This window comes from Aotus nancymaae, unplaced genomic scaffold, assembly GCF_030222135.1.
Source record: "Aotus nancymaae isolate 86718 unplaced genomic scaffold, 86718_ANA_hifiasm-v0.15.2.pri h1tg000018l, whole genome shotgun sequence".
NCBI lineage: Eukaryota > Metazoa > Chordata > Mammalia > Primates > Aotidae > Aotus > Aotus nancymaae.
Window position 1 is genome coordinate 25413207 of NW_026988430.1, and position 116480 is coordinate 25529686.

The 116480-nt window shown below is 47.4% G+C and overlaps 6 protein-coding genes and 1 pseudogene across 10 annotated transcripts; 4 read left to right on the top strand and 3 right to left on the bottom strand.

Annotated features, from left to right (window-relative positions):
* Nucleotides 1–1307: 1307 nt before the first annotated feature.
* Nucleotides 1308–1872, top strand: LOC105712427 (ATP synthase subunit d, mitochondrial-like). The gene has a single exon (XM_064378049.1). It carries the CDS (start codon nt 1318–1320, stop codon nt 1798–1800), a length of 483 nt encoding a protein of 160 aa, XP_064234119.1. The 5' UTR covers nt 1308–1317; the 3' UTR covers nt 1801–1872.
* A 10304-nt stretch (nt 1873–12176) lies between these two features.
* Nucleotides 12177–13309, bottom strand: LOC105712419 (large ribosomal subunit protein uL22-like; annotated as a pseudogene).
* Nucleotides 13310–20584: 7275 nt separating this feature from the next.
* On the top strand, nt 20585–20893 carry LOC105712421 (small ribosomal subunit protein eS27-like). Its single transcript, XM_012445404.3, has one exon. It carries the CDS (start codon nt 20585–20587, stop codon nt 20837–20839), a length of 255 nt encoding a protein of 84 aa, XP_012300827.2. The 3' UTR covers nt 20840–20893.
* A 3900-nt stretch (nt 20894–24793) lies between these two features.
* Nucleotides 24794–64066, bottom strand: UNC45B (unc-45 myosin chaperone B). 2 transcript variants are annotated; one of them, XM_064378473.1, is made up of 21 exons: nt 63763–64066; nt 63260–63427; nt 63057–63160; nt 62704–62740; nt 61241–61416; nt 58783–58872; nt 56250–56417; nt 55225–55393; nt 52481–52651; nt 47961–48132; nt 43167–43467; nt 41146–41240; nt 40818–40959; nt 39695–39835; nt 36842–36969; nt 35448–35514; nt 34335–34448; nt 33870–33985; nt 32543–32660; nt 29995–30150; nt 24794–26778 (listed from the first exon to the last, which is right to left on the bottom strand). In XM_064378473.1, the coding sequence occupies exons 1-21, from the start codon at nt 63911–63913 to the stop codon at nt 26518–26520; spliced, it is 3045 nt and encodes a 1014-aa protein (XP_064234543.1). In that variant the 5' UTR covers nt 63914–64066; the 3' UTR covers nt 24794–26517. The 2 variants fall into 2 exon arrangements, with proteins under 2 accessions (XP_064234543.1, XP_012300997.2); XM_012445574.2 differs by lacking the exon at nt 63057–63160 and having other exon boundaries at nt 63763–63852.
* A 4425-nt stretch (nt 64067–68491) lies between these two features.
* On the top strand, nt 68492–79263 carry NLE1 (notchless homolog 1). Of its 2 annotated transcripts, none has more exons than XM_012445538.2 (12): nt 68492–68762; nt 70341–70558; nt 71098–71177; nt 72373–72449; nt 72624–72721; nt 73076–73268; nt 73769–73904; nt 74051–74097; nt 74956–75158; nt 77216–77375; nt 77472–77542; nt 78139–79263. In XM_012445538.2, exons 7-12 carry the CDS (start codon nt 73817–73819, stop codon nt 78149–78151), a joined length of 582 nt encoding a protein of 193 aa, XP_012300961.2. In that variant the 5' UTR covers nt 68492–68762; nt 70341–70558; nt 71098–71177; nt 72373–72449; nt 72624–72721; nt 73076–73268; nt 73769–73816; the 3' UTR covers nt 78152–79263. The 2 variants fall into 2 exon arrangements, with proteins under 2 accessions (XP_012300961.2, XP_012300962.2); XM_012445539.2 differs by having other exon boundaries at nt 68640–68762; nt 70375–70558.
* Nucleotides 79264–79838: 575 nt separating this feature from the next.
* Nucleotides 79839–88785, bottom strand: FNDC8 (fibronectin type III domain containing 8). Its single transcript, XM_012445541.2, has 4 exons — nt 88498–88785; nt 83598–83973; nt 80903–81139; nt 79839–80276 (listed from the first exon to the last, which is right to left on the bottom strand). The coding sequence occupies exons 1-4, from the start codon at nt 88704–88706 to the stop codon at nt 80124–80126; spliced, it is 975 nt and encodes a 324-aa protein (XP_012300964.2). The 5' UTR covers nt 88707–88785; the 3' UTR covers nt 79839–80123.
* A 2239-nt stretch (nt 88786–91024) lies between these two features.
* On the top strand, nt 91025–111760 carry RAD51D (RAD51 paralog D). Of its 3 annotated transcripts, XM_021674646.2 has the most exons (10): nt 91025–91174; nt 91538–91599; nt 92087–92205; nt 102669–102750; nt 102993–103127; nt 103628–103723; nt 107408–107498; nt 107635–107705; nt 110181–110345; nt 111123–111760. In XM_021674646.2, the coding sequence occupies exons 1-10, from the start codon at nt 91093–91095 to the stop codon at nt 111189–111191; spliced, it is 972 nt and encodes a 323-aa protein (XP_021530321.1). In that variant the 5' UTR covers nt 91025–91092; the 3' UTR covers nt 111192–111760. The 3 variants fall into 3 exon arrangements, with proteins under 3 accessions (XP_021530321.1, XP_064234545.1, XP_021530322.2); XM_064378475.1 differs by lacking the exons at nt 91025–91174; nt 91538–91599 and adding an exon at nt 93685–93862 and having other exon boundaries at nt 92120–92205; XM_021674647.2 differs by lacking the exons at nt 91025–91174; nt 91538–91599; nt 92087–92205 and adding an exon at nt 92216–93862.
* Nucleotides 111761–116480: the final 4720 nt, after the last annotated feature.

Genomic DNA, 116480 nt, shown 5'->3' on the forward strand with positions numbered 1-116480 from the left:
GTCCTCCGGAACCTCCCCGGCCCCGCTCGGAGTCTTCCTGGGACCCTCAGGCTCGCAGAGCCCTCCGCAGGTTTCTCCCCCGACGCCTCCAAATCCTTCGATTCTGCTCCAGCTCTGTGCTGGAAGAGGGGCAAGGGGTATGGTGAGACGTGTTGGTAGATGGGGCACTGGGAGGAAGGGGAAAGCAGAAAATTAAGGCTCTGTTTTCGGCTTCCCCTACCCCCTCCGAGTAGGGATCCCGCATCTCAGGGAGACAAGGATGGTGGCCAGTTACCAGAAAATCAAGGCAGATGGAAGCGTCTGGAAAACACCACCTATGGTCATCTCTGGAGTCTGGGGTCATGGGATAACTTTTTGATTTTTCAGTGTATTGTCAAATAAGTAAAGTATGTGGAAAGTACAAAATGATAGTAAATTGAACACCCGTGTATTCACCAGACAGCTTAAGCAATAACATTAGCAATATTTGTGTACCCAGCTGGTCTCATTCCTTCATTCCACTTGTCACCTACTCGCCTGATAACCAGTACAGTTTTATGAATTTGAAGTTTCTAATTTCCATGCAACTGTTTATACTTTTATTATATGTGTATATGTCCCTCATCAATACATGATACTGTTTCAACACATTTATATGCATTTAAGCTGCATGTAAATGGCATCATGTTGGCCAGGTACGGTCACTCATGCCTATAATTCCAGCACTTTGGGAGGCTGAGAGAAAGGATGGCTTGAGGCCCAGAGTTTGAGACCAGCCTGGGCAAAATAGCAAGATCCTATCTCTACAAAAAATGTGTTTGTTTGGTTTGAGACTCAGTCTTGCTCTGTCACCCAGGCTGCAGCGCAACGGCATGATCTTGACTTGCTGCAACCTCTGCCTCCTGGGTTCAAGTGATTCTCCTGCCTCAGCCTCCCAAGTAACTGGGACTACAGGCACACACCACCACACCTGGCAATTTTTGTATTTTTAGTAGAGATGGGTTACACCATATTGGCCAAGATGGTCTCGAACTCCTGACCTCGTGATCCGCCTGCCTCAGCCTCCCAAAGAGCTGGGATTACAGACATGAGCCATCACCCCCAGCCAAAATATTTGTTTTAAGTTAGCTGGGTGTGGTGGCGCATGCCTGTAAAGTCCCAGCTACTCAGGAGACTGAAGCAGGAAGATGGCTTAAGCCCAGGAGTTGAAGGATGCTGTGAGCTACGGTTGTGCACTGCACCACTGCATGGGCAATAGAGTGAGACCCTGTCTCTTAAAAAAGAAAAAAGAAGGCTGCCGTGGACGGTAGGCAGCCGGGGTAGGTGAAGGATCCCAAGATGGCTGGGCGAAAACTTGCTCTAAAAACCGTTGACTGGATAGCTTTTTGGGAGATCATACCCCAAAACCAAAAGGCCATTGCTAATTCCCTGAAATCCTGGAATGAGATCCTCACCTCCAGGTTGGCTGCTTTACCTGAGAATCCACCATCTATTGACTGGGCTTACTGCAAGGCCAATGTGGCCAAGGCAGGCTTGGTGGATGACTTTGAGAAGAAGTTTAATGCCCCGAAGGTTCCTATACCAGAGGATCCATATACTGCCCTGGTGGATGCTGAAGAAAAAGATGTGAAGTCTTGTGCTGAGTGGGTGTCTCTCTCAAAGGCCAGGGTTGTAGAATATGAGAAACAGATGGAGAAGTATAAGAACTCAATTCCATTTGAACAGATGACCATTGAGGACTTGAACAAAGCTTTCCCAGAAACTAAATTGTACAAGCAAAAGTATCCCTATTGGCCTCACCAACCAATTGAGAATTTATAAAATTGAGTCCAGGAGGAGACTCTGGCCCTTATATTACACATTCTGGACATTAAAAATAAAAGTAATTATAAAAAAAAAGAAAAGTATCATATTGCATGTGTTTTGTAGAACTTGCTCCCACACTTTAACATTTTGCTGTAAAGATTTGTTCGTGTATTTAGATCATTGCTTTTCACTGCTTTATGAGCTGGATTCTTTCTGCTCTTCTTTCCATCCGTACCCATTGGTCTCCAAAGCATCCACGCCTCATCAAAAGTTCCTGCAGGAAACCTCAGCTCCACTGGCTCCCAGGTCATAATTGTTCCAGCACTACTTCTGAATTTCTGGTTCCAGCCCTCCTCTCCCACATTCTTAAGTTTCTAGAGGGTCAGGGTCATGAGAAAGGAAAAATGCCAAATGCCTTTGGTAAAATATTGCTCTTCTAGCTGTTTGCATGTTTGTTTGTGTGGAGTGGGAGGAACGTGAGGGCAGATGTGACTTATTCCGAGTATTAATTCAAGTTTAAAAGTAAAATCTTTAGGTTTGCCTTGTCCAGTAAAAAAATGCCAAGAGCCATAACTGCTCATTCTCTCTCTTCTTTCTCTCTCTCTGTCTTGTCTCACACACACACACACAGTTAATGCAATGTTTACAGTGTTTTTGCTTCAACAAACTAAATAGAAGAGAGGTGGTAGGTTAAAGGGACATGTTACCTTATTAGGGGCACACAGTTGCTCACAGAAAGAATCGCTATAGTAGCATAAGGAAAATCACTGTCTAGGCCAGCCCTGTGTCAGTGACCTCTGTCACTGCCCCCAGTCTGCACAGTGAGGCTGGAGGCTGCATGCTGTGGTCTGCAGATCCCTCACTACAGAAAACCCGCTTCAGCATTCTCCACAAGAGTCACAGGGAGGTTGATTATGGTGCTCAATGCTCAATGGCATTGTGGTTGGCCAAGTTTTTTTTTTTTTTTTTTACAAAAACTTGTACTGGGGACTGAGAATTATAGCAGTGAGACATCTTAGCATAGAGTCTTATGTGTGTTTCCACAGACTTTCTTTCAAATCCAAGCCACTTGTTTTTTTTTTGTTTGTTTGTGTTTTTGTTGTTGTTGTTGTTGTTGTTGTTTTTTTGAGACGGAGTCTCGCTCTTGTTACCCAGGCTGGAGTGCAATGGCGCGATCTTGGCTCACCGCAACCTCCGCCTCCTGGGTTCAGGCAATTCTCCTGCCTCAGCCTCCTGAGTAGCTGGGATTACAGGCACGCGCCACCGTGCCCAGCTAATTTTTTTTTTTGTATTTTTAGTAGAGACGGGGTTTCACCATGTTGACCAGGATGGTCTCGATCTCCTGACCTCGTGATCCACCCGCCTCGGCCTCCCAAAGTGCTGGGATTACAGGCTTGAGCCACCGCGCCCAGCCGCCACTTGTTTATAATAATATTCATTTTCAGGGAAAAATATATTTTCCACTTGTCACTTTTCTTGGTAAAAAGTTTAAAAAATAAAGTTTGCATAATTATGAACAATGTTTACATTTGGCACAGTGGGGTGAAATTTTGACAGAACAAGTTTACTTGCAGGAGGGATGAGACATCCTTTATCAATGTTTATATGAATCCCACACAGAGAATGGGAGGGAAAATCTTGGTTCTCTGCCACTCCCAGTACCCACATTGAGATCCAAGAATGTCCTGATGATTTTCCTATCTCAGTAAGTAATCAAGCTTTTCCTGAAGGAGCTCAGTTAAGTCCAAGCTTAATTTCTGTCAAGTTCAATGTTTAATTTGCTTTTTCCAGTATAGGAAATGAAAGTATGACTCAGAATTTTATTTTCTCTCTGTATCCCCTCAGATCTTTAGCACACTGAGGGTAATGACAGAGTCTCAAAGTATATCCCCACAAGATACTTTATTTATTACAAAGGAAAAAACACTAATTTTCCAGAGATTCCTGGAATATATCACCTTAACCAAGTGATCCAAGTTAACATCATTAGCAACAAGAAAAATTAAATTGCATGCCACTAAAAAAGAACAGTTTTTATTTCTTATGTATTCCTGACCCAATGAAACAAAACCGAACAGCACAATGAAAATGTAACTATAAGGAAACATTAGAGGGTTCAATGGTGCACACCTGTAGTCCCAGCTGTTTGGGAGGTTGAGGCAGGAGAATTGCTTAAGGCCAGGAGTTCAAGACCAGCCTGGGCAATATAGCAAGACCCTGTTTCAAAGGAAAAAGAAAAGAAAACATTAAACAAACCCAAACCCAAGCTGAAAGACTGTTCTAGGTTGAAGAACACTAAAAGGACAAGACAAAGGCACCATGTAATCCTAGGCTGGAGCTTAGACTAGAAAACATTTATTTTTGCTATAAAGGACACTCTGGTAATCGTGAGAATGTACTTCACAGACAGCAGCTTGGAGCTTAATTCCCAAAGGACCCCAGCTGCCTCATTCTGAAATCCACTGCACATTTATGTGAAGGCCAGGCTTCCATGGGCTGCTCCCAGCTGATGACTGAGTATAGCAAGGTCAGGAGGGCAGGCCTCTTCCTGGGAGACACAGGATGCCTATAATGGCCAACTTTCACTTGACTTTGAGTGAGTATCTGGCATACTTCCACCCAACCTCTCTTCCCCCTTGCCTCCACGTAGGATCAGACTTGCATCATTTTCTCACAGTTCTCTCATCTTTCATTGACTCCCAACTCTCACCAAAATGGAAATGCCCAAATTCCCCTGACATATGGTAGAGGAAGAAATAAAGAGTTTGAGGAAAATGAGCATGAAGGAATGGATATTTTAGGGAAGACCAGAAGACCTGCTAGAGGATTTTGTTCCATGATGTGTCCCAGATTAAACACCACTCACCAAGACTACCAAAAAGCACTGGTGGGAGGGGCACCAGAGAAATCCAGTGATGACTGTCTGCTGTGTGCCAGGGAGGATGGTGGGTGAGGCAGTCTCAGAGCTGGGCTCATTAATACCCATGGGAATGCATAATGGGGGCCCTCAAATAATAGAAGCCAGGCGATCACAATTACCACAGTGCCTGGCATAGACAGACAGCCACCAGTACTAGAGCCACAGGAAGTTGTGGAGATGGTTAATGGCGAATGATGTCCTTAGAGGCAAAATAAACAGGCAGCCAACAAGAATGTTACTTAACATCTATAACCCACAAAGAGCGAGAATAAAGGAGCAGGAAGCTGTGGATAATTGCTCCCAACAAAAGCCACAACTTCTTGTTTAATTCTCAAACCCAAGCCAATTTGCAGATCTTGAACCCACTGACTGAAGTGATGGATCCCCAGGAGGAAGAAACTTACAATGCCATGGCAAGTATATACCATGGGCATTTACTCACGTAATTATATGGTGGGGGAAAGGAGATAACCAGACATTTCAAGGATTGTTGAATATGGGATCTGAGTTAACACCAATACCCAGAAACCCAAAATATCATCATAGTCCCTGTTACAATGGGACAAGGTCATAAACGGAGTCCTGTCTGAAATCTGACTCACAGCGGTCCATCTGATCTGTGGATGATTTCCCAAGCAGCCAAGTGCATAGTTGGAATAGCCCCCACATCAGGCCCTGGTCTGTAAAGTATAACTATTGTAGTGGGGAAGGCCAAAAGGAAACCTCTGAAGCTGCCCGCAACTCAGCCAAGATGATAAATCAAAATCAGTTTCGTATTTTAAGAAGTTTGTGCCACCATTAAAGAACTAAAGGATGCAGGGAAAGTAGTTTCCACTATATTTTCATTTAATTGGCTAGCCTGGCCCCTGAAGAAATTGGCAAGATCCTGAAGAATGACTGTAGACTACCACAGGCTTAACCAAGGAGTAGCCCTGATCCCGACTGCTATTTGGTATCATCTAGATCAATGTTAGTAAGCCTTCAGGTGAAAAGTATGTGAGCACTGATTTGGCAAATGTGTTCTCTTCCATTCCAATTAGAAAGAGGATCAGAAACAGCTCACATTCGTGTGGAACAGACAAAAATATTCAGTTACATTTGGCTCCAGGGTTATTTTAACTTTTGCTCTCAGTTATAATATAGTACAAAGAAATAGTCACGATCTGGACAGCCCAGAGAACACCACATGGACCCATTACGTTGATATCGTGCTTCTGAACAGATGAACAAGTGGTGGCTCTGGGGGCCTTGGTAAGACACATGCATTCCAGAGGACTGGAGATAAACCACATTAAGATTTCAGGAACCAGCCACTCCAGTGACGTTTTAGGGGATTCAGCGGTAAGAGTTGCACTAGGTGTCCCCTCCATAGTAAAAGACAAATTGCTGCATCTTTCGTCGCCTACCACAAAGAAGGAAGCATAGCATCTGTTAGGCCTATTTAACTTCTATAGGCAACATATTCCATAGCAAAAATACTACTCTGGCCCATAAATCAGGTTACACGGAGAGCTGCAAGCTTCGAGGGGCCTAGAGCAGAAGTACTGCAGCAGGTCCAGCAGGCCATGGTGCCATCACACCCTGCAACTTGGGCCCTACAGTCTCACAGCCTGTGGCATTCTGTTCGGCAATAGTTGGACAATATGGGGATCACGGCAAGCCCCAGTGGGAGAATCCCAAGGCAGGCACTTGGGATTCTGGAACAAGGCCATGACATCCACAGTAGAAAATTATATGCCATTTGAGAAACAGCACTTGCGTGTTAGTGGGCCGTGATAGAGACTGAACACTTATCCTTGAGAAACCAGCTAAGCATGCATCTGAAACTGCCCATGATAAGCTGAATTCTGTTGGACATAATAAGTCCCCAAGTTGGATGGGCCCAGCAGCAGTACATGCTAATGTGGAAATCCAGCATGGAGACTGAGCGGGAGCAAAGAACACAAGTAAGCTGCACGAGCAGGTAGCCCAGACTCTCCTATAGTCCCCTATGTCACCCATCAAACTTGCACCTGTTTTCACATATTTCTCTACAGGAGCTAGAGAGGTGCCCATACAACTGAGTGAAAGAGAAAAAAACTCAAGCATGGTTTACAGATGGGTTAGCTTAGTATGTGCGTGCAGACCAGAAATGAACTGTGACTGTGTTACAGCCACATGCTGCAAGGAGTAGTACTGAAAGACAGTGAAGAGGGAAGATCTTCCCAGTAGGCAGAGATCTGAATCATGCACCTGATTATTCACTTTGCGTGGAAGGAGAAGTGGCCTGAAGTAAGAATAAATAAGCTGAGTGTAGTGGTGTGTACCTGTAGTCTCAGCTACTTGGGAGACTGGGGCAGGAGGATCACTCGAGCCTGGGAGTTTGAAGCTATAGTAAACCATGATGGCACCGCTGCACTCAGAGCCTAGATGACAGAGCAAGACATGGTCTCTATTTATTTATGTTTGAGATGGAGTTTCGCTCTTGTTGCCCAGGCTGGAGTGCAATGGCGCGATCTCCGCCGACTGCAACCTCTGCCTCCTGGGTTCAAATGATTCTCCTGCCTCAGCCTCCTGAGTAGCTGGGATTACAAGCACTCACCACCATGCCCAGCTATTTTTTTGTATTTTTAGTAGAGACAGGGTTTCACCATGTTGGCCAGGCTGGTCTTGAACTCCTGACCTCAGGTGATCCACCCACCTTGGCCTCCCAAAGTGCTGGGATTACAGATGTGAACTACCATGCCTGACCTGACCCTGTCTCTTTTAGAAGAGGAGGAGGAGGAGGAGGAGGAGGAAGAAGAAGGAGGAGGAGGAGAAGGAAGAAGAAGAGGAGGAGGAGGAGAAGAAGAGAGGAGGAGAAGGAGAAGAGGCCTCAGAGGAGAAGGAGGAGGGGGAAGTGGGGGAGAAGGGGGAGGAGAAGGGAAGGAAGAATAAGAAGGAGAAATATATATGCTTGGGAAGTGGCCAATGGTCTGGCTGCCTGGTCAGAGCCTTTAAAGAAAACAACTGGAAAATCGGATACAAGGAGGTCTGGGTAGACCCTAGAAACATGTAGATGGGCATAATGGGAGTGGATACAATGTATGAACGTTTTGTATCACACGTTAATGCCCAACAGAGAGCGTCTACCATGCAAGAGGCACTGAACAGCCAGGTAGATAAAATGACTCAGCCAGTTAACATCAGCCAGTCTTTGTCATCAGCCACTCCAGAGCTGGCACGATAGGCACATGAATAGGTGGCAGAGATGGCTACCTATGGGCCTAATAGAATGGACTCCTACTTATGAAAGCCAGCGTAGCCACTGCTGCCTCTGAATGTCCAACTTGTCAGCAACAGAGACCCACACTCCCAAAGTGGCACTAGTCTTCAAAGAGACCAACCAGCCACGTGGTGACAAGTTGACTACATCAGCCCCCTTCCATACTGGAAGGGTCAGCAGTCTGAACTCACAGGGACAGCTACCTATTCCAGAAATGGGTTTGCCTTTCCTGCCCACAGAGCCTGAGCTGGAACCACTCTCCGAGAGTTTATGGAATGTCTAATCCACAGGCATGGAATCCCACACATCACAGCATCCAACCAGGAGACTCTTCACAGCAAAGAAGGTGGACCTGTGAACATGAGATCACTGCCTGTGTCACATACCACACTATCCAAGGCAGACAGCCTCTTAGAATCCCGGAACAGCCTTCTAAGTGTACAACTGAATGTCAGCTCAAAGAAAACACTCTAAAAAGATGGGGCGCCATCCTTCAGGAGACGGTATATTTATTAAATCATAGACCCCTCGATGGTGCCATATCCCCACAAGGAAGGATAGGAGGTCCAGGAGCCAAAGGGGAGAAGCAGGAGTGGCCCCACTTACCATCACTACCAGGGACCTGCTGGGGGATTTTGTGCTTCCTGTCCCTGTAGGTCCTGAACCCTGAAAGGGTTGCATACTTGCCAGGGGACACAGTGAGCATCCCACTGAACTATAAGTTCCAGCTGCCAAAGGGGCACTTTGAGCTCCTCATGTGTAAGAAGTCACCAGACTGGCAGGGGTCGTGGATGTTGCTCAGAAGAAGCGGGCAAGGCTGTTTTCACACAAGAGGGCAAGAAAGAATATGTGTGAAATCCAAGTGATCTAATTGAGTGCCTTCTGATACTCCCATGCCCTACTGTAAGGGTCAACAGACACATGCAGTAACCCCAAACTGATAAAGGTATGATTGCCAAAGGTTCAAACCACTCAGGAATGAGAGTTCTGGCCACACCCCTGGGTCAGCAAGCCGCCAAGACCTGCAGAGGTGAGAGGTGAGGGTGAGAGGTGTTTAGAATGAATAGTGGAGGAGTGGAAGGATGAGAGCCGATTGCAGCCCTGAGATCCATTGTGGTGACAGAGCCTGCAGTTCATCCTGCTAACCTCTCACTTCTGATTTCCCCTCAGGAGGAATGGCCTATGGGGGCCATGCAGGGGCTGCATGGAGGAACTGGTCAGCATGCACAGAAGTGGATGGCAGTGGGCCAGGCACAGTGGCTCATGTGTGTAATCCCAGCACTTTGGGAGACTGAGGCGGGTGGATCACCTGAGCCCAGGAGTTTGAGAGCAGCCTGGACAACATGATGAAACCCATCTCTACTAAAAATACAAAAATTAGCTTGGTGTGGTGGCAGACACTTGTAATCCCAGCTACTCGAGGAGGTTGAGGCAGGAGGAGAATTGCTTGAGGTGGAGGTTTCAGTGAGCCAAGATAGTGCCACTACACTGCAGCCTGTGTGACAGACCGAGACTCTGACTAAAAATAAAATAAATTTTAAAAAGATGGACTGCAGTGGTGTGAGAATGCACCTGACAGACCTCTCGTTATGGAAAGCTTACACAGCCAAGGGCCAAAGGCCAACTGCCACTCTCTGAAACCTGTCCTGCATTTGTGCCAAGACCACACTTCCCACAGGCTGCTCCAGCCAGTGACAAAGCACAGCACGGACACTATGACTGGCCCATTCTGGGAGACATGGGACTCCTCTGATGTCCAACTTTGCTTTGGGGACTCCCTGATGGCCTTGCCAAGCCTTCCTGATAAAGCACTTTGGTCCAGGAAGCTTCTACCCAACCTTCCTTCCTCTCTCCTTACGCAGGGTCAGACTTACAATGTGATCTGACAGTTCCCCCAGCAGTTCCTGGCTCTTGCTCCTTTCCTCTCACAGGTGCTTCTCCTGAGAAAATTCTTGCATGCTTAATCCCAATTTGAAGGATTATTGGGACAATTATTGGGACCACTGTTGGAACAGTTGACAAACTGTCACTAGGGGTGTGTAAATTAAATGGCCGTATCGTATGAATCCACGTTAATTTCCCAGTGTAGATGACAGCACTGTGATTATATAGGAGTAGGTCCTTGGTGCTTAGGAATTACAAGGTGAAATGTTTAGGATAATGGAGAAACTTACTTTCAAATGGTTCCCAAAAAATCATAGATAGATAGAGAGATAGAGTGAGAACATGAGAATAATGAAACAAATGTATATAATGTTTTGTGGGAAGAGAGCATAGTTTTTTTGTAGTATTCTTGCAACTTTTCCATAAGTTTGAAATTATCCAAAATTTAAAAATGTTTAAAACATTCTGGGTTGGGTGCAGTGACTCATGCCTGTAATCCCAGTACTTTGGGAGGCTGAGGTGGGTGGATCACCTGAGGTTGGGAGTTCGAGATCAGCCTGACCAACATGGAGAAACCCCATCTCTACTAAAAATACAAAATTAGCAGGAGTGGCGGCACATGCCTGTGATCCTAGCTACTCGGGAGGCTGAGGCAGGAGAATCGCTTGAACCCGGGAGGTGGAGGTTGCGGTGAGCCGAGATCGCGCCACTGTACTCCAGCCTGGACAATAAGCTAAACTCCGTCTCAAAAAAAGAAAAAAAAAAAAAAATTCTGAAGACATACGTTCAGCCAGCAGTCATATGAAAAAAAGCTCTACATCACTGATCATTATTAGAGAAATGCAAATCAAAACCACAATGAGATCCGTCTAACCAGCCAGAATGGCAGTTATTAAAAAGTTAGAAAATAGCAGATGCTGGTGAGGTTGTGGAGAAAAACAAACAACACTTATACACTGTTAGTGGTAGTGTAAATTAGTTCAGCCATTGTGGAAGACAGTGTGGCGATTCCTCAAAGACCTAAAAACAGAAATACCATTCAACCCAGCAATCTTATTACTGGGTACATACCCAAAGGAATATAAATCATTCTATTATAAAGACACACACACATGTATATTCATTGGAGCACCATTCACAATAGTAAAGACATGGAATCGACCTAAATGCTCATCAGTGATAGACTGGATAAAGAAAAATGTGGTACATATGCACCATGGAATACTATGCAGCCATAGCAATGAATGAGATCATGTCCTTTGCAGGGACGTGGATGGAGCTGGAGGCCATTATCCTTAGCAAACTAACACAGGAATAGAAAATCAAATACCACATGCTCTCACTTACAAGTGGGAGCTAAATGATGAGAACACATGGACACACTGAGTGGAACAACACACACTGGGGCCTTTTGGTGGAGCGTAGGAGGAAGGAGAGGATCAGGAAAAATAACTCATGGGTTCTAGGCTTAATACCTGGGTGATGAAATAATCTGTACAAGAAACCCCCATGACAGAAGTTTACCTATGTAACAAACCTGCATTTATACCCCTGAACTTAAAAGGTTTTTAAAAAATCTTAAAAGAAACAAACAGAATCTTGATTAAAAGTCTTGATGCAAAAGGGCTTGCATAACTAATATGGTTTGAGTCTGTGTCCCCACACAAACCTCATGTCGAATTGTAATCCCCAATGTCAGAGAAGGGATGTGGTGGGAGGTGATTAGATTAAGAGAGTGGATTTCTCCCATGCTGTTCTCATTATAATGGGTGAGTTCTCCTGAGATCTGGTTATTTAAAAGTGAATATCACCTCCCCCTTCCCTCTCTTCATTCTGCTCCAGCATGTAGGATGTGCCGGCTTCCCTTTCCCTTTTGCCGTGTTTGTAAGTTTCCTGAGGTCTCCTCAGCCTTGCTTCCTGTGCAGCCTGTGGTACCATGAGGCAATTAAACCACTTTTCTTTATAAATTACCCAGTCTCAGGTAGTTCTTTTTTTTTTTTTTCAGGTAGTTCTTAATACCAATGAAAGAACAGAATAATACAATAGCCTTCTTCTTTATTTTGAAATTCATCAAGGACACCAAGGCCATTCCACCCAATTTAAAAGTTTCCTTTTTATTCTCCAAAGTGATTTCTAGTAGAAAGATGGAAGGCCATTTACACTTTTATTGATTGCTTAGTTTTGTCAATATAATTATACATTTCAAATTTCTTGTAGAATTAGTTTGTTAGGGCCACCATAAATATACCAAAATATGAAGACCAGGTGGCTTAAAAAACACAAATTCATTTTCCCTCAGTTCTAGAGGTTGTGAGTCCAAGATCAAGGTGTCAGCAGGTGTTGTTTCTTCTGAGGCCTCTCTCCGTGGCTTGCAATTGCTGCCTTCTCGCTCTGCCCTCACATGGTCTCCACTCTGTATACATGTGTCTCCCTGGTGTCTCTTCCTCTTCTTAGGAGGACAGTAATTGTATTAAATTAGGGCCCCACCCTTATGACCTTAGTCAGCTTTAGTCACCTCTTTAAAGATTTCATCTCTAAAGGTATTCACACTCCAAGGTAGTGAGGGTTAGGGATTCAACTTACAAATTTTGGGGGAACACAATTCAGCCCATAACATGGAGTGTACCATTCTCCCTTTAATCAAAGGCTACTTATATCACCACCTCTTCACACCATCTCCACATACACCAGAAGGCAACTTTTTCTAAGATTCAGTCCTCTGAAGAATAATGTAAATCTCAACTCTTTTAAAAATATGGTTAATGTTAAGCCTATAATTTTATTTTCATTTTCTTCCAACCTGAATGACTTTTCTTTTTCTTTTTTTTCTTTTAGTTGCATTTATTTTAAGGCTGAATTTACTCCCGTTCCATAAGTTTCTGTTTCTTGTTTCTTCTGGGATATCTTCTTCTGGGCGACCTCCTCTTCTGGTTTAGAAACAATCTGTTCCTTTTCAGTAAGGATCATCTCAATGTGGCAGGGAGAACTCATGTATGGGTTAATTTGACCATGAGCTCTGTAGGTCCGGCGGCGCATCTTGGGTGCTTTGTTCACTTGAATATGCTCAATGACCAGAGAATCCCCATCTAAACCCTTAAGTTCAGCATTACTCTCTGCATTTTTAAGCATGTGCAGCAAAAATTCAGCACTCTTTTTGGGCCACCGACCTTGTGTCCAGCCCCACTGCTTGGCCTGGGCACACCTGCCAACCCCACTATTGTAACATCAGAATGGTACGCACTGTTTCTGTAAAGTGACATCTTTCAGATACTTCGTGGCTTTTCGTATATGCATATCCTTGATGGCCTGGGCAGTTTCACGTGTGTTCTTAAGGTGAACACGAAGATTGGAACCTCTTGATTTGCATGACTTTGTGGGGTTCTCCGGATCAAGTGAATACCGAACCATTTTCACGGATTACCTCAGGCCGCTTAGGGAAAGAGGAAGCCTGAATGACTTTTCTTAAAGGGCTCATACATTTAAAGTTTTGCCTAGGTTTTGGCCGGGCATGGTGGTTCATGCTGGTAATCCCGGCACTTTGGGAGGCTGAGGCAGGCGGATCATTTGAGCTCAGGATTTTAAGACCAGCTGTGGCACCAGATATGGCAAATCCTCACATCTACCAAAAATACAAAAATTAGCTGGCCCTGGAGGTGTGCTTGTAGTCTCAGTTACTCAGGAGGCTAAAGTGGGAGGACCACTTGAGCCTGGGAGGTCAAGACTGCAGTGAGCCGTGATCGTGCCATTGTGCTCCAGCCTGGGTGGAGTAAGGTCCCGTCTCAAAAGATAATAATAACAAAATTTTGTCTGGATTTCTTTCTCTTTTTTTCTGGGAGGGTTTTGAGCTTCTTTATGTTAGATTACTAAGCACTTAATTTAAGTGCTATACAACTTAAGGAACTATATGGACTTTCTAATTACGTCTGAAAGTGTATTATCTAATTTGAAAAGTGCTTCTTTCCCTTGTCACTCTTTATATATGCTCATATCAGTTCTCCAGGAACACATAGACTCTAATTTGATTGCACTGTGGTCTGAGAGACTGTTTGTTATGATTTCCATTCTTTTGCATTTTCTGAGGAGTGATTTACTTCCAATTATGTGGTCAATTTTAGAGTAGGTGTGATGTGGTGCTGAGAAGAATGTATATTCTGTGGATTTGGGGTGGAGAGTTCTGTGAATGTCTATTAGGTTTGCTTGATCCAGATCTGAGTTCAAGTCCTGGATATCCTTGTTAGTTTTCTGTCTCATTGATCTGTCTAATATTGACAGTGGAGTGTTAAAGTCTCCCACTATTGTTGTGTGGGAGTCTAAGTCTCTTTGTAGGTCATTAAGAACTTGCTTTATGTATCTGAGTGCTCCTGTATTGGATCTCCTTTATGCATCTGAGTGCTCCTCTCTATATATTTAGGATCGTTAGCTCTTCTTGTTGCATTGATCCTTTTACCATTATGTAATGCCCTTCTTTGTCTCTTTTGATCTTTGCTGGTTTAAAGTCTATTTTCTCAGAGACTAGGGTTGCAACTCCTGCTTTTTTTTGCTCTCCATTTTCTTGGTAAATGTTCCTCCATCCCTTTATTTTGAGCCTATGTGTTTTCTTGCATGTGAGATGGGTTTCCTGAATACAGCACACCAATGGGTCTTGAATTTTTATCCAATTTGCCAGTCTGTGTCTTTTGATTGGGACATTTAGCCCATTTATATTTAAGGTTAATATTGTTGTGTGTGAATTTGATCCTGCCATTTTGATGCCAGCTGGTTGTTTTGCCCATTAGTTGATGCAGTGTCTTCATTGTGTCGAAGCTCTTTACCATTTGGTACGTTTTTAGAGTGGCTGGTACTGGTTGTTCCTTTCTATGTTTAGTGCTTCTTTCAGGAGCTCTTGTAAGGCAGGCCTGGTGGTGCACACCTGTATTTCCAGCTACTTGGGAGGCTGAGGCAGGAGGATGGCTTGAGCCTAGGTGTTTGGAACTGTACTATTTTTCTAATTTTTCTGCAAGTCTACATTGGTTCAAAATGAAAAGGTTTTAAAAACTGAGAGTGCCTTACAATTTTCAAGTTTGTTTTACTTTCTCCCATTGGTAAACATACACTGTCAATCTTGACATTTTGGGAAATCTGAAAACAATCTTTAGAAGTAGGGGCAGGGAATGACATAGATTTATTGCCCAAAGACTGTTAGCATTGTGACATGTTTCATCTGGACTTTTTTTTTTTCCCTATAATTTTTTGGCAGATCAGTAATTAAATAGTAGTGGACCTTTTTATATTTATTTTTAGTGAATCTTTTTTTACATTTATTATAGAAGTAATAGGAGACTTTTAAGATGTCACAGCAGACATTACTGTTCCCTTTTTTGCAATACCCCAAATGAAAAATAAGAACCGAAATACCTAAAACATCAGACCTCATTATATGGGAAAGAGGGGTAAGGGCTGCCCGCCCCATGCAGTGGAGGTTGAGGACACCAGGAGGGAAAACCTGCAACTGCAGATGGTGGGCACGGCCAGCAGAACACATGTGTTAGGTGACTTGTAGAGCCTGGGCAGAAGATTCAATGACTTGTTTGGAGCAACCAGACTGAAGGGCAGAGGGGCTTTGGAGTTTCCTTGTCCTGTGTTAAACACAGGATTGGCAAAAGCCATGCCATCTTTGAAATCAGCCTTCAGGGCTGAAAAACATCTGTGAGTGACAAGCAGCCCTGACACTGCTAATATCTAGCCCGTGAAAAGAGGAAATTCGTGCCAATGGTCAAAACAGTTATGCAACTCTCTGTGAATCAGAGAGGCTTTGGCACCCCCAAGCACTGCCCTGGCCTTGTTCCCACACATATCCTGCGAGCAGCTCCATTGGGGAAGCTAGGATCCACCCTGGGAGAAGAGCCCTCTGGATACATGTGAAGGGGAGCCCAGGATGACAGCTGAGGGTGGGCCCAGAGAGCCCCATGTCAGGATCCAAGGACAGAGGGCTCAGGGGACCTTCTCCTGAGGATACAGAGTTGATGGTAAACTTCATGTACTTGATTAAACAACAACAACAAAAAGTTATGAAACAAACAAAAAGTAAGATAATATGAATCCTGAGGAAAGAAGAAAGTTGTATGAGAAATGAAATGCCCCCATGGTACATCACCTAGCGCAGCTGTGACTAGAGAGACTCATAACAAGGTTAACATTGAATATTATTCTAACTCAAAATAGTGATAAAATCATCTTGGCAGGATGTGGGGAGAGCAAATTGGGGAGGGAGGGTAATTGAGCTAAATCTTCCGGAAATAGATAATATCTATTTAAGCCCCAAAATGGCACCATTTAGAGCTAAGTGCCAAAAGAAACATCAAAGTGATGGCCCCTCCAAACAAGACGGGGTCAGGGGCAGGAGACTGCTGGTTTCATACTAAGCCCTGTGGAACTATTTCACTTCCAATACTACGTGCATAGACCACTTAGATTTTTAAAATTTGTAAATATGCTGAGACCTATCTGGAAAGTCATGGGCAATTTGTTTCCTCTTACAGAGTTTTTTCCCCTATATAATTGGAGGGAAAAAAACCTACAGATTCTCTGATAGAATCGGCATTTCATAGACCCATATCATGGCATTTCTGTGGATCTGAAACACAAGATCTGTAGTCCACATAATAATCCTATCTTGACCTTTTCCTTGCATCTTTTAAGTTTTGAATTTTGAGATCTGGCATTTTTCTCTCCAAAATAACTAGTGAAGCTTTAGTGTTTGTCGCTGAAAATTACAGATCTGGGTGAGGGAAAAAAACCCAACTCAGCGAGATAAGTAGACAATGTCTCCCTGACCCTTCACAGCTGTAGAAAAGGAGGTATGATTTTGCTTCTTAAAATTGTGTTTTCAAATGTTATATCTAGCAAAGGAAAACTGTATAAAACATCTAGACTTCAGAGAATGTTACTGTGTCCTATGAAAGTAATCACTAACTGCTACCAAATCTGTTATCCAGATGACTTACCTATAAGTTGTGCTGCTCTGATAACACTGAAATGAATGCTTTTTCCTGGAAGGGATATACACGTAAGAATTTCTTTTGTCGAGCCAGAAGAGAGAGGAAGAGCTCTTTCCTGTTTTCCTGCATGCACAGAGATCATAAGACCTATGCTTCTGTTCAATTTCTTAAGAGTCTAGGAGTTTGTGGTCCATTGAAATGAACATTTCTTACCCAGACACTGCTTCCTTGTCTTGGGGCTGACCATCCCCTCTGGCCTGGCAGCAGGAATTTTCACTCCATCCCTAGATATTATGGGAAATCAGTCCCTTGTCCCAGCCAACACACACCAATTAACTGCCACCTGCTGGTAGTCCCAGCTCCACCAAGAAGCTCTTGTTCCTCTGTTCTTTCCTACAGCCTCTACTACTTTTTTTTTTTAAATACAGTCTTTTCTGTTGTCCAGGCTGGAGTGCAGTGGTGCATTCATAGCTCACTGCAACTTCAATCACTTGGGCTCAAGAGATCCTACCACCTCAGCTTCCTGAGTAGCTGGGACCACAGGTGCAGGCCATCATGTCCAGCTAATTTTTTGTATTTTTTTTTTTGTGGAAACAAGTTTCACCATGTTGCCCAGGCAGATCTTGAACTCCTGAGGTCAAGTGATCCACCCACATTGGCCTTCCAAAGTGCTGGAATTATAAGCGTGAGCCACTGTACCAAGCCTACTATTTTTTTAATATTAAGATTTTATTTTCAAGCCTTCTCTTGTATGGAAAGTAAAAATGGTGTTGCAATCTCAGTGTGACTGGTAGCTGTGAATGGCTATGACTCACTCACCAATCACAGCTATCCACACTACCACACTACCACAAGAGTCTTAAGTGAAAGCCTGGCAACACAATTTGTTGGGGTGAATTCTCCGGGCTTGGTGATGGATTTCCAAGAGGTACAAATGGAAGAAGGCAGACTACTACTCTTTGGGTGGGCGGTTAGGTATCCTGGCATTTGTACCCCAGGCACTTCAGCTACCCAGCAGCTCCATATGAGCCGTCCAACAAATCCGAAATTGTCCTAACACTTTCCCTTCCCAGCCCTCTCTGCTTCCAATATCCTCACCCCACCTTCCAGGCCCCCTGACCAAGACCTTGCCCTAGAGGGTTCCTTTCTAGTTCCCACATCCCCAAGCAATAGATGGGAAAGGAAATCTCTTTTCACACAGACCTCAGTCTCTGGGAACTGTACCCAACAGGAGTCTAATTCATTATTGATTGTTGATTGATTGAGACAGGATCTAACTCTGTCACCCAGGCTGAAGTGTAGTGGTGTGATCAGAGCTCACTGCAGCTTCAACCTCCCAGGTTCAAGCAACCCTCCTACCTCTACCTTCCAAAGTGCTGGGATTACAGGCATGAACCACTTATAGGTGAGATCATGCAGTATTTGCTTTTCTGTTCCTGAGTTACTTTGCTTAGGATAATGGCCTCCAGTTCCATCCAAGTTGCTGCAAAATACATTATTTTATTCTTTATTATGGCTGCATAGTATTCCATGGTGTGTATATGTATGTGTGTGTACATATACCACATTTCCTTTACCCACTCTTCGGTTGATTGATGCAGTGTGGTTTTAATATTAGCCATTCTGACAGGTCTTTGGTGACATCTCATAATAATTTTATTTTGCTTTTCCCTGATGACTAGTAAGACCAAATTTCATATGCCTATTGGCTTCTTTTATAAAGTGTCTGTACAAGCAGTTTGCTCATTTTTCTTTTCTGCCTTTTTTTTTGTATTGATCTGTAGAAATACTGTGTTCTAGATAGATACAATACTTTATTTATTTATTTATTTTTTTGAGACAGGGTCTTCTGCTGCTGCCCAGGCTAGAGTGCAGTGGTTCAAATCTGGCTCACTGCAGCCTCAACCTCCTAGAATTATGCAATTTTCCTGCATCAGCCTTCCGTGTAGCTGGGACCACAGGCACATGCCACAATGCCCAGTTAATTTTTTTTTTTTTTTTTTGAGACGGAGTTTTGCTCTTGTTACCCAGGCTGGAGTGCAATGGCGCGATCTCGGCTCACCGCAACCTCCGCCTCCTGGGTTCAAGCAATTCTCCTACCTCAGCCTCCTGAGTAGCTGGGATTACAGGCATGCGCCACCATGCCCAGCTAATTTTTTGTATTTTTAGTAGAGACGGAGTTTCACCATGTTGACCAGGATGGTCTCAATCTCTTGACCTACTGATCCACCCACCTCGGCCTCCCAAAGTGCTGGGATTACAGGCGTGAGCCACCGCGCCCGGCCCAATTTTTTTATTTTTTGTAGAGATGGGGTCTCAATTTGTTGACCAGGCTAGGACAAGTTCTTTATTGATTAAATGTTTAGCAATCTTTTTCCACTCTGTGGCTGACTTTATTACTGTCTTAATAGTATCTTTTTATGAATTGAAGTCTTTATAATGTCTTTTCATGAGCTGAAGCCTTTATAATGTCTTTTCATGAGTTGAAGCTCCTATTTAATAAAGTAGTCCAATTTATCAACATTTTCCTTTATAGTTAGTGCTTCTATGTCTCATTTAAGGTATACCTGCCTACTCCCACTCATGAAGATAGTCCCTAGTGTTATCTTCTAGAATATTTCTTTTTAAAAAATTTTTTAAAACTCTCTAGCCTTATGTGATAAGAATATTTCTAGTTTTACTTTTCACATTTAGATCTCCAATCCACCTGATGTTTGAGTGTGTTGTGAGGGAGGGGTTACATTTCATTTTTTTCCATATAGATAGCTAGTTGACCCAATATCATTTGTTGAAAAGTTCATCCCTTCCCTCTGTTCTGTAATCTTTGTCATAAGCCAAGTGTATCTATATGTGTGGGTCCATTTCTGAATTCTCTCTTCTGTGTCATTGGTCTATTTGCCTATTCTTTTGCTGACATTATACCATCTTACTAATCATGACCTCACATTGATATTCACTGTTAGTCCTCCAACTTATTCTTGTTTTCTTTTCTTCTTAAAAAAAATTGCAGAAATGGAGATTCACTATGTTTCCCAGGCTAGTCTTGAACTCCTGACCTCAGGCACTACTTCCAGCCTTAGCCTTCCAAAATGCTGGGACTGCAAGTGTGAGCCACCATGCTTGGCCAAACTTCAGTCTCTTCCAAGATGGTCATTGCTGTTCTTGACTTTTTGGCTTTTCATAAACATTTTACAAATAACTTATCAATCTGTGGCCCACCAAAAATCTCAAAGATTTTTGGGCTTTCACGGAATCTATATATCAATTTTGGGAGAATATATATCTTTGTAATGTTGTCATCTAGCCCATGAATTTAGTAATATCTCTCTATTCGTATGAGTTTTCTTTTACTTTTATAAATAATATTTTATAGTTAGAATTCTTAAACATTTTTCATAATTTATTTCTAGGCATTGATGTTTTATGATATTATAATGGCACTGTCTTTAAAGACTTAATTTCCTAACTATTACAGGTATGTAGAAACACAGTTGATTTTTGTAAATGGACTTTGTGTCTAAATTCACTTATTGGTTCTAAGCGTTTGTAGCTGTCAGATTTTTTACATGTACAATCCTGTCATGTGAATAATTTAAAAGTTTTATTTCTGGGCTGGGCGCGGTGGCTCACGCCTGTACTCCCAGCACTTTGGGAGACCGAGACGGGCGGATCACGAGGTCAAGAGATGGAGACCATCCTGGCCATGGTGAAACCCTGTCTCTACTAAAAATACAAAATTAGCCTTTCCGGCGGTGACGACCTACCCACGAGAACATGCCTCTCGCAAAGGATCTCCTTCATCCCTCTCCCGAAGAGGAGAAGAGGAAACACAAGAAGAAACGCCTGGTGCAGAGCCGCAATTCCTACTTCATGGATGTGAAATGCCCAGGATGCTATAAAATCACCACGGTCTTCAGCCATGCACAAACGGTAGTTTTGTGTGTTGGCCCCTCCACTGTCCTCTGCCAGCCTACAGGAGGAAGAGCAAGGCTTACAGAAGGATGTTCTTTCAGGAGGAAGCAGCACTAAAAGCACTCTGAATCAAGATGAGTGGGAAACCATCTCAATAAACACATTTTGGATTAAAAAAAAATAATAAAATACAAATAAAAATACAAAATTAGCCGGGCATGGTGGCACGCACCTGTGGTCCCAGCTATTTGGGAGGCTGAGGCGGAAGAATCACTTGAACCTGGGAGGCGAAGGTTGCAGTGAGCCGAGATTGCGCCACTGCACTCCAGCCTGGCGACAGAGCAAGATTCCGTCTCATAAAAAAAAAAAAAAGTTTTATTTCTAAGTTTTCAATTATATGCTTTTCTCTTTCTCCTTCCTTTATTGTTGTAAATTGACAATTTATAATTGTATAGATTGATGGGTTCTGTGAAGAGACAGTTGTATGGGGAAGAAAATTGATGGGGTACAAAATGATGTTACAATGGAGTAATGCAAGGTGAAATAAGTAAATCAAGCTAGTTAACATATCCATCACCTCAAATATTTCACTTTTTTGTGGCAAGAACATTTGAAATTTACTTAGCAATTTTGAAATGTACAACACTACTATTAACTATATTCACCATACTGTGCAATAGAATGCACAAAAAGAAAAATCATATTCTCCATGTTTGAAATTGCATACCCTTTGACCATCACCTCCCCATTTCCCCATCCTCCAGCTTCTGTTACCACCAGACTCAGACAATACTCTCCACTTCTCTAAGTTCGTTGTTTTAAATTCCACATATAACAGAACATGCGGTATTTGTCTTTCTGTCCCTGACTTATTTCACCTAGCATAATGTTCTCCAATTCTGTCAATGTTGTCACAAATTTCAGAATTTCCTTCTCTTTCTCTCTCTCTCTTTTTTTTTTGAGATGAAGTCTCACTCTGTCGCCCAGGCTGGAGTGGCACCATCTCAGCTCACTGCAACCTCTGCTTCCCTGGTTCAAGCCATTCCCCTGCCTCAGCCTCCCAACTAGCTGGGATTACAGGTGTGCACCACCACACCTGGCTAATATGTGTATTTTTAGTAGAGATGGGGTTTCACCATGTTGGCCAGGCTGGTCTCAAACTCCTGACCTCAACTAATCTGCCCGCGTTGGCCTCCCAAAGTGTGAGCCAAAGGTGTGAGCCACTGTACACAGCTAGAATTTCCTTCTTTTTAAAGGCTGAATAGTATTCCATTGTGTATATACGATACGTTTTTTTAAATCCACTCATCTGTTGATGGGCAGAAGTTGATTCCATAATTTGGCTATTGTGCATAGTGTTGCAATGGACACAGGAGTGCAGATATCCCTACAACAAACTGATTTTAAGTCTTTTGCATTAATAACCAGAAGTGGGATTTCTAAATCATATGATAATTCTATTTTTAGGTTTTTTTTGGCGGGGATCTCCATACTGTTTTTCATGATGGCTGCACCAATTTACATTTCCATCAGCAGTGTACAAGTGTTTCCTTTGCTCTGCATCCTAACCAGAACTTACTTTTTGTTTTTTCATTTGAAAACACTCTGTTTTGAAATAGAGTACAGGATGATTAAAAATATAACAATAAACATTTTAAAAGACATTCTGACAGGTAAGAGATTATTTCTCATTGTGGTTTTAATTTGTATTTCTCGAATGATTAGTGATGCTGAGTATTTTTTCACTATCTATTGACTCTTTGCATGTCTTCTTCTGAGAAATGTTTTTATCACTGGAATGCAAGGATCAATAAATGTGACATGCTACGTTAACAGAATGAAAGACAAAAACCATACAATCATCTATTAGATACCAAAAATCATTTGACAAAATTTAATATCCTTTTATGATAAAGACTCTCTCTTATCTTCCATTCTCTAGGCAGACAGTGAGAGCAAGAGAGAGAGAAAGATGACAAAAAAAGTTCACTAAATTAGATGTAGAAGGCATATACCTCTTCAAGGATAACCCTGAGTGCAAATTTTAAAAAGAGAAATGTAACTCAACACAATAAAGGTCATTTATGAGAAGCCCACAGCTAACATTACACTCAAAGACTTTCCTGTACGATCTGGAACAAAACAAGGATTTCTACTGTTTTAGTCTGTTTGTGTTGCTCAATAAAATACCTAAGTACGGTAATTTATAAAGAAACGAGGTTTATTTGGCTCATGTTTCTGCAGGCTATACAAGCATGGCGCCAAATCTGCTTCTGCTAAGGGCCTCAGGAAGCTTCCACACATGGTGGAAGTGAAGGGAGTGCAGATTATATGGTGAGAGAGTGCAAGCAACAGAGAGGGACAGGAGGTGCCAGGATCTTTTCAACAATCAGCTCTTGGATGAGCACAGTGGCTCATGCCTGTACAAAAATTAGCTGGGCATGGTGGCATGTGCCTGTAATCCCAGCCTCTCCATGGGCTGAGGCACGAGAATCGCTTGAACCTAGGAAGTCGAAGCTGCAGTGAGCCATGATCACACCACTGCACTCCAGCCTGGATGACAGAGCTAGACCCTGTCTCAAAAAACAAAACAAAACAGTGGCATTGTTTCTTTCTTAAATGCCTGTAGAATTTACCAGTGAAACAAAATGGGCCTGAGTTTTCTTTGTGGGACGGTTTTTATTACCACCGTTGTTATTACAAACACAATTTATTCAATAGGTAAAATACCATTCAAACTTTCTATTTTTTCTTTTAACAGTTTAATCAATGGTCTCTAAGACACTTAAACCTCTCTGACTGTCTGCCTCTGCTAACAAATTGACAAACGCCCCGAGTGGAATCGCCTTTACCAAAAAGTTAAGCTCCCGCCTTGGTGCTTCCTTTTCACAGGTCTCACTGTCTTAATGGCTCTCAGTGCCTTAAACAGATTAAGTTTTGCCCAGTTTTTCAATTTTCGCATGTCAAAGTATTGTTTTGCCACAAGTTACTATTTCTAGGAACAGAAATTCTTTATTATTTACCTTTCACAAATTAGAAGACTAAAGGCCAAAGGGGTTAGTTATATCATTTTGGAGATAGAAAGTTTAAAAGTGTATGCTCCTCAAATGGCGGAGGATTAATACGATACAGACCAAGTTCTCTGATAACAACACACTTAAGTTAAAAATAATGATAAAAATGATTAATTTTCCCATTATATGTTGGGAAACTAAGAAACATACCTCTAGGGTATTCATAGACTTTCTGTAAGAGACTTGGTTGGAAAAACCTAGAAAGCTGGCAGGTATTGGCTGTTCCTTGCTGGTTTTGAGCAAGCTACCTCAATAAAGAGATGATCTCAGGCTAGCATCGGCCTGTTTGCAGGCACAGATGAAAAGATATAGAAATCTGCAAAGAAGGGCCCTCTTACAAGCAATGACGACTGTGAGTCTAGGCTGGAAAAGCCAATATTTATGTAACCTAGGCGGGGGAAGTAAAGATATTTGTCACAGCTTTTCTTAAAGACCTCCCAGGAAGACTTAGCCAGATAATGAGAGGCAGCCCAGTGGCAAAAATCAGATGAAGGAATTCAGCTTTCCTCTGGATCTTCCTGGACTATTTACAGAATATTCATGTTAAAGAATATGGTCTCCCATCCTGGGCAACATAGTGAGACCCCGTCTCTACAAAAAAATTATTTTTAATTAGCTGGGGGTGGTGGTGTGTGCCTGTAGTCTCAGCTATTTAGGAGGCTGAGGCAGAAAGATCACTGAATTTAGGAGGCTGAGGCAGAAAGATCACTGAATCCAGGAGACCGAGGCTGCAGTGAGCCATGATTGCACCACCTCACTTGAGCCTAGATGACAGAGCAAGACCCTGTCTCTAAAAAAAAAAAAAAAAAAAAAAAAAGTCTCTCCAATCCAAACGAAATGAGATTTATCTAACTGGCCCTGAATGCCACTGGCAGACGTAACCTCATGAGAGTCAAAATGAATAAAAATGTGGCCCTAACTCTGAAAGAGTTTTCTTTAAAGGAGCTAAATACACCCACTCAATCCCACATGTGACGAAAGAAGAAAAGAATTTGAGTGCGGTCAAATCATGCCATTTATTGATAATAAATGTTGTATATATTTTCAGAAGAGCCATGCCCTTTTGAATGTTGTCATTCTCTATCAGAATAAGGATATGATGAGTATAGTTTCCTGCTGTGAAACAAGCCCATGCAAAAGTTAGCAAAATGTGGGCTGTATGTAAAGATCGTTAGTGCAGAAAAGATCTGAGAAACTAAGGTTTTAGTGCTCTAGGGGTATAGCAGGTATTATGTTGGATTTGGCCCATACCGCAACCGTGCAACTTTCTGATAGTCTGTCCCTTTTCCAGCTAATGTCCCAGGCATATGTACACTTACACTTATTATACCAGAACATTGTAAATTGTTTTTATCAAGGACCATAAATCTGAATGCCCCACCCTTTACCCAATGCTGAGATCAGAACTGTTGGCCCTTCAATACATGTGGGTAAAACTGGGACATACCAGAGTGACAGTACTAGATCTTAGCTACCTTAACCATTACAGAAAGGCAGTATTAACAGAGAAGTTCTGGTCTACAGCATATTACTTCTGTCATTGTCTTGTGGTCGAGCCTGACATACAGAAAATGTTCTTCGATCTGCCCAGAGCACATTCTTTTGTGGTGGCACACCTCTTCCATTAACACCCCTAATCAGTCCATGTCAACATGACAGGGATGAAGCTCCTTCTTACCCTAGACTTGTATATATGACCCAGGCCTGGCCAATTCACATTCCATCCCTGAATATGATTGGTTCATAGACGGAAATGTGACCTGAGACATAGACATATCAGAGTCATCCCTGGGAACCTCGCTGGGTTGTTGAGAATGCTCTTCTCTCTTCTCTTCCATAATGACAGTAACAACGATGTAAGCCTGGAGCTGCTGGGGACTCTCTTTGCTATCACAGGGAGAGAGCCTGCCAGGGAATGAGATCAACCTACAATAAATAAGAGACAAGATATGGGGAGGGGAAATGAGAGAGAGAAAAAGACACATCCGTGGCGATGACATTTGAACCTCTGGATCTAACAATGTCAGACCTTCCCTGGATGGTCAAGATATATAAGCCAATGAATTATTTAGGTTTTGTTTGATGTACTTTGAGTTGATCTTAATTGTATGCATTATGTCTGTCTGGCTTAGAAGACATTCTCAAGCAAATTGCAGAGGTCACGTCCCACTGTCGAACATAAACTCTATTTTCATCACAGTGGAGTGATGTGAATGGGAGTGGGACTGGGACAGAGAACTGTAGGTGAAACACACAGTTCTGAGCAGCCTGATTCAAACAGTGTGGGAGAGAGGTCATGAAAACCAGCACAGATCAGCGTCCAAATACAACAGCATTAACCTTTACATTCACACACCTGTTAGTTCCTACCTTACCACAAAATCCATTTTCCAAAATGTAAAGAATTTCAACCTATTATCTGGCCTTCAGAATGGGTACAGAAAGAATGATTCAGCCTGTGTTCTAATCATGGATGAAAATTATTCCAGGAATTTCTGAAACATGACAAATGTAAGGAGACAGGAAGCAAGAGAGTGAAACATCCAAACTCTGTCAGGACAAAGGAGAAGATTCACAACTCAGGGAACAGTCAAGTCTTTCCTTTATATTGAGACTTCATTGTCACTGCTATGATCCCTAGATGACCTAACACTCCAGGAGAACCCAACCCAAGACCCTGCACAGTACAGAACCACTCCCAGCATCCCTGAGGGTCCCTGTCTAAGACACTGGTTTAATGAAGCCATAATCCATGCACTTAATGAGACATTCTCGGGCTGCCTGGACCACTTCTGCCTTCTTCTCATCTGGCTCCTGCTTGCCCACCACAGTCAGGATCTCCAGCAGCTCGCTCTCCACCAGCTTCTTGGCCAGCTCAGCATCGGCTGCTAGCAGGTGGTAGGCGATGACCAGGCCCCGGTGTTGGACAGACAGCTGGTCGTGCAGGCAAAGCCGCTGGAGGATCTCCAACCACTGGGTTGTCTGGAGTTAGGGAAAAAGGTAAGGAAGGTGCTAGGTTTGAGTGTGTCCCAGAGTTCATGTGTTAGGAATGTGGTCCCTGGTGTGGCAATCTTGGGAGATGGGGCCTTTAAGAGGTGATCAGGTCATTAAGAGGAATTAATGCTGCTGTCACAGGAATGTGTTAATTCTTGCAGCAGTGAGTTCTTGCCTTTGAGGGACTAAGTTAGTAACCGTGAGAGCCACTCATGGCCCCAACTGCCACTTCTGTGTTTTAGCCTTTTCACACACACCCACTTCTCCTTCTGCTTCTAAACCATGCTATGACACAGCACAAGACCCTCACCAGAAGCAAATCAGGTAAGGCTCTCTGATCTTGGACTTCCCAGCCTCCTAAGCTGTGAGCCAAAATAAACCTCTTTTCTTTATAAATTACCTAGTCTCAGGTATTCTGTTATAGCAACAGAAAATGAACTAAAACAAAAAGATTAAAGGAATCACCATGACTTAGCTATGGCTACACATCTGAAAATAGCAGAAGATTCATATTCCCACATCAATTTATTTCTTAAGCAGCTTAAGAAGCAAGGACCAGACCCACTGCAAGCCTGAGAAGAACAGGGATGCAGAGTGTTCAAAAGAAGGATTCTCACCCTGGGCACATGGGCAGTGCCCAGGGTGTTCAGCATGTTTCTGCCAAACCAGGTGCCCTTTGAGACATGAGCTCCAGGCATGCAGACATGCTCTCCCCCAGCCGTGACTTTAACTGGAATCAACACATGAGTCTTAAATGTATCCTCACTTCCACTCTTCCTCCATTCCCAGTTGTGAAGCAACCCAACTACTATTCATGGGAAGGTAGGACTCTAGACCCCTCTGATCATCCCAGGAGACAGAGATGATGCTGAGAATAGAACCGGGAGGCTTGACTCCTGTATCATTCAACAGATACACATGGGGCAGCAGAATAGAATAGTCATCAGCATGGGGGTTTGGAGTCGGAGAGACCAGTGTTCAGGTCCTAGCTCAGCCACTTACCAACTATATGACCTCAGCTAAGTTATTTAACCTCTCTAAGCCTCAGGGGGCTTCATCTGTCATCTTCTATGCCTACCTCTAATGTTGTGGTGATTTAATGAGATGATGCATGGAAAGGGCTTAGCATGGGGGCTGGAGCATAGTAAGTGCTCAACAAGCAGAAGTGGACACAGAGTAAGTAGGTGATGATTTAAGACACCAACTCAGGCCAGGCACAGTGGCTTATCCCAACACTTTGGGAGACCAAGGCAGGTGGATCACTAGGTCAGGAGTTCGAGACCAGTCTGGCCAACATAGTAAAACCCCATCTCTACTAAAACTTCAAAAATTGCTGGGTATGGTGGCTTGCATCTGTAATACCAGCTACTAGGGAGGCTGAGGCAAGAGAATCGCTTGAACCCAAGAGATGGAGTTGCAGTAAGCCAAGATTGTACCACTGCACTCCAGCCTGGGTGACAGAGCTAGACTCTGTCTCAAAAAAAAAAAAGGATACCAACCCAAAGGTACCTGTTACCCTTGGGCTTTTTGTACCTATCACCCTCACCTGGCATTTGTCAGCAAGGCTGGTTTTCCACAAGCACGTGAGGAGACAGACACAGGGGAAAGAAAAGGCAAATTTTTTGGCTTTTGAGCATCTAACCCAACTTTTGTAAACTCTGCACTGAATGACCTATTCCAAAGAAAGAACGTGAAAGCTCAGCTAGCTGTGGTCCTGTCCTATGCTGAAAAGTTTCTATGCTGAAGTGTAACTGGTAATGGGTCCAGGGCCCATCGCTCCCTGGGATGAGTCACTGAGAGTCAAAGGAAGCAGTGATGGAAATCCCACAAGGATGGGATCCCAGGGCAGGAAGCATAGCCCAAGGCATAGCCCAGATGACATGAGACTATAGAGATGTCCAGCATCCAACATGGCCATGGGTGGCACAAAAGATGAGTCTGAGCAGCTTCACAGAGTCCCCAGGGGACTCTGTGAACAAAATGCAGCCAAGATTTCTGAGCCCCACAAGGAAGAAGGAAGAAGTGGCCAAGAGCGGGTTGGCAATCCCAAAGGGTTCCAATCCCTTCCCAACTATCAGGCTGCGTGACCTCAGGCTAGTTGGTTTTCTGTACCTCAGTTTCCTCATCTGCAAAATAGGGATGATGATAATAATAATCTCCACCTCAAAGGGTGATTGGGATAATTAAATGACTTAATAAAGGTAAACACTTAGGGCAACGCCTGGCATTCAGTAAGTGCAAGGAGGCACAGAGGGTCCTGTGAGGACCTGCAACAGGAGTTGTATGACCAGTGACACCAGCAGAAGCTGCTTTAGGGCAGTGGTTTCAAAGTGTGATCCCCAAGCTGTTAGCACCCCAAGCTCAATCTACTAAATCAGAACATCTGGAGAAACCATTTTAATAAGTTGTCCAGGTGGTTCTTACGCACATTACAGTTTTGAGAAGCTTGCCGTAGGGAAAGAGGCTGAAGTCCAAAGACCACGCAGGATGGACCACAGTTAGCAGAGACACCCTGGCCAGATGCCAGGACAACATAACCCACCTTGGAACTTAGAGAACACACCCACCCATAAACACACACACCTTAAACTGACTATCTAGAAGAGCCTGCCTTTAAACCAGACATGAACACCTTTGAATTGAGGTGTCTACATTTTTCACCATCAGGAGAGATGAGTGCTCACAAACTTCAGTTTGGTGAAATAAGGAAGGTTTCATTGTGCACTCCCACATTTGTGACTATACAAATATCACTTCCATTACACCTGCTGCAATGGCCACAGTCTCACAGGAGCTGGTCATCGTGCCCACTTAAGAGAAGCTGCAGCTTTTTTGCCAAACCACAAGCTCCTTATGGCATCCCAACACATCCATGCTTCTCTTGGGAAGCTCTGGAGCTCCATGGCAGTAGTTAGCACTGCTGTTGTCGTTAAGCCATGAGGTATATGCACCACTAAAGGCAATGGGTGAAACTCCAATGGAAAGGTCTGAGGTAGCACACTTGGGAAGGCCAAATAATGAATGTAAGGCACTGAAGGGAATAGACCCTCCTCTCCTTAGGCAGTAAGAACAGATGCCTGGGGGCTGCAAGGGGTTTCTTTAGGAGATGGCCTCCCCAGTGGATCATCCAGTATGGTCTGGGGGTAGGGAGATTCCCTAGGGCCCACCCAGCCCTTCTTATCCCCAGGGCCAGCACTTACTTACCACTTGAGTCATCTTGAGGCACAGTTTCTTGTGTGCCCCTGTCAGCATGGCCAGAGCCCCCGCAGCCGCATTCTGCAACTTATCATCATCCTCCCCACAGAGCAGCACCACCAGCTTCAGCCGGTCATTCCCATCAGCCAGGAACCTTTCCTGTACCTGTGGGAGGCAGGGACATGGCTCCGAGAAAACTGTCCCCAACTGCCCAGCCTGAAGAGGGTAAGATGCATCTGAAGTTCTCTGACCCAAGATCTCTTCAGTTTCCTTTTAAGCAGCTGACCCATGCTACCTCCCTCAAGAAGCTTTCCCTGATTGATTGAATGAAGGGGCTACAAATTCTTCCAAGTAAAGAAAATAAAGAATTTTCCATCTAATGTGCTTCACCACATCTGTTTGCATTCAGCCTCCACACCAGGGAAAGGAGGCAGGCACAGACTCCTGCAAGGAAGATGATGCCCGAGGAACTCTATTTCCCATCCCTCTGGGGAAGCTTGGAAGGTTTCTCCCACAATGAATGGGGCTTAGAGTCTTCCATAAAATGATTTTGCAGGGACTGGGGCAGAAGCAGGAGACAATTAGGTGGTTTGCTTGGTATTAGAAAGCTACTGTGCTGTCTCCACCAGGTGCAGGATGAGGCTCCCAAGGACCTGAAAACCAGAAGAGCTTCCTGGGGGCCGGTAGCCTGACATGTCTCAGAGAGGTATTAACCCCACACAGCATCTCACTCCCACCCCTCTGCACTACTGTAAAATCTAGGTGGTCAAGTTTCAGAGCGTTTTATTGGGCCAGGTGTCCTAGAGGTGGAACTCCAAAGGGGACCAAGATCACAGCTTCCCAGGTGTGACCCTCTACCTGCATCTCCCTGAAGCTGGGGCAGTGGTCATCGGAGGTGACAATGTGGCAGAGGTCATCATATATCAGAGGGGTCAGCACGGCCCCCTCTCATGGAACATAGTTGTTTCTGGGAAGCAGCTGCCCTTCCATGGTCTGCATTCCCCCATTTCTCACATCTCGATGTGGTGGTGGCCTAGTTCTCAATGGTGGAACATGAACGGAAGTGATGTGTGTGACTTTCAGCCACCTCTCCCTCAGTCTTTCTCCCTATTCACCTTCAGAGTGGAATCCACTCCCAACGTGGCAGAGGAGGAGACACTTCTTGTTGATCAAAGAAGCCTGGATCCCTGAGTCAGCTTGGAAGTGAGCCACCCAATTCAAATAGGACTTTGACATGGTGAGAAAGAAATGAACTTCTATCCTACTGGGACCACTGTACATTTTGACTTGGGTTGTTGGAGCAGCCAGTGCTCCCACAGGAAAGAGGTTGCCTCCCTCCTCCCATTTCCTCTCTCAACCTCCCAGCCTCCCTGCCCATCTCCTTGGACACATTCTTTTTCACCCCAATGGCTGCCAGGCTCCCAGCTCAGCCTTAGACCAACTCCCTGGTAGATCCTGGTAGTTTTATTCCCCCTGACTTTAAAAGTTTTTTTTTTTTTTTTTTTTTTTGAGATAAAGTCTAATTTTGTTGCCCAGCTGGAGTCCAGTGGCACAATCTTGGCTCACTGTAACCTCTGCCTCCTGGGTTCAAGCGATTCTCATGTCTCAGCCTCCCGAGTAGCTGGGACTACAAGCACCCACCACCATGCCTGGCTAATTTTTATACATTTAGTAGAGACAGGGTTTTGCCATGTTGGCCAGATTGGTCTCGAATTCCTGACTTCAAGTGACCTGCTTGCCTTGGGCTCCCAGTATTGGGATTACAGGTGTGAGCCACCACACCTGGCCTTTAAGGGCTTTAATGGGTTAGATTTTCCCCCTATAACAGTGAGACTATCTAAGGTTCAGGTGTTGAGGGTAAACAGACTGGGTCTCACACTAGCTCCTATGTGGGGGCCCAGGAGGGACGTTTGGCTTGGCCCTCCTGTTAATGAAGGGCCTTAAATTTAGACCCAGCTGTTATCTCTGATAGGATTATACCTACAGGCACAGCAATACTCAGACAGGATGGGAAGAAGAAGACATTCACCAGATGAGTATCATTTGTCCCATGGCTGGACCATGAGGCCTACAGCATGTTCTGAATGCATTTTATTTTTATAAACCCTATAATTATTCTGTGATGAGCACAGTTATATTGCATTGCAATTTCTATGGGAACAGTGGTAGTTCATTAACTGCAGACATTTAAAACATCCTAAAATGGTTGATAACTGCATTTGGCATTTCTTCATTTTGTTATGTATGTGGAGCTTCCATAAATGCAAGTGGTCTAGCCTTCCTTGACCTCTGAGAGGCCCTGGTCTCGGATCCTGCTTTGTTTCAAGGTTACTTGGGCCCCAGCTTTGCCTTTTTTCCTTTATGCATATCTTTCTCTCAGGGTCCCTACAGGGAGGGGGCTGTAATCTAGGAAAGATTTAGAAATTCCTGGATTTTCTGTCCAAGACGCTACCTTAATGCCATCCCAACAGCCCCCGATCTCACCCCAGGCCCCAGCCCTGCCCTGCCTCTCCGGGCCGTGATCGTGCCCGGTCTCTGTCCTGCGCCACCGCCTCACCTCCTTGTTGAGCACCATGTTGCACATGCACTCGGTGGCTGCCTGCCGCAGCTGGTCATGATTCTCAAACATGTAGTTCTCGATGTCTGGCAAGGCCCTCTCCTTAAAGATCTTCTGCCTAGGTGGGAGGGTGGAGGAGGAAAGGCCCTTGAGTCTTCTGCAGTGGCCATGGGGGTTTTCTGGCCACCCAGGGACCAGTCTTCCATTCTGGTGCCGTCCTTCCCACATCCTCAGCCAGCATGGTTTATGTGGCATCAGACTGCCCCCAGCTCTAGGACGGGCACTATGGGCCTAAACTACATGGCATAGCATGGCATCCTGGCCACAGCAGTGGGTTCTAGGTGTTGCCCAACTGGAGAGCCTCCGTACTATTATTGGAGGAAATAAATTCTCTCTCTCTCTCTCTTTCATCCTGGATGTGGATCCAAGAAGATGTGAAGCCAGAGCTGCCCTTATAACCGCGAGAGAGCAGAAAAGCCCATTGAGAATTAAAACAATACAGAAAGGAGAGGCGAGATAGAGAGAACGGGAAACCAAGGCGGCTTTGTAGGCCCTGCATCAAGCCACACCTGAATCTGCCTACCCTAGACTTTTTATTTACACGAACCAACAAATTTCCTTTATGCTTAGGTCTGTTATAGTTGAGTTTTCTGCTACTGGCAACCAAAAGAATCGCAACCCGATACATGCTGACATACTCCTGCTTCCACAGAGGAATACATTTTATCCCACTATCCACCTGGAGATATTTTTTACTACTTTAGAAAGAAGTGCTGGCCAGGTGCAGTGGCTCACACCTGTAATTCCAGCACTTTGGGAGACCAAGGTGGGCGGATCATGTGAGGTCAGGGGTTCAAGACTAGCTTGGCTAACATGGGGAAACCCTGTCTCTACTAAAAATGCAAAAATTAGCTGGGTATGGTGGCACGCTTCTGTAGTCCCAGCCACTCGAGAGGCTGAAGCAGGAGAATATCTTGAGCCCAGGAGGCGGAGGTTGCGGTGAGCCAAGATCGCACCATTGCACTCCAGCCTGGGCAACTGAGTGAGACTCGGTCTTAAGAGAAAAAAAGAAAGAAAAGAAGAGGAGAGGAGAGGAGAGGGGAGGGGAGGGGAGGGGAGAGGAGGGGAGGGGAGGGGAGGGAAGTGCCTTACAGCATCCTTTGGCTTTGGTGTATTCCCTGCGTGGTTTACTAAGTGCTAACTCCAATCCCTCCCCTCGTCTTTGATGTTGTCTTCAGAGGAGAACATTCTTAGCACATTATGTGAAATTTTGAACAAACACTTTTGACCCGCCCCTCTCCACCCCTGCCACACTCACCACACTCACCGGAGTTTGTCGCTCCGCCCAGACAGGTTGGTGAGGCCTAGGAGAGCCTCATAGTTCTGAAGCCCATCCCTCTGTGTGTCCAAGAGACTCACGAGGGGCCGCACCACCTCATACACCTGTTGGGGAGGGGTCAAGGGTTTGGTCAGGTGGGGACTTTGTTCCCTGAGTGCCTTACATTTATAAAGTTTCCAAAGCACTTTCCCATACATTGTCTGATTTAATTCTCACAATGATCCTGAGCGGCAGGATCATTTTCTTTACAGATAGGATAAGTGAATTTTGGAGAGGGCAATCATGTTTGTCAGAGGCAGAACCAGGCCTGGAATCCAAGCGTCTCCAATGTATCACCCTCCCTGTGACAGCACCATGCCCCTCTCCCAGGATGGAGGTAGGGTGACGGAGGAAAGGCCTCTAGGAGCAGGGGAGACCCGCCGATTGCCCTATCCCATCCACCCAAACACCTACCCGCTCCCCGGGAAAAGCAATGTCCGGATTGGAGACAGCAGCGATCTTCGCTAGAGCATGGGCTGCCTTCACCTTGCCCACATCTGTGCCCTCCAAAGCCAGGGGAATCAGGGCCTGCAAGAAAGGACAAGGTCACTACTTACTCACAGACATCCAATGGCCTCCCACCTGTCCTCCTGCCCCAGCTGCTGTCTGTCTCTCCCATCAGAGGCCCAGGAAGACTGTGCCATATAATCAGCCCTTGCACGTCATGGAAAACAATTAAATACTTCATCACATATTCACTCCCCTTGGTTCCCAGTGCACAACCAGGTCTCTACCCGACTTCCTCCCACCCACCTAAATGTTCCTTCAGCTTCTGGAAAAAAAAATAATTCAATCAGCAAATTTTTTACTTTCTGCCTAAGCCAAACCCAATCTTTTTGTTTGTTTGTTTGTTTTGCTTTGCTTTTTTGAGATGGAGTTTCACTCTTGTTGCCAAGGCTGGAGTACAATGGTGTGACCTCGGCTCATTGCAACCTCTGCCTCCCGGGTTCAAGTGATTCTCCTACCTCAGGTCCATAAGTAACTGAGATTATAGGTGCATGCCACCACGCCCAGCTAATTTTTGTATTTTTAATAGCGACCGGGGTTTCAGCCAAACCCAGTCTTAACATCAGACATCTATCGAGCACCTACCATGAACCAGTACTTTCCATATTTTCTCTGATTTCTGTGACAGTCTGCAAAGTGAGTGTGTGAGTCTCCCCTGTTTTATAGATGAAGAAGCTGTGGCTCGGGGATATTACGTATTTTGCCCAAGGTTATGCAGTCAAAAAGGGAAAGAGCAAGAGCTCAACTCCAAGTCTTCTACATCAGAGTCCAGGGTCTCTATCTTTGCATGGTGCTTCCTTCCAATAGCAAGGAGGATGGATGGGATTCCAAGTACATACTATGATAGCATAACGTCAAGCAGAAATCGGCTTGGGGCTACGAGCACAGACAGCGCGGATAACTGGTGGCCGTATTCCAGGAGGTTGAGTTGGGGCAGAGGATACATTGTTCTTGGGCTAGGCAAAGAGCATGCACATAGGCACCTCCTAGGATGGCAAGGACCATGTCCTGCCCAGTTACCTTGCCACCGCCTTGAGCCACAATGGTGCCTCGGTCCTTTGGGTTGTCACACAGTGCCAGGAATACCCTGTGGGACCAAGAAGACAGGAGAATGTTTAATGCACCGACACACCTTCCCAGGCAGCAGCAGCAGCAGCAGGCCAGCCAGTCGGAGCCAGTGAAACCCTGCGATGAAAAGGGAGACCATGGTAAGTGCTACTTGTGTGCCTTGTGTGCCTGTGCCCCAGAATTAGCCTTGGAAAGATGATGCCATGGAAATAATTGGCTGGGAAGGAAGTGAGGCCAAGTGAGGCTACAAGGAGCACCTGTGCACTCCCTGCCCAAGACATATTGCAGGAAAACCCCAAATTCACTCATTCTCTCTCCACCCTCAGTGTCTTTGCAGATGCTATTCTCTCTGCCTGGAACCTCCCTCTCCTGCATTTAGGCGGTTCCTTTCCTTCCTTCAGAGCTTGATTGAGTTGTCACATCTCCCAGGAGGCCTTCCCAGCTGCCTACCCACCTCCCCTCCAGTCTGGCTGGCTGGGGGCCACTGCTTGTGCCCCAGTCAGCCCTTCGTGCTTCCCACATCCTGGCACCCATTTCATCAAACCCTAGCTGTGATGTTGTCTGCCTCCCTGACCAGGCTGCACAGAGACTGTGCCTTTAATCTCCGGAACAAGGGAACAAGAAAGAACAGCGGCCTCCTTTCTCCTGATGCAAACTTCCACCTGTGATGGCCTGCCCACCATGTCACTTCTCTTCCTTCCTTTCCTTCTTTTCCTCTTTCTTTCCTTCTCTCTCCCTCCCTCTCTCTTTTTCTTTTCTTTCTTCCTTCCTTCCTTCTTTTCTCTTTTTCTTTTCTTTCTTTCTTTCTTCTCCTTTCCTTTCCCTTTCCTTCTCTTTCTTTCCTTCTTTCTTTCCTTCTTTCTCTCTCCTTCCTTCCTTCCTTTCTTTATTCTTTTTTTTGTATAAAGACAGGGTCTTGCCCTGTTACCCAGGCTGGAGTGCAGTGGCACCATCATCATTCACTGCAGCCTTGAATTCCTGGGCTCAGGTGATCCTCCTGCCTCAGCCTCCCAAGTAGCTGGGAATACAGGTGCACACCACCATGCCGGGCTAATTAAAATTTTTTTTGTACAGGTGGGGTCTTCCTATGTTGCCCAGCTAGTCTTGAATTCCTGGGCTCAAGCAATTCTCCCACCTCGGCCTCCCAAAGCTCTGGGATTACAGGCATGAGCCACCAAGCCTGGTCCCTTTCAATGCGGATCCCCTCAGGCCTTTCTCCAGGCTTTCCCAATAGCTTATCTCCTTATTTAGGCCCCCACCATTTCTATCTCCCTGCCCAGCGTGCTACACTCCAGGATCCTCAGCCCGCCATCCTAGTTCCAAGTCTTGGCCCACTGCAGCCCCACCTGGCCAGCAGCTCCTTGGTCTGATCAGTGAGGATAGCACTATCTGCCTTCACCATGCAAGCCAGCGCAGAGATGACACCCGCCTTCAGAAGCCGCTTCACCCGCATGTCTATAAAGTCCTTCTTGTCCTGGGGAGATAAAAAGATGGCAATGTGGGAGGGTCCTGGGTGCCAGCCAATCCTTGTTGGAACCAAAGATGGTGCATTTCTGAATTCTTGGGGTCGGTTGAACAATGGCCTCCAAAGACGTTCATGGCCTACTATCTGGAACCTGTGAATGTTTGACCTTACAAGGCAAAAGGGATTTTGCAGACAGAATTTTGAGATGCGGAGGTAAGCCCAGATTTCTTATAAATAATCACAGGCATCTTTATAAGAGGGAGGCAGGAAGATGAGCGTTAGCACGGGGAGATGTGATGATGGAATGGAAGTGAGGTCAGAGTGGTTCAAGATCACCAGCCAAAGCACGTAAGTGGCCTGTAGAAGCTGAAAAAGCAACACGATTCTCCCCTAGAGCCTCCCAAAGAAACCAGCCCTGCTAACACCTTGACTTTAGCTGGGTGAGACTCATTTTAGGACTGTTGACCTCCAGAACTATAAGATTTTGAAAACTGGGCCAGATACGGTGGCTCATGTCTGTAATCCCAGCACTTTGGGAGGCTGAGGCGGGTGGATCGCTTGAGCCTAGGAGTTCGAGACCAACCTGGGCAATATGGTGAAACCCCATCTCTATTAAAAATACAAAAATTAGCTGGGCATGGTGGTGCACATCTGTAATGCCAGCTACTCGAGAGGCTGAAGCAGGAGACTCACTGGAGCCCAGGAGGCAGAGGTTGCAGTGAGCCAAGATTGCACCACTGCACTCCGCCTGGGCGACAGCAAGACTCAGTCTCAAAAAAAAAATTTAATTGTATTGTTTTAGGCCACAGTGTTTGTGGCAATGTGTTCTAGAAACAATAAGAAACTAAGACACTTCTCCAGATACCCTTTTCCCAGACAACTGCCAAGGGGTATATAGCACGCCCTGCTGTGGTGTGTGACTGTCTCTCCCATTCCTTGCCTTCCCTGAACCCAAGACAGAGCCTGAGGAACTGATACCATTGAAAACCAGTCCCAAAGATGCTCTCATTCACAGAGGAATGAAATAAAAGAAAGATAATCCAAAAAACTAATGATGCATATATTGTTTTTCTTGGAAAAGGCTGGGGTGGGACTGGAGGTAGGGAGAGGGTACAGGCAGAAGTGAAAGGACACAGTGGATAGCTACCATAACAATGGATTCGGTTTGCTGGAAACCCAAAGTCAGCCCAGGGTTGAAGAGTCCCTACAGACAATCCTCAGAGTGGGGAGTGGTGGGGAAGGGGCTGACAACCCTGAAAGCCACATTGGAACTTCACAGCCACAGCACATGCTCTGCACCCTTGCCTGGATGAGACACCATGCAACTTTCAAAAATGATTCAGAGGCTGGGCACAGTGGCTCATGCCTGTAATTTCAGCACTTTCGGAAGCCAAGGTGGGTGGGTCATTTGAGATCAGGAGTTCAAGACCAGCCTGGCCAACATGGCAAAACCTTGTCTCTACTAAAAATACACAAATTAGCTGGGCGTGGTGGTGCAAGCCTGTAATTCCAGCTACTCGGGAGGTTGTGGCAGGAGAATCACTTGATCCCAGGAGGCAAAGGTTGCAATGAGCCTAGATCTCAGCACTGTACTACAGCCTGGGTGACAGAGCAAGACTCTGTCTCAAAAAATTAATTAATTAATTAATTAAAAATTATTCGGAGAGCTGGGCTCCGTGGCTCACACCTGTAATCCCAGCACTTTGGGAGGCCAAGGCAGGTGGATCAAGAGGTCAAGAGATCGAGACCATCCTGGCCGACATGGTGAAGCCCCATCTCTACTAAAAATACAAAAATTAGCTGGGCATGGTGGCACGCGCCTGTAGTCCCAGCTACTCAGGAGGCTGAGGCAGGAGAAGTGCTTGAACCCGGGAGGCTGAGGTTGCAGTGAGCAGAGATTGAGCCACTGCACTCCAGCCTGGTGCCTGGCAACGGAACAAGACTCTGCCTCAAAAAAAAAAAAAAAAAAAAAAAAAATTCAGAGAATGAGATGGCAATGTGGAAAATACATGTTTTTCCAAAATCGGGCACAAAATGATAACAATATTCTGACTATAACTGTGAAAAGAAAAAAGATACATAGAGAAAAACCCTCTGGTAGGTAATATAACATCAAAATGCCAACAGCAGTCATGTGGAGATGATGTAATCATGAGTGGTTATTTTCTTTTCTCCACATTTTAACTCGTTTTATGGCATGATTATATTACTTTGATCATTTTAAAAATCTAAATGATTTGATTGGCTGGGAATATCTTGCATATATTCATATGCAAATCACACACAAATCATATCTTCCTGTGCAGGGAATTGTTGGAGAGGGGTCCAGGGGCTCTGGGACATCTGGACTGATGCTGACCAGGCCTCTCCTCTCATGATTCCACTTAGCACCCATGTCACAAAATCCAGAAATCTGAGAAAATCAAATTGTTACGTGCTGGAGACATGAAATAAAACTGTCTTTTATCCATGAAATCAACAACATAAATTACAAAATGTTCATCATGGCTCCATTTGTTTTCTCAGACTACAAATTGTTGGGTTATTCAAGATAGAAAATAAAAACAAAGAAAAAGCATGAGCACCATCTGGTGGGAAAGTTTACCATGAACATCTTCAGTGTGTGTGTATCCTATCCCCAGTCACCCAAGCACACACTGCACCACTCCTTTTCCGTTCGGCCTCCTTTGGAGGCCTAGTAGCACAGACCCCTCCTGGTCGTGCCCAACCCCACCTTGGGGTGCTCCTCGGGCACGTGCTGCTTGGAGAACTTGGCGAGCTGGACAAGCTCCGGGATGACCTCCTTGACATCATAGCTGTTGGTGCAGTTCACCAGGGTGGTGGCCACCGAGTACAGGATGGTCTTGTCACTGGTCTGGAAGGCATAGGGTAGGGGAGAGGGAAAGCAAAAAGGAAACCTTAGGACAAACCTCTGCTTCCAGGATGCTCCCTCCAGTGGCCGGCGGGTTGGTGTGGGAGAAGTGCAGCGGGTGGGGCCCATTCCGGAGAAAGACAGCAGCGCAGGAGAGGAATGGCTCTGCCTATAAAGGCGGGCAGCAATGCCTCCTGCACCCTCCACAGCTGCCCCGACAGTATGAACAGGAGCTGTCTCACAAAGAGCCTCGCTTTGTGCCTCTTCCAAAATCCCAGTCCGACACTTTCCCATCCAACTGGAGATGGGAAGGGAGCTGGACATTCTCCGGTCCTGGTGAAAATCTCTCCCATACTTCCTTTACTGGTAGGAAAGAGCCAGGGAGTTGGCCCAGCAGATGAGGAAAGCAGTCTGGGAGGGGCTGGGAGGGGAGGTAGGTTCCCAGAAAGGCCAGGCACTGCCTCTTTTTTTAATTTATTTTCTCGAGGCAGAGTCTCTCTCTCTCACCCAGGCTGGAGTGCAGAGGCACAATCCTAGCTCACTGCAGCCTCGACCTCCTAAGGCTCAAGCAACCCTCCCACCTCAGCCTCCCAAGTAGCTGGGACTACAGATATGAGCCACCATGCCCAGCTAATTTTTGTAGAGATGGGGTTTCACCACGTTGCCCGGGGTGGTCCCGAACTCCTGAGCTCAACCCATCCGCCCACCTCAGCCTTCCAAAGCTCTGAGATCACAGGCGCATGTGAGGGCCCCAGGAAAACAAACTGCCCTCCTGTGCATCCTCCCACTCTCTGGAAGGCATTAGGAGCCGGGAGACCATTTTACAGTCAGGTAAAATGAGAGCCAGAAAGGGAGAAATGACCATCAGGTTTATATAGGGGTGAGGGGTAGAGCCGGGAGGAAGACTGGGATCCAATCTCTGTGGGTCCGGACCCAGCAGACCTTCCCTGAGGTTTGTGGTCAGGCCAGACACCTCCACACTTGCCTTGGCCAGCTCAAACATGGCCTGCAGGGCAGGGACGTCCTGGACAAAGTCGTCCTTCACATCCGCGTCCAGCGTGAGGTAGGCCAGGCCCTCCACTGCCCAGCGCCGGGTCCGGGTGTCTATGGCCATATTGCACAGCCACCTGGAAGTGAGGAGGGAGCACTCATGCATGGGAAGGGGCCCAGGGCTCAGGTCAAGAGGGTGAAGTCATTTCAGGGTGGTCAACAGGGGGTGAGGTCCCTTTCACACTCCACTGGAGCACACCCCAGAGACTCCTGTCCTGAGGCGCGTGAGGAGGTGGAGGGCCTGGGAAACACAGCCCCCTTACTTGCGACACTGTTTGGCCAGCTTTTCTGTCGAACCTTCTGCAAACTGCCTGAGACCGTAGTCTGTGCCGCCTGCAGATCCGAGCTTACAGAGTCCCTGTGGAGGAGAGGAGACGGCAGAAACACGCAGGATCAGAGACACCAAAGCTTGGGGACGAAGCCTTGCTCAAACAGGTTTCTATGGGCAGAACACTTCACCCCTCTTTTTTTATTATGCTTTAAGTTCTGGGGTACATGTGCAGGTTGTGCAGGTTTGTTATATAGGTATACAAGTGCCATGGTGGTGGTTTGCTGCATCCATCGCCCTGTCATCTACATTAAGTATTCCTCCTGATGCTATCCCTCCCCAATCCCCCCACCCTCTGCTATTCCTCCCCTAGCCCTTCAAACCCCAGCCCCCGGTGTGTGATGTTCCGCTTCTTGTGTCCGTGTGTTCTCATTGTTCAACACCCACTTATGAGTGAGAACATGTGGCTCCACCCCTCTTACTTTGCTTGGATCTACCTCTGTGCAGACTTTAGACTCAGCTCAGGTGTCACCTTTGCTGAGATACTTTCCCTGATGCTCTGGGTTAGGTAGAGAGCCATACAGTTGCAAGTTCTTGTCCTGCCCCCTTCCCCACCATTTTGACCCCACAGATGTACTGTGCCTGCCATTTTGAAAAACGAGCAAGACCAAGTTGACCATATCTGAAGCTTCAATGGGGAACCTCGTTATGGCACAGAAACTGGCAGAGAAATCCTATCTTGTAGATAACATATTCAGACATGCAAAGTTTTACCCAAAGAAAATTGGACTCTTCTTAGGGGAGTTTTCACAAGAGAAAACTCACTTTTGGCAGAAGCTAAAATTTGTTTTTAAAAATTGATGCTGGGTTCAGAGGCTCACACCTGAAATCCCAGAACTTTGGGAGGTCAAGGTGGGTAGATCACTTAGACCAGAAGTTCAAGACCAGCCTGGCCAACATGGTAAAACCTCATCTCTACTAAAAATACAAAAATGAGCTGGGTGTGGTGGTAGGTGACTGTAATCCCAGGTACTCAGGAGGCTGAGGCAGGAGAATCACTTGAACCCAGGAGGCAGAGGTTGCACTGAGCTGAGATCGTGCCACTGGACTCCAGCCTGGGTGACAGAGAGAGACTCTATCTCAAAAAATAACAATAATAATAATTTCAGGCCAGGCACAGTGTCTCATACCTGTAATCCCAGCACTTTGGGAGGCCCAGGGTGGTGGATCACTTGAGGTCAGGAGTTAAAGACCAGCCTGGCCAACATGGCAAAACCCTGTCTCTACTAAAAATAAAAAAATTACCTGGGTGTGGTGGCATGCACCTCTGTAATTCCAGCTACTCTGGAGGCTGAGGTACAAGGATCAGTTGACCCTGGGAGGTGGAGGTTGCAGTGAGCTGAGATTGTGCCACTGCGCTCCAGCCTAGGTGACAGAGTAAGACTCTGTCTCAAAAAAAAAAGGTAAAATTAAAGTGGAAAAAATGTAAAATGGGTTTAACTGCATTTTAAAGAAATGGATTAAGGAAACTGACTTTTCAGAATTTGCCCTGAATATGCATTCTGAACCCAAGCTCATCCGTGTTCGCGTTGTTCATAAGCATGGAGGTGAACGTCCTCAGGGTTAGGTGGCAGAGTTCACTATTCTGAACCTACATCCTCACTAGCCCCCTGGATATCACCCTGTTCTGCAGAGGTCTGTGGATGGGTCTGATGCCCCCTTGAGCCTGGTCTCCCCAAGGACAGCAGCCTCAGCTCATTCATTTCGGGGTCCCTGCTGCCTGGCACAGCACCTGGTACCGAGCAGAATGGTGGTACCGAGCAGGAGGGTGGTACCGAGCAGGGTGGTACCAAGCAGGTTGGTACCGAGCAGGAGGGTGGTACCAAGCAGGAGAGTGGTACTGAGCAGGGTGGTACCAAGTAGGAGGGTGGTACTGAGCAGGGTGGTACCGAGCAGGAGGATGGCACCGAGCAGGAGGATGGTACCGAGCAGGAGGGTGGTACCAAGCCTACTCACCACCAGCGTGCGGATCTTGATCTTCTCATTCTTGGTGGTCTTGTAGATCTGTTTGAGCAGTGACACTCCATTGGTGATGATGAAAGTGGCACGGCTGAGCTTGGTGGAGGCATGGATGAGGGCCTCCACGGCCACCAGCTGGTCCGTCTCGCGCTCTGAGCCACACAATGCCACCATCATCTCCATCACACCTTTCAGTCCCAGCAGTTGGTTGCCCAGGTCAAAGGGGCCCTGCAGGATCCCTGACACCGTCTGGATGGCATTCAAGTTCTTGTCCATGTCCTGGGGGTCAAACTTGCCCCTAAACAAAGGACGAGGGTGGTCAAGAGTACTGGCCCAAGAGGGTGGAAAGAGTGTGAGATTTGGAGGCAGACGGATTTGGATTTGCATCCTGGCTCCACCGCTCATGTGCTGTGTGATATTGGACAATTCAGCAAACCTCTCTGAGCCTCAGCTCCTGTAAACTGAGGGTAGCACTGCTAGTTGTGATGAGGATAAATGACATCACAGGTGTGCCACCGGCTGTGCCTTCTGAGAAATACACTCTGACTCAGGGGCTGACACGCAGGAAGTTTATTAGAGGGAGTTCTTGGGAAGAGAAGGAAGCAGGACTGGGCAGAGGGAAGCATTTTGCAGTCACAGCAAAGCCTCAGCCTGTAAGGAGTTCTGGAGCTGGAACATGCTTCACAGTTATTCCAAATCGGGATGAGCCTTTTTTTCTTTTTGAAACTGAGTCTTGCTCTATTGCTGGAGTGCACTGGTGCCATCATGGCTCATTGTGACCTTAAACCCCTAGGCTCAAGCAATCCTCCCACCTTAGCCTCCTGAATATCTGTGACTATAGGTACATACCATCATGCTCAGACAATTTTTAAAAATTTTTTGTAGAGACGGGATCTTGCTATGTTGCCAGGCTGACCTCAAACTCTTGGCCTCAAGTGATCTTTCCACCTGGCCTCCCAAAGCACTGATATTGTAGGTCTGAGTCACCTCAACCAGCCTGAGGTGAGTCTTTGCACACTGGCTGCCACGGGAAGGGTGAAACGGCTCTCCCCAGCTGAGGCAAGTCCCAAAGAGAGATGACAGCTGAGAGCTGTCAGCCAGCAGCTGCTGTGTCTGGGAGAAGCGCACAGCATGGACAACACAAACAGGCCTAGCATGATGCCCGGCACGCAGTATCACTCTGTGACATGGCCTGGGCCAGTCAGTCCCCTCTGGTGATCTGTTCTCAGTCCCTTCCCCTGTCAGTGAGCATGTGGGCCAGATGTCCAGGAAGGTTCTGCCTTGCTTTCAGAATCTATTGCCATCTACTCTAGGGGAGAATCTCTGCATGGGAATGTCAGAGGGGACAGGCCTTCTGATGCTTCTCATCTGCCCAGGTTGGTGCAGTGTGGGAAACAGGGCAGATGTGCACAGTGAAAATGCAGCTGCGAATAAATGCAAGAAGGTAGGACAGGCACAGTGGCTCACGCCTGTAATCTCAGCACATTAGGAGGCTGAGGAGGGTGAATTACAAGTTCAGGAGTTCAAGACCAGCCTGGCCAATATGGTGAAACCCCATCTCTATTAAAAATACCAAAAAAATTAGCCGGATGTGGTGGCACACACCTGTAGTTCCAGCTACTCTGGAGGCTGAGGCAAGAGAATCACTTGAACCATGAGGCGGAGGTTGCAGCGAGCCGAGATCGTGCCACTGCACTCCAGCTTGGGTGACAAAGCAAGACCCCATCTCAAAATATAAATAAATAAATAAATAAATAAATAAATGCAAGAAGGTAGCACGGACTGATCAGAAGAACTCCACACTGAGAGTCTAAGACCTGGGCTCTGGTCCCATGTCTGCCTCTGATTGCTGGGGAATTTAGGCAGGAGTCAGCTTTGGAAGCTCTGAGAGCCCCTCCAGCTTGAGCATCTCGTGTCCTGTGCCTCATCACTCCACTCAGTGCCCAGGAACCAGCATCCTTCATAATTAGTTGGGGTCTGACCTTTGAGCTGGCATTGGATCCCCACAGAACCCCATCCCTGATGAAATGGGGTATATTCCACTCCTGCTAGGGCCAGGCTGGGGCACCATTTGATGAAGGCGGTGACCTCTCCTCTCAGCATTCCATAGGCTGACAGGAAGGGGCCTCGATCAACAAACCTAAACAAGAACAAGCTGAATGACCAATTGGGGACCTCATGAGGGACTCAAGAAGTCAGCAGGAAAAGTTGAAACTGAGGTAGAAAAAGAGAGAAGCCTTGCAAAGAACTAAGTGAACCCATGTCAGGGGTGAGTAGAAGCCATGGGGTAGAGAAGGAGTTGGCAAATCCCGGGATTTGAGAATAGCTTTCACATTATTTTATTTTATTTGAAACAGAGTCTCACTCTGTCACCCAGGCTGGAGTATAGTGATGCATTCACGGCTCATTGCAGCCTTGACCTTCTGGGCTCAAGTGATCCTTCCACCTCAGCCTCCCAAGTAGCTGGGACTACAGGGGTGAGCCACCATGCTTGGCTAATTTTTAAATTATTTTTAGAGATGGGCGGGGTGGGGGGGTCTCTCTACATTGCCCAGGCTGGTCTTGAATTCCTGGCCTCAGGTGATTCTCCCACGTTGGCCTCCCAAAGTGCTAGGATTACAGGTAGGAGCCACCACACTCGGCCAGAAGCTTTTTGCTTTTTGCTTTTTTTTGAGATGGAGTCTTGCTCTGTCGCCTAGACTGGAGTGCAGTGGTGCAGTCTCGGCTCACTACAACCTCAACCTCCTGGGTTCAAGCGATTCTTCTGCCTCAGCCTCCCTAGTAGCTGGGATTACAGGCATGCGCCACCACATCCAGCTAATTTTTGGTATTTTTAGTAGAGATCCACCATGTTGGTCAGGCTGGTCTTGAACTCCTGACCTCAGGTGATCCTCCTGCCTTGGCCTCCCAAAGTGCTGGGATTACAGACATGAGCCACTGCACCTAGCCAGTATTTTGCATTTTAAGTTATTTTTTAAAATATGTTGACAGAGATTTATATATCCCACAAAGACTGAAATATTTACTCCCTGGCCCTTCACAGCAAAAGTTTGTTGACCCCTGGAATACAGAAAGAAAAGCAGAGTAAAGGCAATGTCTTCACCTGCTGAGACTCACCTAGAGTGCTTTTAAGCATGCAGCGTCCAGAGCCACACCCCAAACTACTGAGTCAGGAAGGGATGTCTCAGAAATCTGAATAATTTACAAGTCTGGGAATCATTGCAATAAAGAATTAAAAGGTCTTGCAGCAGTGAGACGGGAGAAAGGCAAGGACACACAAAGAGAAACAGAGACCAGAAGAGCACCAGAGTCACACTGATACTGAAGCGGAAGTGAGGAGACCCAGGAACTGCAGCTGCTGAGGGTCCTAACCCCTGTCCAGCTCTGCAAAGCCACACAGTTCTTAGGCTTGAAAGAACTGGGCCTCCCTCCTTGACAAGCTGACATTTGCTCCTTTCAACCACAGAGGCCAGTGGTAAGTTTAAAATTTGTCCATGGCTGGGCAAGGTAGCTTATGCCTGTAATCCCAACACTTTGGGAGGCTGAGGCAGAAAGATTGCTTGAGCTTGGGAATTCAAGACCAGCCTGGGCAACACAGCGAAACAAAAAATACAAAAATTAGCCAGGCGTGGTGGTGCATGCTTGTAGTCTCAGCTATTTGGGAGGCTGAGGCAGAGGCAGGAGGATTGCTTGAGCCCAGCAGGCTGAGGCTGCAGTGAACCATGATCATCCCACTGCACTCCAGCCTGGGTGACAGAAAACAAAAAAAAATAGCCCAGCATGGTGGCATGTGCCTGTAGTCCCAGCTACTCTGGGTGGCTGAGGTAGGAGGCTCACTTGAGCCCAAAAGTCTGAGGCTGCAGTGAGCTATGATTGTATCACTGCACTCCAGCCTGGGGGACAGAGTGAGACCCTGTCTCAAAACATAAATAAAATAAAATGTGTCTAAAAAATGTATTGACACACCTCCCTTCAAAAGGTGAAACCTAATCTTTTCCCCTTAAATGACTTGCTTCTAATGAACAGAATGTGGCAGAAGTGATGACACATGTCTTCTGAGGCTAGGTAGAGAAGACATCTCCCTGCTGCCTTGCTCCCCCTTGGATCTTTTACTATGGGACAAGCCAGCCAGCATGCAGTGAAGACACCTCAGCAGCGTGTGGAGAGGTCTGCACGGAGAGGGACCGAGGCCTCCCACCAAGAGCTGGCACCAACGTGCCAGCCGTGTGAGTGCACCATCTTGGAGGCATTTTCCAGCCCCAGTCAAGCCTTCAGATGGCTGCAGCCCCAGCCAGCATATGACTGTAACTTCATGAAAGACCTTAAGCCAAAGCCACCCAGCCACTCCCGAATTTCTGTTCTGGTGTGAGATAATAAAACATTGTTGGCCGGGCACGGTGGCTCACGCCTATAATCCCAGCACTTTGGGAGGCCGAGGCGGGTGGATCACGAGGTCAAGAGATCGAGACCATCCTGGTCAACATGGTGAAACCCCGTCTCTACTAAAAAAAAATACAAAAAATTAGCTGGGCATGGTGGCGCGTGCCTGTAATCCCAGCTACTCAGGAGGCTGAGGCAGGAGAATTGCCTGAACCCAGGAGGCGGAGGTTGCAATGAGCCAAGATCGCGCCATTGCACTCCAGCCTGGGTAACGAGAGAGGAACTCTGTCTCAAAAAAAAAAAAAAAAAAAAAAATTATTGTTTCAAGCTGTTACATTTTGGGATAATTTGTCACACAGCCGTAGATAACTAAGACAGAGCCTGACCCCGCGAGGCCTCCAGGAAACTTACGTGATGTATTCCTCACAGATCTTGCGGAAGTGATCGCGCTCTGGGTCACAGCGCAGGTCATCATAGAGCTTGTTGATGAGGATAGAGGCCAGCATGCGGGTGTTGTCCGTCAGGGGCAGGCAGGATGGCAGATCTGGAACCTGCCCCACGACCTTCAGGATCTTTCTCAGACCTGCAGGGTAGACAGTGGCAATAATGCCCTGCATTATTCCTGCTGGGCTCCATCCTCACAAACACACCCCTCACTCAGTGATGTCTTCTCACCAGCTTCTCTCCAGCCCTGTCTATAGACAACATGTGGTTCATTCAGAGTGAAGGGCACCAGAATGGGGTCAAGGGACCCAGGTCCAGGTTCTACACCTGACACTGCCCCCACCTTGACCAATTTACTTCCCTCTAGGGGCCTCTATTTTCATACATACAAAATCAGGACTAGTTGATCTCAGAGGACTCTACCAGTGCTGACATTCTGTGGTTGATGTATAGTCTTCTCCAAATACTATTTTATATTCTCTTCCTCAAGCCTCAGCTTCTTCATTTGTAAAATGAGAATACCACTACCTACCTCATAAAGTTTGAGGGCTCAATGAGGTTATGTATGGAAACCCTATTATCAATCCAGACACATCACTATCACTCAATAAATGCTTATTACTGAGTGTGTAATTATTATTTATTTAGTAAATACAATATTTTCATTTATTATGATGATGTCTTCTCATCTCTTCTCTTGAAAATCTTCAATGGCTTCCTACTACCCATTGGGCAAATTCAATAGTCATGTCTTTGTTGAATAAATAAGCATCTTTGAGGTACTGGCTACCAAAATAAAAGATACGATCCTGACCATCAAAAGCTCACAATACAATAGGGAAGAATGACATGTGAAGATTACAATGAGATGTGATAAGTATAGAAGGGTAACACTGAAGGTGGGGTGATTCGCGTCAACAAAATAAGATCTGCAAGTTATTCTCAGCACTGCTTATGTGCCAAGAGCTTTATACACATTAGCTTCATCTAATCCTAACAAGAGCCCTACTCATTAGGAATCACTATTCCCATCTTTCAGAGCAGAAAAACAAGACTTAGAGAAGTCAAGTAAGTTGTCCAGTGACATAGCAAAGGCACGCTTCCAGTCACGTCTGATTTCAAAGCTTGTGATTTTAGCTGTCACACTATGCTTCCTCTGAGGCAACAGATAGGTGGATTTCAGGCCAGGTTTTAGAGGTGGCTTGGAGCTGGTCAGACCTTGGGTAGTATGGGGAAGTGGGAGGAAGAACAATCCAGGTAAAAGCTGGGAGGCGTGAAACTCTGGATGTTAGGAGGAAATTAAAAGTGCCTGGATGGCCGGGCATGGTGGCTCACGCCTGTAATCCAAGCACTTTGGAGGCCAAGGTGGGCAGATCACCTGAGGTCAGGAGTTCAAGACCAGCCTGACCAACATGGTGAAACGCTGTCTTAAAAAAAAAAAAAGACTAAATAAATAAATAAAAGTGCCTGGAAGTGGCCTAGTGGCTCATGCCTGTAATTCCAGCACTTTGGTTAGGTCAAGATGGGAGGATCACTTGAGCCCAGGAGTTTGAGACCAGCCTAGGCAACACAGGGAGACCCTGTCTCCACAAATAAAAAATAAAGAAAGTGCCTGGCAGTAAATTTTTCGCTATGTACATTTTACCACTTAAAGGAAAACGTCTGTCTCCTCCCTAAACTACTACTACTCTCAGACCTTACTTCTGACACCAGATGGGTGTCAATTCAACTCTGACACTGTCTACTTGGGGTAGCACAGACCTCACAGGTTAAGGTCTCAATCCCACAAGACTACCCTCCTTCAGATGCCAGTCTCAAGTCCAAGTTGCCACCTGTGCTTCTGACTGGCCAACTTCTAATTCCCATGACCCTCTCCCTCAGGCTTGATAATTTGCTAGAATGGCTCACAGAACTCAGAAAACCAGTTTAGTTACTAGATTATCAATTTATTATTTTAATACAACAAAAATAAAAACAAAAAGTCAGGAACAGCCAGATGGAGCAGTGCAGAGGGCACGGTATTGGCAAGGGGCGTGGCGCTTCCATGCCCTCTCCAGGTAGCCACCCCTCCAGCACCTCCATGTGTTCACCTACTTGAGAGCACTTTAAGCCCCTTTGGTTAGAGTTTCTTTTAAAACAGAAGCTTCATTATGTAGGCATGGTTGATTAAATCATTGGTTATTAGTGATGAATCCCACCTCCAGCCCCTCTCCCTTCCCTGGAGGTAAGGGGTTGGGGGCTGAAAGTTCTAATCCTGTAATTGCATGGTTGTTTCCCCCGGCAACCAGCCCCCATTCTGACATGCTGAGGTTATCTAGGGGCTCCCAGCCACCAGTTATTGTTACACGAGCATACAAAAAGACACTTACCACTTTCCTGGCACACACTAACTATGAGGTTAGCTGTGTGCCAGGAAACAGCGGCAGAGACCAAACATGTATATTTCCTATTATGTTAAACCACACATTTAAAAAGTGCTCAGCAGGGCTGGGGAGTAACAGGAAGGGCCTGATGAGCCAGCCCAGACTCCCCAGCCTGGGTCCCAAAAGCCTCCCTCAAATGCACCTCTCCAATCTCATCTCCCATTCTCCTCTTCCATTCTTGCCCACACCTTGAGCATCTCATTTCTCTTCTGTTCAAACACTCTGGACCTTCTTCCTGTCCATTTTTTCCCCTTCCCTCGCCCAAGAGCTCACTCCGGGTGTGACATCCTGACAGCTCCCTTACCGTGCCTCCCAGCCCAGTTTGCACAACACGTAACACCTCTACATTGCAGCTTTGTATTCGAATATCTGAACTTTTAAATCCACATTATTTTTACCCAATTGCTATTCATGTTGGTGCCCTTTGTAAAAAGAACAGAATAAAAAATATTGCTCTTCACCTGTCCCATCCCATAACATGTGGATGAGCCTAGATCCTGGTGCAGAGAGAGAAGGTCTGCTGTTAATGCTCGCCTTTCATAACAGATGCAGAGAAGACCAGAATGAGGCAGGGAGGAAGTGGGGTTTGGGCGTTTAGCAGTAATGTGTTAAGTCTAAGCACCTGCACGTGCACTTTGCTGAGGTCTGTAAAAACCAAGCAAGGGAAGTGCAATATCAAAAGATATTTTTCAAGCTGGGAAACGCTGATCTGAACCTTTTAGAACAAGGTTCTGTGTGTCATAAAACCTATGAAAGAATTTACCATAGCAGATCATAAAACCACAAGTATGATTCCTTAACAATCAAAGCAATTGATTGAGGAGACAGGTAACACCTTGGAGCTGACAAATTGAGTGACTATCTGCTAGAACATGTAAAAGGAAAATAAAATCTTAGCCCAGTGCAGTGGCTCACGCCTGTAATTCCAGCACTTTGGGAGGCCAAGGTGGGAGGATCACTTGAGCCCAGGAGTTTGAGACCAGCCTGGGCAACACAGTGAAACCACATCTCTATAAAACAAAAAAATTAGTCAGGCATGATGGTGTGTGCCTGTTGTCCCAGCTACTTGGGAGGCTGAGGGGAAGCAGGATCGCTGCAGCCCAGGAGTTTGAGGTTGCAGTGACTATGATCACACCACTGTACTCTAACCTGAGCAACAGAGTGAGACCCTGTCTCTAAAAAAATAAAATAAAAATAAATTTAAAAACTAACATAAAATCTTGGGACCCCAATTCCCTAAACCAAAGGAAGAAAAAACTAAACTGAAAGCTGAGTCATGTAAGAAACTGCCTTTCCTTTCATTCCTAAGCAGATAGCTATAGATAAAAGGTTAAATATCTCCACATGTTTAATAAATTACTCTAGTGCTTAAATATGTCCACTCTATGTTCGCCTTATCTTCTGTAAAGTGGTGATTTGCCAAGCAGCAGACAAATACATAATTGACTATTCCCCTACCTCCTCCTTCCTCTTACAACATGTGCATTCATATAATGTGACCATACCTTCCCAGTCTCCCCTCCCGGCTGCTTTTCCCCTTGAAATGTTGAAGCCTTATAATCATCTTTGGAGAAAGGCTCAGACCACAGCCTGTTTCTGTGATTCTGTGTTTCCTCTCTTCTAGGCATGTCCTTAACTTTGGCAAAATCAACTTCTAAATTGATTGAGACCTGTCTCAGATACTTTTGGGTTTGCAAACATTCTCATTGTTCTTTATATAAAGTATACTTGATGCCATTTCCTCCCTTTTAGAAGGCCTGTGAAGTATTTTACCAACCATGAGATTTCTGGAATTTTACCCCTCAGTTGGTGGAGTCCTTGTCCCCATTTGCTAGGTAGCTCTGCCCACATGTTTTGGGGATGCGTCGGGGCACTTCTTGGGTGTGTTCAGGCTCTGAATTCAAAGCCTTGATCTACACCTTCACAGGCCACTGGTGGATCCTGACGTGCCAATACCTTTTCTCAACTTTTCAGTTAGGACCGAAGACCTCTTCAAGAGCCTCACAGTGCCCTGGTGCCCACATAAAAGGCTTGAGCAAGCCCCAAACCTTCCCCTCTTCTCACCGTTATCCACCACGTAGATGGTGCGTGAGTTGTCGTGAATGGCAAGGTCCTTCCTGGGGACATTCTTATTGAGCAGGTTCAGTGCCTGATCCCTGCCCTGGCCAGACACCTTCTTGCTGACCAGCATGTCCAGCAGGTGGCTGGTGATCTGCTTCAGGTCCTTCTTGGTATCTGAAGAACAAGAGGACGGGGTAAGTAGAGAGGGGTAGGAAATCTCACATATATATGACCAGGAAGAGCAGCAGCTTCTAGACTCTGGAAATACTGAATCCACTACTTCCTGAAGTGAATGTGAATTCCCAGGAGAGTATAGTGTTGCCCATCTCACCCGAAAAGAGGGAGAGAAATCCCTAGACAACACCCCCAAGGGGTCCTCCAGCCACCCTGAACATTGACTTCTACAACAGCTCATTCCATCCTTGAGCAGTTCAGATTCTTCGAAAGTTCTTCACTCCTAGCAGTGACTGGCAGAGATCCAGGGATGCTTTATGTAGTTATTAATAAACTGATTTAATAAAACACTTTCCAGAAAGGAAATTTCTACTCTTTAGAGACATTTCACTCCCCACAGATTCAGGCATTCTGGGAGCCTGAATTCAAGCTTTTGCCTGCAATGCCAGGACTTCCTGCCCACTGGTAGATCTTAAAAAGCAAATGTCTTTTTCTGATTTTGCCCTCCCTGAGACTTAAAGATTTTCGTTCTCATTCTAGGATGGAGCCCAAAGGCAGGCAAACAGAAAAGGAAAGCTCCCCAAACCATGTCAGATAAATAATGATGAAGGAATTCTCATCGTGATGAAGGAATACAGCTCCATCACCCAAGAAGGAAAGATGTAAGTAGATGTGACGGCTCGTTTCCAGACAAAGCCATGTCATGAGAGTGAGATAACGGACTTCTTCTATGAGGCTCCAGAGGACAGACTTTGGACCAGAGGCAGATGGAAGCTCCAAAGGGTTAGAGTGGAAACCAATATGTGGAAAAATTTTGTAGCAGAGATGTTCAACCCAAGGAAGTAATGGAAGATTGTGAATTGGTGCCTCCCTGGGAAACATGCCTCTCTGTATTCATGCTCTTGGGTAACCTCCCCCGACACTGGCCCTGGGCTGCTATGTGACCTGTGGCACAACCAGAGGCTTACATGGCACCTGCACATTGGGGCTTGTCCATTGAGAATCCAGCCACCACATTCTATAGAAACCCAAGCTGGCCACTAACAAGGCCACAAGGAGAAAAACCAAGGTTTTCTGGTCAACATTTCCAGTTCTGCCAGCCACACAAGCTGGGCCATCTTGAATGTTCCAAAAATTCTAGCTCAGAAAAGGAAAGTGACTAGCTGACCATTATGATAGTAAGTCAGAGTCACATCAAGAATCCAGGACTTCAGGGCTGGGCACGGTGGCCTGCAATACCAACATTTTGGGAGGCCACAGAAGGAAGGTCACTTGAAGCCAGGAGTTTGAGACCAGCCTGGGCAAAAAAGTGAAACCCTGTTTCCATGAAAAATTAGCCAGGCATGGTGGCGTGAGCCTGTAGTTCTAGTGACTTCAGAAGCTGAGGTGGGAGGATTGAGCCCAGAAATTTGAGGCTGCAGTGAGCTGTGATTGCATCACTACAGTCTAGCCTGGGTAACAGACAAGACTCTGTCTCAAAAAAGAAACAACAACAACAAAAAAACTCTTATAAACAAAATAAGAAAAAACATTAAAAAATAGGTAACAACGTGAACAAACCATCCAGAGATAAAGGAAGCCAAATGGCTAATAAAGATACCCCAAAAATGATCAATCTCATGAATAATTTATTTTGAATCTAACAAGATAGTTTTGTCAAAATCGCCTTCCTTTTTAAGGCTGACTAACATTCTATTTTTGTATATACCACATTTTGCTCATCCAGTCACCTGCCAATGGACACTCACGTTGTGCATCTTTTAGCTATTGTGAATATTGCAGCTACACCTGCTACTCTTATAATCAGAAAATATATAACAGGCCAGGTGCAGTGGCTCATGCCTGTAATCCCAGCACTCTGGGAGGCCAAGGTGGGCAGATGGCCTGAGGTCAGGAGTTCGAGATCAGCCTGGCCAACATGATGAAACCCTGTCTCTACCAAAAATACAAAAATTAGCTGGCACCTGCACACTCATGGTGGCGTGTGCCTGTAGTCCCAGATACTTGGGAGGCTGAGGCAGGAGAAGCGCTAGAACCCAGGAGGCAGAGGTTGCAGTGAGTCTAGATAGCATCACTGCACTCCAGCCTGGGTGACAGAATGAGACTCCGTCTCAGGCCGGGCGCGGTGGCTCACACCTATAATCCCAGCACTTTGAGAGGCCAAGGCGGGTGGATCACGAGGTCAAGAGATCGAGACCATCCTGGTCAACAAGGTGAAACCCCGTCTCTACTAAAAATACAAAAATTAGCTGGGCATGGTGGTGCGCGCCTGTAGTCTCAGCTACTCGGGAGGCTGAGGCAGGAGAATTTCTTGAACCCAGGAGGCAGAGGTTGCGGTGAGCCGAGAACGAGCCATTGCAGTCCAGTCTGGGTAACAACAGTGAAACTCCGTCTCAAAAAAAATAAAAATAAAAATAAGAGACTCCGTCTCAAAAAAAATAAAAAGAAGAAGAAAAGAAAAGAAAAGATATAAAACCAAGCCACCTCCACAAACAGGAAATGCCCAGTCTGGGGTGGCAACTGACTCTTTCTTTCCCCATCCCCTTGAACCAAAACTGAAGAATGTTTCCTACCTGGAACCAGGGCCTCCTCCTTCCCTCGAATCTCCTGCTTGTCCTCCCCAGACAGGGAGTCAATGATGGCTTGGAGCAGGTTGCAGACAGCCAGAGACATCTCCTCGTTCTCCACGGCCATGAGGCTACAGATTCGGTCTATCCGCACTGCTTGCAGAATCACTGTGGCCTAGAACCCCAGCAAGAACCATGGTCAGCTACGATGCAGATGAGAGGGGGTGTGATAATCCTCCCCACCCCATCCCATGCTGTAAAGAAATAAGCCCAGGCAGCCAGTGCCTCATAGGGCTCCCTGGTCCTGGAAACCTCTTGATACAAGCCATGCGCCTCCCTAGAGGACGGAGCTGTACTATCCAATGCAGTGACCACTGGCTGCATGGGGCTCTTGAGCACTTGCACTGTGGCAAGACCAGATGGAGATGTGCTGTAGTGTAAGCTATACACTGGATTTCAAAGACTTAGCATTAAAAAATGTAAAATACCATAGCCTTTGCATTCACCACTTTTGCATTAAGCAATTTCTTTTTTTCTTTTTTCTTTTTATTTTTTTGAGACAGAATCTCACTCTGTCACCCAGGCTGGAGTGCAATGGCTCAATCTCGGCCCACTGCAAACTCCGCCTCCTGGGTTCAAGCGATTCTCCTGCCTCAGCCTCCCAAGTAGCTGGGATTACAGGCACATGCCACCACGCTCAGCTAATTTTGTATTTTTAGTAGAGACGGGGTTTCACCATTGTTGGTCAGGCTGGTCTTGAACATCTGACCTCATGATCCGCCTACTTTGGCCTCCCAAAGTGCTGGGATTACAGGAGTGAGCCACCACGCCCAGCAGCATTAAGCATTTTCAATAACCTTGTCTTTGCTTAGTGAAACCCATTTCCAACTCAAAGGGAAAAAGAGACTGGAGCATGCTTTGACTTTTTATCAGGTTCCAATGATGCCAGCCACAGCCCTGACCACAGGTCACCCTCCAGATCCTTGGACCAGCAGCCATCTGCTCCACATGCCCCACAGCCAGGCGCTCACCCTGGCACGGTGGCCACTGCACATGCCCGACAGGGTCCGCACTGCAGCCAGCACCAGCTCAGGCTTCTTAGTGTCCAGAAGCTGTAGCAGCAATGCTACCCCATTGTTCTGGAAGATCTTCTCAGCCCCTGCTTCCTCACGGCCTAGGACAATGAGATTGTTGGCAGCCTGAAGGAAGAAGAGGCAATGAGGGTTACGAGGGAGGTATGGTCACCCAGGCCTGGACCATGGGCCAAGTACAACAGCAGTGCAAAGACTGGGATTTCAGAACATTGTTCTATTCTCTCACCTTGTAATTCTACTCCTGGAAACACAGCTCAAGAACATAATTCAAGAAAAAAAGCCAAGTAACTTGTATAGAGACCAACTTGATGAAATATATTGCAGCCATTAAAGTCATAAATAAAAAGACGAAGAGCAATGGAAAAGCATCGGTATGCAGATTCAGAAGCAAATATTTACTCCAAATGCACTTACGTTCAAATAAAGACGTATATAATGCTTATGGAGAAAGACTAGAAAAAAGGTGGAGAAATGAAGTATTTTTATATGGAGAATCATTTCCTTAAACATTTTGTTGATTCTCCTGTTCAGGGAATCTGAAGTTCCCAGAAAGTGGGCAGCAAAGACACTAGATGGGACCTGAAAGCCCTGGGTTTGAGTTCTGATTCTGCTCCCTGCTAGCTGTGTGAGCTTGGGTGAGTCACGGCACTTCTCTGGACCCTAGACTTCTCACCTGTCAATTTAGGCAGTTGAGCAAACAGGTTCCCAACTCTCTTCCCACCTAGAGCCTTCCAACTTAAGGATGCATGAAACTTAAAAGGCCCCAGGTCTTAAGCAGGACCTGAGAACCCAGGGCTGAGAAACACAGAAGGTGGAAGAAGGTGAGGAGGTGGACAAAGATGTCAAGTTGGGTGCTGGGGAGAGGGCTGACGAGAGAATTCCAGGCAAGCATGACCAGCTAAGGGTTTTGTACTTTTCCAAAAGAAAAAAAAAAAAAAAACCCATTATGTTCTCACAAGAGTTTGTTATAAAAGATATTTGCATAGTTTATGGATTTATTGACCATAAAACTAACAAAAATTCCCCAGACATTGTCTCTCAAGTTCTTATAAATGTAAAACACACAAATGTTCAATTTCTTTTGCCTTTGCAGAAGGACTAGAAGGAAACATTAAAAAAAATGTAACAAATTTGGTTAAGAGGATGATCATATCGGTAAATATTTAAATTTTTCAGAATGACTTCTTTACAATACTTTCTAATAAAATAAAACACAATAAATATAAATTTTTATTTTATAAATATATTTATAAATAAATATAAATATAAATAAATATGACTTTTTAATAAAATAAAACATAATAAAATAATCCGCCGTTATTTCTTAGGACAAAAATTATGGTGAAGCAAATGAGGTACTTGCCTAGGATGCAAAATTTAAAGGGGCCCCAAAGAACTCAACAATCGTCTGGGCGCGATGGCTCACGCCTGTAATCCTAGCACTTTGGGAGGCTGAGGTGGGTGGATCACTTGAGGTCAGGAGTTCAAGACCAGCCTGGCCATGATGGTGAAACCCCATCTTATAAAAAAAAAAAGAACTCAACAATCAAATAATAGTCAATAGATAGATAGATATTTTTCTTTCTTTCTTTTTTGAAACGGAGTTTCGCTCTTGTTACCCAGGCTGGAGTGCAATGGCGCAATCTCGGCTCACCGCAACCTCCGCCTCCTGGGTTCAAGCAATTCTCCTGCCTCAGCCTCCCGAGTAGCTGGGACTACAGGCGTGCGCCACCATGCCCAGCTAATTTTTGTATTTTTAGTAGAGACGGAGTTTCACCATGTTGACCAGGATGGTCTCGATCTCTTGACCTCGTGATCCACCCGTCTTGGCCTCCCAAAGTGCTGGGATTACAGGCGTGAGCCACTGTGCCTGGCTGATATTTTTCTTTTGAGACAGAGTCTCACTCTGTCACCCAGGCTGGAGTGCAGTGGTGCAATCTCAGCTCACTGCAACCTTCGCCTCCCAGGTTCAAGTGATTCTCCTGCCTCGGCCTCCCAAGTAGCTGGGATTACAGGCGCATGCCACCACACCCAGCTAATTTTTGTATTTTTAGTAGAGATCGGGTTTCACCATGTTGGTCAGGCTAGTCTCAAACTCCTGACCTCATGATCCACCCACCTCGGCCTCCCAAAGTACTGGGATTACAGTCATGGGCCACCATGTCCGGCCGTCAATGCTTTATTTTTAAAATTAAAATCAATGCCGGAAAAATCCATGATGAACAAAATATCAAAATTGCAAATAAAGACAGGATCCAACCCAGCTGCATGACTCTCCTCGCTGGATTCACCCAAATCTCAGTCCTTCTTATGGTTTACACTGTGTCCTAACGTGCTTAACCTTTGGCCAATTTTCCTTCCTGGGCTCCAGAGACAGGCCTGCGGGTCCCCTTCCCCCTTGGAATGGTGTCACTGTTCAGACTGTTGGCTGGGTCCTTCTGTTGGCTGGATAGCGTCGGCCAGCACTCACCTTTTCACGCTTATCAGCCTCACTGTTTTCGTCCAAAAGGATCTCAAACATCTTCTGTACCCTCGAGTCTGTGGAGAACTGCACTCGGAGCTGAGGAGAGAGGAGGGAGTGGGGAGGGAGGCAGGCGGGGTCCACGTCATTTCAGTCGGCTACACATTCAGTTCATCTCAGTAAATATTGGGGTGTCTACTCTGGGCTCCCACACATACATTCATTCAGGTATTCATTCGACATTTACTGGATAACTACGATTAATGAATAAATGCAATAGAATAGTGAACAAGTCCTTGTCCCTGAAGGCTCACCATCTGGCTACATTTGTTATCCCATTTGGTCATCACAACAGTCTAGGAAGGCAAAGGGTCATCAGCCCAGTTTTAGAGTCTAGTAAACAATCTGCTATTAGACATTTAAATAGGGATAAAACAGAATTATGTCTCCATACTCAGAATCCTGAAGCAGCTTTCTATTTTTCCTTTTTAACACACCTGAAGTGTAGATGAAGCAGCTTTCCAGCACTGTTTCAAGTAAATCAAACTCATTATGTTTGGATATCTAGTTCCTCGCCATCCCCACTCCAACCCCACTGCTCTGGGTCTTTCATAAAGTGACCTAACTGATCATCATCTTCCACCTCACCAGCTCCTTTTGAACCTCCTACTACTTTGTTCTTTGGGTCCACATTACTCCCACCTACTTCTGAGCTCATTTTTTAATTTTTAATTTTTTTTTTTGAGATGGAGTCTCACTCTGTTACCCAGGCTGGAGTGCAGTGGTACGACCTCGGTTCACGGTAACCTCTGCCTCCCAGGTTCAAGTGATTCTCCTGTCTCAGTCTCCTGAGTAGTCGAGATTATAGACATGTGCCATCACGCCCAGCTAATTTTTATATTTTTAGTAGAGACAGGGTTTCACCATGTTGGCCAGGCTGGTTTTGAACTCCTGATGTCAAGTGATTCACCCACCTCAGCCTCCCAAAGTGGTGGAATTACAGGCTCGAGCCACTGCACCCAGCCTGTTTTTAGTTTATTTTTAATTTTTGGTAGGAACAGGGTCTCCCTATGTTGCCCAGGCTGGTCTCTAACTCCTGGGCTCAAGTGATCCTCCCGCCTTGGACTCCCAAAGTGCTGGGATTACAGGCATGAGCCACCGCACCCAGCCCTGTTCTCATTTCCTTTGGGGGTGCACAGAGGTCTTTCCTTCGCCTATCCCTCTCTGAATCTCTCCTTAGTTTGTATTTCCTCAGTCCTTGAGTCTGCACCCTGGACACCATGCTGTGGTCCTACCACAGGGCTGCTCCAGATGTGTAGAAGTTACTGAGTCTTGGAGCAAGGGGCTGAGTGATCAATCACCTTACTGCTCTTACAGAGAGGAAACCAACACCCCAAGAGATGCCCCACAAAGCTAGCAGTTGAGCTAGTACCTCTGGTACAGGTTCTCCCCACCCTACTCCATTTTCCTAGAAAATATTTCATGCTTCTGGCCAGACGCGGTGGCTCACACCTGTAATCCTAGCACTTTGGGAGGCTGAGGTGGGTGGATCACATGAGGCCAGGAGTTTGAGACCGGCATGGCCAACACGGTGAAACCCCATCTCTACCAAAAATACAAAAAGTAACCATGGTGGTACATGTCTGTAATCCCAGCTACTCAGGAGGCTCAGGCACAAGAATCGCTTAAACCCAGGAGGCAGAGGTTGAAGTGAGCAGCTCAGATCATGACACTGAACTCCAGCCTGGGCAACAAAGCGAGAGTCTGTCTCAAAAAAAAAAATCATGCTCCTAATGGGGCCTGGCTCTCCTCTGTCCCTCATCAATGTCCTCAATTCCCAGGTATTTTATAATACCTAGAAAGAAAGATAGATCGTGTTGCAGACATACTAAGTTATAACAATATTTCTAAGCCTCCATCTGGAATTTTTTTTAGGGGGGCGGGGGAGATGGAGTCTCACTCTGTCACCCAGGCTGAAGTACAATGGCACGTAATCTCTGCTCACTGCAACCTCCGCCTCCCAGGTTCAAGCAATTCTCCTGCCTCAGCCTCTTGAGTAGCTGGGATTACGGGCACCACCCACCATGCCTGGCCATTTTTTCTATTTTTAGTAGAGATGAGGTTTCTCCATGTCGTCCAGCTAGTCTCAAACTCCTGACCTCAAGTGATTCACCCGCCTAAGCCTCCCAAAGTGTTGGGATTATAGGCATGAGCTGCCGCACCCAGACCGATATGGAATTTAAAAGACCTGTGTTCTAGCCTTGGCTGGCTTGTGCCCTTGAACAAGCATCACAGATAGAAGCACATTGAGCCGTTCTGTGCAGCCTGCCCATGCCACTTGCTGTCTCCATCTCAGAGTGGAGGTAGGGCTAGCCCTGCCCTGATGTCCCACCTCCCTAACCCATTCCTAATAGGAATGAAGAGAGGAGCTGGGTAGCCAAGGGCTGTGGGAAGAGGTCCAGCTCACCTTCTCCTGAATGCTGGTGTTGAGTCTCCTCAGCGTCTCCTGGAAGTTCTGGTTCCGTGGCTCAAGGGTGGCACAACGCTGCACGTCCTTGAAGGCCTGGTCCAGCTTCCCCAGGTGCTCCAGTGCCTGGCATCGCCGGTACAGAGCCTTGATATCCGAGGAATTGATGTCGATGGCTATTGAGGAGAGACGGGGATGAGGCCCTTAGGGAACCAGACAACAGACCACCAGCCCCACTGCCCCAACGCCAGGAAGCATGCTCTTGCTGGGCTTCTATGTCTTCCTTGGAGATTATCCACCCATATGGACTCTCTGGTCCATACCTCCCCTTTATTAGGGAGACAGTGAGATCCACAGAGTTTCAAGGTGGGAAGAGAGCTTAAGGATCTGTCATCCAGTTCCTAATGCTCCAGTCTCTGCTACAGGATCCCTGCCAGGGGCTTAACCAATCGGTGCTTGCATACCTCCTGCAGTGGGGAGCTCCCTCCTTCTCAAGACAGCCAGGCAGGCCGGGCACAGTGGCTCACGCCTGTAATCCCAGCACTTTGGGAGGCCAAGGTCTGGAGATCACAAGCTCAGGAGTTCAAGACCAGCCTGGCCAACATGGGGAAACTCCTTCTCTACTAAAAATACAAAAGTCAGCCAGGCGTGGTGGCAGGCACTTGTAATCCCAGCTACTTGGGAGGCTGAGACAGGAGAATTGCTTGACCTGGGGAGGCAGAGGTTGCGGAGAGCCGAGATCATGCCATTGCACTTCAGCCTGGGCAACAAAGCGAGACTCCATCTCAAAAAAAAATAAAAGTCCAGACACGGTGGATCACGCCTGTAATCCCAGCACTTTGGGAGGCCAAGGTGGGCAGATCACAAGGTCAAGAGATCGAGACCATCCTGGCCAACATGGTGAAACTCTATCTCTACTAAAAAATACAAAAATTAGCTGGGCATGGTGGTGCATGCCTGTAGCCCTAGCTACTCGGGAAACTGAGGCAGGAGAATTGCTTGAACCCAGGAGGTGGAGGTTGCAGTGAGTCAAGATCACGCCATTGCACTCCAGTCTGACACCTGGCCACAGAGTGAAACTCTGTCTCAAAAAAAAGAACCAGGCAGCTTAATCAGAAAACCTTTCCCTCTCCCTACCTGAAATGTGTTCCCTGTAACACAGCCCTCCCTGTAACACAGCCCTTTTAGCTTATGTCCAGCCTTGGAACCTCTGAGATGAAATCTGATCCTTCTTCCTTGTGACAGCCTTTTAGAAATTTGAAGGCAGCTCTTTGTCCCACCTGGGAGTTGCCTTTTCGGGGCTAAATACTGCAGCTTCCCTCAACTGCTCTTCACAGGATATGTTTCCAATCCTGAAGTCACTCCATACTCACTGTCTCTTCTCTCAAAATGGTAACTAGATTAAAACCCAGGCCATGCAGAGGAGCATGTGAGGGGGCAAGCTTGGGCTGGGAGGGGCTCACCTCTGGAGGCATCTGACGCTGCCTGGACGTAGCTCTCCTGAGGAAAGGGGGAGGAGACTTGGTTAATGGGGCCCCATGCAGAGATGGCCAGAGAGTGTCCCCACCTTGAGGGGAGAGGGTTTGCTGGGGGAGCTGCAGGCTTTCAGAGCCTCAGGGCATGCTCCTCGAGGCACGGAAAAGAGGACAGGCTCATCAGGCAAACCCAGGTTTGAATCTCTGCTGCTACCTGGGAGAGTTTGGGCAAGTTAATGAAGCCCTCTGGATCGCAAGTTTCTTATCTGCAATAGGAGGAGGACAGCAACAGCTCTCTCAGCGGCCATTAGTAAGATGCCATGAATAACCTATGAGAGCACCTGGCATGGGGCTGCTTCTGCTCCGGATGAATTTCTGTCTTTCCAGGGCATGGGTCGGGGGTTGGAGACACTCTTCTCCAACTCGAGGCATCCAGGAGAGCCGGCTGGGAGGAAGGACAATTCCTATCAGGGTGAAGGGGCTGCCACCCAGCCCCAAGGCCCCTCCGCTTCGCTCCCACCCTGTGCCCTGCCCTGCTCCAGACCGTTTTCAGGCCACAGGCTGCCCGGTTCCGATAAAGCGTGGCCAGCAGGGCCTTGTCCTTGGTGAGCTTCAGGGCCTGGCTGTAGTTCTTTGTGGCGGCCTTGTAGTCCTGGAGCTGGAAATGCCGGTTCCCTTCCTCCTTCAGCTGTACCGCGTCCGCCTCTGCCATCTGCCGGGACAGGAGCAGCTCCGTCTGGTCAGCCCCTCACTCCACACCCAGGAATGGGCTCCTGGCCTGAGGTCTGGAGCTCCAGGGTCCCCTCGCACCAGAGACGATGGTGGAGATTCTGCCTGGAAGGGTCCCACCCCCAGAACCCCCAAATCTATTTCCCCGTGAGGACATTATAGCATTTACTCAGAGTCCCTGTGCCTGACTCTCTGTCCCTCCCAGCCTGAGCAGGCAAAGCCACTCAGTTCATGCCAAAGGCCTGAACTCTCGTTGCAGGTCTTAGAAGTCGCTGTCTCCCTCCCCAGCCCAGGGCACACCCCAGGCCCCCCACTCACTTTCTCTCTGAGGACAATGCTTCCAATCTGCTCTCCTGTGAGGCTCTTCCCCTGAGCACTCCTGTGTCAACTTCCACCAGCCAGCCTCAGAATGCACCTCCCAGCCCCCACCCAAGAGATTTTCTTGCCTCATCCAGTGGCTCTGGACCATATTTGGCCACAGGGGCAGGTGCCCCTGGAGTCTGTCATTGATACTTAGGGTCCTCCCCCTCCCCAGACTGGTCAGTCATGACCACGTGGAGGTGCTGACCAGCCTCTGCCCAAGCTCCCCACTCTGGGGCGTCCTGGGAAACTCAGACGCTCACACCCCAAAGAGAGACAGAAAGATCCAGAAGGGACAGGAACCCCCCCAGCACATCCCCTCCCTGGGCACAGCTCTAATGCCCCTTTCCCCCTCTATCCCAGATAAACAGCCTCCTCTCCCTCCCCTCAACCATTGCTATTTTGGGAGCAGAGTGACAGCTGAGGGGCTGACAGACTTGGACACACAGCAGTTGCCCAGATCCCAGACCAGCTGGAGACTTCCAGAAATACCTTTCTGGAAGGAGGAGGGAGGGAGCAGGGGAAGAAAGTTCCTTCCCTTTTCCACTTCTGCGCAACACCTCAACCCACCCTGCTTTCATGTGTTCAAAATGTCGTCGCTTTTCAGAAAGACCAGCAGGACTCAGTTTAGTGTGAGTGAGTGGTTCGTTAGTTTCTGTCCGCATGTGGTCTCCTGTTCCTCCCCCTGTGTATGGAGTGCATATATTCAGGCTACGTCTCCCATTCCATTGGGAGCTGCCAGAGAGTGGGCTTTGTCTCTCCTCCATCAGGCTGAAATCTCTTAGGGCAAAGGTCGGGTCAGACTGGGAATTCCCTGAGACCAAAGCTCCCCCCACCCAACTGGGAACTCTTCTGGGACATACTGAGGCTCCCTCCTCAGAAGGAAGTCTTCCTGGGACAAGAACTATGTATTCACCATCACAGAGGGGTCTCTCCTAGGCAAGAATGTTTCTCCTTAGCTAACTGGGAGTCCTTGAAGCAAATTTATGACATTGTCTTCACTTGGACCCAGAATTCTTTGGCATTTCAGTGGCCCCAAGCCTGGGCTGTGAGCTCCCTGCTGGAAGGCAAAGATAGCACCCCATGCAGCTTGTCCCCTAATCCGCTTCCTGCACAGGTTCTGGCACAGTCAGTGTCCAAAGTGTGTTTCCTGAATGGAATGAATGTATGAATGAAAGAGTGGTGTCTTCATGCTGACCATTTCCTCTACTCACCTCTCGTCCCTCTCCCCTCCACCCCACACATATCTTCACACTTACCTGGCTGAAGCTGAGAAAGACATAGAAGAAAGTCTCAGGCGAAATCACTCGTACTAGATTCTACTCCCAGACCTGTGACCTTGGACACAGCTACATGACCTTGGACAGGTTCTACTACCCTGCTGCACACAAAGCCCAGCCGTAACACATGTTTGCTGAAGGAGCAAATAAATGAATGAATAGATGGATGAATTCCCTGCCTTCATGTTATCGCAAGCCCTGGGCCGCTTTGTGGGGCAAGCTCTCTGCAGCAATGAGGTAATAGGATAAGTGATCCTGACACTAGCAAAGACCTGTGGCTCTGTGACTTTAGGTCCAAAGGATCTTATATTCAAATACTGATTCATTAATTCATTCTACAAACATTTCTTTTTTTTTGAGATGGAGTTTTGCTCTTGTTACCCAGGCTGGAGTGCAATGGCGCGATCTCGGCTCACCGCAACCTCCACCTCCTGGGTTCAGGCAATTCTCCTCCCTCAGCCTCCTGAGTGGCTGGGATTACAGGCACGTGCCACCATGCCCAGCTAATTTTGTATTTTTAGTAGAGACGGGGTTTCACCACGTTGACCAGGATGGTCTCAATCTCTTGACCTTGTGATCCATCCGCCTCAGTCTCCCAAAGTGCTGGGATTACAGGCGTGAGCCACCGCGTCCGGCCCACAAACATTTCTTAACATTTTGTTGTGGTTGTTGTTTTTGAGACGGAGTCTTGCTCTGTTGCCCAACCTGGAGTGCAGTGGTGCAATCTTGGCTCACTGCAACATCTACTCCCCGGGTTCAAGAGATTCTCCTGCCTCTGCCTCACGAGTAGCTGGGATTACAGGCATGTACCATTACGCCTGGCTTATTTTTGTATTTTTAGTAGAGCTAGTGTTTCACCATGTTAGCCAGGCTGGTCTTGAACTCCTGACCTCAAGTGATCTGCCCACCTTGGCCTCCCAAAGTGCTGGGATTACAGGTGTGAACCACTGTACCCAGTCTTATTTCTTTTCTTTTTTTTTTTTGAGACGGAGTCTTGCTCCGCTGCCCAGGCCGGAGTGCAGTGGAGCAATCTTGGCTCACCGCAACCTCCACCTCCTGGGTTCAAGCAATTCTCCAGTTTCAGCCTCCCAAGTAGCTGAGATAACAGGTGTGTGCCACCGCTCACAGCTAATTTTTGTATTTTCAGTAGAAACGGTGTTTCTCCATATTGACCAGGCTGGTCTCGAACTCCTGACCTCGTGATCCGCCTGCCTTGGCCTCCTAAAGTGCTGGGATTGCAGGCGTGAGCCACTGCACCTGACCCACATTTCTTAAACATCTATTATGTGCCAGGAACTGTGAAGCATAGAACACTCATGAGGGTAAGGATTTGTATCTATGTCGTTCCCTTACATATTCCGAGCGTTTGTAACAGTGTGTGGCACATAGAAAGTGGTCAGTGAGGCCAGGTGTGATGGCTCATGCCTGTAATCCCAGTATTTTGTGAGGCCAAGACAGGTGGATCACCTGAGGTGATGGGTTTGAGACCAGCCTGGCCAACATGACAAAACCCATTTCTACTAAAAATACAAAAATTAGCCGAGCATGGTGGCGGGTGCCTGTAATCCTGTCTACTAGGGAGGTCGAGGCAGGAGAATCAGTTGAACCCAGGAGGCAGAGGTTGAAGTGAGCCAAAATTGCACCACTGCACTCCAGCCTGGGTGACAGAGCAAGATTCTGTCTCAAAAAAAGCAAAGAAAGAAAAAAGAAAAAGAAAGTGCTCAATGGCATTTGCTAAATGAAAGAATGAACACAGATCTGTGATTCTGTGATTTATTTCTTTTTTTTTTTGAGACAGGGTCTCACTGTCACAAGTGGAGTACAGTGACATGATCACAGCTCACTGCAGCCTTGACCTTAAGGTTCAAGCATTTCACCCATCTCAGCCTCATGATTAGCTGGGACTACTGGTGCATGCCACCTGGCTATTTAAAAAAATATTTTTATAGAGACAGGGTCTCACCGTGTTGCCCAGTCTGGTCTCAAACACCTGGGACAAGGGTGAGACTACATCTCAAAAAAAAAAGAGAGAGAGGCAGGAATGGAAACGGGGCTCATCAGGGGGCTGTTGTAGTGGTCCAGGCAGGTGATGATGGTGACTCTGACCAAAGCGGGGCAGTGGAGATGGGGAGAGCAGATTCAAGCTGTGTTCAGGAGGTTGACTTGGCAGAGCTTGAGACCGCCAGAGCAGGGGAGGGAGGGAGAGGAGAGTTGGCAAGGGAGATCCTATGTCTCAGGCAAGAGAGCCCAAGTTCAGTGCTGTCTGCTTCAGTTCCTCGTCTGTAACATGGGGAGAAAAGAGTTGTGAGAATTAAATGAGTTATGTGGGAAAAGCACTTGGAACAATTCCTGACTCACTGATGTCATTATCACTATTATTGCTTTTCAGGGTTGATAATTGTAGGAATGGTTTGCTTTTGTACTCAAGTATTATTAATTGAGTTGATCCATTTTATGTATGTATGTATGTATGTATGTATGTATTGAGACAGAGTCTTGCTCTGTCACCCAGGCTGGAGTGCAATGGAGAGAGCTCGGGTCACTGCTACCTCCGCCTCTTGAGTTCAAGCGATCTACCACATCAGCCTCCCAAGTAGCTGGGACCACGGGTGCATGCCACCACGCCTGGCTAATTTTTTTGTATTTTTACTAGAGACGCGGTTTCACCACGTTGGCCAGGCTGGTCTCCAACTCCTGGGCTCAAGTGATCTGCCCACTGCAACCTCCCAAAGTGCTGGGATTACAGGCGTCAGCCACCATACCCAGCCTTGACTTGATCTATTTTTTAAAAGGATACTAATTTCTAGGCCAGGCGTGGTGGCTCACGCCTGTAATCCCAGCACTTCGGGACCCTGAGGCTGGGGAGTGGGGGAATCATTGCTTGAGTTCAGGAGTTTGAGATCAGCCTGGGCAACATAGTGAGACCTCGTCTCTACAAAAAGTGAGAAAAAAAATAACCGGGTAGGGTGTCTTGTGCCTGTAGTCCAGGCTACTCGGGAGGCTGAAGTGGGAGAACGCTTGTGCCCTGGAGTTCGAGACGGCAGTGAGCAGTGATGGCGCCACCGCACTCCAGTCTGGGCGACGGAGTGAAACCCTGTCTCGAAACAAAATTAAATTAAAATTAAAACGGGGCAAGAATCCTTGTTGTGAAGAGTCAAAAGTTGGCTGTGTCCTCTAAGACCCTGGGAAAAAACTAATGTGAAGGCTGTCGAGGGGCGGAGGAGCACCCAGTAAGCTCATTTCCAATCCCTGAGGCCAGGCGCAGCGAGACGCTTCTCCTCCCCGACAGCAGAGGGCAATGTGGCCGGCGGCGACCCAGCCCGACCATGGAGACGGCGCTCTGTCCGCCGGGCTCGCTCTTCTCCACGTGGAGACGCAGGATGGCGGCGGCGGCGGCGGTGGTGGGTGTGCGTGGATGGGGGCGGGGGGCGTCGCGGCGGCGCTCGGGCCCGGGTCCCTGAGGCCGGAGGGAGGCGAAGTGGGGCCTTTCTGGAAGGGCGACGAGGCTGACTGCCGCCTTGCTTGCTCGCGCAGGAGGAGGCGGCGGTGCGCGACGTTCAGCGGTTGCTAGTGCAGTTCCAGGATGAGGGCGGGCAGCTGCTGGGCTCCCCGTTCGACGTGCCCGTGGACATCACCCCGGACAGGCTGCAGCTCGTATGCAACGCGCTACTGGCCCAGGTGAGTGGCTGGCCAGGTCGGCCGCGCATCTCTTCCCCCGAGCAGGCGCGGTGGGGGAATCAGATGACCTAGGGTTTGCGGTGCAGGATCCCCTGCTAACCGACAGTGGCGACTCACCTGGTTTGAGTTCGTTCCCACCTATGTCTGGGGGTTCAGAGATGGAAGCTGTGGCAAAGCGCTTTACACGCCGACCATCGGGGTCCACCTGCGGTGAAGGGCCTAGGTTTGAACGCATTGGGTGCTATATTTCATCGATTCTTTGTCACAGCCCCCCAAGATGGGACACGTTAATATCTCCGTTTTACATCGTGGCCCGGAGGGACTGAACTATTTGCACGATCTATGCAGTAGGTAGTAGATTTGGAATTGGAACCCAAAACTCTCTGAATACCCATGCTTTTAACCTTTAAGCCAGTGTTTACCCAAATGCTGCCCTGGGGAGAGGGGAGGTCCTTAAAAATGCAGTTCCTGGACCCCACCCCAGATTTACTAAACCAAACACTGGGATAAAACATTCAGGAGGTCTACATTTTTAAACAGACTTTTTGGGTGCTTCTTACACAAATATAGTGTGGTGTGGTGGTTTGGGAAACACTGCGTAATGCTATATGTTAATCCTATCTTGGACCTAAAGAAGCTGAATTAATCATTGGCAGTAGGACATTGAACTAATTACTTAGTTGTTCTGAGCCTCTGCTTTTGAAACTGTTAGTGGGAATATTAGTGTCTGCTTCCCAGGGTTGTTATGAGTTGCAGATAAAGAATTTCAGGCCGGTCTCACGCCTGTAATCCCAACCCTTTGGGAGGCTGAGGCAGGCAGATCACTTGAGGTCAGGAGTTTGAGACCAGCCTAGCCAACATGGAGAAACCAGTCTGTACTAAAAATACAAAAATTAGCTGGGCGTGGTGGCAGGTGCCTGTAGTCCCAGCCTCTCAAGAGGCTGAGGCATGAGAATCACTTGAACCCAGGAAGCTGAGGTTTCAGTGAACCAAGATCTTGCCACTGCACTCCAGCCTGGGTAAGAGCAAGACTCCATCTCAAAAGAAAGAAAAATAATTTCAAAGTGCCGTGTAAATGTCCTATAACTGCTGCTGAGTGATTTAAAAGGTCTTGCTCGTCTGGGCGCAGTGACTCATGCCTGTAATCCCAGCACTTTGGGAGGCCAAGACAGGTGGATCATCTGAGATCAGGAGTTTGAGACCAGACTGGCCAACATGGCAAAACACCGTATCTACTAAAAATACAAAGCTTAGCTGGGCCTGGTGGTGGGTGCCTGTAAGCCCAGCTACATGGGAGGCTGAGGCAGGAGAATCCCTTGAACCCAGGAGTCAGAGGTTGCAGTGAACCAAGATTGTGCCAGTGCACTCCAGGCTGGTTGACAGAGCGAGACTCTGTCTCAAAAATAAATTAATTAATAAATTAAAAGTCTTGCTCAATGGGCAATGAAGGGCATATCCCTAGCCTGGTGGCTGAAAAGAAGGAGCTTCATCTCCCGCAACTCAGTGGGGAACTTCCTTGGCAGAGGGTGCCCCTGCACATCCTTTGATGCGGGGTTGCCCTTTACCATTGCCCTTCAGGAGGATCCCCTGCCGCTGGCTTTCTTTGTCCAAGATGCTGAGATTGTCTCCTCGCTGGGGAAGACGTTGGAGTCCCAAGCAGTGGAGACGGAGAAGGTCCTAGACATCATCTACCAGCCACAGGCTGTCTTCAGAGTCCGGGCCGTGACTCGCTGCACCAGCTCCTTGGAGGGTCACAGTGAGGCAGTCATTTCTGTGGCCTTCAGCCCCACAGGAAAGTAAGGACAGCTGCAGACTCAGGGAGGGGGTATGTGGGGGTGTAGTTTCTGGTGTGGGGAGGGTCCCCCAGAGTTATAACTGATGGAGCCTCAGGGTTGCCTACCATAGACCCAAGCTCTGGACTCAGCTTGCAATTAAGCGATTTCCACAGTAGGGCATGGTCCCCAAAGACTAAGGACCCCTGCCTGGGACAGACCTTTCCTGGAGGAAAAGGTCTGATTGATTTCTGAAGATCTGAGCTGCATTACTTGTATAACTCACTTAACCTTTCTGAGTTAATTTTTCATCTGTGAAACTGGGATTAATTGCTTCTCTCAATTTTATGAAGGTGTTGAGAAGCTTCTTCAAAAGCTGGTTATAGCTCTGGAGAGGAAAGAAATGGTCTCCTGAGATACTCTTCCAGATGGCAGCATCAGTGTTGACTTTCTCCTTTTTAGGGGAGAGGGGAGTCCAGTTCCATATTCTATTCACAGAAAGTGATTGACTAGGTGGCGGAAATGCACATACACAGTGTTAACCATCCTCTCTTCTTCTCCAGGTACCTGGCCAGTGGCTCTGGAGACACCACTGTGCGCTTCTGGGATCTCAGCACAGAGACACCGCATTTCACATGCAAGGGTCAGTATGCAATTAGCCATTTAGGGGGTCTTTTTTTTTTTTGAGACAAGGGTCTTGCTGCTCTGTTGACCAGGATGGGTCATCACGGCTCACTTGAATTCCTGGGCTCAAGCAGCTCCCCTACCTCAGCCTCCAGAGTAGCTGGGACTACAGGCACTTGCCACCATATCTGGCTCGTTTTTGTTTCGTAGAGATGAGGGTCTCACTTTGCAGATTACAACCCCTTAATAGTTAACAGCTGTCTGTTCCTAGGTAGATACCATGTCCTTGAGCCCAGCCAGCCCCTTAGACACAAGCAGAACTGCATGAAGGAGTCAATATCGGATGTAGGGAGAGGCTGACTGACTGGTAGCAACAGATTGCGACCAGGCATGGTGGCTCATGCCTATAATCCCAGCACTTTAGGAGGCCGAGGCAGGCAGATCATTTAAGGTCAGGAGCTTAAGACCAACCTGACCAACACAGTGACACCCCATCTCTACTAAAAATACAAAAATTAGCCAGGCACGGGGGCATGTGTTTATAATCCCAGCTACTCGGGAGGCTGAGGCAGGAGAATTGCTTGAATCTAGGAGGCGGAGGTTGCAGTGAACCAAGATGGCCCCACTGCACTCTAGCTTGGGCGATGGAGTGAAACTCCGTCTCAAAAAAACAAAACAAACAAACAAAATTACAGATTTCTGGGTCCTACCCCCAGAGTTTTAGCTCTGTCAGGTCTGAGAATTTCCATTTCTACCAAGTTCCCAGTGGTGCTGATGCTGATGCTGATGCTCTGGGAACCACACTTGAAGAACCACTGCTATACCACAGATTAGTTGAGTGACCTTGTGTGTGCAGGTCATGTTCCCTTTCTGAGCTTCAGTTTTCTCATCTGGAAAATGGGGATGATAATTCTCACTTTGCTCCATACTTTAGAGCCCTCGTAAGAATAACAAGGGATGACATGTACGAAAACACTTCACATTATGTGTAACGTAAGGAATCATTAGAGAGTGATGGCGTTATCTGTGCAGCAAGATGCACAGCTCTAACACTTGGGGTGCATTCTCTCCATCCCTAGAAAGCCTCATCACTCCTTTTGTTTGATCATTCATTTACTCAAATGGTTAAGGACTACCTGGCACCTGCCAGGCATTGTTGGGTACTGGGAATAAAGAGACTTAGTCCCTTATTTCTCCCTCCTCTGCTTTCTTAGGACACAGACACTGGGTCCTTAGTATATCCTGGTCTCCAGATGGCAAGAAGCTGGCCTCAGGCTGCAAGAATGGCCAGGTAGGTGGTGTTCAGGGTAACAAGCAGAGATTCGAGGGCTCCTTCCCTAGGGGACAGTTCAGAATCGGGTTCCGGAGTCATCGGGGAGGGTTGGGTGGGAAGTGGTAGGCAGGGATTTTTGGTGGAGCCAGAGACCTGTTGGGGAGGATTATTCACCGAGCTTCTGTCCTTCAGATTCTTCTCTGGGACCCAAGCACAGGGAAACAGGTGGGCAGGACCCTCACTGGCCACAGCAAGTGGATCACAGGCCTGAGCTGGGAGCCCCTCCATGTGTAAGTGACACTGACCAAGCTGGGACAAATGAGGAGTCAGGGGATCAAAGCCATCCCCCTTCCCTGTTCAGTGCATAGACGTTTTACGTGAGGGGATGAGATGGGCAGCCTGAATGACCGTGATGGCTTGGCAGGCATGGGAGACGGTCTTCCAGGTACAGAGCTGTGTTGCTGCTTGGGAGAGGCTGCTCATCACAGGGCCTGCTCATTGCAACCACCTTGCAGTGCAGCCAGGTCTTGGTGTCAGAAAGCTGTCAAGAGATTGTCCATGGCCTTGAATTGGGAATGGGGAGGTGCCGTGGGGAGACAGGTATTGCCAGGTCACAGATGGGGTCACATCTCCCTTCTCGCCAGGAACCCTGAGTGCCGCTATGTGGCCAGCAGCTCCAAGGATGGCAGTGTGCGGATCTGGGACACAACTGCAGGCCGCTGTGAGCGCATCCTCACCGGGCACACCCAGTCGGTCACCTGTCTCCGGTGGGGAGGGGATGGACTTCTCTACTCTGCCTCCCAGGACCGCACTGTCAAAGTCTGGAGGGCTCATGATGTAAGAGCTGGGAGGGTTCAGAAACCAGTCCAGAAAATCTCAAGTCACAAGATGCTTGCACTGGAAACAACCTTGACATCAGCGAGTCCAGTGTTTCCCAGATGTGTGCTGGGAGCCCTGATTAAAGGAGGTGTTTTGGGAACAAGTTGTGTGGTTGGTGCTACACCACGGTAGATATGCCAGAGTCCCCATGGGATCGTCACGCTTTGGAAATGCCTGCTGTAGGAAGCCTGTTGCCCTTTATCAGACCCACCATATCCCAAACTTATTAGACTGGAGCCTTTTCCTCTGACATACCTAACTCCTCTTCTACGAAACATTTTCATGATCCGGACTCCATTTTACAAATGGGGAGAGACTTGACCCGAGAGGGTTGGTTTGATTAGGATCACAGTGAATGAGTGATGGTGATTCTTAGTGCTGTACCACCCGTCTCCTGGGGCTAATCTCCCAGGGGTGGGGAGGCGTATGTGTGTCTGACCTGATTCACTCTCCCCTAGGGTGTGCTGTGCCGGACTCTGCAAGGCCACGGCCACTGGGTGAACACCATGGCCCTCAGCACTGACTATGCCCTGCGCACCGGGGCCTTTGAACCTGCTGAGGCCTCAGTTAATCCCCAAGATCTCCAAGGATCCTGTGAGTTATCGGGAGAAGGAAAAGCCGGGGCTGCTTGGGAAGGGGCCAGCTCTCTAGTTTAATGGGGAGTGTTTGCTCTCTGTGTCAGATTTTCTAATTGGCCTTGTTCCTCATCTCCTTTTCTCCCCGCCGGTACCTGGACCCAGTGCAGGAGTTGAAGGAGAGGGCTCTGAGCCGATACAACCTCGTGCGGGTGAGTGCGTGCCAGCCACATGCACCCCCAGCTCTGTATAAGTCCTTAGCCAATCACTACAACCCTCTCCGACCCCTCTCCCTTCTAGACCCAGCTCAGAATGTACCTATTTCAAAAAGTTGTTCTTCATCATCCTGGTTTGCAATCCTGAAATCTTAGTGTGCTAGGGATCATTTTATTTCATTTTTTTTTTTTTAAAGATGGGGTTTCACTATTATGGCCAGGCTGGTCTTGAACTCCTGACCTCAGGTGATCCACCCACCTCAGCCTCCCAAAGTGCTAGGATTACAGGCGTGAGCCACTGCGCCCGGCTATTTCATTTTTTTAGTTTATTTGCTTGTCTATTTATTACATTTCCAAGATGCCTTTTTTATTTTAGTTGGTTTTATTTAAGATTGTTTACACATTCAGATTCCAAGAATACAAAAAGGTAGATCTCGAATTCTCCCATCTCTGTTGTAGCATCCAGTGCTACCAATATCCTGAGTCACCTTCCAGAGATTTGATGTACACACATACGTGTGTATGTATACAGCATATATTTATACACACGCACACACATATATACATAAAATCCTTCTCGTTTTAACACATTATTTTGTGCCTTGCTTTTTCTGTAATTATATATCTTAAATTGTTTTTGTACGTGCCTGTGGAGTTTCTTTTTCCTTTTAGGTGAAGTGACTTGCCTGGGGTCACATGTGAGTGAGTGGCCAACCCAGTCCTCATGGCTCCTAGTGCTGGCCTGCCTCTGTCCCTGGCATTGAGTAATCAGGGTGTATGTTTGCTTCCAAAGTTGGGCCCCCCTCCTTCTTTCTGAGACCACACCCAACACAGTGTGCTTTGTGCCTCCCCTAGGGCCAGGGTCCAGAGAGGCTGGTGTCTGGCTCAGACGACTTCACCTTATTCCTGTGGTCCCCAGCAGAGGACAAAAAGCCTCTCACTCGGATGACAGGACACCAAGCTCTCATCAACCAGGTGCTCTTCTCTCCAGACTCCCGCATCGTGGCTAGTGCCTCCTTTGACAAGTCCATCAAGCTGTGGGATGGCAGGACGGGCAAGTGAGTGGGGGGGTCCTGCTCCTCTGTAAGGAATGGATGGTGGGAGGGGCTTGGCACTGTCACTTACTAGCTGTGTGGCCTTGCCAGGTATTTGGATATTCTAATTTTCTAAGCCTCTGTTTCCTCTTTGGTAATATGCAGACCCCCTACTTCTCAGCTTCGTTACACGGGTTTTTTGTTGTTGTTGTTGTTGTTGTTGAGGCGGAGTCTCACTCTGTCACCCAGGCTGTGTGTGCACCCAGGAGTGCAATGGCATGATCTCGGCTCACTGCAACCTCCACCTCCCAGGTTCAAGTGATTCTCCTGCCTCAGCCTCCCAAGTAGCTGGGATTACAGGTCCCCACCACCATGCCTGGCTAATTTTTGTATTTTTAGTAGAGACTGGAGTTTTACAGTGTTGGTCAGCTGGTCTTGAACTCCTGAGCTCAAGTGATCTGACCACCTCAGCCTCCCAAAGTGCTGAGATTACAGATGTGAGCCACCAAGCCCAGACTAGTTACAAAGATTTAATGAGACAGTATGTTTAGGACCTGCACTAAGTGGTCACTAAAAATGCTAGTTCAGGTGGGCGCAGTGGCTTGTGCCTGTCATCCCAGCACTTTAGGAGGCCAAGGCAGGTGGATCACCTGAGCTTAGGAGTTCAAGACCAGCCTGGCCAACATGGCAAAACCCTGTCTCTACTAAAAATACAAAACTTAGCCAGGTGTTGTGGGACATGTCTGTAATCCCAGCTGCCCCCAGAGGCTGAGGCAGGAGAATTGTTTGCACTTGGGAGGTTGCAGTGAGCCAAGATTGCATCTCTGCATTCCAGCCTGGGCAACAGAGTGAGATTCTGCCTCAAAAAAAAAAAAAAAAAAAATGCTAGTTTATATCTTAGGAGAGAAGTGATCTTAGAGCTAGCTGAAGGGTTAGGGATGTAACCCTGGAGAAGGTGAATGGTAGTAGGCAGGTTTTGTGGTACAGCTGTTACTTGGCCTTCCTCAAAGTGTGGGCCATAGACCAGCGGCATCAGCATCGCCTGGGAGCTTGATAGAAATGCAGAGTCCTGGGCCCCAACTCAGACCTTGTGGATCCGATTCTTCATTTTAATAAAGTTACCAGGTGACTCTACTACCCACGCAAATGTGGGAACCCTTGGTGTGATGAGGCATGATGCCCTTGGGGTTAATCAGATCAGAGGAGAGGCAAAGGCACAGGCAAGGGGAGAAGAGGAGCCAGGGGAACCTCGGTGGGGCGAAGGGGAACCTCTGCGTCAGTCACTGTGTTTTCATGCAGCAACCCTTGAGCATAGGTAATAGGTAATATGGTTCCTTTTTTTTTGAGACGGAGTCTTGCCCTGTGGCCAGTCTGGAGTGCAGTAGCACAGTCTCAGCTCACTATTACCTCCACCTCCCGGGTTCAAGCGATTCTCTTGCCTCAGTCTCCTGAGTAGTTGAGACTATAGGTGCACACCACCACGCCCACCTAAGTTTTGTATTTTTAGTAGAGACGGGGTTTCACCTTGTTGGCTAGGATTGTCTCGATCTCTTGACCTCATGATCTGCCCACCTCAGCCTCCCAAAGTGCTGGGATTACAGGTGTGAGCCACTGCGCCCGGCCTCAGTTCCTTTTTAAAATAAGGAAACTGAGTCTCAGAGAGGCCTGATGGTTTGTCCAAAGAGAAACAGCTAGACTGTGTTGACTTGAAAGTTCCAGGTGGGCCTGGCCCATTGTTACTCCTTGCCGCCTGTCAGCAGTTACCTGCTGTTTGGGGGGATGTCAGGCAGATGGGCTAAGCAGATGGCCGTGTTGGAATCTAAAGCATGCAAAGCTGTGCAGGTATGGAGGTATAGCAAGAGGAAAGCTACTCATTTGGAGACATTTTATAAATTGTAATGACTGGTAATGATTAAATTAGTCTGGGATGGGGACCAGGCAGTGTGATTTTGTAAAAGTTCCCAGGTAGTTCTAACAGACAGCCAAGGTTGAGAACCACTGCTGTGAGCATAGGGGACCCTTCAGACATGTTGGGAGATCTAACTCAGACTAAGATCCATCATCATCTTCTCCTGGACCAGGTACCTGGCTTCCCTATGTGGCCACGTGGCTGCCGTGTACCAGATTGCATGGTCAGCTGACAGCCGGCTCCTGGTCAGTGGCAGCAGTGACAGCACACTGAAGGTGTGGGATGTGAAGGCCCAGAAGCTGGCCACAGACCTGCCTGGCCACGCGGATGAGGTAGGGCCAACCCTTGGGCAAAGGAGGGGCAAGGATTGCAGCCTGGCTGTCTCCCTCTCACCACCCCACTTGCCTTCTTCCTCTGCCTCCCTTTAGGTATATGCTGTTGACTGGAGTCCAGATGGCCAGAGAGTAGCAAGTGGTGGGAAGGACAAATGCCTCCGGATGTGAGTGTAGGGGAGGTGGTGGTTGGCGTGATCAGCTCTCCTGCCCCTAAAGCAGTCTCTCTTTGCACACTTTCCCTTATGGTGTAGAATACTGCAGGGCCTTCCAGGTACTCAGACTGAGGTGTGTGGAGCCAGGTCCTCAGTGGGCAAGTGGGAGGGCCACCGGAATAACAGACACCATAGGACATCCTCTTAAAGGGCGTGTCCGGGTCTTTCCCTCACTGGACTTCAGAGTCCCAAGACCCAGGTTCAAATGCTAGTTCTGCCAATGAGTAATCATAGAGAACTTGGTTCATCGGTCTCTTGGGAATTATCAAACCTTCATAGACAGGAGGATCAAAAATGGGAGGGTCAACACTCTGGAAGCTAAAGTGTTGTGTGCTCTTAAGGGATTGTAACTGTTTGGTGGTGAGCATCCTGGGGGCCATGCAGTCGGTGGGCAGCCTAAGTTTGGATGGCCAGAGCAGGCGCAGTCGCCCGGCTCTTGGTGACTGATGGTGGACCACAGGCTGCCCATCAGTCGACACTGGGATTATGTGGCAGCCTCCCTTTCCTGAGGTGGAATCCCCATCCTGACATTCTTCCCTTCTCCACAGATGGAGGAGATGAGAAGACCCGCAGTTCTCTCTGACCCCCACCTGGACTCGGCCTCTGCCAGCTGCCTGCCCTGCCAGAGAACAAAGGGTGGGATGGCAGGGCACACAGCCTCCCCACCAGTGGGGACCTGAGAATGCACATGGCCTGCTGTCCTTGACAGACCCGAGTGGGGTCTTCCCACAGGTCCCCTGCCTGTAGCACCAGCCCAGAGCCAGAAGTCGAAGGTCACAGGAGGTTGTCACCAACTTGGCCTGTGGCCACCACTCTGTACCTTGCTGGTGCAGGCAAGAGTGGAGGGCAGCCAGGCTCTATGAGTGGGTCCTTAGCGTCAGCTCTGTACAGGGTCAGACCCCAGGTTCTGTGACCAAATGAATAACTTATATTTTGTGTGTTTGGGTTCTAATTCCTTGTCCTAGAATCCTCAGGGCTCAGTCAAGGACTGGGCTAAATCAGTTTGTCCATCCCCCTCCCTTGCTCTGGACGATGCCAGAACCACACTGACCAGGCACTTGCCTTCCCTCTCTTCCTCCATGTCTGTAAGGGAGACGCCAGTTGTGATAGTGGCCAAGGAGAATCTAGGGCCGTATTGTCCACTACAGTAGGCACCTGCCACGTGTGGCTGCCAACGTGAACTAGAAGTGCAGTTCCTCAGACGCACTGGGTGAGGCCTCCAGTATTGGACAGCACACAAAGGTTTTTGTCATCTAGAGAGTTCTGCTGGCCAGCCCTGCTCTAGGGGATGTCTCTGCCTTCCCGTAGCACACTGCTTGAGGCCCTGCCCAGGCACCAAGCACTGCCCTGGGCCCTCCGGATAGAGGTGGGGATGTTGATGGTTGTCCCAGAGGATTCCCTCTTGGATGGGGAGGCAGCAGTATGAGCTCTGAGCAGAACTGGGTATGGTTGATACAGAGGATAGTTCTTTGCCGCATGAGAACTTTCAAGTAGTGAAAGGAATCCCCATTCAGGACTCAGACCCCAGGCTGACATCTTGCTCCAAAAACTCTGCTTTCTCCTGCATCCCATGCTAAGCTGGGTCATGGTATAAACTACTCAGATGGGGCTTCGAAACCATCCATGTATGAACTGCTCAGAACTAGCATCTTGCTCCTTCTCACCCTCCTCCAGCCCCGGCTGTGCTTTTGGGTGTTGCACGTCACCTAGCTGCAGTGCTTGGCCTCCACCTTTCACATCTGTCATGAGGCTGCGTAAGAAGCACACAGAGCTATCGGCCATTGAGCTCCTCGGGGCCAGGTGCTTGTCTGCTGTGCTCAGACTGCACCATGTCTGGAAGGTTCTCAAGCCCCCAGACTTTTGATAAGGAAACAGCACAAGAGCTTAAATGATTAGCCGGCGTCCTCACATCCGGTAAGAGGAAGAGCTGGGATTAAACCAAGCCCTGCCCCAAAGCTTATTGCGCACTTTGTACCACATCCCTCCCTCCAGCTCAAGCTAGTTTGACAACCCATGGGCCACCATGTCTGTCCATGACAGCTATTTGTTTTTTTCCTGGTATAAGAGCATTTTAGTCTTTGACACCAGTCTCCCTGCCCCCTCCCCCGCCCCACTGGGGAAGGGGTGATGGCAGCTCTGCTGCCTGTTTTCCATCTCCCCAGCCCCTGTAGACTCTGTCCTGGTAAAGCTAGGAGGTGGGTGTCGGCCGGCCCATCTGAGGCTGTCTGCAGCATAAAGCAATTTAGGGTGCTGGATGACCTGCAGTTCTTTAATGAGGGGCCTGGACCCAGCCCAGATTTGGGGAAGGAGTCTAGCAGCTGTGCGCAGTGTCTGGGCCTGGCCTGGCCTGGCCTGAGATGTCTCCATGTGAATGGGCCCCCCTGTCTATCCTTGGCTCCAGCCCAGGGGTGGGGTTCCCGTACCACTCTGCCAGGCCCTGGGCCGGCATGGTGCTGGTGGTAAATGGTTCTGGTTCCTGGGGGCCCTGAGCTGAAGCTGAAAGTAGGTGAGGGGTGTCCTGGGGCCCTCCCCCTTAATAGGGGAGCAGGTATTCCAGGTCCTCCAGCCTCCGCATCTCCTCCAGCCCGATGGACACGATCTTCTGCTGGGGCTTCTTGCGCCGCACAGTGATCTGGATGGGGTTGTTCTCAGGGAAGCTGCTGAAGTCAGTGGCCAGGGTTCCAAACTGAAGTGAAACAAGAAAACCCCTCAGAATTCCCAGATCTGAGCCTGGCTCTCTCTGTCTCTATCACCACCCCCCCGCCCTTTTTTTTGTCTGCTAACTCAGACCTTAAACAGTCTTATCCAACTCAGCTATTGACCCAGGAAATAGATGCAAAGATGCGTGATTCAAACCTATGTCTCCTCCATTATGGGATGTTTCCTACCAAAGGGCTGTCTGTACGCAGGCCTCTATACCCCCATACCCCCACCCATACCCAGGATGTTCCCTTCTTTGTCCCTGTAGCCTCTTGTCTTCCCTGTTTCTTTCAATGCCCTTGACTTCCCAGCCTACTCACAATGATTGGCACTGAGTTGCAGAGTCTAAAAACCAATGGCTTTGGAAGGTGAACATTATAGTGATGTTGGAAAATAGATTAGTTTGCATTCCTTTTGGGTCCCAGAGTGGTTTAATCCTTAAACCTCCCAGAAGCATGCATCCTGGAATTGATGCTTCTTGACCCAGGCAGAAGGAAAGCTAGCCAGATGAGTCATGTGAGTTTAAGGGTGTTCCCAGCCTCCAAAGCCCTGGTTCCCTGGTCTCAGACTTCTCCCCCTCACCCCCAAGGCCCCTCTTTTCCCAGGGCTCACTTTATAGGGCTTGCACCACTTCCCCACCCCAGCTGTGTTGGCTGCACGGACAGTAAGGTGGTAACACGTGTTAGGCTTCAGCTCCATCAGCTTGACAGTGGTGCCCAAGATCTTGTTGAAGATCCATGGACGATTCTTTGCCTTGGGCAACTCATTCTCCTGGGTCTTGGCCACCTCCTGTAACAGGACCTGGTAGAAACTGACCGGCTGCTTGCCCACGGCATAGGTCCAGGAAATCTAGGGGAAGAGAGAGCCCCGAGGCTTCCTCAGATGGGTCCTGTCCTTCCTGTCCCCTCGCCCTCCCAACTGGGGTCAGAATGTCCCATGCCCATCCCCTGCTCCTGCTGGGACCCAAGCAGGTCAGATAGAGGGTGCAAGGTACTCCAGCACTGGGTGTGGAACCCCTGCCCCACAGCACGTGCTACTTTCCTGGGCAGCCTCGCCCACCTTAGGGTGCGCCCTCATTCCACATTCTACATCAGGGCTCCCCAACCCTTGGGCCATGGACTAATAGCAACCCATGGCCTGTTAGGAACTGGATAGCACAGCAGGAGGTGATGGGTGGGCGAGCAAGCAAAGCATCTATATTTACAGCTGCTCCGCATGGCTCACGGCACCACCTGAGCTCTGCCTCCTGTCAGATCGGCAGCAGCAGTAGATTCTCATAGGAGCTTGAACCCTATTGTGAATTGCATGGGAGGGATTTAAGTTGAGTGCTCTTTATGAGAATCTAATACCTGATGATCTGTCACTGTCTCCCATCACCCCCAAATGGGACCATCCAGTTGCAGGAAAACAAGCTCAGGGCTCCCACTGTTTCTACATTATGGTGAGTTGTATGATTATCTCATTATGTATTACAATGTAATAATAAAGTATACAATAAATGTAATACGCTTGAATCATCCTGAAACCATCCCCCAACCCTATCCATGGAAAGATTATCTTCCATGAAACCAGTCCCTGGTGCCAAAAAGCTTGGGAACCACTGTTCTAGACTGTCAACTGAGAGGGACCTTAGAGATCATCTTTTTTTTTTTTTTTTTTTTTTTTTTTAATAAAAAATAGAGATGGGGTTTCACCATTTTGGCCAGGCTGGTCTTGAACTCCTGACCTCGTGATCCACCCATCTCCGCCTCCCAAAGTGCTGGGATTACAGGCGTGAGCCACCGCACCTGGCCCTTAGAGATCATATCTACTAGGTCCAGAGAGGGCAAGGGACTGGGCCATGATCACACAGCAATTAAGTGACAGCCAGGGTTCAAACCCATAGCTCCAGGGCCTATATACTTTGTACTACAATGGTTGCCAAGTCTGGCTAAGCATCTCAGGAAGGTTTTATAACTGCAGATTTCTGGGCCTGCTGCCTCCTGTCTGGTTTCGCCTCCATCTAGGCCAGTGGTTATCAAACTTGGTGTGCATTAGAATACCCTGGAGGACTTATTAAAAGATAAAAGATAGATTGCGCCAGGCACGGTGGCTCACGCCTGTAATCCCAGCACTTTAGGAGGCTGAGGTGGGCGGATCACCTTAGGTTGGGAGTTCAAGACCAGCCTGACCAACATGGAGAACCCCATCTCTACTAAAAATACAAAATTAGCCAGGCCTTGTGTCACATGCCTGTAATCCCAGCTACTCGGGAGGCTGAGGCAAAGGAATCGCTTGAACCCAGGAGGTGAAGGTTGTGAGCCGAGATCATGCCATTGCACTCCAGCCTGGGCAACAAGAGCGAAACGCCATCTCAAAAAATATATAGATAGATAGATAGATTGCTGGCCTCCGCCCCAACAGTTCGCAAAAAGAGGCCCAAATGTGTTGGAGGGAGACGAGAATTTAAATTTCTAACTATTTGCTGTGTGATGCTGACGCTGTCCATCCAGAGAGCACTTAGAGAAACGCTGCTCTGGGCCATCCAACAATGGAATTCCAGATATCTTCCCAAGATACAGCTCGAATTACTGTCATCACCTGTTATGAAGCTTCATACAAAGCTGTTCCCTATTACAGAAAAATCTCTAAAGTAGCCTAACACTGGAGGACTCTGGAAGATGACCCCACAGTAACATTCCCCCTCCTGTCCCCTGTTTTCCCTTCCCATAGTCTAGAACGGTGCTATTTGACGTGTAGCCCATGGACTGGCAGCACCAGCATCCTCCAGGAAACTGTTACTAATGCACATTATCACGCTTCACCCCAGACCCTCTAGGGATAAGGCCTGTGAATCCTAAGTAGCCTCACTTGATCCCAGGTCCTCATCCAGGGCTTCGCGTGCTTTCATGTTCCCACAGATCACCTATCATCTTGTTCAAATTGAGATTTCCTCCCATACTTTCCTGTGAGCTTTTGCTATGGCCCCTCCTCCAGGGAACGCCTTCCCTCCTCCACCTCTAGATGTTTACATGCTACCTCTGTGTCCCAGCCCAGATGTTACCAAAAGCCACCAAGCTTAGTCCCACAGTGGAAAGTAATGTTTCTTTCCCTCTGAATTCCTGGCGGCACTTGGTCTAAACTTGTCCTACAGCACTGAACCCTTTCTGTCTTGCACTGGAGTTTTTACAGACACAATCTCTCCCTTCCTAAACCATGAACTTGAGGTTGAGAGGCAGGTGGCAGGCACATTCTCACTACCCATGGAGCTCAGCTCAGTGCCTGGCACGATAAGCCTCTGCCAAACGCATGAGCAAGGGAAACGCACCACAGCTGTGGAATTGCTGACGGTGTGCTCAAAGATGAAGGGGGTGTCCGGCAGGTCCACAACCACAGAAGATTCTGAGGGCGTTGAGGAGGTTTCTGTGTCCAGCTCAGGGTTGTCAAGGTCCAGCAGGCCCCTCGTGGCCATTTGGGACTTTGATGGGCATGGACAGGGGTCGATGGCTAGGTCCTCCTTTTCTGTATTCTTGGCCACTGAGGAGAAGCTGAGTTTGTTCAGCTCCCCTTCCAGCATCCCTGCAAAGAAGCTGCTGTTGGGCTGGGTCACAGCTAATTTGATGGGATTCATCAGGGTAGATGAGAAGGCAGAGATGCTGGTATCATCAGAGCTGAAATCTGAATCCTCCACTGGCATCAGCTTTCTGGAGCAAGAGAGGAGACAGGTGAGTCAGATGAAGGAGGCCACCCCAACCTGTTCCACCTGAGGGCTCCTAAGGACAGTCCTTAGACCTGACTTACCAGCATCCCTAACCATTTGCAAACAGCTTGAACAGTCTCATTGTTCTATAGCATTGCATTAGACTCACCAGGGCACTTACTAAAAATGCAGACTCTTAGTCCCTGGTCCCTAGTTAGCATGGAACTACGGAATCTGCATCTTTAATATGATCCTGGCTGGGCACGGTGGCTCATGCCTGTAATCCTAGCACTTTGGGAAGCCAAGGCAGGCATATTACTTGAGGTTGGCCAGGAGACTAGCCTAAAAACACAAAATTTAGCCAGGTGCGGTGGTTGGCACCTGTAATCCCAGATACTTGGGTGGCTGAGGCAGGAGAATCACTTGAACCCAGGGTGCAGAAGTTGCAGTGAGCCAAGATCGTGCCACTGGGCAACAGAGTGAAACTCTGTCTCAAAAAAAAACATCCTTAGACAATCCTGATGCAGGTGTTCTGAAAACCACCATTTGAAAAACACACTAAAACGGCAAGTCCTCCCTCCAGAGTGGGGTGCAAATGCCCCAGGGAATAATCAGAAAGATCTACTGGGGTATGGAAGTAAAGCGTTCAAGTTCACTAATGTTTATTTACTATTGTTTAAATTTTAATAGAATTACTAATATTTACTTACATTTTAGTAGCATTTAATAATACCTATTATTATCTAGCACATAAAATTAACAGGAGTACAAATACACATATGGGCCAGGCACGGTGGCTCATGCCTGTAATCCTAGCACTTTGGGAGGCCAAGGCAGGCAGATTGCTTGAGTCCAGGAGTTCAAGACCAGCTTGGCCAACATGGCGAAACCTCATCTCTACTAAAAATTAAAAAAATTAGCTGGACGTGGTGGCAGGCACTTGTAATTTCAGCTACCTGGGAGGCTGAGGGACTAGATTCGCTTGAACCCGGGAGGTGGAGGTTGCAGTGGGCTGAGATAGCACCACTGCACTCCAGCCTGGGTGACAGAGCAAGATCATGTCTTAAAAATAAATAAAATAAAACAAATATACATATGTTGGGGTGGATGCTCAAAAACTTATTTCTTCCATTCTGATTTTTTTTAATTATGAAGTATCTTAGACTTATACAAAAATGTCAAGAATATTATATTAAACCTCCATTTACTCCTCATCCAGCTTAAGAAAGAAAACCTTATCACTACAGGTAAAGCCCCCCAGATACATCTCTCCCCAACCAAACTTATCCTTCGACTGAAAAGTACCAAGTACAGTAACATTTTTTTTTTTTCTTTTTTTTTTTTTGAGATGGAGTCTCGTTCTGTAACCAGAACAAGAGTGATGGAGTGCAGTGGTGCGATCTCAGTTCGCTGCAACCTCCACCTCCTGGGTTCAAGCACTTCTCCTGCCTCAGCCTCCCATAGTTGAGCACCATTTTTCTTTTTTGCGTGTCACCACGCCCAGCTAAATTTTGTATTTTAGTAGAAATGGGTTTCACCATGTTGACCAGATGGTCTCGATCTCCTGACCTGATGATCTGCCCACCTCAGCCTCCCAAAGTGCTGGGATTACAGGCATGAGCCACCACGCCCAGCCTAGATGAGTAAATTTTAAATTGTGTATTTATTATTCAACGTGTGTTTTTATAGGTTTCTTACATATTTATGATATCGCTAGCCAAGATCTAATATTTTTCACATTTGTAGATGTTGTATAAATAAAAGATATTATTCAGCACATATCCATCTGCAACTTCTTTTCACTCAACTTTGTGTTGACATTCATCTGTATTGATACATGTAGCTCTGGTTCAGTCATTTTTGCTGCTGTATGATTTTCCATCACATGGATATTTGTTTTTGTTTTTTGAGACAGGGTTTCGCTCTGCTGCCCAGGCTGGAGTGCAGTGACTCAAACCCCCAGGCTTAAGCCATCCATCCACCTCAGCCTCCTGAGTAGCTGGGACTATAGGTGCCCATCACCATGTCTAGCTAATTTTTGTATTTTTTGGTAAAGAGAGGGTTTCATCATGTTGCCCAGGCTGATCTTGAACTCCTGGACTCAAGTGATCCTCCCAAAGTGCTTGGATTATAGGCATGAGCCACTGTGCCTGGCCTACATGAATATTTGTATTTTTATAAATTATTTGCTATTACAAAGAAAAACCTTGTACATAATTCTCCACCATTAAAATTTTTTTCTTTCTTTTTTTATTCTTTTTTTTCTTTTTTCACTTTGAGACAGAGTCTCACTCTATTGCTCAGGCTGGAGTGCACTGGTGCAACCTCGATTCACTGCAACCTCTGCCTTCCTGGCTTAAGCGATTCTCCTGTCTCAGCCTCCTGAGTAGCTGGGATTATAGGCCCATGCTGCCACACCTGGCCAATTTTTGTATTTTTAGTAGAGATGGGGTTTCACCATGTTGACTAGGCTGGTCTTGAACTCCTGACCTCAGGTGATTTGCCTGCCTTGGCCTTTCAAAGTGCTGGGATTATAGGCGTGAGACACCTTGCCCGGTTTTTTTTTTTTTTGAGACGGAGTTTCACTCTTGTTGTCCAGGCTGGAGTGCAGTGGCACAATCTCAGCTCATTGCAACCTCCTCCTCCCAGGTTCAAACAATTCTCTTGCCTCAGCCTCCTGAGTAGCTGGGACTACAGGCGCATGGCCACCAGGCCCAGCTAATTTTTATATTTTTGGTAGAGACGGGGTTTCACCATGTTGGTCAGGCTGCTCTGGAACTCCTGACTGCAATTAATTCACCTTCCTCAGCCTCTCAAAGTGCTGGGATTTCAGGCACGAGCCACCGTGTCTGGCCCCCTTAACTTGTCTAAATGGCAGAACTTGATTTTGAATTTGGGCTTCTAGCCCAAGTTTCCCACCATACCATGAAGTTTCCTACAAGGATCCATCACTTTAGCCATACCTGCTTGCTTACGGGCACTTTACGGAATGGATACCACATCCATCTCATATAATCAAGACCAGCTATGTAGTTTTTGGGACCCAGTGCAAATTGAGTACATTGAGCCCCTTATTCAAAAAATGTGAATTTGAAGATAGTAACAGCAAAGCATTAAACTAAACACAGACCCCTTGTTAAGTGCAGGGCTGTGTTGTGACTGCACAGGTCATCCACCCATAAAAATGCCCTGCGTGTAATTCCCCCAGCCCATATCCCCCTCAACACCACCCCTTCACTGGCTAACTCTTTTCCTTCCTTGGAGACTCAGCTCAAATATCACTTCCTCCAAGAAGCCTCCCTCAATTGCATCCAGTCTCAAGCTATAGTAAGCCTGTCTGGTTCCTCAAGGTATCCTGTCATAGCACTTACCAGACCATGCTGCATCATTCTCCCTATGCACGATCCCCATCCTCCCACCCCAGATCCCCACACACTGGACTGGGAGCTCCTTAAAGGCAGGGACTGTGCTTTCCAGCTCTACATTCCCAGAACTTAAACACTGGGTGAGACACCTTGCAGGTGCTCAAAGAGTCTTGTGGAATGAAGTAGAGGAAACCCAGACTCAGTGAGGAGGAACAGCAAACCCCAATCTGAAGGAAGGTAGGCTATTGGGGAACATAGTCAGGTAGATGAAGGTACCAAAGGGGGAGGGTTGAGGAGGAGTCATGGGGGTGTCGGGGGTTTGGTGATGGTGAGGACCACAGCCAGACAAGGAAGGATACGATAAGGAGCACTGTTAACAAAACTGACTAATCCAGGAAGGCCTCCTGGAGTAGGAGGTCCATATGCCACCAAGAAGTGAGGTGGGGATCAGGAATACATAAATAGATCCAACCTGCCCACCCGCTCTTCTCTGTGAGTCAGGGGACTGGGCTGTGACAAGTCATGGAAGTAGAGCTTCTTTAAGCCTCTCTGCCCAGCCCCCAGCTCCAGTCTTTCTTAGAAACTATAGGCACAGTGGCTCACACTTATAATCCCAACACTGTGAGAGACTGAGATGGGAGGATCGCTTAGCCCAGAAGTTCAAGACCAGCCTGGGCAACATAGCGAAACCCCATTTCTACAAAAAAAAAGAGAAAGAAGAAAGAAGGAAAGAAAGAAAAGAAAAGAAAAAAAAAAAAAAAGAAAATTAGCCAGGTGTGGTGGCAGTACATCAATAGTCCCAGCTACTTGAGAGGCTGAGGTGGGAGGATCACGTGTGCTCAGGACGTCAAGGCTGCAGTGATCCGAGATTGCACTGCTGCACTCCAGCCTGGCCAATAGAGCAAGAGCCTATCTCAAAAAGAAAGAAAGAAAGAGAGAAAGGGAAAAAAGGAAAGAAGGAAGGAAGGAGGGAGGAAGGAAAGAAGGAAGGAAAGGAAGAAAGGAAGGAAGGAGGAAGGAAAGGAAGAAAGGAAGAAAAAGGAAGGAAGGAAGAAGAAAGAAAGAATGAAGAAAGGAAGAAAGAAGGAAAGGAAGAAAAAGAAAGAAAAAGAAAGAAAGGAAGGAAGGAAGGTAGGAAGGAAGGGATCAGACTTGTGTCTTACGGTAGGTTGATGGTATCATCCTCCAAGAAGTTGACCAAACTGCCTTTTGAGGATAGTGGGAGTCCTTTGGTAGTGATGGTCCGGTTCACAGACTTGGGGTTTGGAAAGGGCTTTGGCAGTTGGTCGAGGGCATTCATCATGGTGAAGTTTTCTTTCTTCAGTACAGCCTCCTCCCCATCTCCCGCTTGGTGGAGTGCCTCTGATGCCATCTGGTTTGTTTGGGATGACAGCTGTCACTGTGCAGGACAAACCAGTTGACCAGAAGCAGAGAGAAACTGTGGGGGCAGTGGCCCACCTTTAGTTTGGGCAGGATGCAGGTGCAATGAGCTGATGTCATAATCATCACAGAGTGTAACAATTAATGCCAGCCTCCCCTTGGTTTGAGGCTACTGCTCCAGGCTAGTTATGTGGCTGGCCAGAGCAAGGGCCAGTGTGACTGAGAACCAGCATCATGAGAGGGGTAGAACCAAGGAACAGACTGGATGAGCCCTTGGGCCCCTTCCAGCTCTAATACTCCATGGTGATAGCAGCCCTGCCCTTCTCTGATGATCTCGAAATGCCTAACACCTGTGCCCTTTGGCACTGCCCTGGCGGGAAGAACAAGGATGGTGAGAGATGGGCATGGGGTGTAGAGGAAGGCAGTGCGGCCCTGAGAGATAGGCAGTATTGGAAAGTGTCTGTGGAGGAGGGAAACTTTGTCCATAGATGCTAAGGCTCTCTATCCTGAAACCACAGGCAGCAGACTCCACTGTGCCCAGTCGGTTACAGAAAGGGAAAGCCCAGATGGTTCATAGGGGTTCATGGCTCACATATGATCAGACTTCACTGCTAGAATTCGACATGTGCCACACCCGTACTCCCAAGTACCTTCCTGTGTTGAGTGACAATGGTGGCTGTTGCAGCGGGATACAGAGGTGGGCCACACATGATCTCTGCTCTCAGAGAAACCACCCGACAGTAGTAGGAAAACATGTACACAGCTTCAGGGGTGGGAGGGAGGCTGTTACAAAGCACTGGCTCTGCAGTCAGATGTGGATGTGAATCCAGCCCTGTGCTGCCTGGCTGGGTGACCTTTGGCAAGTGATTTAACCTCAGTTTCTTCATTGGTGAAACAGGGATAAAAAAAAATAGCGACTCTCTCATAGATTTGTAAGGAGATAACCATGTAAAGTTTTATTTTTTCCAGTGGATAAGGCAAAGCAAAGGAAATTTAAAAATAGCAAATCATTTTGTGTATGTGTGTGTATTCTATATAACCAAGGTTTTTTGACCTTAAAAAAAAAAAAAAGCCAGGCTTGGTAGCTCACGCCTGTGATCCCAGCACTTTGGGAGGCCGAGTGGGGTGGATCACGAGGTCAGGAGTTTGAGACCAGCCTGGCCAAGATGGTGAAACTCTGTCTCTATTAAAAATACACAAGTTAGCCGGGCTCAGTGGCAGGTGCCTGTAATCCCAGCTACTCAGGAGGCTGAGGGAGAAGAATCGCTTGAATCTGGGAGGCAGAGGTTGCTGTGAGCCGAGATCGCCCACTGCACTCTAGTCTGGGCGACAGGGTCTTAAAAAAAAAAAAAAAAAAAAAAAAAAAAGGCCGGGCACAGTGGCTCACACCTTTAATCCCACCATTTTAGGATACCAAGGCAGGATTGTTGGAGCCCAGGAGTTTGAGGCCTGCCTGGGCAACATGGTGAAACCCCGTTTTGTAGAGGCGGAAACCTCTACAGAAAATACAAAAATTAACCGGGCATGGTGGCACGTGACTGCAGTCCCAGCTATTCAGGAGGCTGAGGCAGGAGGATCACTTGAACTCAGGAGGTCAAGGCTGCAATGAGCTGAGATCTCACCAGGGCACTCCAGCCTGGGCGGCAGATCTAGACCCTGTCATAACCAAAACAAACTTTTGAAAAATAGACGCAGGTGCCCTCTAGGTGCTGCTTCTTGGCACCTGTGGTATAATCTGTAATGGTGTGATTTCTGCAATTAGTTTTCATTGTCTATATTTCCTTCGCTCACGGGTAAGCTCCCTGGGTGTAAGGGCAGGTCGTCTTGTGTCGTATTTTGTCCCCAGCGTTTGGAACGGAAGCTAGCACACAGAAGGCTCTTTAGAAGGTCGGTGTGTGTGTTGTGGAAGAAGGTAGAGGCCAACTGCGATGCGGCCGTGGGTGGCGTGTTGAGCGCGGAGGGGGTCGTGGGACGCAGGAACCTGCGCCTGCGGGTGGCCAGCGGGCGGCGGTGGAGAGGGGCGCGCGCCGAGGGCCGGGTGTAGGGGGCGCAGCGGCTCCGCCCCGCACGGCCCGCAGATGGCGCTGCAGGCCAGGCCCTCGCCGCGCGCCAGCCGGGAACCCGGAAGCGGCGGCGAGGCGCGACCCGGCGGGCGGGCTTTGGGCGCGGGAATCCCGGCGGATCCCGGGAGGGCGGATGACCCCCAGCCCGACCCTCGGCGCCGCCTCCTCCCTCCTTCCTTCTCCCTCCTTCCTCCTCCCGCAGCCAGCGCGCCGGTGTCCTTTCTAGGAAGGGGCGCGGAGGGGCGTCTGGAGAGGGCCCCGCGGATGCCCACGTGACGGGCAGTCCCCCTGGGGCTGTCCGGGCCTGTGGGGAACATGGGCGTGCTCAGGGTCGGACTGTGCCCAGGCCTCACCCAGGAGATGATCCAGCTTCTCAGGAGCCGCGGGATCAAGACAGGTGACCGGGTGTGCGCGTGCCAGGGAGCCGCGCGACCCGCGCACAGCCTGGACAGGCCCGAGGGCTGGCACACTGTCCTGGCATACCTGCAAGGCGCGTCCCCTCCATTCCCAGAGGGCCACGCTTCTGGAGAGGCTCGGGAAGGGTCGGCGTGGGGAACCAAGCCCTAAAGCGGAGTAGAGGGAGGGTTCCTGCTGTGTGCAGGGCACTGCGCCGGCTCCAGCAGCTCTGTTATTGCACACTGGCCTCCTGAGACGGCCTGCTGGGAGGTGGAATTGACACCCCATTTTACAGATGAGGAAAAACCTAGTGTGGGAGACCCCAGGCCTCTCTGCCAAACCTCTATACGTGTTTTGTTTTCAGTGGTGGACCTGGTTTCTGCAGACCTGGAGGAGGTAGCTCAAAAATGCGGCTTGTCTTACAAGGTGAGCTCCGGATCTCCACCCTCCAAGCCTGAGTGTCTTTATAGTCCGTCCTAAACCGGCTGCGTGCGGTGCCTCATGCCTGTAATCCCATCACTTTGGGAGGCCAAGGCGGGCGGATCACTTGAGGCCAGAGGTCAGGAGTTCGAGACCAGCTTGGCCAACATAGTGAAACCCCGTCTCTACTAAAAATACAAAAATTAGCTGGGTGTGGTGGCGCACGCTTACTATCCCAGCTACTCGGTAGACTGAGGAACGAGAATCGCTTGAACCCCGGAGGCCGAAGGTGCAGTGAGCCGAGATCATGCCACTGCACTCCAGTCTGGGCGACAGAGTGAGACTCTGTCTAAAACAACAACAACAACAAAAGTCCATTCCAAGCCAAGGGGAGCAGAGGGTTCTCAGAGATTGATAAGCGGGGTGAATGAGACCCTGGGATACCAGCTTCTATGGGCAGTTCTTTGCTGAGCAGTCTGGGCCCCTTTGGCAGGCCCTGGTTGCCCTGAGGCGGGTGCTGCTGGCTCAGTTCTCAGCTTTCCCCTTGAATGGTGCTGATCTCTATGAGGAACTGAAGACCTCCACTGCCATCCTGTCCACCGGCATTGGCAGGTTTGTATGTGTACTGGGGGAAGAAGGTGAGAGGCAGGAGGACGGGGCTGCCTCTCAGCTCTGCTTTTGATGCTTGAGTCTAGAGAGGAGGGATTTTTTTTTTTTTTAAACAATGATGGATGGAGGGAAGGAAAGGGGTCGAGACTTCTGAGTTCTTATCCTATAAGAGGGTTATGGGGTTTCTCAGCCTTGGCACTGTTGATATTTAGGGACAGGTGATTATTTGTTGTGGCGGGGAGCGTGGAGGCGGTCCTCTGCATTGTAGGATGTTTAGCAGCACCCCTGGTCTCTGCCCACTAGATGCCAGTAGCACCTTCCCCACTCCAGTTGTGACCATCAAAAATGTCTCCTGACGTGGCTAAATGTCCCTGGGAGGCACAATTGCCTCTAGTTGAGAAACACTGTCCTATAACACAAGATGTCAGTATCTCATTATTTTCACCATCTTCTCTGGCCCTACTTCTTGTTTTATTTAAGGATATGGCAAGAGAGAACATTTACTGAGTGCCTACTATGTGCAGTCATTGCCTGTATGTTCTAGGTAATATCTTCTGTGGCTCTCCCAGTTAGAGATTATTAACCCTACTTGAGTTTGGCCTAAGAGGAGCAAATGGCAAAGCCGAGGCTCAAGCCCAGGGGTACGTGGCCCAGAACGTGGTTCCTTCACCACATCTGCAACAGTAGGGAACAGGAAAGCTCAGATAAAGGGGCAGTTGTCGGCCAGATGCAGTGCTCACGCCTGTAATCCCAGCACTTTGAGAGGCTGAGGCAGGTAGATCACTGGAGGCCAGGAGGTTGAGACCTGCCTGGCCAACATGATGCAACCCCGTCTCTACTAAAAATGCAAAAATTAGTCAGGTGTGGTGGCAGGCGCCCGTAATCCCAGCTACTTGGGAGGCTGAGGCTGGAGAATCGCTTGAACCTGGGAGGCGGAGGTTGCAATAAGCTGAGATCGCACCACTGCACTCCAGCCTGGGTGACAGCAAGACACTGTCTCAAACAAAAGGAGCAGTTATGTTCTGCCATGTGGTTGAAGGGTAGGGGAAGAGTTGCAAAAATGACAGACATTTGCTGGCCACGTGAGTCTTGACCTCTTTCCTGGTCTGTTTCTGCAGAATTTGATGAATAGCCACTGCCACAAAGGTCTTTGGATTGGTTTGGCCCTTTCTGTTTCCATAACACATTCTCTTGGCAGGGTTCATACAGCATGGTGCTTGCTCTCCCTGGTTCTCCCTGGTTGGGGGTCTGGGTCTGTGATCCATCAAGCACTGGCTAGGGCCTGCTGGGTGCTTGGTATGTGCAGAGGATACATACATGAATGAGGCAAGGCCCTGCCCTTAAGGCCTCTAGTTGGGTTTAGGAGAAAAGTAGGTGAATACAAGACAGGTGTAGCAAGCACAGAGGGAGGCAGCTGTGAGGAGGGAGTGATGAACAGGAAGTTGATTGGCCTTGGGCTTAGGGAATTTATAAAACCAACAGACACAGAGGGCGAATTCAAGTGGCAACCTGGAAGGATTGCAGCTGCCTCCGGTCCCTGCAGGGAGATGGTGGAGTGGTTCAGGAATGCTCTGAAGAAGGCGAGACTTGGGCATGGAGGAACAGATGGACTTTTGCTGAATGCTTTCCATGAACGAGGCACTGTGTTCAGCACTTCGCAGTACATTATTTCATTTATTCATCACAACCACCAATGAACATGTTGCTGTTTAAATCATTATTCCATAGGCGAAGAAATTGGGACTCAGGTTAAATGACTTGCTCAAGGTTATGCAGTTAGCAAACGGCAGAACAGTTATTTGAGGTCATGCCTGTCATACTCCCAAGTCTAGGAATGCAACTCTAACTCATCTGCCTGGAGGTGGGAAGCCATTGTGAAATCAGTGTTATAGGCAGTGGGGTAGAGGTGTGCAGGGTGGAAGGGTGGCAGAGGCCAAGCAGGGCCCTGGCAGTGCTGGCCTGGGGTGTGTGAGTCCAGTCTAGGGCAGGTGACAGTGGAAGATGTAAGGCTGGTTTCCTCCTTTAACTCGACGAGAAATCTTACAGAAGACATGTTGAAGCACTGTGACAAGGCCTACTATCAAGAGGAATGTATGGTGAAGAATCAGAGCTGGCTCGCCTGGTGTTTAGCCTTTCTTATAGTGTGCTACGACGGTGTAACTTTAAAACTTGGGAGGGGAGTTCTGTAGTCAGAAGTTTGAGACGTGCCCGACTAATCCAAATTAAACAGGTTTCTCTGTTGTGGGCCACCTCAGAGCCTTTAGTGCTGAGGCGCAGTGATTCCTTACTGGGTGTTATAGCATATTACATACCTTGGGAAAAGCTGTGTTGATGAGGGATATTGATTATTCATCACAGGGCAGAGCTAGGTATATTCATCCTAATGTCCCTCATTTTAGAATAAGGTCTTCAGGAAATAGGAGGCATTGAGGTGATGCGTGAATGGACTGAAAGAACGGCTAAAAGGCAGTTCAGAGGGAAAGGCAGAGGAGAAATCCCAGAACTCACCTGCATTCTAGGCAGTGGTAAAACCCAGGTGTACTTCTGCTTCACGAGGCAAGACAGGGGTCTCTCCCTGTTGACATGTGGAGTTAGGGGTGATGGGGACATATTGCTAGGAAGGTCCTCTGGGCAGTAGGAGAGGCATGGAATGGAAACTCAGGTGAGAGGTTGGCTGGAAGGTGGATTTGGGAATACCTTATACAGACTAATCGCCACAGCCAAGGATGTGGCTGATTCTTGACCAGAGTCAATGTAAGTGGTTAAACCCCAGCCACATGTTAAAATCATCCGGGAAACTGAAAAAGAGATATTCATGCTCTGGTCTCAACTCTAGAAATTCTTTTTTTTTTTTGAGACAGAGTTTCGCTCTTGTTACCCAGGCTGGAGTGCAATAGCGTGATCTCGGCTCACCGCAACCTCCGCCTCCTGGGTTCAGGCAATTCTCCTGCCTCAGCCTCCTGAGTAGCTGGGATTACAGGCACGTGCCACCATGCCCAGCTAATTTTTTGTGTTTTTAGTAGAGACGGGGTTTCACCATGTTGACCAGGATGGTCTTGATCTCTTGACCTTGTGATCCACCCGCCTCGGCCTCCCAAAGTGCTGGGATTATAGGCGTGAGCCACCACACCCGGCCTTTTTTCTTTTCTTTAAATAATAAAGATGGGGTTTCACCATGTTGGTCAGACTGGTCTTGAACTCCCAACCTCAGGTGATCCGCCCGCCTTGGCCTCCAAAGTGCTTGTATTACAGGCGTGAGCCACCACGCCTGGCCCAACTCTAGAAATTCTAAATTAGTCTGGGCCAGTGGTTCCCAAACTTGTGTGCACATTGGAATCACCCGAGGACTCTTTTAAACATTCCAAAGCCCAAGTCTCCCCCACACCAATTAATCACATTCACTGGGAGTGGGACACAGGTGTCAGTGTTTTTAAATTTGCTTTCCACAGACAGGGTCTTGCTCTGTTGCCCAGGCTGGAGTGCAGTGGTGCACGGTCATAGCTCACTGCAGCTTTGAACTCCTGGACTCAAGCAGTCCTCCTGCCTCAGCCTCCCAAGTAGCTGGGACTACAGGTGCTCACCACCATGCTTGGCTAATTAAAAAAAAAAATTTTTTTTTGTAGAGACAGGGGTCTTGCTATGTTACCCAGGCTGATCTCAAAGTCTTGGGCTCAAGCAATCCTCCCACCTGGGCCTCCCGAAGTGCTGAGATGACAGGTATAAGCCACCATGCCTGGCCAGGCATCAGTGTTTTTTTTTTTTTGAGACTGAGTCTTGCTTTGTCACGCAGGCTGGAGTGTCGTGGCGTGATCTCGGCTCACTGCAACCTCTACCTCCCCGGTTCAAGTGATTCTCCTGCCTCAGCCTCCTGAGTAGCTGGAACATAGGCACGAGCCAGCACACCTGGCTATTTTTTGTGTGTTTTTTTAGTAGAGATGGAGTTTCATCATGTTGGTCAGGCTGGTCTCGAACTTTTGACCTCATGATTTGCCCGCCTCGGCATCCCAAAGTGCTGGGATTACAGGTGTTAGCCACCTTGCCCAGAGCAACATCAGTATTTTTTTTTGAAGCTCCCAGGTGAATCTAATGTGCAGACAACTTTGGGTACTGCTGATATAGGCATTTAAAAAAAAACTCCCCTGATTTTAATGTGCAGGCAGGATTAAGACTAACTAGTCTAATGATTCTGAAACCTGAGTGTGCATCAGAATCACCTGGAGGCCTTGTTGAAACTCAAGTTTCAAGTGTGGGCTCCATTCCCAGTGTTTCTGATTCAGTAGGTCTCAGGGAGAGGAGCTGAGAATTTGCATTTCTAGCCAGTCCCTAAAGGTTGCTGCTGTACCTGGTCTGGGGACCACACTGGGGACCCACCCTGGGGTTCCCTTGGTCTCAATGGGAAGAGTGGAATCAGGAGTGACAGAGGCTGGATGCTTATTCAACAGAGATGGGGTGAGCACAATTATCTCAAGAAGCCACAGGGCTAGAGCAGCAACCAGACTGTTTTGACTGGCAGGACCCTGTGGGTATCATCGTGGGGGTCCCTGGAATTAAAATGGATAGGGTACTTACTAAAGTGCTGCTTGGTATATACAGAGAGGTCATGGGAGGTCTTCAAGAACCTTTTCTCTTTTTTTTTTTTTTTTTGGAGAAAGAGTCTCGCTCTGTCACCAGGCTAGAGTACAGTGGTGTGATCTCGGCTCACTGCAACCTCCGCCTCCTGCTCAAGCAGTTCTCCTGCCTCAGCCTCCTGAATAGCTGGGATTACAGGCATCCACCACCACCAGCTAATTTTTGCATTTTTTTAAGTAGAGATGGGGTTTCACCATGTTGGCCAGGATGGTCTCAATCTCGGCCTCCCAAAGTGCTGCGATTACAGGCTTGAGCCACCACGCCCGGCCTCAAGAACCATTTTAAGGACTGGAACCTGTGAAGGTGATTGTAGGGCTAGAAAAGGGACGCATGTGGTCAGGCATTGGTACGGCACATGGCATAGAAGAAGCTTCAGCCCAGAGATCGGGCAGGGTGTGGAGGGCAGGTGGTGACTGTTTCGTGTAGTTGAGGGACAGAACCTGGATTAGGAATTGGCATGTCACAAGGTTTATCCCAAGGCTTTCACAGCCAGTGTTGATGATACACAAGCTATTTAAAAGTGATAACAGCTTTCTATTATTCATTTTTCTGGCATGATTATTGGGCGCCTCCTGTGTTTCAGGCACTGTGCTAGTGCTGGGCATGCAATAGGGATAGGACCCAGTCCTTGCCCCATGGTGCTCCCAGCTTAGATGAGTGAGACAGAGAAAAACAAGCAAATAAAAAATAATTACAAACTCCTAGGACTAGTGAGGATACAAGATCAACACATACAAATCAACTGCATTTCTCTATACTCACAATGAACATGCTGAAACTAAAATAGAAAACACTACCATTTATTGGCCAGGCGCAGTGGCTCATGCCTGTAATCCCAGCACCTTGTGAGGCTGAGGCCAAGGCAAGTGGATCACCTGAGGTCAGGAGTTCAAGACCAGCCTGGCCAACATGGTGAAACCTGGTCTCTACTAAAAATACAAAAATTAGCTGGGCATGGTGGCAGGTGCCTGTAATCCCAGCTACTCGGGCGGTTGAGACAGAAGAATCACTTGAACCTGGGAGGCAGAGGTTACATGAGTGGAGATTGCACCGCGGCACTCCAGCCTGGGTGACAGAGTGAAGCTCTGTTTCAAATACAAAAACAAAACAAAACAAAAAATACCATTTATAGTTGCTTCAGATAAAATTAAATACTTAGGTATAAGTCTAACAAATCATGTGTAGAATCTGCTGAAAATTTTAAATTGCTGATGAAAGAGATCAAAGATGACTCAGATAAATCTCAGATAAATCAAAGATGACTCATGTACTGTGTTCATGGATTGGGAGACTGAACATAATAAGGATTTCAGCTGGGTGCAGTGGCTCATGCCTGTAATCCCAGCACTTTGGGAGGCTGAGGTGGGCAGATCACCTGAGGTTAGGAGTTTGAGACCAGCCCGACCAATATGGTGAAACCCCATCTTGAAAAAAAAAAAAAAAAAAGGATTTCAATTCTCCCCAAGTTGATCTATAGATTCAGTGCAGTTCCTATAAAAATCCCAGCCAGGTTTTTTTAATAGACATAGATAAAACTTATTCTAATAATTGTGGAAAGACCAATTTTACCTAGATTACCTAAAACAATTTGGAAAAAGGATAGTTGGTAGCTGGGCATGGTGGCTCACACCTGTAATCCTAGCACTTTGGGAGGCCGAGGTGGGTGGATCGCCTGAGGTCAGGAGTTCAAGACCAGCCTGGCCATCATGGTCATCTTTATTAAAAAAAAAAAAAAAAAAAAAAGGATAGTTGGAGGAATCAGTTTACCCAGGGTAAGACTTGCTATATAGTTACATAATCCAGCCTAGTGTGGTATTGGCCAAGGGACAGGTGGACACAGATCAATGGAACCCAAAAGAACCCAGAAATAGACCTCCACAAGTATACACAACTGATTTTTTTTTTTTTTTTTTTAGACAGGGTCTTGTTCTGTCACCCAGGATGGAGCGCCCTGGTGCTATTACAGCTCACTGAAGCCTTGACCTCCCTGGGCTCAGGCAATCCTTCCACCCCAAGCCTGCTGAGTAGCTGGGACTACAGGTGTGGGCCACCATGCCTGGCTATTTGTATTTTTTTTTTTTTTTGAGATGGAGTTTCTTTTTGCCCAGGCTGGAGTGCAGTGGTGTGATCTTGGCTCACTGCAGCCTCCGCCTCCCGGGTTCAAGTGATTCTCCTGTCTCAGCCTCCGGAGTAGCTGGGATTACAGGCACATGTCACCATGCCCAGCTAGCTTATTTTGTACTTTGAGCAGAGACAGGGTTTCACCATGTTGGCTGGGCTGATCGCAAACTCCTGACCTCAGATGATCCACCCACCTTGGCCTCCCAAAGTGCTGGGATTATAAGAGTGAGCTACCGTGCCCAGCCTATTTGTGTTTTTTTAGAGAGACAAGGTTTCACTATGTTGCCGGGGCTAGCCTCGAATTTCTGAGTTCAAGAAATCCTCCCACCTCAGCCTCCCAAAATGCTGAGATTACACACAATTGATTTTTGACAAAGGTACAAAAGCAATGTAAGGGAAGAAAGACAGCCTTTGAACAAAGGGCACTGGAGCTATTGGACATCTTAGGCTAAAAATACACAATAATAAACCTAAACCTTATACCTTATATAAAAATTGACTGAAAATGGATTATGGACTTAAATGTAAAATAAAATTGTCTAATTTTTAGAACAAAACAGGACAAAATCTAGGCAAAGAATTCTTAGATTTGACACCAAAAGTATAATCCATGAAAAATTTTTGATTAATTGGGCCTAATCAAAATTAAAAACTTTTGCTGTGCAAAACAATGAAAAAACAAGTACAGAATGGGAAAAAATAGTTGCAAGTGATGTATTCAACAAAGGGCTGGTATCTATAATGTATAAAGAATTCTTAAAGCCGGGCGCGGTGGCTCAAGCCTGTAATCCCAGCACTTTGGGAGGCCGAGGCGGGTGGATCACGAGGTCAAGAGATCGAGACCATCCTGGTCAACATGGTGAAACCCCGTCTCTACTAATACAAAAAATTAGCTGGGCATGGTGGCGCGTGCCTGTAATCCCAGCTACTCAGGAGGCTGAGGCAGGAGAATTGCCTGAACCCAGGGGGCGGAGGTTGCGGTGAGCCGAGATCGCGCCATTGCACTCCAGCCTGGGTAACGAGTGAAACTCCGTCTCAAAAAAAAAAAAAAAAGAATTCTTAAAACCCAACAGTAAAAAATCAAACAATTCAGTTAGAAGATGGATATAGTTGCTCACACCTGTAATCCCAGCACTTCGGGAGGCTGAAGTGGTCAGAGTGCTTGAGCCCAGGAGTTCAACACTGGCCTGGGCAACATGGCAAAAACCCTGTCTCTAACGAAAAAATACAAAAATTAGCTAGGTGTGGTGACACATGCCTGTAGTCTCAGCTACTTGGGGGAGCTGAGGTGGCAGGATCACCTCAGCCTAGGAGGTCAAGGTTGCAGTGAGCTGTGATCATGCCACTGCATTGTAGCCTGGGTGACACAGTTAGACATGAGACCCTATCTAAAACAAAACAAAAAAAAAGTTCAACACTATTAACTTTAGGGAAATGCAAATTAAAAACACAGTGAGCTATTACTACACACCTGTCAGAAAGACTAAAATACAAAAATAGCGAGAACACCAAATGCCGTCGAGGATGTGGCAACACTGGACTACTTGCTAGTGGAATTGTAAAATGGCACAGCCACTCTGGAAAATAGTTTGCTAGTTTCATATAAAATAATATTGCATTTACCTTACCACCCAGCAATTGTATTCTTGGGCATTTATCCCAAAGATGTGAAAACTTGGGTTTATATAAAAACCTGTACATAAATGCTTATAGCAGTTTTATTCATAGTAGCCCCAAAGTAGAAACAACCAAATGCCCTTCAACGGATGAAAGGTTAAATAAACTGTGGTACATCCATACCATGAAATACTTTTTAGCAATAAAACAGAATGAACTATCCATATATGCAACAACTGGGATGGATCTCGAGGAAATGATGCTGAGTAAAAAAAGCCAATCACAGGGCTGGGTGAGGTGTCTTATGCCTCTAATCCCAGCACTTTGGGAGGCTGAGGTGGCCAGATCACTTGAGGTCAGGAGTTTGAGACCAGCTTGCCCAACATGGCGAAATCTCATCTCTACTAAAAAATACAAAAATTATCTAGGTGTGGTGGCACATGCCTGTAATCCCAACTACTCAGGAGGCTGAGACAGAAGAATTGCTTGAACCTGGGAGGTAGAGGTTGCAGTGAGCTGAGATCATGCCATTACACTGCAGCCTGGGCAACAGAGTGAGACTCCATCTCAAACAACAACAAAAAAAGCTCACTGGGCACAGTGGTTCACGCCTGTAATCCCAGGTGTGGAAGGCTGAGGCAGGAGAATCCCTTGAACACGGGAGGTGGAGGTTGCAGTGAACTGAGACTGTGCCATTACGCTCCAGCCTGGGCAACAGAGCAAGACTCCATCTCAAAAAATAAAAAATAAAGCCAATCACAAAGATTACATAGTGTATAATTCTATGTATACAACTTTGTTCTTGAAATAACATAATAGAGATTTAGTGGTTGCCAGGGGTTGGGGATTAGGGGTGAATGGGAGGAATGTGGCTATGAAAGGGTAGCAGGAGGAAGCCTTATAGTGATGGAAATGTTCTGTATCTTGATTATAGTGGTTGTGTAAATCTACATATGTGATAAAATGGCATAGAACTAGACATATCGACACACGTGCTTGAAAGCTAGGAACATTGGTGAAATCCGAACAAGCTCTGTGGATAGTACCAATATCAGTTTGCTATTTGTGATATACTATAGTACTTTTTTTAAATTTAAAAGATAAGGGTCTTGCTATGTCGCCTGGGCTAGACTTGAACTCCTGGACTCAAGTGATCCTCTCACCCTAGCCTCCCAAGTAACTGATACTATGGGCCCCTGGCTTGTACAATACATTTTGTGGTACAGTTGTTATTATTAAGGGAAACCAGGTGAAGGGTTCGTGGACTTTTTGCAGCTTCCTGGGAATCTATAATTATCTCAAAGTTTTTTGGTTTTTTTTTGAGATGGAGTCTCACTCTGTCACCAGGCTGGAGTGCAGTGGTGCAATTTTGGCTCACTGCAACCTCTGCCTCCTGGGTTCAAGCACTTCTCCTGCCTCAGCCTCCTGAGTAGCTGGACTACAGGCATGCGATCAAAGTTTAAAAAAAAAATGACAAATTATGGGAAATGCTATCAAGGAAACCCACAAACACACATTACATGTGTGGCGGCTCACACATGTAATTCCAACTTTGGAAGGCTGAGGCGGGCAGATCACTTGAGGTCAGGAGTTCAAGACTAGCCTGACCAACATGGTGAAACCCCATCTCTAATTTAAAAAAATTAGCGGGGCATGGTGGCGGGTGCCTGTAATCCCAGCTACTCGGGAGGTTGAGGTAGGAGATTCACTTGAGCCTGGGAGGCAGAGTTTGCAGCGAGTGGATATTGTGCCACTGTACTTCCAGCACTCCGGCCTGGACAACAGAGAGAAACTCTGTCTCAAAAAAAAAAGGAAACCCACAGAGCCTGAGATGAAAAATGAAAGGAAGACCTCCTGATGGGGTGGCAAAGGCTTCTCTGGAGATCTGATCTTTAAGAGTGGAAGGATGAAGAGAGATCAGAGAAGGAACATTTGGGTATTCCCTCCTTCCCAGAAGAAAACACCAGGAGAAGCCTCCTAGCCAGTGATGTTCAAAGACAGAAGCAGTGCTTGAAAGGAATGTCTTACTTTTCTTCTTGGTACCTTTTCCCCTCTCTTCCTCTTAACCTCCTGTGTTGATTTTTTTCTTTTTCCATAAGCCTGGACAAACTGCTTGATGCTGGTCTCTATACTGGCGAAGTTACTGAAATTGTAGGAGGCCCAGGTAGCGGCAAAACTCAGGTACACGTGAGGCCAGCAGCCAGAAGGATTTGGGGATGAGGGTAGTGGATGCATAGCCCAGGGTCCCTGGGGGAGCTTCAGTGTACTGATGGGTTCAGAGCCCAACAGAGAGAATGGATGATGAGGAGTGGGGCTTGGACTTGGCCCATTTGTGTTGCTGGAATCTGGGCAAGGTTTGGTGGGGAGCTCCCATTCTGGACCTTCTCTGAAGTGTCAAGTTCATCCAATGCCCCCACCCCCAGGTATGTCTTTGTGTGGCAGCAAATGTGGCCCATGGCTTGCAGCAAAACGTCCTATACATAGATTCCAGTGGAGGGCTGACAGCTTCCCGCCTCCTCCAGCTGCTTCAGGCTAAAACCCAGGATGAGGAGGAACAGGTAAGGGGCAGCATGCTGGGTTCCATTGAGATTCTGACCACAAGAAAACCCCATTATCCCTTACATTGTAAGAACTGGGGGTGAGTAGTCATTCCTTGCCTTGAAATTTGCTGTTCTATTAATACATTCCGTATTCCTTAAGCCACCCCTGTTGATGCCATCATCCCATTTGGGGTGCTGCTCACACTGATTCTTCCAGGAAACCCTCCCAACTCCTTGCATATCCTAAATCAGGGCTGGCAAACACCGAGCTTTATGTTTCCAGTCCATTTCTTGCCCATGAGAGGCATTGCTAATCGGTCGTATCCCTCTTTCCCACTGAGTACTTTACAACTCAGCACCCAGGCAGCCACCGCTGTGAAAACTGGCCCATTAGACAATGCTTGTTTGCCACTCTGGACCTGAGTCCTTACATCCAGGTGCCTCTTCCTTCTCAGCCTTACCTCGACCCCCTACTCCCTCTTATCTAAAGCCCTTGCTTCTCTTTTCCACCCCTTCAGGCAGAAGCTCTCCAGAGGATCCAGGTGGTGTATGCATTTGACATCTTCCAGATGCTGGATGTGCTGCAGGAGCTCCGAGGCACTGTGGTTCAGCAGGTGAGCCTGCTGTTTTGCCCCTCCTTGCTTAACTCAGCTTGCCAGGTGCTACCTCTGTGGGCAAGTGTCCTACTACAGACTGTTTCGAAATGCAGATGTGCAATCTGGTGACTCCAGCTATGCTTGCCACTCTCAGGATGGAACACCTGAGAACCTAAATCATATACCTCATTGTTTACATGTTCATCTTCCCTGCTGAACCGTAAAGCCCCTTGAGTGGAAGGATCAGGTCATATTTATCTCTGCATTCCCCACTAGATGAGCGAGGAATACTTTTAGCTGTAAGTAATAGAGGTTGTCTGACAGAGACTTGAACCTTGAGGACATTTAATTATCTCACGTGAGTTGGGAGGTTGGCAGGTCCGTGCTATCGGGGCAATAGGTTGTATATCTGATTTTCTTGTTCTTCCCCTCATGGTTGCAAAGAGGCTGCTATAGCTCCAAGCATCTTGTCTTCATGCATCCATATCCATATTCAGGGCAGTGAAAGACAGATGGTTCTTTTCTGTACCTCTTCCTCTTTTATCAGGAAGGAAGAATCTTTCTCCAGAGCCCACTGGTAGGCATCCCTCTTCCCTTTACATCTGGTTGGCCAAAATGGAGTTATGTGTGTATCGTGGACTAAGGCCTGGGCCCACTATCCCTGAAGTCAGATTTCCGCCTGGGGCCTGAACACATTCAGAGTTCTGTTAACAGGGAGGATTTAGAATGGCATTTGGGTTGGTACTTTGCTACTCGTGTTGGGTGCTTAGACAGGGTTTGGTGTACTGATTTATAAACTACTCGATTTGGAAGATAACTTAAAGATAGAATAGTTCATCTCAAACTTTTTCTCTCACACCAAAGCATGACATGTTCATACGGGCATCCCCACGACTGTATATAGAGTCAGTGGTTTTTTTTTTTTTTTTTTTTTTTGAAACGGAATTTCGCTCTTGTTACCCAGGCTGGAGTGCAGTGGTGCGATCTCGGCTCACCGCAACCTCTGCCGCCTGGGTTCAGGCAATTCTCCTGCCTCAGCCTCCTGAGTAGCTGGATTACAGGCACGCGCCACCATGCCCAGCTAATTTTTTGTATTTTTAGTAGTAGAGACGGGGTTTCACCATGTTGACCAGGATGGTCTCGATCTCTTGACCTCGTGATCCACCCGCCTCGGCCTCCCAAAGTGCTGGGATTACAGGCGTGAGCCACCGCGCCCGGCCAGAGTCAGTGGTTTTTACAAACTTTAGAACATAAAATAGTTGAGCAAGCTGGGAGTGGTGACACACACCTGTAATCTTAATGACTCGAGAGACTGCAGTGGGAGGATTGCTTGAGCCCAGGAGTTGGAGGAGGCAGTGAGCTATGATCATGCCACTGCACCTTAGCCTGGGTAGGAGAGCTAGACCCCGTATCCTACAAAATTTTGAAGAAAATACTTGCCTCAGAAGTCATAGGTCATAGCTGGTTATGACCCACCAGCCTGTTGAGACATGAAGCTGAGTAGTACTGATCTCACTTTTAGAGAAGAGAAGAGTGAAGGCCAGAGAAGTGACGTGAGTTGACCAAAGTTGACAACATATTTAGAACAAGAACTAACCTTACAGCCCAGTCCTCTCAATTCCAGATCAGAAGACTGTATTTTGTACTGTAGGACCATGAGATGGCATATCTTCTATTGTTGCATAATAAGTTACCAAAACCTTAGTGGTTTAAGACATGTATTTATTATCTCGTAGTTTCTATGGGTTAAGAATCTGAGGCCCGGAGCGGTGGCTCGTGCCTATAATCCCAACTCTTTGGAAGGCCGAGGCAGGAGGATCACTTGAGCCCAGGAGTTCAAGACTAGCCTGGGAAACATAATGAGACCCTGTCTACAAAAAATAAAAAAAAAGAAAGAAAGAAAGCCAAAAAGAAAAAGAACCAGAATCAGGATATAAGAAGTAAGGGAGAAGAGAAAAGAAGCAACAAAAAACATTTAAATCCAGGGAAACCAGGAGGATGCTCCTGCATGTGTAAAGACAGGAAATTATGGTTAGAAAGATGGCACCAGGCCGGGCATGCTAGTTCATGCCTGTAATCCTGGCACTTTGGGAGGCCAAGGTGGGCAGATCACTTGAGGCCAGGAGTGTGAGACCAGCCTAGCCAACATGGTAAAACCTGTCTCTGCTAAAAATACAAAAATTAGCTGAATGTGGTAGTGTGCACCTGTAGTCCCAGCTACTTAGGAGGCTCAGGCATGAGAATCACTTGAACCCATGAGAGAGAGGTTGCAGTTAACTGAGATCATGCCACTGCACTCCAGCCTGGGTGACAGAGCAAGACTTAGGGAATTTATTTGGAGGCATTTTAGATATGGAAGACGAGGCCTGGAGGCATGATCTAGAAGGAGACAGTGGAGTAAAGAGAAGTCTAAACTCTTCAGCAAAGGAAGTTAGAAATTTAAGGGTGGTAGTTAGCAGGACAGGAAAAAGAAGGCGGGGAATCAGCAAAGGAAGAGAAGGGCCTACCACTATGGTGGGAGGCTGGATGCAGGAGAAAGATAGCTGCTGAGAGATCCATGACCAGAAAGGCCTCAGGACTACATGGGGCTTTCTGAAATGTGATGACTTTAGTGTAGTTTTTAATTTTTTTTTTTTTGAGACCGAGTCCTGCTCTGTCGCCCAGGCTGGAGTGCAGTGGTATGATCTCAGTTCACTGCAACCTCCACCTCCCAAGTTCAAGCGATTCTCCTGCCTCAGCCTCCCAAGTAGCTGGGATTACGTGTGTGCGCCACCACAGCCAGCTAATTTTTGTATGTTTAGTGGAGATAGGGTTTCGCCATGTTGGCCAGTCTGGTGTCGAACTCCTGATCTCAAGTGATACACTGCCTTGGCCTCCCAAAGTGTTGAGATTACAGGCGTGAGCCACTGCGCCCGGCCACGTTAGTGTAGTTTTGATGTCCTATGATTTAAACCCTTTATTTCGACTCAAGTCTTCAGTGAAGTCTGTTATACATACCAATGGGACGAGGGAGACATTGCTGCTGCTGACGTTCTGTGATGCAGCTAGCTGTATTTGGGATGAGGGGGGTTATTTCTTTCTTTTTTTTTTTTTCTTTTTTTTTGAGACGGAGTTTTGCTCTTGTTACCCAGACTGGAGTGCAATGGCGTGATCTGGGCTCGCCGCAACCTCCTCCTCCTGGGTTCAAGCAATTCTCCTGCCTCAGCCTCCCGAGTAGCTGGGACTACAGGTGTGCGCCACCACGCCCAGCTAATTTTTTTTTTTTTTGTATTTTTAGTAGAGATGGGGTTTCACCATGTTGACCAGGATGGTCTCGATGTCTTGACCTTGTGATCCACCCGCCTCGGCCTCCCAAAGTGCTGGGATTATAGGCGTGAGCCACCGCGCCCAGCCTATTTCTTTTTTTTTAAATTTATTTATTATACTTTAAGTTCTGGGATACATGTGCGGTATATGCAGGTTTGTTACATAGGTATACATGTGCCATAGTGGTTTGCTGCATCCGTCACGCTATCGTCTACATTAGGTATTTCTCCTAATGCTATCCCTCCCAATCCCCTACCCCCTGCTATCCCTCCCCTAGCCCCCCACTAGGGTGAGGAGCGATTATTTCTTACTAGTTTCAGACAGAAGAGCAGGCTTGTCCTGTAATGTGTCCTAGAGGCCAACAGGTTCATGAGTGCTTCCCCCGCATTCCCTCAGGTGACTGGTTCTTCAGGAACTGTGAAGGTGGTGGTCGTGGACTCGGTCACTGCAGTGGTCTCCCCACTTCTGGGAGGTCAGCAGAGGGAAGGTGAGTGATGTGGCAGAGCTTGGGGTCAGTGGAATGCGACCTCGCCTCCCAGCTCTGGATTCTCTGGGCCGGCCCCTGGCCGGCCCCATCCCTGGTTCCCCGCTGCCCTCCCTGTCTGCTTCTCCCCCTCCTGCAGGCTTGGCCTTGATGATGCAGCTGGCCCGAGAGCTGAAGACCCTGGCCCGGGACCTTGGCATGGCAGTGGTGGTGAGGAAGCAGGCTTGGCCAGTGAACTTGATTTCTAGTTATTGCTAGCTCTTTATTTCCTTTCAATGTTAGCTTCCAAACCCCAAAGTGGCCCTTTAGGAAGGGGACAGATCCCGGCTTCCCTGGGTCAGCTAAAGCTCTGCACCATAAATAGCTTAAGAAATCAGGAATTGCCTTTGTTTGTTGTTTGGTTTTTTCCTACTTTTTTCGTTTTAGTCAGGTTTATTGAGGTGTAATTTACATAGAGTAACTTTCTTCTTGAAGTTTGATTAATGGAGATAGTTGTATCCAGTCTTGTGACCTCACCAAAGGGTCCCCCAGGCCCGTACAGCCACTGATCTGTTTTCCATCCCAATAGTTTGGCCTTTTCGAGAGCTTCATATGAATGGATCTTTTTGCTGTTGAAGTAACTTTTTCTGCTTATGAGGTAGTTTTTTAAAAGTCTGCTTGCTTCTTTCTCACAGAACGGATAAAAAATATATAAGATTTATATTTGCCATCAATCTCCACATCCACAGAAACCATATTAATATTTTTACGTATCTCCATAAAATATTTTTTCTGCATATTTACTTATACATTTAGCCAACTTTTTTCTTTTTTCTTTTTCTTTATTCTTTTTTTTTTTAGATAGGGTTTCACTCTGTTGCCCAGGCTGGAATGTGAGCAATCACTGCTCACTGCAGCTCGACCTCCCAGGCTCAACCAATCCACCCGCCTCAGCCTCCCAAAATGTTGATATTACAGGTGTGAGCCCAGCCTTAACCGACTTTCTAACTAAACTAACCTCATGAAAAAAAAGAAAAAAACTAGGCCAGGTACAGTGGTTTATGCCTGTAATCCCAGCACTTTGGGAAGCCATGGCTGGTGGATCACGTGAGCCCAGGAGTTCGAGACCAGACTGGGCAACATGGCAAAATTGCACCTCTATAAAACGTACAAAATCTAGGTAGCCTTGGTGGCAGGAGGATTGCTTGAGCCTGGGAGGTGGAGGCTTCAGTGAGCTATGATCATGCCACTGCACTCCAGCCTGGGCAACAGAGCAAAAGCTCATCTCAAAAACAAACAGGCCAGGCACGGTGGCTCACACCTGTAATCCCAGCACTTTGGGAGGCCGAGGCAAGTGGATCACGAGGTCAATAGTTCAAGACCAGCCTGACTAACATGGTGAAACCCTGTCTCTACTAAAAATACAAAAATCAGCCGATGTGGTGATGTGTGCTATAGTCCCAGCTATTCAGGAGGCTGGGGCAGGAGAATTGCTTGAACCCAGGAAACGGAGGTCGCAGTGAGCTGAGATAGCACCACTGTACTCCAGCCTGGGCAGCAGAGCAAGACTCTGTCACACACACACAGCAACAACACCACAAAAAATAATATACCATCTGAGTCAATTTCTTGTTGTGTTTTAAAATCGATTCTTTACAAATGTAATTTTTAGCAGCTATATATTTTTTCTAATTTCTTTTATGTGGTAAAATAGATACAACGTAAAGTTTACTCTCTTAACCATTCTAAGGTATGCCGTTCAGTGGCATTAAATCCATCCCTAACGTTGTACGATCGTCACCACCATCCATCTCCATAACTCTTCACCTTGCAAAACTGAAACTCTGTACCCATTAAAAATAACCCATTTCCCCCTCCCCCAGCCCCTGACAACCACCATTCTACTTTCTGCATCTATGCTTTTTGACTACTTTAGGAACCTCATATAGATGGAATCATATGATATTTACCTTTTTGTGACTGGAGTATCTCACTCAGCATAATGTCCTGAAGGTTCATCCACCTTGTAGCATGTGTCAGAATTTCCTTCCATTTAAAGTCTGAGTGGCCGGGCATGATGGCTCATGCCTGAAATCCCAGCTCTTTGGGAGGCTGAGGCTGGCATATTGCTTGAGCTCAAGAGTTTGAGACCAGCCTGGACAACACGGTGACAGACACCCTGTCTCTACAAAAAATACAAAACATTAGCCAGGCATGGTGGTACACCCCTGTAGTTCCGGCTACTTGGGAGGGCTGAAGTGGGAGGATCGCTTGAGCCCAGGAGGCGGAGGCTGCAGTGAGTCATGATCATGCCACTGCACTCCAGGCTGGGTAACAAAGTGAGACCCTGTCTCAAAAAAAAAAAAAAAGGTGTGGTGGACATGGTCTCTGGATGCCCATTTGTTGGGCTGGTGGTACAGTAGATCTAAGCCCACCACTGGCTTTCCTGGAAAGTACTGCTTTTTCCCAGACATATGCCCCATCACCTTCTGGTTCAAGTCAAGCCTGAGGCATCAAAGTTTAGTGGGAAGATCTGGACACAAGTCAGGAGGCCCAGGTTCTAGTTCTAGACCTGCCATTAGGTTTTGTAACCTTGGGGAAGTTATTTCTCTGTGGTAGGCCTCCGTTTTCCTGTCTGTAAAATGAAGTAGGAACAGATGTCCTCTATGCTAGCATTATAGACCTGTAAGTCTGTTTTTGCTGCAGGTGACCAACCACATAACTCGAGACAGGGACAGCGGGAGGCTCAAACCTGCCCTGGGACGCTCCTGGAGCTTTGTGCCCAGCACTCGGATTCTCCTGGACACCATTGATGGAGCAGGAGCATCAGGCGGCCGGCGCATGGCATGTCTGACCAAATCTCCCCGACAGGTGAGCCAGCCCCAGGAGGATGCCAATAATCTTGGGCCCTGGAGGGTGGTTTCCACACTCACAGATGTATTGGAGAAGAACTCTTTATTTGCTTGTTTTTTTGAGATGGAGTTTCGCTCTTGTTGCCCAGGCTGGAGTACAGTGGTGCTATCTTGGCTCACTGCAACCTCTGCCTCCCAGGTTCAAGCAGTTCTCTTGCCTCAGTCTCCCGAGTAGATGGGATTACAGGCATGTGCCACCACGCCCAGCTAATTTTGTATTTTTAGTAGAGATAGAGTTTCCCCATGTTGGCCTGGCTGGTCTCAAACTCCTGACCCAGGTAATCCACCTATCTCAGCCTCCCAAAGTGCCGGGATTACAGGCATGAGCCACCGCGCTCGGCCTTTTTTTTTTTTCTTTTTTGAGACAGAGTCTTGCTTTGTCACCCAGGCTGGAGTGCAGTAGAGCAATCTTGGCTCACTGCAACCTCCACCTCCTGGGTTCAAGTGATTCTCCTGCCTCAACCTCTCAAGTAGCTGGGATTACAGGCGTGCACCACCATACCCAGCTAATTTTTGTATTTTTAGTAGAGACAGGGGTTCACCATATTGGCCAGGCTGGTCTCGAACTCCTGACCTAGTGATCTACCCGCCTCTGCCTCCCAAAATGCTGGGATTACAGGCATGAGCCACTGCACCTGGGCGAGAAGAACTCTTTAGAGGCTGAAACCTTGCAACTAAAGAAGCTATCCACTTGGGTTGCTTAACTCCACTTATTCCTTCCTATTCCTTCTTCCAGCCCACAGGTTTCCAGGAGATGGTAGACATTGGGACCTGGGGAACCTCAGAGCAGAGCACCATGTTATAGTTCGATCAGACATGACCTGTGTAGTATTTGGAAAACCTCCCAACTTTCCTTCCCAGTAATGCCTGCTGTTTACTGCCATCTGGCACTGATGACTACAGAAGTTCTCAGGCTGGCCAGAAGAGACATCTTAGTTTCCATGTCCTCACTCTCTGTAAGGATATGAACCACAGGCGAGAGAGGGTGCTGCAGTGCGAGGACCCAGAAATTCATGCTGGTACCACATTTCCTTCCCTCATTTCCAATGTGTATGTTTCCAGTGGAAACCAAGTTCACCCTGTCTGGGAGCATCTCTGAAGAGGCATGCCAGCCACTGGATGGATAACCTGTGTATCACCATGTGTCCTGTGCTCCATCCTAGCACAGTGGCCAAGCCGGGAAAGCCTCTAACTTGTCTTTGCTGTTGCTGCTTAAATGTCAGCTGCCAAACCCCAAAGTGGCCCTTTAGGAAGGGGACATATCCCCGCTGCTGCCTCTCAGCTTTCCATTTGTTAAATGAGTGCCACTCTCCCTTAGCTCTGTCTCTGAGTTACTGGGTGGAAATAAGCTTATAAATTAAATACTCTTCTTCATCTCTGTTTTGCTCTTAAAAATATAAAAAGGCAATTCCCTGAGCCCTAGAGCCACCTGATTTTCCCCCTGGAAGGTGGTTTTTCAGTTTCCCTCAGTGAGGCCCAAAGAACAGTTATTCCTCCTTTCCTCTTGCTGATTTGGTTTCAGACCTGCATGCATCACCATGATTAGGTGAAAACATGTGGGCTCGCTGCAGTCCCAGGGATATAATGTAACAGGAAGGGAGGCTCTGACCTGCTCCTGGTGAATCCAGCCACTCGTTTAATATGCATGGTGCCCCGTGGGGCCCCTCCACAGTACAGCGTAACTAGAGGTGCTGAACCATGGCCTTGCCCATAAACAGACAGGAGAATCTGCACAGTAAATAGAGCCAGCTGGGAAAATTGATGCTGACGTAAATAATACATGGCAAATCTAGTCCTTTATGCAGAAATTCATTGCTGGTGGCTCTAAGATGCAATATAATTACACCTCTCTTCCTGCCAGCTGTACCACGGCCTAGTGCCCTAGTGTATAGAATAACTCCCCTGTCTTTTACCAGCACTGTGGCCATTATCTGAGAGTCATGACCCTGGCTGGGAGGGGAGGAGGACACCAGGAAATGGAAAATAAAAGGAAAAGTAGAGAAATCAGGATTGTTTACTGACCACATCTTTTTATTTTTATTTTTATTTATTTATTTTTTTTTTACTGGCCACTTCTTTTAAAGGAAGGTCACCGGCTGGGTGTAGTGGCTCAAGCCTGTAATCCCAGCACTTCGTGAGGCCGAGGTGGGTGGATCACCCAAGGTCAGGAGTTCCAGACCAGCCTGACCAACATGGAGAAACCCCGTCTCTACTAAAAATACAAAATTAGCCGGGTGTGGTAGTGCATGCCTGTAATCCCAGCTACTTGGAGGCTGAGGCAGGAGAATCACTTAAACCCAGGAGGCGGAGGTTGCAGTTTGCCAAGATCGTGCCATTGCACTCCAGCCTGGGCAACAAGAGCAAAACTCTGTCTCAAAAAAAAAAAAAAAAATGGCCAGGCGCATTGGCTCTTGCCTGTAATCCCAGAACTTTGGGAGGCTGAGGCGGGCAGATCATAAGGTTAGGAGTTCAAGACCAGCCTGACCAACATGGAGAAACCCCGTCTCTATTATTTAAAAAAAAAAAAAAAAAGGAAGGTCGCTTTTCTTGGTTAGAGATACTGTTGTGTAATTAATTAGTTGTGTCTTGGCTGCAAGAAAAGAGGGTCAGAGTTACACTCAGAAGATAATGACATTTAAAGGTGATGAATACAGCAGGGATAGAACCGTGGAGGATTGGGAAGGCGTGGCAAACTGGCACCAGGTTGTTGGAGGGAGCACAGGGTTGGTAAGCCTAAGGCTGAGGGAACCCTCCCACTTACTTTCACAGAAGACTCCAGGAGAAATTAATCTTCAATATCTTTATATCATGGGTTGGCACATTCCTGCAACCCCAGTAAGAAGCAATACATGAAGCTGGAAATTGCAAATTCCTGCCACTCAAGGTACTATTTGGGGATCTTAAGCTCACAGCAGACATCGCTAATAAAGCACAAGCACTCTTTTTTTGTGGAATTCAAAGTGTTTTGAAGTTTTTCTCAATACAACACTCCAGGTAGCCACTACCAGTCAGTTGGAGTTGGTATTCAAGGTGGAGTCTGGCTGCCATCTCTGCCCTGTTTCCTGTATGTAGTGAGTTCAGGTACTTAATATCTAACTGAGGACCCTAGATCTGCTGTTTGACATCATCTGGGGGCCAGATACCGTGGCTCAAACCTGTATGGTAGCACTGTAGGAGCCTGAGGCAGGAGGATCACTTGAGCCCAGGAGTTTAAGACCACCCTGGGCAAGATGATGAGACCTCATTTCTAAAAAAAAAAAAAAAATTAGCTATGCATGATGATGTGCACCTGTGGTCCCTGCTACTTGGGAGACTGAGGCAGGAGAATCACTTGAACCTGGGAAGTTGAGGCTGCAGTGAGCCCTGATTGCACCACTATACCCCAACCTGGATAACAGAGCAAGGCCCTGTCTCAAAAAAAAAATCATCTGGCCCATCCTGTTACTTAACAGAGAAGGTACCTGAGACTCAAAGAGGATGAGTAACAGTCTTAGTGGCAGAATGGGGGTGGGGGCTAGAACTCAGAACTTTTGATTCCTAGGCCAGGACTCTTAATCCCCACATTGGCTGGGCGCAGTGGCTCATGCCTGTAATCCCAGCACTTTGGGAGGCCGAGGTGGGTGGGTCACCTGAGGTCAGGAGTTCGAGACCAGACTGGCCAATATGGCGAACCACTGTCTCTACTAGAAATACAAAAATTAGCTGGGCATGGTAGCACAGGCCTGTAATCCCAACTACTTGGAATGCTGAGGAGGGAAGATCGCTTGAGCCCAGGAGGTGGAGTTTGCAATGAGCTGAGATCGTGCCACCGCACTTCCAACCTGGGCAATAGAGACTCTGTCTCAAAAAAGAGAAAAGAAAAGAAATTCCCACGTTTTCTTTAATTTCCAATCTATACAGTTCTATTCTTGCTAGGGCTCTAACTCCTCCAGCTGAAGGTGCCATAGCTCTCACTCAAGGAGCTGCTGTGGCCATGGGAAGGTGTTCCATTCACTGCCACTTCAGACCACCACATGACATTCCTGCAGGCTGTGCCCCTCACAGCTAGCTTCATCCTTTGGATCCTCCTAGACCTGCCTGCTGCCACTGCATTCTCTCTTCCGGCCACACCACACTGTGCAGTCCCCTGACAGGACTTGGACTAGGCTGGCTCTCCTGCCCAAGTGCCTTTTGCTCCCTTTGCTAATGTGTCTGCTTCTGCCCAGCTCCCACTGTGTCTGGTGCAAACCCACCGTGACATCCTTTTTTATGCCCCAGGTGTGGTCTAGATAGATATTTGCAGTAACTCCCCTGTATTATTTATTCACTTGTACTTTTTTTTTCACTTGTCTGCCTACAGGCTCCCACTTTTTTTGTCAGTTTTTCTATATTATGGAAGCTCAGTAATTATTAAATAGATGAATGATTTAAAAAAAAAAATAAGCAAAGGACTGGCTCTATCTCAGGGGTTCCTTCGATAAAGTGTTAGCTTTTAATCTCCCCTGCGGGGGTGGTTTGAGACCTAAGGGCACTCTCTAGTTCTTAGGGAAAAAAAATACATACATACATATATATATATATATATATATATATATGCATATGAGCCAGGCACGGTGGCTCACGCCTATAATCTCAGCACTTTGGGAGACTTAGGCAGGTAGATCCCTTGACGTCAGGAGTTCAAGACCAGCCTGGCCAACATGGTGAAACCCTGTCTCTACTAAAAATACAAAAATTAGCTGGGTGTGTTGGCGGGCACCTGTAATCCCAGTTATTTGGGGAGGCTGAGGCACAAAAATCGCCCTCAGGAGATAGAGGTTGTGTGACCCGAGATTGTGCCACTGTACTCCAGCCTAGGCAACAGAGTGAGACTGCATCTCAAAAAAAAAAAAAAAAGTGTACATACATATATGTATATGAATGAGAGGGCTTTAATGCATTTCAAAGATGGCAAGGGAGAAATGCAGGAATGTTTTTCTCTTGATCTAATCGTTGAGTCCCCAGAGGGTCATCTTACACATCTTTTTACATGGGACTATTGTGTGCCCTTCGTCTGCCATTAGACAAAACTAATGTGGAGACCCTATTATGTGCTAGCACTTGATGGCCTTAATTAAAAATCAGGCATTTGAATTCCCAAGGACTCAGGCAAAAAGTCCATGTATTATTAAGGCTGCAAGTAACAAAACCTAGCTTAAAGAAGTATAAATAATAGGGACAAATACACATACACACACACATATATACATATTTTTGATTCAAGACAGAGTCTTGCTCTGTCATCCAGGCTGGAGTGGGAGTGCAGTGGCACAATCACAGCTCACTGCAGCCTCTACCTGCCAGGCTCAAGTGATCCTCCCACCTCAGTCTCCCAAGTAGCTGGGACTACAGGTGTGTGCCACCACACCTGGGTAAGTTTTGTAATTTTTGTAGAGATGGGGTCTCCCTATGTTTCCCAGGCTGGTCTTGAACTCCTGGGCTCAGATGACCTACCCTCCTTTGCCTCCCAAAGTGCTAGGGATTACAGTCATGAGCCACCATGCCTGGCAGGGACACTTATGATCTCTGATAACACAAAGCCTGAAGTTGGTTAATTCAGTGGCTTGTTGTCAAATAGCACAGGGCCTTTGCATCCTTCTGCTCTGTTCTTTTATGTTGGTTTTGTTGGGTACCAGCCCCAACCCTGTACATGGGTGCCCTTAGTCCTGGCAGTGACGAGGGATTGAGAAAAGGAAATAAAGACAAAGACACAAGTAGAATTTACAGCATGGGTCCAGGGGACTAATGCAAGCGTTGGCCCTGAGCTCTGGGCTCCAAACACTTTTATTATGTGCATAATCTCATTGATCTTATGGGAGTGGAAGGGGAGGATGAAGTGGTAGCACTTGAGATCCTTCTAAGACATGCTAAACTAAGTGCTCTGAGCATTTAACAGCACTTGAGATCCTTCTAAGACAAGCTAAACTAGTACTCTGAGTTCATCACTGACTGTTATCAGAGTGCAGCTGCATCAGAAGCAGAGCCGATGAGGAGCCACCCAGTCTGACCACACCCAATGCATCAAGGGGCTTTTATCTCCCAAGCATTGATGACATAAGGCAATTAAAATCACTCC

Bases quoted from the DNA above. Each gene is read 5' to 3' on its own strand.
- RAD51D (XM_021674646.2), top strand. From the start codon at position 91,093: ATGGGCGTGCTCAGGGTCGGACTGTGCCCAGGCCTCACCCAGGAGATG. The intron at 91,600-92,086 runs GTGAGCTCCGGA...CCCCTTTGGCAG, and splicing joins AATGCGGCTTGTCTTACAAG to GCCCTGGTTGCCCTGAGGCG. The intron at 110,346-111,122 runs GTGAGCCAGCCC...TCCTTCTTCCAG, and splicing joins TGACCAAATCTCCCCGACAG to CCCACAGGTTTCCAGGAGAT.
- LOC105712421 (XM_012445404.3), top strand. From the start codon at position 20,585: ATGCCTCTCGCAAAGGATCTCCTTCATCCCTCTCCCGAAGAGGAGAAG.
- FNDC8 (XM_012445541.2), bottom strand. From the start codon at position 88,706: ATGGCATCAGAGGCACTCCACCAAGCGGGAGATGGGGAGGAGGCTGTA. The intron at 83,974-88,497 runs GTAAGACACAAG...CTCTTGCTCCAG, and splicing joins GATGATACCATCAACCTACC to AAAGCTGATGCCAGTGGAGG. The intron at 80,277-80,902 runs GTGAGCCCTGGG...GTTTCACTTCAG, and splicing joins AGTGGTGCAAGCCCTATAAA to TTTGGAACCCTGGCCACTGA.
- NLE1 (XM_012445539.2), top strand. From the start codon at position 68,741: ATGCAACGCGCTACTGGCCCAG. The intron at 68,763-70,374 runs GTGAGTGGCTGG...TCTTTGTCCAAG, and splicing joins GCAACGCGCTACTGGCCCAG to ATGCTGAGATTGTCTCCTCG. The intron at 73,269-73,768 runs GTAAGAGCTGGG...ACTCTCCCCTAG, and splicing joins AAGTCTGGAGGGCTCATGAT to GGTGTGCTGTGCCGGACTCT.
- UNC45B (XM_064378473.1), bottom strand. From the start codon at position 63,913: ATGGTCCAGAGCCACTGGATGAGGCAAGAAAATCTCTTGGGTGGGGGC. The intron at 43,468-47,960 runs GTAAGTTTCCTG...TCCTTTGTTTAG, and splicing joins ATCTGTGAGGAATACATCAC to GGGCAAGTTTGACCCCCAGG. The intron at 26,779-29,994 runs GTAAGTAAGTGC...CCCTAACTCCAG, and splicing joins GCCTCAAGATGACTCAAGTG to ACAACCCAGTGGTTGGAGAT.
- LOC105712427 (XM_064378049.1), top strand. From the start codon at position 1,318: ATGGCTGGGCGAAAACTTGCTCTAAAAACCGTTGACTGGATAGCTTTT.